We start from the raw sequence: 121,896 nt of genomic DNA, 5'->3' as shown, positions 1-121,896 counted from the left end.
CTGCCTGTTTCTTCTCCTGGCTTTCATCTCTCACTCCCTTTCTTTCCCACCTCCCATTTTTTTTGTTGATTGGTGTCACCTCACATGCTTAGGATGTCTGCCTGTCTGCTCAGAGTGTGAACACATTCCTCAGAATGCTGATTTGTTCGTTTCACGCCAGTGTCAAAATGACTTATTAAATTCGGCACCTCCTGATACCCAGTGCCTGATGTGTTGCTATCCAAACATTAAATGACAATAAGCATATGCAGCCGCTGGGCCTAGCAAACTCATTTACTTTGATAAAAATGTCATGGCAATATGCTTTAAATCACTGTCCTTTTCATCATTGTTAATTGCTAGCTGTAGACCTCTTTCCCGTGCTTAGTGCAAGTGTTAGGATGCTGCTCCTCCTAGCCTGATTAAACATTTTTTCCCTAACTGTAGAAATCTCTTTCAGTGGCAGTGTTATTTCATCAAGAGATGGATTTTGCTCTTAATTAGTCAACATGCCACCAGGGATACTTCAGTCATGGGTGTGAAAAAGCCTCCAGCAAAAGATCATTCTTTGGGATTAAAAAAAATAATGTATCAGTGACTTGGGGATAATTGGCAGCTTCAGTGACGGTGTGTTGGCTCTAGCAGTGACAATATGTTCTGGTGTAATATCAGTACCTGCTTCTGTCTGCTTTCCAGTTGGCTCACTGCAGACTCAACAAGAGCAGTTCTGTGTATAACAATGTGTGCTATGGAATACTGGGGGTGAAGAACCATTCCCCACCTTTTCTGCTGTCACCGGTGAGCTGCACATCTTTCACAAGGCACAGGTTTTATGTTCTCCTCCTCAGCAAAAGTGCACCACCTTTTCTACCCATCCACGATGGCTTGAACTTGATGCTGAGTTTGGATTTGAATATATCTTTCAATTTGTTGCTACTAGTCATATGCTTAGTTTGGACTTTTTCTTTCCTTTTGTCTTTAGGAGCTAGATACTTCTGTGGTCAGAAAGGTTTGACCAACTGAATTCCTGGTGCTATTTCCCCCAAAATAGTAGGAAAAAGATCTTTAAAAACAAAGAAATCATGGAATCCTTCTGCTTCTAGGGAATATAAAGTTATTTGTTGTGATAAGGTTATTTACAATGAGAGAATAGAATTTCAGACATCTTTGTAAAGATACCCATTTCACATTTCAAGGATGACTTTCAAGTAAACTGTCTCTGAGCTTGATCAGAAATAGTATGTGAAAGATTGATTTGGCCTAGTGGTGTTAAAAAAAATCTATCCGGCATAGAAATTAGATTTTTATTAATAAGGTACTATTGTATTTTGTAAACAAGTTCTAAAAAGGGGTGTAATTGTCTATGTGTGGGGAAGGTATGGAAGTATGAGAGCATGTCAGTCATGCTGCCTGAACCTATTTTAACATTTGCACTGTCAACCTAAATTCCTTAAAGAAATCAAACCCAAACAGTCTCATTTGGTAGATATGAGCTTGATCCAAAGCTTGCTGAAATCCATGACAAGTTTTGTGATATGATTCTAATTGTCATGAAGAGCTTTCAATTACTTAAAGAGAGAGATACAATTTCATCAGTCAAAGATGTTCTTTTCCAAATGGAATGAGCTCTAACACATCCTTCACACTGTAAGCCTGTCAAGCTGTAGTAGAAAGATGTGTGATCAGGCATTTGGAGGTGCTTGCCTCGTAGCAGTGAAGCAGAGGTTGTTGCTTTGGTGTCAGATGAAATGAAGAGCTGGTTGGACTTTGAAGGGTCTATCTTCTCTAGATAAAAGGCCAGTGACCTTTTCACATCAAGCCTGGAGAGAAGGGTCTGGTTAAGGGTGATATGCAAAAGTGTTGGCAAGAGGGCTCGTTCATTAGGGCTGAACCTCCTTTCTCTCACCTTAGGGAAGTAATTTGAGATGTGTCTATCACGTTGCTGTATCCTCACAAGGTGGTGGATCATTCTTTAAAAGCAGAAACACAAAGAGAAGCTCTCTGAAATGTTGAAGTAATGCCTTTTATTTAGAGAAATTCAGAGTATTTTCTTTTGAGCTTTCAGATATTTTAAAGTGTTTTAATTTAAAAATTATCTACCCATAAGAAGGAGTTAATAAAAAGATGAAACCAAACAGTTTCAGAGTACTACAAAATCTTGTACTGAGCAGAAATATTGGAAGTTTTATTTTGATCTTTGTTTTCCTTTGGTTAAATGCCAAAGAATGAAAAAGGTATTGTCATTTCCCTTCTGATCCTCAATCCAGTCACAAAATAAAAGATCTTGTTTATGCTATTGCTAGTAAAGAAGCCAGCTTTCTATAAGCATTTTTGAATGATGCCCCACCAGACAATACTGTCTATAGGCCAACTTGTAGAACATTCTGAATGCCTCAGGACAGCTTGAATTACTTACAAAGAGAAGAAGTTGCCTTTGTGTACCTGATACAGCAATTCCTCTTGAAGTGGCAGAAAAGAACCACACATGCTCATCAACCATTTCAAACACCTTTAGCCATTCAAACACCTATTTTTCTACAGGTAGTTTGTCCATGCCAACAGATGTTTATCAGCAAGTCTTTCCACTTGTGTGTACAAAATTTTGTTTGTAATATGAATAGAGCATTGGGTGCTATAATGCAAAGTAATTTTGTTCAAGTTTTTACCAGTCAGTGTCAGCCTTGATTACTTCACTAGACTTGCATGGTGTGTGGGCAGGAGATTAGAATTTACTAAGAGGTTGCCTCTGTGTACCTGATATAGTGGTATTACTTACACCTGAAGTGGCAGAAAAGAGCCACTCAGCATCAGTTTCTCTCATGCTCTAGTAATCCATTGAGGATTAATAGCGAGATCAGCTTGGGAAGGTAATACGATTTTAACACTCCAGCAAAGGGTAGGAAAGGAAGGGAAAGGAGAAAGAAAGAAACTTAAGGCAGTAGTTGACATCTATCCTGTGATGTGAACAGTGAGTATTTTTCAGGCTCATGAAAGATCTTGTAAAGGGGTAGAACAAGCATGGCAAAACTCTGAAAGACAATAACACAGTAGAATTTTACAGAAGAGAAATTCATGTTCCTGGAGATAAAAAAGATTTTTTTTTGTTTTGTTTTGTTTATATGTCTTTCAGGTAGCATATTAATATAAACAATGCTTTGTTTTCAGTATTTTACAGGCCAGCCAAGGAAGTAACTGAATGCACTTGCTTGGAGAAAGAATAGAAGGCTCAGAGAAGATGTCCAAATCTGGTAAGATACTGGGCTGTGGGAGATTTTTGGAAAGGCTGCTGTTATCAGAGTGCATGGTTTAAGCTGATGCTGACTGTTGATTAAAAGACCCTGCCTTGTTTGTGGAGAAAATTTAAAATAATCTTGGTTTTGTTTCTTCTCTGATGTGCAATGGCAAGGCAGTGTTGAAAGTATTTTTTGATGATACAGAAATACACAAGGGGCTAATGATCACTTTTAACTTCCCCTACTACTTCCATAGGTTTTGATTTAATTCTTCTCGTTCATCAAACTGTTTGGATGTGATATTTGAGTTGATGGAGGCAAATAGTATAGTGGAATGAAAATACTCATATCAAAGAAGACACTGAAAAGATGTGGAAATTGGGCCGAGTCAGGTTTCCATAGTTAGAATAAGAATCCCTCAAATAAACAAGCAGAAAATTGTTCTCATTGCGGTGCCTTTGAGTCTGTTAAAGTCATGTAGAACCGACAGAGCTGCTCAGTGTCCCTATGTCTGAGTTAACAGTGGTTCCATTCAAACAACAGACAGAAACTCTTCAAACTCTTCTGCATACTTGCATGTTTTTGGAAAGAATTCCTTATTATTAGAACCATTATTAGAAAATACCCCTGACAATTTGTTAATGGTGTTGAAAATAACATAATGGCACTCCTTTGCACTGTACGTTACTTTAGCTGAGAATATTTTTGAACAGAAAGGGATCTCAGGAAAGCTTCCCCAGTCAGAGAAAGCAGAGACAGAGCTGGTGGGCACCAGTTAAAACTATTTGCTGGTTTGTATTTGAAGAGTGGTAAAGAGTTAAACGCAACTGGAAAAGAGTAAGTTTGTGACATTGCTGCTGTGTGCTGTATTCTGGTTAAAATCTGTTGTCACAGCTTTATCATCCATGTAATCAGGTGTGATATTGGCTCTGTGTAGCCCCTCCTGCCTGCTTTCTCCCAGTTTACTCTGGGAAGAAGCAGAGTAGTAGGAGAAAGAAAGGGAGCAGAAGCATTTACTTGGTCTGAAGTGCTGTTAAAAGGACATCTATGGGCCACTTATTTCATATGGTTTCATTTTGTAAATGCCACTTGAACTAAAATATTCCCTTTCATCTTTCTGACAGAAATATGACACAGTAATTATTTGTGAAAATGTAGATGATATGCTGCAGTAGATACAGTGAGTTAGGATTAAGTGGCAAATGCCTACTCTTAAAGGCTTAATTAAAAGACACAATAGCTCTGGGAGGTCATTATTATAATTACAGTGCTGCCTATATTGTTGTAACCGAGTACATGGTTGTAGTGTCATGTTATCTCTACACAGCATCCTGGTTTGATGAGGCAGCTATTGCATACATTCCATGGACTGTGATTTGCATGAGCTTTTTGCTAGTCTGTTTAAGCTTGAAAATCTGATTCAGGGCTCAGTTTATTTTAACCAGTTTTATATGGGTACAATTCCATTAATTTAAGTGTGACCACCTTCGATTTTTATTTTTTTTTACCCCAATGTGCTGAAGGAAAATTAGGTTCTCAGGCTTGGGTTAAAATCTGTGGAAATTAAGGAAAAGGCTGAAACATGACATTTGTCTTTATGTTCTCCATGTATATGGAAATTAAGAAGAAATAATGGTTTTCTTACTAACTTAATCAACAGATAGTTTGAAGAGTAGATCCACATCAGAAAAAACCAACGGACTTGTGTAAAATTAAATCTTAATGTTACAGAATGCCACAATCATTTTCAGCAGTGTATTTGAGGGCTCTCTGACATACTTTCCTTTCCTAGAGGTGAGATTTTTCCCTACAGTATCTTTCCAGTTTTAGATTAAAGCCTTGAAGCAGTATCACTGTTGTTGCTTACCATGAGAGAGAACTCTACAATTGACTAATCCCATGCCTGGGAGTATTTTAATCTGACTCTTTGGGAAGGGAATTGCAGTGATAGAAAGCATAGCAAGGTTGAAGACAGTGTGGGTACTGCTCTGAGTAAAGCTAGGGCAAGACAGATCTCAGGGAACTCTATCTTGCAAGATTAGGCTCGTGTGGACTGCTGAAATGATAGCTTAGTTTCTCCTGTTTGTGGGGTGGAATTCAAGTGAGTTTAGATTGCAGTGGAAAGGAGTTGGAATTTTTTTATTGAGACGTCTTCTCTGAGAGGACTGAAAAAAAGATGAAACCAGGTACTCAGCCATTCCATGCCTTCTCTAAGTACTGATATTATTATTATTATTATTATTATTATTATTATTATTATTATTATTATTATTATTATTAATCTCTGAGTAGTCAAGCAGGTCTTGCAAAATGGAACGTAGTCAACAGAGAGAGATGAAATTACCTCAGAGGACAGATGCCTTTGCTTTGGGAGGTGGGAGACTGAACTTTGGATCACCTCCAAATCATGTAAAAGTAGCTATTTGAATGCTTCCAGCATATGGCAGTATCCTGTCTTTGAGGTTATTGTCCAAGAGTTGGTCACAACTTTTACTTTCCTTGGCTTATATTGCAAGCATCCAACAACAAAGACAAAAGCTCTTTTTACATTTTATCTTAGGGTAGGATTTGCCTCATTTCAGTTATCTTTAAAATGAAGCTTGTTGCTGAGAATAAATCAGGCATAGATTAATTTTTATCCATTTTATCCATTTGTAGATTGTGCAGGTTCTAGTCTCATTATTTTAACTCCTTTGTTCCCTGACCACTCTTCTGTTCCACTTAATTAATAATATCACACCCACAAATGAATGTAATGGATCTGAGCTGTATAGTGTGAGAATTATGAGTTTTGTGCTCTCTGCTGGCATATTGTCTGCTACAAAATACTGGCCTGACTTGTGTGCATGAACTAACATTGCCTTTCCAACTCTCTGCTTTCTATTGCTTTAGCTGAGATGGTGTTATTAGTCTTTCTTGGGTTCTTCTCTCTAGGATAGAGGTAATTTTTTAGATTATGTTCCCTCCACAGTCTTCAGCCTTACCTTGTCAAGGGTTTACAAGGTTTCTGACAAAGATCCACAGTAAGGTAGATATAAAATAAACATTTGCTTTTCAAGAGATTTTTGAATTCATTGAACTGTGTTCCTCTATGGAAATAACTCATTTGATAATATATTTTTTTTCCTGTGCTGCTTTATTTTAGGGATGAATCCATTCCTCTGTAAGAGTGGGAAGGCACTAAATTCTTGTGAAAGACAGGTTTTTTAAGCTTGAAATAATAGTATCTCTCAAAAGAGGAGTGGTGGAAGAATTATCAATTCCTCTGATCAGCTCAGCAGAATCTGGTGCTGAGCTCTGTATACCTGGATTCATGAGTGAAATTCTAGCTGTAGTGTCCATTTTAATGAGTCTGCTGTGCAAGGAATTAAAGTTGTGTCTCTGCTGGTAGGAAAGCTGTCTGCATGTGCTGCAATAGGAGGTTGGCAGAAAAAATTTGGATATTTTTTCCCAGTTGTTTTTTTCTTCCTTTCTCCTTATCTTTTCTCATGTCTTCTGTGTGAGAAGCAGTAGAGCAGACAGGAACTCTGAGCTTAAACCGAAACTGATGAGGTTGTTCTCATACCATTAGTTTATTATTACCCCTCACAGTTACACTATTGATATTATTGGGCTATACTAAAATTAAGAGAAGAGTAGTCTGTTCAATCAGAGAGCAGCCAGTTCAGAGAATGGAGGGATACAGTTGCATCCCACTACTAAGTCTCTACTTTTATGTGGAATGATTGTTTTTTTTTAAAAATGTTCAAGCTCCATGGGCCTTCAGCTCCAGCATCTCCTGCCAGCACTGTCAGGCTCTCTAAGGCTGAGCTGGCTGCACCCTGGCAGGCAGAGCAGTGGGAGAGGAGGTTGCCACTGGCAGTGGTGTTTAATTTGAGCCTGGAAGTATTGCTTGCTCTGGCGGTGCTTGGAAACTTGGGAAAAAGATCTATTCCACAAGTTATTTTGATTTTAATTCTCTACCTCTTCCCCCCACCCTTAATCTTTTTTCTTTTCTTTAATGAAACTCTTTCAAGGCTTTTCAATTTCTAAAAATTGGGGAGGGTGAACTTATTTACTTCTATTAGGTGTTGGAGGCAAGAGATAAAGGAGGAGAAAAAAAAGAGGAACACAAGCTAGAAGATGAAAAAAAAAACTTTTTTAATAAGGGAAGTGCTATCCCAAATCCCCATTAAACATGTGTTTTCCATGGGCAGGTATTTTTTAAGAAAAGAAAAAAATATTTGTTGAAAAGTTGGGAGAGCACTGAATAGCTCTAATTGAGTGCTCTGCTTGATTGCTGACATATGTTTGGGAGAATGAGGTACATGCTGCTTGCTGGCCGGGACTGCCTCTCTGGTGTTAGCCAAAACCTAATGGGGCTACTGTTGTCCCGTGCTATTTTCATAATCAGAGAATAGGAATAGGCCAGAGGAATACACTTGAATTCCAAATGTGATATCTGTATTTGGTGAGCTTATGCAAACATATGAATCCTCATGACATAGATGTGCCTCTCAGGATTGGCTCCTGGCAGTTTTTCAAAATGTGGGTGGAGCACTGGTAGATGATAAAGCTGTAGCAAAGGATACTTCATTTCTGTTCTTTATAGTGCTATACAGTTGTAAGTATCTGGTAGGTATTTCTGATATGTGCCAGGAGTAATTTTGTTGGATATAGTACTTTTATACTCTTACAAAACTCTTAAAAAACCCTCTCTGTTCTTATGCTGGCACTGTGTAAAAGCCAGGGCCGACCTTATCACTTTCTGTTCTCTGTGATGCTTTGTAGGTCAAATTGCATTACTCTGCTTGGCAGAAAAGGCAAGTTCAGTGGGAAGCAAGAATGAATATTTAGCGATAGTATACTCATGTTGCATGTTTTTAATTGTTCAGATATTGCCTTGAAATGTAGTTTTTGAAGACTGCCTAAGTCTAAATTCTTCTTGTGACTTTTCCACCTGTTAGAATTCAGAGTTTGCTATTTTATGGTTTGGTTTATGGGTTGCATGACACATAAATCACATGCTGCATTGAGGAAACATTTCAGTCTTTGAAATTTGTAAGGCAAAAAATATGTCTGGATGCCTTGGAAAAATTTTTTTTTCCTCTTTTTAGAAATATGCCCCTCTCTCAAAATTCTGAGTAAACAGACTGGGAATTCACAGTAGCTTAAGAACATCCAAGACTCAGCTTTGTTTGAAGCCATAATAAGCCTGATTAAAAGACTTTTTCAGTGCTAAAAATGTTGTTTGAATTCACTGAACAAAGCTGATTGAGAAGTCAGCTGTTGCTTCAACCTCATATGTGTGTCAGATGCTAGAGGAGAACAAAGTTGACATTCCCACAGAATAGAGCTCCAGGGAGATCTCAAGGAAATGTTGCCAAATACCAGGCTCCTTCACTGAATACTTCCACTCTGCCTCATGATTCCAGAGCAAAACATTTGGATACAGAAACACTTGTCTCATGACAAAAATCCCAAGTTTCTTCTAGAGTATTTACTCAAGTCGATGGCCTTTGAATTCCAAGTATCATTGTGTATTTATATTCATGCTATGTCCTGCAGATCTCCATCTGCTTGCAAAGTCTTCCAGAGAGAGTGAGAATCTGAATTTCTGGAGAAATTACTTTCAGCAAAAGTAAATCCTGTCCTCGAAATACTTTATCAGTGTCTGCTCACACTGAGTGCATCTCAGTTGCTCAAATTGAACAAATCTAAGAACAAACTTAAAAATAAAAAGAATAGGTGAGAGCAATTAATATATAGTCTATTGTTAATACTATAAATCACTCTTGTTAATGCCAGTAGTGTGTATTAGAGAACTATGAAATTCCAGATATGCAAAATCAGGAGCTTCCTATGCAAATGAAAGACAATTGGAGCAGGGCCATATGTTATCAAAGCCAGAGGTGCAAAATAGGTATCATATTAGGTAAATCTTCCATTTCTTCCTCTCTTGGGTCACTTTTTTTGTTGTCTTCCTCATCAGAGAACTTTCCTAAGCATGTTTACCTGGCCAAAGCATTCCACCGCCCTGATGAGGCTGTGTCAGCTGCTTTGTTTCCTCATTCAATCTCCTCCTGCTGCTGTTGCTACTGACCCTTCTGTGGCCCAGTGTTACAGGTCCTCAGTGCTCTGCCTACGGCACGAGTTGCTCTCAGTGCCTCTGTAAGCACTAGCAGGGCCAGTTTATCCCTTCTTGCCTCTGGCTCCAGAGTATTTTGGGATTTGGTACAAATAATTTGCTTTTAAGTAATTTTAGTGTTTGTCCTCTTATCATCTCCTTGTCTAATTATTTCTCCAGTGCCTGTCACACTGTTTTCATCAGAAGGATGTTTCTTCCAGCAAGACTAACTTTTGCACTCCATTTTTGTTGTCTTCCTTAAGTCTGGTATCTACCAGCACTCCATCTATTCAAATTCATTGCAATTCCTCTGCAAGTTTTCCTTTTTTCCTTTTCCTCATTTTCTTTTTTCTTTATTCAGTTTCTTTTCTTTATTCTTTATTTATTTATTCTTTTTCAGTTATTCCTATGCAAACACACGCTTAGGTTTGTTACACATTCCACATTATGGCATCTTAAGCCTCCTATATGAAGCTGCTATTTCCAAGTAGCAAACTCTATAGTACTGCCCTCACTCAGACATTCAGGCTGCCAGTGATCTCTCCTGTAGTCTTTTTAAAACTCATTGTAGATCTAGGCTTCTCTGGGAAAGTGTGCAAAGGGACTAGTTTGGCAAGTGTTTTGTTGGAGTGTGCAGTTATGGGAGAATGTTAATTGACTATGCAGGGCTCTGACCCAGTTATATAATTTTTAGTGCTATCTTCTTATGGAAACATGGAATTTTTACTGTATTTTGGAGAAAAGCTACATTGTGCTTGATATGTCTTCTTACCCCTTTGTTACTTGCTGTCAAAATAAGTACAAGGACTATTGGGCAGTCAATTTTCAGAGGATGGTACACAAAATTGTTTTATACAGCAAAATAAAAGTTAACCCCCAGATTTTGCTTATCCCACCATTCTGCCCAAATGCTCATTATCAGACTTTTTCAACTATGCCAAAAACCATCCTGTGTGTGAAAAGTCATTTCTGAAAAATCAGGATATCACAATTTACCCGTCAGGGCTAAATGAGGGGGTTTAATGAATTCCAACACAAAAATTCCTAGGGTGGTTGTACTAACAGCAAGTTGCTTTGAAAGGACTATTTTTCTCTGTGGGGATTTCAGTAAAGAGACAATGTTTATTTTTTCAGTGGAAAATTGATTGTAACTAAGAGGATACTTGGCTTGAAAGTGGGGAATTATCATATCATATGATTAAATGAAAGCTTACCTTGTTATAAGGTAACTAGACATATCCCAATAGAATTGAGACAATGTTTGATTAAGCCAGATTTTCCTACTTTAAATTCAAGGAACAAATTAAAGAATAATTGAGATCCTTTTCAGATCTTTTATAAGCTGAATATATAAAGCTGCAGCTCCAGGTGGCAAAGCAATTAGCTGATGAATAAAATCAACCACACTGTCATTCGTCAGATGTTTAAATTCTATAAGCCAGATAAATTAATGTGTTCCTTAAGCCAAATAAACGGTCACGCTCTTCATGTTACCACTGAGTTCCCCTGGGAATAGGCTTGGGAACATGTTGATAGAAAATCTAGGAACTGTCTCATCAGAAGGGTCATAATTAAGTTGCCTGGTTTTGCATGTCTGAAATAAATGTTCCCTTTCATTGAAAAGACGACTGTAATGATGTTCTGTGCTTTATCAAATGGGAGGATAAGAGTGGAAGGATAAGAATTGAAATCTGAATATTTGTGCCTTTCTTGCTGGAGATGGGATTTTGGCCTCTGAGCTTCTGGTTAAGGGCTGGGAATGGCACAATCTGTAGCAAAGTCTCTTTGGCTTGTGCTAGTGCTCAGTTTGGCTTTAGAAGTAACACTGGGGCAATTGAGTGCGACCGATTAATCTGAGAGGACCTATTTGTCTATCAGCAGCTGAACTGGAACTGTGTTTTTGAACTTTTATGGTTGAGTTTGGAATGTGGATTGTACTGTAAAAGTCTTTCCATGTGTGCTGAGTCTCTCTGAAATGGTTCTGTGGCTGCTCAGAATGTTTGATAGTCAGTGGCTGGCCAACAGAGGCATGGCCTGAGCCCAGTTTAAAGTCTGCAATACCTTAAATTAAAAAGCTGGCAGGCAGAAATCACCTCTTTCTATGCAGACATACTGTCGTAGATGACTTTGCAAGCACTTAACTCTACAGCTTTGGTAATAGGAAGGGGGTAGACTATACTGTGTATGATGAGCCCCTAGACAGAGAAAACGCAAACTCTTGACTGTTTTGTTGCTTTTCTCCTTCATTGCAAAGCTTGTGTGGGTGCTTCAGGTGATTAGTAATGCAAGTACCATTGAATGAGTGATACTTGGGTAAAGGCAGTCCTGCACTGCAGAGTTACTCACCTTTAGTGAAATACTGCTCCTCAGAGTGATAACTCAGTGTCAGTGTGCCTGTCTGTAACAGTGTCAGGACACTTGATACCCGGTTTGAGACATGAACTAGTGTTGGGGGTGGGGGGGGAATGTGTGCTTTCCCTGTCTATTTTATAACCTGCCCAGATGGTTTATAACCAACAGAGAATGCTGCTGTTCCTTAAAACTCTTCCTTATTATCTTAAAAAAAATAATTAAAATATGTAAAAAAATTGCTTTGAAATGGAATATATATATATATTCTATTCTGCTTGAGTTTTACTCAAAGCAGTGCTTTTATGTAACCTGAGTTAGTTTTTGCATGCTTCTGATTTTCAGACATTTAGAAACAAGAAATAATGGAAGAGTTATCCTCTGCCTGGAATTTAGGAAAACCTGGAAAGGCACTACTGCATGATAAAGTAGCTGTAATAAATAACTTAAAGCAGAATGGGTGACTGTTTGAAGGCCACTGAGGCCAGCAGTGGAAACAGATAGAAACTGGCTTTGATTTGATCTTTCATACCTGTTTGATGGATTTTGGTTCTTTAGGAGTGAGTAAAGATCATCAATCCATGTTTGAGATTGTATTTTTTAACTTCTATTTAAATATCTAGTACTCCAGGCAGCTAAAAGTATCTGTAGGAGGTATTTATTTTGAGAATAGTGAGATGTTGGCAATCAGTGTAGAACAGCAAGTGTTGACAGACTTTATTTATGGGTGCATTTCGCAGAAATTTGGTAGAAATTTCAGTGAACTTGTCAGTTCAGCATCTGCTTTGTGCAGCTCAGAGTGGCACTCAAGTCTCAGCACTTGTGGTGGAAACATTTATGTCCTGTGACAGGGAGAAAAGGGAGATTAAAACCACTTGGGCTAGTTGGCAAAAGGAGTGATAAGCAGAAAATCCTGCAGAAAATCTCTTGATGCAGTGATTACTTCAGTAGTCTACTTTCTTTGGGGACATTTTATAAGGAAACATTTATTCTGAGGCCTTATGCACACAATGCTTTCTAGCCAGTGGGGCTTGCTGTGCAGACATTGGTGTGTACTAGAAATCTTTCTATTGAAGTGGTTTTCTAGAGAGGAGGTGCAATTTCTGCTTTCTTGTCCTTGTTCCCTCTTGTCCTTTTTTGTTTTCTATTCTGGGGCTTCTTGAAGACTAAAAGGGAAGATTAAAGTTATTGAAACAACATGCATTGTTTAGAATTTCTGATCAACTGAGAAAGCAGGAAAACCTCTCAAATCAAGCCATTTTTTGTGCTCAGCCCAGAGAAGTGAGTGTCCTGGGGAAACAGTTTTACCAGCCTGCCCCTAGCATCTGACAAAACCAAGGAAGACACTTCTGGTCATATAGAAGCTCTGAAGAATGGGATCTTCCAACTGCTCTGTCATTGTGGCACCAGTTTAATGTGTCCTGTGCTCACCAAGAGGGAGCTGAGGGAATATAATGCTAATGACATGGTCAGATGTTAGTGTCTGAAAATAGAACTTGCTGACCAGCATTTTTTCATAAAGAAGCACCCGACAGGTGATTTCTGTGACCAACAGCATTAAGGTAGCTATATCATGATAAAAGTTCATGACCAGGAAACAGTTCTGTAGATAAGAGCAGCAAGGGACTCCTTCCAGTAATGAAAGTGACTGAGTGACATCTGAGGGAGCTGTTACACTCATTAATTTTTACACATCTGTGTCATAGTTTTACCTGTATCCTGAAGACAACTATGACCATTTAGCCCTGCTTCTTCAGGCCACTTGCCTGTGAAGTCAAGGGGACTGCTCACAGGCTTTGGTTTCTGCTCATGCTGAAGTGTCTGCTGCCCTGGCACGTTTGTATGTGCTCCTGTATCTGGTACTGTGGTGCTGAGATTAGACCTGTGAATCAGTCTGTGCCCAGGAACCTGAGATAGTTAGAAAGTGAAGGGAAAAATGTTGTGATTACTCAGTTTTCCAAGAGGAAATAGGGAATGGCAGGCATAGAGCAGCCCTTTTTGAGTGTCCTTCCCCTATTTTAATTTCACCAACTAAAAATGCATCTGAAGTGTCAGTCTTTATTGAGCATTCCCAACAGCATGTACCTGGGACTGATGTTCATATTACTTTATGAATAGAGACATGAGCTTGACTGGCTTTTGAATATAAAGCTGCAATCTGGTTTCTAGTTTTGCCATCTAGGGTAACTAAATACATTTATTGTGAATAATGGTAGCCACAGAGGAAGGTCTTTTCCAAGTACCTCTGTTTAGATTCAGTTTGGATTGTATGTAAAAGATGTTGTCTTGCAGCTTTTAAAGGAAATTTTTTGGTGGAAACCTTAGCTATATTTGTAAGTAGATGAGAATAACACAAAACCTGGTCATCATCTCAGCATTGATAATCACTGCAAAGAACAAATCCATGGTTTTAAAATTGGCATAAATATGAAAACATTTGGCCAAATGTAAACAATCCCCTCTCACAGGACTTACTGAATTCAAGATAAAAGCATAAAAGAATTTTCCTCCCATCACAGGAGAGCAGTTACACAAAAAAGATGGCTTTGAATTTCTTGTTCATAACAAGTAGAAAATCTTTGTTTGCCCAGTGTGGCTGGGTACAGTTATGGATTTGTGGGTTTGTGGGGAAAATGGATGATAGCCCCCACATTAGTATTTATTCTTTCTTCACATCTGTTCTCAGTCAATTCAGTGATATTTATTAAAAAAAAATATTTTCAAGGCATGCCTAACTCAAATCTTCTGACATCTTGCATACATATTAGTTGACATAATGCTCTTGCTTAATGCTTAAGTAGTTTAAATAGTTTGATGAATCTGAGCTTCACTGTCTTTACAAAGGGAGCTGGAAATGGAGAATCCAGTTTCTCCACTGACACTACTAAGGAGCTGTGAAATGTTTTGGTGCTGCTATAAAATTTGACTTTACAGGTCGATAGCCTACTTAGAGGTTTGCAGTACTCATTTACCTTTCCCTTAATGATATGCAAAACTAAGTAAGTGTAAAATTTTGTTTGGTGTACACTAAAAATATTGTCTTCCTGTATTTCTCTCCTCCTTTGCCTCCCATCTCCCTCACAGTCTCTCTAATACTCAGTTATCTCTGAAGGAAATGATAAATGTTTGGCTTGCATGCAATTTGAGGTTGTACATAGCCAAAATCTGTTCTCCTTCCCCCAAATGAATAATCCAAAGACTGAAGAGTTTTCCCACGTTTTGCAAAAATGCACTTTTTAAGCAATATTTTCATGACATTTTTGAGGCCAGTTTAAGCCCCAAATGAAGACACTATTTTTTCTTTATCCTGTTCTGTGGAAGTATTCTGCTACTGGAAAACAATTTAACAGAAGCTGCAGTGCAGCTGTTTCCAACAGAGTATTAAGAAATTGCAAGGAAATGAGGCCCTGTGTTATCATATTAATGATATATTAGCATATAAGTGTATATCCTACAGGACAGAGTAATGTACAACATGAGTGGAGGTAACAAATGGCATTGCTGGTAAATGAGGAATTGCAGCTTACAAGTAGCAAAGCAAAGCAGGAACCTCAGGGTAGTCTTTTGCACTTCTTTGCTGCATCTTCCGAGAGATGATGCAGTAAATGGTTTATATTCATCTTCGTGTTGTGTGCTTCTTTTATATATATCCTCTTTGCTTATTCCATGATTAAAGGGCATCTGTATGCCACAGGAATGATGCAGAAGACTGCAGCTGTGCTAGATTGGGTTACGTTGTGTTACAAGAATATTGTTGTGGTGTTAAGGGGATCCTTTCCTTTACTGCCTCCAATATTTTGCATATTGCCTCCAAGGGCATAGTTTCACAGCTGGTGGGCTCTGGAGTTAGGCACAGTTTCCATGTACCTCCACTGAGGTACCTCCACTGCTGCATAGCTCCCTTTGTGTCCTTGTTTTCTGGAAGAATACCATGGCAAGTTCAGTAGAAAATAATCATCCCAATGAAGCCTAAATTTGTTTAGCATACCTTTTTTTCAGGAGATTATTAATCATGGGTAAATTTGAGAGACCTAAACAATAGTTATAAAATATTTTTAGGCATTTCAAGCAATTCCTACCTTGACTGTCCTTGCTCTTGTGTGGTTTTTTTGTTTGTTTGTTTTGTTTTGTTTTTTGTAAGAAAAGGCAAAGAGCTCCAATACGGAGATTTAATAAGTCTGAAATAGATAGTTATGACAACTTTGGCACTGGAAAGAAAGGAGTCACTTCAGAAATGCTGATTTATGTGATCTGTGTCACAGCTACTACACATCAGCATTTTTCTGTCAGAGGCTGATGAAGACTTGATTTCTTTACTGTGGGTTTTGCTCCTGGAGTTGGAATGATCTGCTTCCTTAAGGAGCTGCCCACAAAGGTGGGTGCAAGTATGCCTCTTCATGAAAAATGTGCACAAACCTTTTAGAATAGGTGGAGAGATTTTTGTGCTCATCCAAGAGGTCTGAAAGGCACATGGAAATGTCCTGCAGTTAAATGCTAGCTTTTGTGGATTTGGCAATTTGGCAGTGCTGCACCAAGGGCTGCTGAGTGTTGCAGTCACCTCCTTCCCTCAGCTGGTCCAGCTCTAGGTTTGTCTCTGCTTAAGCCTACACTTGCCACTGGCTTTTGCAGAGGCAAAATAATACAAAAGCACTTCCTTGCAATCCAGTGGAAAGTTTGGTGAGGGTGATTCCCTGTAGCAGAGGGAATGAAGGGATGCAGCTGTTTCTGTGTGCTTTGTGGGCATATTGCACTTAAAATGAAAATGTCTCTTCTCCAGCTCTGTGCCAGTCATCCTGGGGAGGAGAGCAGCTGGGTTGTCCCAACAGGACATGTTGCCTTCTGGTGGCTTTGTACCTCTCCCTGCTGCCCTGATTTCCTGTTCCTGTTACTGACTGACACTCCTTGTGTCTTGTCAGTAATGTAAGGCCCTGGGTATCAAGGCTGGCGAGAGGTAGTCTCCAAATGATGAGTGCGTGCAGTTCCCATATAACATCCTCCTTATCCTACTCACTAAAATGTGTAACAAATAATCTGTGCTGGCAGTGGGATTAACACATTTGACCCTTAATGGCTCTGAAGGAATAATTGTGATGTCTCGGGTCAATAACTGTGTGAACTAAGGAGGATTTGCTTGATGCACCATAACATCTTCTACAGAGCTGTTCATCCCTTTTGAGGGCCTGTGAACCATTGGAACTTTTAAGTCTGTGTACATTATGCTCTGTTCTCTGTGTGCATGTGGTTAGGGCCTGGTACACGTTAAAAGTAAACTCTCCAGAATGCTGACAGATCCTCTGATTCTGTTCTATGATACCACATTTCTGTCTGATTCACAAATATCTTTTTTAATTGAAACGGGGCCTGCAAGCAATCTGAGATGATGCAGTAACAGTCTCTGGGATAGCTGTTGCTTCCACAATTCAATAGGAATTTCTGTTCCTTCTTTCCTTCATGCTGAACTTGTCTGCTGTATTTATATCAGCTGTCAGTCTGCTGGTTTTCCATAGAAAGGGGAAAGGGGGAGTTGGGTAGAAGTAGCTTTTGGGATTTCTTTGAGGTTTCTTCTGAAAGGTTTGTTTTTATATGGAATTATTTCTTTCAGGTCTCTTTCAGTCCGCACCTCCCACCTCTTCTGTCTGCATGCCCCCCAGATAAGGGTAAATAGCTTTTGAGTTTGGCTTTGAGGAAGGCAAGCCTTTCTGATGAAACAGGTCAAAAAAATACTTTTACTCTGAAAAGTAACAGCTGTTTTCACTGTCTATTTGCAGATATTGTTTGGGTATGAAGGAACAATTTAGATCAATGGGAAAAGATTCCACTGAAATAATGTAAAATTAGCTGTGTAATAATCAAAGGAAAATGTCATCTCTTTACAGGAAATGTTAGTGGTCTTAACACATATTTGAAGAACAAGTCTAGTCAGCATACAATTATTATTCAGGCAATTTTTCTGTTGTGGTTAGTATTAATGGTTCTGATTCCAGAATACCTGATTTTACCATCTGTAGAGATCTTCACAGCAGGTGCAGAGTTCTTCCTTTACTTTTGGTGTGAAACGTTTAGCCATGTGCTAATAACCAAGAGTTGAGCTACTCAAAGGAACTATGTACTAGCACTAATATTACAATGGACTTAAAAAAACCTCAGAAACCCTCTGCTTGAAATTTGCCACTGTCATTTTTATTTTGTCAGGTGTCAAGAGAATGCATAGTGCCATCTAAGAAACATATGAAGGACCTGATTTACAGAATCAGGGGATGAGGAGTTTCTCTGTTGAACAGTCATTTCAGCCTGTTCTGTTTTCCTCAGGAACCACACGGGAGCAGTGTGGTCCAGCCTTTGAGAAAGGAACTGCTAGTCTTTCCTCAGGCGACTGAACCTATCTGTCAGAGGGTGTCTCAGTCTGAGATATAAGAACACAAAACTGATGACAAGTAAAATATTTCACAGAATATCCATCTTTCACTTTGCAAATACTCCTTCGTGAGAAATCAGATTGTCAGTAAGGACTACTCAGAATACTTACTATATTGAATGAAATAAAGAATAAAGGCTGTATTTTGTGCTGTTGCAGTCTGTGATCGGATAATATGAAGTAAAAAAGAAGAAAAAACCCTACAGTTTTGATGCCATAATGAATTAATAAAAGGAAGTTACCAATATTCCATTTCGTATTTATGACAAGATGTAGTTACCAAGAAAAGAAAAATAAATACCTTGGGAAAATGCTTCAGGAGCTTTTTGGGTGAAGGCTTAGGTGCCAATGTTTAGATGTTACAGGTATTGTGTGTATGTGCAATTTTTAAATTATTTGAGAATCCCTGTGCAGATTTTGCATTAAGATGAATAACTTTGCTTGTCAAAGGTGAGCACTGGATCCTTTCTGAAAGATCAGGTAGGTGTAAGTACAGCACAGAGGAAAAGGCCTTTGTAGTGTCTGGTACTCCTAGGAAAAGAGAAGTAAAAGGTTGCTGTTGCTTTTACTCCCATTATAGGGGGTCATGGGATGGGAGGACCATAATGTGCTTTGGGGAAAGACTCAATTGCTCCATCCAGAAGCAGTGATTGTTTGCCTGAGGCTTGTTTCAGAGAATGAAAGATCTCTCCTGTCCAGCCAGCCCTGGGGCTAATCCTTTTCTGTCTCTGTAGGTGTTGGTCTAGAGAGACTCAATGCTCAAACTCCTGGAAACGCTTATTTCAGAGGAAACCAGCCTACAAACCAGAAATAAAGAGTAGAAAACAGACTGATGGTCGCTGCTGTTCTCTCCCCAGGTGAGGGAAGACAGGTGAGAGCAGTGGTCAAGATGACTTTCAAGGGAAGAGCTTGGCCCCAAATGTCTGGTCTGAGATGGTGTGCAGGCATTCGCTGGTTTAGAGCCTTAGGGAACTTTATGGAGAGAATTGGGTAGGCATCAAATTTGATTTCCAACTAGATGAAATTTCAGAGGCTTAGAATACGTTTCTGTTTTTACACTCAGACCCTTTTATCTTGTTACTTATTCCTCAAAGCCTGAAACAACAGCATAGAGTGCCTGGGGGGCATCAGGCATAGCATTGTTGGCTGCTCAGGGATGGGGATTGTCCTGGTCTGCTCTGCTCTGCACTGGGGCAGCCTCACCTCAGGTCCTAGGGGCAGTTTTGGGCGCCACAATATAAGAAAGATATAAAGCTGTTAGTGACGACCCAAAGGAGTTGGAGATGGTGAAGGGCCTTGAGGGGAAACCATGTGAGGGGTGGCTGAGATCACTTGGTCTGTTCAGCCTGGACAAGAGGAGACTGAGGGGAGACCTCATTGCAGTTACAACTTCCTTGTGAGGGAAAGAGGAGGGGCAGACACTGATATCTTTTCTCTGCAGACCATTAATAGGACCCCAGGGAACAGCATGAAACAGAGTTAAAGGAGGGCTAGGTTGACTATTACAAGAGTTTCTTCATCCAGAGGGGATTGGGCACTGAACAGGCTCCCCAAGAAGTGGTCACAGCACTGAGCCTGCCTGAGTTCAAGAAATGTTTGGACAATGCTCTCAAGCACAGGATGTGACTCTTGGAACTGTCCTGTGTAGGGCCAGGAGTTGGATGGATGATCTGATGGGTCTTTGCTAACTGGGGATATGCTATGATTATATGAGTGAAATTAATGTTTAGCTACTCTAATCTGTGCCTCATTGGATTCACCTGATCCCAAGTGCTTGGCAAATACCAGAACTGACATAACTGAACACTTTATTCTTGCTGTATTTTCCTCCTCCCAAAAGCAGTGAACAAGGTCAATGATTCTTTACTTACATGTGTGACTTTATTTCAGTGCTCCTTAATCTCTCTTTGCATATGTGTAGAAAAGAAGACCTCCTATTGTTTAGATATGACTGTTAAGGTCACTTTTTCAGTTGGTTGTGTTTAGCTAATGATAAAAAGGTCTGAGAAATCTGATGTTTGGTCTTTTCCAAGAAGCCTCAGCTCCTGAGTCAGATACTGAGGTGTTTTGTTTTGGATACCCCATTTATTCCAAAGAAGGGTGAAGATTTTGGCTTCCGTTGATTTAGGGGTGAGGTGCAGAAAACTTGAAGAAAAATAGTGGTTTACTAGTGAGCATTAAAAAATGGAAAGCAAATCAAGAACTGTCAAGCCTCTTAGAACCTGACTTCCTCCAGGATAACATTGCAAACATCTTCTGATCACAGCATTAAATAACACTTGTCAAAGGACAATTCAGCAGATTCACTGGGGGCTGCTTAAATTCTGACATGCAAAGTACGTTAGGGAGTTTGCAGTATTTCTTCCCAATTCCATAACTTGGAAGAAATACCAATATATTTCTGAAACAAGCAACCAAATACAATCATTTTGTTTGCAAAAGCAGAAATGGTGGCATACAGAAGAGTTACAAAATTGACAATTCTAAATCAGGAGATTCTGACCAGATTTCTAAATCAGAAGATAAGGAATTCAGCATTCTCCTGATGCAGGAGAATCTTTACAGAAGGTGGCTCTGGGATATCCTGGTGCTGCTCCGGTTCAGAAAATGTCTTAGGTAAAATTTGTTACTATTTTCAGAGTCCACCTCAGGCGAAACAAATATCCCAGCAGTCTGACACTTAAAGAAAGCAGTGCAAGTTGCATTATGTTGACTAGAGTTTGCTGCTGGAAAGGCATTCTGTGGTTCAAAAACACCCTGATAGTTTGACTCTAATTACAAATGGAGTAGACTCTCAAAGCATATAACAAGATCACTGGCAGGCAGAAAGGGTTTCTTTATGGAACAGAGCTTCTGTCATTTCAAAAGCCTAACATTCTCTTAAGAATGATAAAAAAAAGATATGATCAATGAGAATACACAGGAGATTTGATGTTTCATTAAATGTAGATTACAGTGATCTTTGTCACCTTACTTTTAAAAACCAAGGCAGAGAATCAGCACACAGTAATTTAATAGAGTGAAACTCTTAGTGTGTGACCTCATTTTCTCATTTTTGGGGTAAAGCTCAAGTTCATGGGGCATTTACTAGAGTGGGACCATACTATTCTTCCACTCTAATTTCCAAGTATTGCATCAGTGTCAAATGCAAAGCTACTCGTCCAGGATAAGTAGGACCTCTGCTATGTCCTTCCATACAAAATTATCTCTGTCAAGTTTTAATGAAATGAAAGCCTGTTAGATAATTTGTTAAGAATATGGAAATGTGTAAAACATGTGACTTGTTATTTTAAGAGTTGAATCTTCACTTTGAAACTGGCATAAATCCACCAAAAGTCAATGGAAATATTTAGATTTACAGCAGCTGAAAGGATCTGTTCTCAATTTTACTCACAGTTTTTATGGCTTTTTTTCCAGAATGGAAGCAAATGTTAAAAAAAATATACTGCAGTATTATTAGGCTGCTTATATCTCAGTCAGCATCAACAAAATAGCTGCATAACCACACAATATGCAGGTGGGATAATCAAAGGTGTGGAGGGAGAAGGTGTCCCATGTACTTTATTAATTCTGACTGTGACTCTGAAGTCTGGGTGCGCGGCTGAATATCACACTTTGGGCATGGTGCACAGGCTGAACAGCATATGGCCAATGCAGCTCCACGAGCAGGGGGTCTGGCATGCATTCAAGTGGGATCCCTTGCGGACAGTGGGAGAGCTGAAGGCAGGGAAAATCAATCCAGCTGAATCTGCTGGCAGAAAAGGTGTTTGGAGCAGAGAAACTTCCCCAGAAGCAGAGGCAAAGACATTCAGTACTAATGGTGCATTTTGAGCTTCAGAGGCTGTGGGAGGAAGGGGAAGGGATCTCGGAGGCACATGCAGAGATGAAGAGATTGTGAACAGGAAGGAGGAGTCGAGGGGTGGGCTTTGGTGACATTTTTGGTGTCACTCTAAGACTGGCTAAGCAGGAAGGGAACTGGCTGGAGAAGAAGACAGACTGGGAGTCAGGGAAGCGAACATGCATAAGAGAGGAGGTTCTTGAAGTGAGATGACTTTATGAGCTATGTCTGAACAGTAAGAGGCACAGGAATAGGTTTAGGTGTGAATTGTTTTGCCAGAGTCTCCAGATAAAGTGGAGAGGCACGTGGCTCTTGCAGCCATTACAAATGAGTATGTCAAACTCGCCTGGGCTGCCGTTCCTCGGGAGGACAGCTGTTCAGCTGGAGCACCGTGAGGCTGGAAAACAGTGTGCCTCTACTAATGGGACACCAGGGGTGTCAGCACTGCTGTGAGGAGCAGAAAGTAGCTGCACTTCCCAGTGCCCTGTGTCTTTGACAGGACAACAGATGCCTGTCCACAAAGTGCTTCAGAGAGGCCACAGAAGGAACATTTGTTGCAGCCAGCTCAGATGAAGGGAAGTGAAAGGCACGCTGGGCTGTGTGGGATGGGGCCAAAGTGCAGCAGCCTCAAAGGAACTTAGAAGTGAAAGTTTTCCGAGGCTGTGTGGGAAATGATCAGCTATGGTTCAGGGAATGGACAAAGATGAGAGAAATCTGTGTTTAGTTTAAACCAGTTCCTGGTTTAGTTCCTTTTCAACAAGTCATTTCATTCTGGCTGTGGCATGCTTCTCAATCTGCAGCCTGAAGGTAAATCCTTTTCTCTTGTTCTGTTACCTAGGTTGCAAGCTTTTTTTCCCCCTTCACAATGGGTGTTAGGTCCCATGGCTCCTCAGCTGATCCCTCAATTTTACTGTCATACAAATCATTAATAGTGATTATTGAGGGTCAGCTGTAATGTCAGCTGCAGGGAATAAGCCTTTGGAACAGGTACTTCTATGCCAGACCCGCCTTGCAATCTTTCTAATCCTGAACTGATTTATGGCACCCTCAATGCTGGTCCAACGTACTGGAAAAGGAGAAGGATCCATTGTGATTGCGGGTTGCCTGCTCTTCTTGCATAGGGGTAGACTCTTTACAGGAAAGAATTTGAAAATTAATTGACAGAGTGATAAAGACCTTTGAAATGCTTGACTTCTTGTGTTTGTTTCTCCTCAACAGCAGGTGTCTTCCTAAATATAAATTCCAGCTGAAACTTGGTCTCCTTTCTCTCTTTTCAAATCTGTTTAGATCACTGAGGATCCTGAGGATCCGTGAGCAGTAAAACCACTGACTTCCCACATTTTAATGAAAGTTTATTTCCAGAAGTAGGAAACCTAGTTGAAATGACCAACTGCATGCAGTTGTGTTGCTGCCCTTAGTGAAATTTGCTGAGACAAATTTCATGTAGTCTGTCATTTATTCAGTCTTTATTCTTCTTGCACTCTTCTCTAGCATAGGACAGTCTATGTCAGCAGGTAGTTTCTTGTGTTAGACACCTATATTAAGCTGCTTCTAAAATAATCCTTTTGGTGTAAAAATTAGAAGAATTCCTTGGTATGAGTAAGTGAAATGTGGTAGTACAAGGTTTAATGACTAAATGGATCTCTTTACATAGATTTGCCTGTGTTTGTGCAAGTACATACATGTAAATAACACTTTTGCATGGCTGAAATCTTCAATGTGGTTAACAAATGGAGGAAAATATTTAATCCTTTCTTCAGTGGCTTCATCTGAAACAGATCGCCATTAGTTATATGATTTTAATTGTATTGGGACTCCTATTATAACCTATTGTTCTATCACATTAGTCCATTAACCTGTGGGTCATGGAGCAGAAGTGGAAAGCCTGTTCTTCCTTCTATCCCAAATAATTTAAATATAGTGTTCACTGAAGGTTTCAGGTTTTTCAAACCACTGGAGTCTAGTGTGGTCCTTTTTATTCTGAAACTTCAGAGGCTATGAAAACATTCTCAAACCTTCTGTTAGCCTGAAATCTTTTTTGGTTTGAAACATTCCAAGTGGGAAAAGAGCCTCAGAAACTACATTTGGTGCTGAGTGTCCGTGGCCACATGGCTTTGATCTGAGGAGAACGCTTATGAGGGGCTGTGTTTTTTGCTTAGGATTTGCAGCACGTTACCATTAATCAAATTTTCTGACAGGGCTCTATAAGGAGGCTGTTACACACTCTGCTTTTTAAAATGTGCATCTGGCACACTCCTGTCACGGCCCAAGATGTGGAGATGTTCAGCGATGGCTTCTCTCAAGGCTCTACATGGAAAGCCTTTGGACATCACCAGTAACAAAAGGCAATCTAAGTGACAAAATAAGCGATGAGCTTGTTATTATTTACCTAAACAGAAGTTTTTGTCAGCTTCCTAGGAATATTGCAGCAGGAGCTAGGGATTTGTGATGCTTATTTTTCACTCTGCATGAACTATAGTTTAGAGACTCCAGCTTCCTATTGGGATTGTAAGGAGCTAAGATCTTAAAATGGAGAGGAGCAGACAGGGACAGGCTTTCACACTCAAATTCTATCTGCATGCTGAAAATGTTTGAATTTTCTAAAGCTCCAAAGTAGCTTTTTGCTCGATCAGCTGCTGAGAATGGCTACTTGCAGTTATAACTAATGTAGCAGGGTCCAGCCCAGCACAGGGAACTTGGCAGGGCTCCGGCATTTCAAATGCTTTGACTGCTCTCCCGGATTCTCAGTCACACACCTCTTGAATGTTGAGTTAATAGAAATGCTGCCCTGCCAGGAATACCTGGAGGCTACAAGGGCTGGCCATGGGTCTGTGGTGGGTGTTTGAAGGGGGAAATACAGCCTGGGGCATTGTCAGGTCTGGTCATACAAGAGCATCTCCTGCCTTTGTGATCCGGCTGTGAAAAGGTTGAGTGGGCTTTGACGAGGGTAAAGCCATTGATAATGCAGCTACTGCAAACTAGGCTGTGTGGTTTGGGGGGAAAGAGCATTCCCCAGCTGGGAAGCTGTTGGAATCTTATAACTGGAGGATGCTTTGCTGCAAGCTAGCAGCAGTGCTGGGGAGAGTGCTTGGGGTTAGGCATGCAGTGTTAAAGGTCTGAGGGAGGAAGGGGGCAAATGTAGTTGTGATTTGTCACTGCCCTGTTTCATTCCTGACAGCTGCCTGGGGATCGTGTCAGCCCCCTACAACAAGGTGGGGCAGCTTGAACAATTCTAGCCTGTTCTTTCCTTCACAATTGTTCTTTTCCTTGAAAGAGAGCTTTTGACCCTTTCATAACCCAGAGCTGTACAAAGGGGATATCCCCAGTTTTGTCCTGCTGGTTCAACGCTTCAAAATCCTTCCAGAAGTTTTAATTTCTTTGTCTTGTACTAGACTATTTGGTAGCAACAATTTCTTCTTAAAATATTTTAGAGGTTTCACCTTGATTATGACATTCATCTGAATACTGCCCCCTGACTGTTTCTTGGTGTCACTATAAATTTATTTTTGTTTTTGCAGATACTCAGGAATGCTATAACTGAAGAAGTTTAAGGCAAACTAAGGCTATTCCAAAGCAGAAGTATTACAATAAGCTATATTTATATTGAGGTTTGTTGTGACCTGATGAGTTAACACCCATCAAACTTGACTGCCATTCTAATCAGGGTGAAGCCAGAAATGGCTATAATCATAGTGTCTGACCATCCTCCTTGAAATTTTCTAAAGCTCTGCTCTAAAGTTGTAGGGAAAGGAATATTGAGAGGCTGCCTAAGAGGATTTATAAACCCTCCTGAGCCTATTCTTTCTTTTTGCTCTTTTATTTCAAAGCCATGGCATTTGCCTTTTTTCTTTTTTTTCCCCTCCCAGGTCAGAATAAGTATTTCTTTCTCTATAGCAGGCATCTTAGCACAGCTTCAGCATTTACAGGCCAGTCCTGTGCTTGCTGAAGCCACAGATTTCTAGGTATGTAGAAGGGAGCCCTTCATGCCTGTCTCTGCATTGAACTTAACTCTTTAAACACAGTGCTCAAACTTCAGTCTGAGTTATCCAGCCACTATTTGCTCAAGGCACTTACCTCATCATCAAGGGATTTTATACCTCTCAGTCTAGGAATTTTTATGCCTCCAGCACTTTGTTTGAAGGGAGGAAGCAGTGTTATCTCTGGATTGCACAGGAATAGCCAGTGTACAGGGAGAGTAAGCGAGTTGCCCAACACTCCTCACATGCTCAGTGGCAAGGAATATTGGAGCCTCTGTGACTGTCCCCTGTTCACTCCATGCCCTGTACTTGGAATATATTCTGTGAGGAGGGGACCTTTGTATCTTGATAGAAGTGAGCTTCTTTTCCCAGCAGTATGAGAAACTGGCTTTCCAACACACCCTTGTGAAGTACCATCATTCCAGCATATTGGATAATTTAGGTAATTTGCATTGAATGCTACTGTTGAGGGGAAAAAAGTTGATCTGTTATCATTGAGGATATTACAGTGTTGCACACATGTTGAGGGGAAAAAGACTAGTGGTAAATAATGAAGCCACCTGATAGGAAAAGTATGAAACAGAATATTCATTTTTCTTCAATGGGAATAACGGATGACAAAAGTGAGGCTTTCTTCACATTGTTTGTTTACAGAAAATTCATATCCACTGAGACTATATGTTAAATTTACTCTCTGATGTTACTGTTTGCCGGATGCATGTGGCCACTAGAGTATGTTCTTATGATCTTACCATTTATTTACCTTGATACAAAACTCCAATTACTGTCAGAGATGCTTCTTGTTAAATATGGTAAGATCTCTAGCTTCTAAGAGAGTGAATATGCATTCTTTACTCTGGGGCCACTCTGAGCATGATGCTAAGGAATGAAAATACTGGGGACTTTGGTGCAAATTAATTAAGTATCTAAAGATAACAGTGTAATGAAAACAGTTTGAAGAAGTTTGGGCTTTAGAGACAGATGAAATTTGGAAGAGAGAATAATACATCTCCATGTTTGTCTTTCTGTTTAGGAAGCTTTTTCTTTGGAAGCATTGGTTTTTCTTTTACATAGATGTAAAGTCTAGTGCTTCCAGAAGCTGAGGACCTATCACTTTTGTTAGTGTTAATTCTTAATAATTTAACAAATGCCCAGGGTAATTTTAGCTATGGTCCCTGTAGACACACAGAGTACTTGGAAGCTCAGGTCGTAAAAGTCCCCAACTTTTAGTTGTTATTGTGATCTGAGGAAAAAACAAGGGCAACTGTAACATTAGAGGTGAAGAAATATGAATAAAAAGGTTTTTAGGGAAGAAGTCATATAAGCCCATTTTTGGACCTGACCACTTTGTGTCATTGTCTGTATGTGAGCCATTAAATCACATCCCTCCATAGTAGTCCAAGCTGAAAATCTTGCTGGCAACCCAGAATGCTTTTCTTTAAATCCTGACTAGTAATGGCAAATCATTTCTGGGAGAGCTTTTTACTGCTGAAGCATGTTCTAGACTCAAGGAATTTCAGTGTCAGACTGCCTCAAAAACAGTCAGTTGGCTGAAGTGTAGTGACTGAAGATGAGCAGCTTGAGATCAAGCACCAAGATCACCAGAAGTTGGAGTGATAACAGTATCTACTAGTTGGTTTGTTGTGTTTTTTTTTTTTTTTTTTTTTAATTTGATGGCTCAGATAAGGTTCTGAGTATCCCAAATTCCAGACTCAGTTATCGTCATAGTTTTAAGAAACCAGGACAGCAATAAACAAAGAAAGAATATTCAGAAGGAAGGATCGATAAAAGAGAAATATTACTTTACCAAAAGTATTTTATCTAAGTGTCTTTGGATTAATTCCTCTTTATAATAATTTCTTAAACATAAGAAATTAGCTTGATCTCCTGTATAGCATCTTTAAAGTCTCTGTGGTGTTACACGGGCAATTCTTAATTTAAAATGTTAGGGAGGCAGCTACTAGAACTGTAATGTGAGTGGAACTGGTAAGACACAAAGCAGTTGTACTAAAAGAAATATTGCTATGCTGAAAGCAAGTTACAAAAGGAAGGTCTCCTGAGTGAGTTTTGGCACTGGACTTGGTTGAAGATTTTTCTTTAATGAGGCTGGCATGAAAATTGGAGCATGCTTGCATTCATAGGGAAAAATGAGATGCACTGGCAATACAGAGGAGACCTTAAATCTCCCATGGGAAAATAAAGATAACTCTGAGAAAGAAAGTGAAAGAAAAGGCATTAAATGCACTAGTGAAAAATGTAAAGCCACACTCATAAATATCCTATTTCCATTGAAAACTCATAATTTAGAAGTATGTAAGTAGGAGGGAGACTGGAATGTAGTACTTGTTTTGAGATGATTGAAATATGTGAAGTATCTCCATAAATGGTGTTCTCAGATGAGAGAAAGATCTACCTTCTGTAAATATTCCCATGTGCTAATGTGAGCAAATCATGTTCAAGGAGAGGAATTTGGAGAGGAGTTCCTAGGGTACTCTGGGTTTATCTCCTGTGGGAGTACAATTTGTTTAGCCTAGAGGAAACAAGGCTGAAAGAAAATAATATTGTTGTAAAATCACAAATAAAAGGTAGGAAAATGGTATGTATGAAATGAGAGTTTAAAAACACCACCATGAAACAAACCTGGAAGAACTTAAAAATATGGGTTTACTGAATAGAAGGTGAGCAGATATAGAATGCATTTAGTCTGAAAAGTAGAAGGTGGTTAGTAGGCATGGAAAAAGGCTGAAGCAGATTTAGCAAGAGCAGAATGTTCTTTCTTGGCTCTGTGCCTGCTTCAGGGCCTCCAATATCATCTTTAAGGATGAAATTCCTATGTCTATGCATCCCAAGCTTTGAAAAAAGTGTAGCGCTTTCATCTTTTTTAGCTAAAAAGCTAATAAATGGCTAACTCTGACTCCATCTGGTTATTGCAGGTGTCTTGAATCCTTCTTCTGCTATGATGTAATCCAAAATGATGACATTTATGTTCATGAGTGGTCTAGTATTTTTTTGGCTATTGGCTGACATTTTATGGTCATTTATGGTCTTGTGGCTGCGTCAACTGTTCCTGTTACCACTACTGGTTTTAAAGCTGCATTTTTTACTATAAATTTGTATGAAGATTTTTGAGATGATGCTTTTTATTCCTTTCAAAAAATTCCAAGAAAGCTGGAAGATTTGTAATGGGCAATTTAATTTCATTCATCTTTCCAACAGTGCTCTGTTTCAATTTTATTTTTTTTTCCTCAATCTCATGTCATCTTACTCAGCATCTTTCTTAAATGTGTGGTGGAGTTTGTGTGACAACTGGACCCCCAGAAACATGCTGTTGCCCATCATCTTTATACCAGAGGCAAATGACTCCCTCTCCAGCTTTCTGCCTTGCCTGGGAAAGATCAGTACCTGGATGAAGGCCAGTCGGCTGTAATTGAACCCCTTCCACAGGAGATAAAAATGCCCGGGAATTCATCCATTCACAGAGCAGAAAAGCAAGATTTGCTGGCTTTCCCACAATCAGCCAAGCTGCCATTAGTGGGTGGACAGAGAGAATCTCTTATACATAGTGCAAGAGAGATAGTTTCCTGGATAATGTGGTGATAAACACAGCATTGATACCTAAGGCTGGAATTTTTGTGAAGCACGTCATCCTGGCTTCTACCTATACAGGCAATGGGGAAAGCTGTGTAGATTTCAGTGGAAGTAGAGATTGAGTAACTTGTGAGTTATTTTGGAAAATTTCAGTCAAGGTTGAAACAAACACAGATTTTGTTCAAAATTTTTTTCTTGGGTATTAAAAGAGTAGATAAAGCTTTTCTTTAAGTAGTGAGTAAAATAGTTCTGTAAGGTGACAGGTAAGAAAAATACCAAATTGTTTCTAATAATAATTAAAGCAGTTGCTAAGCCTTGCTGATTTATTTTGTTAGCCTGAGCTGTATTTGACCTTTTGTTTTATTTATCACAGAATATTGTAATAACAATATCAAAAGAATTTACAGTGGGGTGTACTAGTTTACTTTCATCAAAAAAAGTTACAGCAGATGCTTTGAATTTACTGCAGATGGTGGCAAATATTTGCCTTATTATGAGGTTGCACTAGTAGAGTGTCATGGCTGTTGTTTAGTAAATCAGCTCATGATTCAGGTGGTAATATCTATTAGCTGTAGCTGGCAAGGCTCAAGTGAAATCAAAAATAAACTAAATATTTGGACAGTTCTTGCTCTTGGAGCAAATTTTTCTCTTTGGAGAAACAAGATTTTTTTTTTTTTTTTTTTTTTTTTTTTTTGTTAACTCCCTCTTATCCCTCTTTCCTACTTGATTGTGATAATTCCTGTAGCCCTGCAGGACTCCCACCTGCCCAGAAGCAAGGCCTCAGCATGAGCAGGGCTGCTGATGTGCCCTCATTGTGGTTCCCCATCACAGGGGGGAGTCTAAGGGGTGATGTTTAACAGGGGCCGTGCTGAATCCAGTGCTGCCTTCTGCTCCTGGCTGTCATCTGAATGGCTTTGTCCAGGGCAGGAGCATGGAGCCTGCTCCAGAGGCTGGGCAACACAAGACATTTTTTTTCCTCAAGAGCTCAATAGAGCTGAACTTTACTCTTGAGCAGTAGTGTGATGGTGGATACAGGAGCCTGAGTATAAGAGCTCGATATAAATGGATTTGACATAGAGGTGCAGGGATGTGACCTTGTCCCCTGGGATCAAGAGGGGGCTGGGTTTGTAGGAGACCTATCTCTACAGTCTCAGAAGAAATTGCATTTTTTTTTTTTTGCCAGTGTCCCAAGTACACCATCAGGCCTTAATGGTCAACATCACCAGGAATATCTGCCACACCCTCTTCCTACATGCCTTATTTGAGCTCTGTCCCTGCCTGAGCTGAGCTTTGTTACAGGAGCTTTAGTCTCCCGCTCAGCTGCTGCTGTGCCCCTCTCTGGCTACGAATAGCCTTAATCTCACTTCTTCTCTTGGGCCTGTCTTGTCACCATGGATGCCCCTGGTGATCCTTGGGCTGTGTCTGACTTGGTAGCCCTCAACAGGTCTAATCCTGGCTCTGGCTTGTGCTGCCAGCCTGACTTTGGTCCTGCCTTTTCTCCCTGAGCTCTGAGATGACCCTGGGCGCCATCCTGGGACTGCCTTTCGCACTGGAGTGGTGGGGCAGGGGTTTTGCTGGTTAAGCCTCAGCCATGGGATTCCCCTCAGGTCCTGGCTCCCTGTCCCTCAGGGGGAAGCTGACCCATGTGGTGCTCTGGGGTGGGCCCCACTAGTCCTGTTCATTAAAAATGTCAGGTATGTCTGAGCCCTTCTGCATCTGGGCAGTGAGCGTAAGCCAGGAAATATTAATGGGATAGGTTCACATGTTTTCCTCCATCTTTTTTTTTTCTCCTCCCAAGACATGTGGGAGGAAGACAAACATGAAGAAAGTTGCCTTTATTCTGTCTTATCAGCAGTGCTGCTGCACCTGGTGCTGAGCTTACCCACATGAAAGGACATTGCTGCATCCTGTGTGAAGTGACGTGAGTGCCAGCTCATGAGGTAATTCTGAGCGAATTGGGAGCAGGAAGCACGGCCCCTCTCCTCAGATATCTCACTCCCTAGAGGACTCTAGAGGTTTGAACAGCTCAGATAAGTCACTAAAGTGTTTCATGCTTTTACCCAACTGGTTGCAAGTTATAAATCCCTGAGAGTGCAGAAGGCATAAAAGATTTGCTGGAGGTCCTTGAGTTTGTTCCCCAAAAGATGTGATGGTTTTCCTAGGTGAGAGATGCATCCACACAGACCAAGGATGAACAAATATTTGCTCCTTATAGAGCTTGATGTCATAACTGTTGAAAATCACAAAATCTTCTAATTCAGACACTTTGACAGGGTAAAAATTGTCTTATTTTGCCAGTTTGATCTTATGTGTGAGGTAACTAATAATTTTTGGTGTACCAGAATAGGTGTTAGAAAACAGGAGGAATAAGAGGGGATTAAAATGTTTGGGATAAGATCAGAGAAAATACTCCTACTTTAAATTAATAACTGCATAATTTGAAATATTGGAGCGCTCGCAGCCATTTGCTGAGCTTCTGCTGGGAGTAAGGGAGTGTGTAAAAGTTAATCCAGTTCCACAAAAGGTAATCTTGTTATGAGTTAATACTAGCAATTTCTAGGTTAATGGATATCCATGAGGAATTGTCCAATGTTTATGCTATCTAATGCACATCTATGTTATGAGGGGAGTGGGAATCACTACTCTTGCATATTTTTTAACAAAACAATTGCCATTTAAAAAATGTATACTTTAGAGAGTTTTAATTATGTTAATTATCACATATTTTGTTAATAACATTTTCTTTTGAAGATGCCCATTAGGGGTTTTAAAGTGTTAATTTGCTAGGAAATCAAATGAGAATGCTGTTTGAAATTTCCTTTTAAATTAACTTTACTTACTTTTATGTCCTAATTAAGTGGAGATAATAGTACTGATGGAAATATTACAGGACTAGGAATTAGTGCTCAGATATTTTACTTAATACCAAGACTTTAATCTTAGTGTAATGTATCTTTTGTTCTAATCAACATATAGCCTTTGCATTTAATTTACTGAAGTGTTTTGATCAAAATATCTAAATAGGAACATTGATGCAAAGTGAGACTATCCTAGCAGATAGCATTCTGATGCTGTTGAACTCCTTCTGAGTAATAGGTTCCCCCCACAGCAGCTGTAATCTCTACTGGAAAAAGTGTTGAGGGTTTTTTAGAATTTTAGCATTACCTCATCATGTATTAGGTAATACACAGTGATCCCACTCAAAACAAACTTTCCATAGTGTTTGCAAATCAGTCTAGGATGTGTAATTCCCTTCAAGTTTGACTGCTCTGCTGCTTGGTCCCACAAAAGCCATGGAATTTGCCTATTGCACAGATCTTTACATTGTTGCAGAGATATGTTGTATTGATACCGCTGTTTCTCTGCAGTAGAGGAGGTGACATTTCTACTTATCATGGGTTTTGTATCAATTGAACTGCATTAATTGCAGGAGATACACTGGAAAAATAAGTAAAAAAAGCTTACTGTCTAAGCAGTTACATTCCTGCAGTATTGGTGTGGGGATCAGACCTCAGGGGAAGCTTTAATCCAGCTGAATGAAATATCAGTTTTGCCCTGATACAAGGGAATTTGGCTTTCCTGCATGTCCTAATCCAGCCTGAAGGGACTGTGAGGTTTTGTGAGGCTTTCACATGCTTCAGTACAAAATGGAGAGGCAGTAGTGGTGGATGCCTGCTTAGCACATGCACACTCACACTTGGGGGATGCCTTGCAGGAGAATTCCACAGGTTTTTGTGAAATTCATGCTTCCTGTCTCAGTAACACCAATGGCATCTGTTCATGGACTTCTACCTCTATGTTCACTGACAAAAGAGCCATTCTGCAGTGCTTGGCCTTCACGTAATTGTTTCCTCTGAAGTCCACGCCTGACAGTCTTAAAAAGGGGTAGAATTGATCTGAACTCCTGCAAAACCCATTCCACGTTCCCTGTTCTGCGTGTATCATTACATTTTTGCCATTGAAGGAAAACTTGTGTACTGTTGGGCTTGTGGCTTGCAAAGCTGTTGCACGGTGTGATGTCTGTGACAAGCTGAAGAAGATCCAAGCAGAGCAGTATGATGGGTTGGTGACTGAAGCAGGACACTTGTAAAAGCAGTGCAAGAAATGTAAACCAAATATCCAATTTGCTCAGAAGGGGTAATTTGAGTTACTTTTAAATAGTTAGCTTTTATGGTCAATTGGGTGCTGCCACATTACTAGTAATAAGCCATAAATCTATTTGGTGTAATATGAAATAATTTTTTAAGACTCTCAGACTGAATTTTCAGGTAAAGAGGAGAAATTGAAATTTATAATCCATACCCCTTTTTTGTGTAAGTGTTATTAATAAATTAGCAAGAAAGAGGCAGCAGATGGAATGAATTGTTGTAGTTCATTAATTTTATGATGGCTTTCTTTGCATGAACCAATTATGTCTGTCATTGTATCTCTAAACTGCAGTGGTGCCCAAAGGAAAGGGCACATAGACAGGGACAAATCATTGAGGGGATTTCCTGCTTTCTGAGGTTGCCAGAGAAAATTCAGTCTCTATTCTTACTGATAGCTCTGGTGAAGATATCAGGCCCCAGAAGCTGTTGCAAATGTGGTTCTTAATCCTACCTCCAAAATCATGGTAAAGAGATCATTAGTCTTGTTCTGTGTGCACAAAACTGGAATCTTCTATCTGAAATAATTATCAATTCATGATGATGATTACAATTTCCCAGTTTGATCTTGATGAGCCTTCACATTCTCAGAATGTGTTCAGGAATGCTTTCCAGTGATGCTGTACTGCAATTTGCAGAAACAAGTGCCTATGTGGTTAAGGGCAATTGGAAGGAAAATTATACTTGTGGTGCCTGTGTCTCAGGAAAACTTCCTTTGAATATGTCATTGTGACCTCTTTAATTAGAAAACAATCTGTTATCTCCTGAGACCCTCTGTGGTAATACACTGATAGAGTTTCATGTGGAATATAGGTTGATTTGCTTTACCTTCAGACCTTGTATTCTCAACTTGGAGATAGTGGTTGTTTTTCTGTCAGATGTATGCTTCACTTAATGACTGCAGTTTATTACCCAGCAGGTCATATCCTGTATATATTTTAAGAACAAACACCTCTGAGATTGTGACTTGGTGGAAGGAGGTGACATGTGTCATTGCTGTTGTTTTCACTACAGCCTTGTGGAAAACTAATTACCTTTTCATCTTGGTAAATTCAGAGGTCAGTTTACCACTACTATATCACAACATGACAGGGAACATGGGTAATTAGGTAGGCTGTGTAACCTGGATATTCCATGGATCTCATTACATCTTATTTAGAAAGGCTATAATTTGATTGGTGGAAAATTAAGGCATCTCCTCATGGGTCATTTTATCTTTCTGCAATAATAATTCTTGGCTTGATTAAAAATTGATCCAGTGTCTTAAAGTGAATTTATTATTGCTGCAATCTATCACCCACAGACAGATAATCTGGTTCCCATCTTTATCTGATTTGAAAAATCTGTCACTTATTATGTGTTGTTTTTTCCCCAATCATTTAAATTGATGGTTTGCTGAGGCAAGGCGTGCTACCATAGGCTTCTTGGAGAAAGCATGGATGAGACTTTCAGCCAGTATTTTTTACTGCAAGGAATCTGATACTGTGTCAAATATTGATTGGAACTGTGTTGTGGCATCATTTTCACTGGGAAGAAAAAAAGCTGAGCAGAAATTTTGGATGCAGAGCAACAAGAAGGCCAGACGAGTCATGCTGCTGGAGAAGATGGTCTGTGTGTTCCAAGTGTCTGGGTGAATTCCTGCCTTGTATGCTGCAGCTCCTGCTGAAACCAGGACTTAAATTGACCAGGTTATGTAGAGGCTGGTCCCAACCTGTTGGCCTCAGAGAGTCCTGAAACCACCTTAGCCATGGTGCTGTGTGCCCAAAACCTGACCTGTTCAGATAAAAAAAACAGAAAAAACAAAGGTTAGATCCATGAGCAGTCTCACTGGAAATCACAGTTTTAGGAAATATTTTTCTCTCTATTGTATGCTTGAGCTTTGCTAGATCTTCAGGCTTCAGTTTTCATCTAATTTGTTCACGTAAAAGCAGAGGGGGAAATTCTGATCAGGGAAGAGTGATCTCCAAATTACTTAAAAAACATCCTAGCTGAAGAAATGTTGCAGTAAGCATTGCACTAAGAATACTAAAAAGATTTGTCACATACTTAACTCTGAAAACAACATTTATAAACCAGGTGTAATTGTTGGAAAACCACTGTTTATGGTATAAGCATTAGAGAATCTCCATGATTCCTAGGCATTTTAAGATACTTTCTTTCCAGTTTTCCAAAGTATTTTAAAAGAAAGGATCGTATTTGTTCCTGTCCAGAACACTAGCAGATCCAATATACCTATACCTATGCTTATAAGGGAACACTGGCAACTATTACATATGGTCTGATTCCTGCAACCACCCTGGAGAAAAAGGATGAAAGAAGATTGTGCAGTCAGCTGGTCAAGTGGTGGGTGTGTGAGAGAAGGAATGATTATTCACAGTCCTGCTGTACGGCTTTAGACTGAGGCAAAAACATCAAAAAAAAGAGGAACACAATTTTTGGTTGAATTTCTTGAAGCAGAGTAGAGCCTGGGGCAGGTGTTTCTCTCAGACAACTTCCTATTATTTAAAATATGGTGGCTCTTATTAGATAAAAGATGGAATTCAGCTCTGAAAATTTGCGTAGTTTGGAATAGAAGACTGTCTATAAATTTGGACTGAAAACAAATAGTAGAAAATAATTGATGTACTAAACATTTTGTTTTATGGAAGAGAAGCTGGCTGACATTCTATCCTTTGAGTAGTCAATGGGAATTTTGCTGCTGACTTTTGTAAATCTGAAATTTCCCTTTATGCACATTGTAAAATGTGTCATTTTTAGCCCAGAATAGGTTGCCAGACCCATCCAATCAGTGTAATCCAGGACTGATAGTCTAACGTGTCTTTTTATTTTTAAAGAAAAAAATAAGAATTTCAAATGGCATGTGCAAAACTGAATCAGCTCTGTAATGTTGAACAAGCCTAGCTGGCTGCTTTTCCCAGGCTGCCAAGGATGTGTGTAACCTGTGATTCTGGATACTAATCAGAACAAGACGTGATTCTCTCAGAAGTGGGGGAAAATAACCTTTGTAAATTAAATTTTCCTGCTTAGGTTCAGTTACTGCATTTGTTCAGCCTTGATGTCCTGTTTCAGTCTGGGCCAGGGATGGCTCAGAAATGTCCTGTACTGATGTATTGTGAGGTCCCGTAGCTCAGAGACATGCAGTCTTTGGAAGGGAACTGTGACAGGTTGTGCTTTTCTCTGTTTTGAGATGCAGCTTGAATTTGGGACCCCAGGGCAGGCCAGGAGATGGTCCTTCACCAAGAAGCATTTTGCTGTACCCTGGGCCTCCGAGCAGTATCTTGCCTTGGGGGAAGGCATCAGCTGCTGGAATTCAGCTGTGGGAGCCTCGGGGTGGTTGGAGCTGCTGCCTCTCCACAGTGTTCATTTTGCACTAGTCCTGCTCCCAGCTCTGGGCTGTTTCATGTGCTATTTGAAGTCTGCCTCCAACAAACACCAAGCTGCTGACCTTTGGCTTGGGTAATGACTGGTAGCAAGGGAGAAGGTTGTCTGAAGAAGGGGCTTCCAGTTGCACGATCCCTCATTGATTGGCTCTTGTCGCGCCTCCCGAGTTGCTGGTGATGTGATCTTGCTGCTGTTAATGCTTTCCCCAGAGACCACGTGTTCATTGCTTATTGCTTGTCCATATTCCCTATAATTAGACCCGACTACAGGATTGGAATACAGATAAAAGCAATAACGTGTTACTTTCTCTGAAAAGCCATCCAGATGGGTAAAGCTGCACATCATCTTCAAACAGCAGAGATCAAGCTGGTGGCGTGGGGTGGATTTCCACTCTTGTGTTTCACTGAGGGTAGCAATAACAGCTGCTGGTTTTTTTGGTCTCCTTAAACCCAAATTGCAGTCTAGGCTAGGCTTACATTTCATAATGAAACAAGATGTTTCTAGAAGCAGAGGATTCTTACATATACTAATAGATTTGTATTTGGGCTAAATATCCCTAATGCCTAAAAAGTCCTGATGTTATTTTAATATGGATTTAGTATCTCCACCAATGAAGTAACGCCAGCAGAAAATAGGGTCAGCAGCACAGTAGCAGTAACAATAAATAAGTAAAACAGAACTGTATGAAAAAATACCCTCCTTGGTTTTAGTGTCCAAATCAGCATTACGATCTGTAATTGGTGTTGCAAGATCAGGCCGTAGTTCTGTGCCTCCTATTTAATTATTAATGAATTTTTCTGCTGCCAACTTATTATAGAAGGAATTTTTGTACTTCATACCATTTGGGCTGAATTTAGGTTTTTCTGACACTTAATTCAAGTGTGTGTCTGTAGCTAAGGACTCTTGTGCCAACGCTGGAGATTCCCAAGGCAGAACTGACATGCTTAAAGGCTCTTCTCAGTCACCTCTTGCCCTGCAGGGTGCTCAGGGCCTTGTTCCCATGGACTAGCAACCTGGGCTTAGGGTGCTGCAGTGGAATTCTGCTTGTGGTGTTTAAAAACTTGTTTTACATTAGAAATCATAAAATCACATTTTGTTCAATACAAATTACCATATGAGGTTGTCTTGGAATTTTTTCCTCAGTAAGGTCATGCTGACTTTAATCTTCCTGTTGTGCAAAAATGCTTGTGCTCATTTTTAAGCAAATGTACAGGATTGTTCTCAGAGTGCAGGCTTGTCTTGTGGGTGTGGGCACTCTGAACAAGTCAAAGGGACTTGGTGGAAGATTGCTGTGCCCACACTCTCCTGAACACTGCATCAGTTACTCAGCTTCCTAAACTCACCTGCAGGCTCTTGGACAATTGCTTTAGAAGGTGTTGGTCTGTATTTTCACTTTCGTCCTCCCTACCTTGCGATTTCCTCACTAAAGAAATGCCCAAGAACATCCATCTTCTGTCTTGTCTAATTAGATGAGCCTTCACAATCTTTGTTGGGTCACTTGTCCTGTCCATTTCTTCTCACAAGTGACAAACGAGGCAAGGTTCCTGCTGTATTCACCACCAGCAGTGATGCCAATGAAGTAGGGAGAGAGGAAAATGGTTTACAGGGTATTGACACAAATGATAGCCCTGAACACTGTGCTGTATGTGAAAGCAAATGGCTTTTCCCACATTCTTCCCTTTATTTATAAATTCTCTTCTTGCCTTTATTTATAACTCTGTTTTCCTAGTACGAGAACTAATTATCACATTGTGTGGTTTCATTTGCTCATCCTGCACATAAAAAGTATATCCTGTGCTCAAAAAGTAACAAACTGCAGTAAAATCCAGTAATCTTATATACAAGTGATCCAAGCACAGATACACTGTGTGTCAGAGGCTGTGTATGCTACCAGCCCTCCTGGCAGAGCAGAGGCAATTCCACTGGGTCATTGGCAAAGTTAACAGTTTTTCCATGCAATATTGAATAAGGGGAGAGGGACCAACTAATCTGAAGTAAAATGATGTTAGTGCTGGTGATCTTAAGTTATTTAGTGTATCACATGTAAGAGTTTTTTTTTTTTTTTTGTTTTTTTTTTTTTGTTTTGTTTTGGAGGGAGGCAGGGAGGAGAGACAAGTAGGGGAGGACATCATTAATTACAAAATGAATCACGGGAATTTGTAATGTGTAATTTCACATGAACAAGTAGTGATTTTTTTTTTTTTTGAGGAACAGCTATTATAACCACCATAAAACCTACCTGAAATATTAAAATAATACCTGCTGGATCAGCAGATGTTCTGAGGAGTCTGATATACAAAAGGAAAAGCTCTGCATCTTCAGCCCCCCCCCCTTTTCAACACAGTACACCACTGGACATGTCTTGCTATGATCCTTTGAAGCCTTTGTAGGTGTTTTCTGGGATCCTTCTGGGATGCGTATAAACTAGTAAACAGTGATTTTGTGTAAATACACCTTCTTTCTAAGTGTTATATAGGACAGAAGATATTCTTGTTGGAGAGATGTTCAGTGCATGCAAATTTGTTATGGGTTTTTTCCTTTCCCAGATGGTTCCCCAAAAAAAAATTTTTTTACAAAAACATAAGTGAAAGAGGGTGTTAGGATGTAGCAGGCAGCTGGGCTGTGCAGGAGGCATGAATTAAGATTCAGAATCTCTCTCCTTGTCAGTTTAAGCCCTGCCTCTTCTATGATATTTGCCTCCAGTAAATTAGTGCCCCTCTATAGGTGCCTCAGAAAGTGTACCTCAATTCTGTAGCAGAAGAAGAAAACTGTATGAAAAACATTTGAAAGGGAATTCTGTTGAACACTTAGTCTGACTTCCTTCTGAAAACTTTTTCCAGGACCATGTCAAACTGACTCTTGAATGTTTCCAGCAAGGGAGATTCCACCTCGTCTCGGGGCAACCATATTTCAATGTGTAGTTGTTCCCATGGTGAACAATATATATGCATTAATAGAGAATTTGCCCTGGAGCAACTTTGTTTTTTGCATAGTATTTGTGTTCTTTGTCACTGTGACTGAAGAGTCATTTTACAAACTTAGTTCTATTTGTGTTGTAAACTAACACGTGCATTGGAAGTGCACATTTTTAATGAACATTCAGAAAATATTTGAGAATAAAAATAGCCTTGACCATCACTTTGAAATTATATCCAGGCCAGTAAAAAGGCTTATTCCTAAACCATCCTAGTTCAGTTCCATTGTGGATACAAGCTTTATTTACTAACCATGGCAATGATGGAATGATATTGCCTTCCATGTTACAAAGCTTTGATCCACCTGTTGATACCAATAGAAATATTAACACTCTATTGTGGCTCTTCCTTCCTTAGCACAATGCAGACTCATTTTGTGTACATGCTCTCCTATCAAAGGCATCCTGACAGTTGTTAAATCTGCTCTTCTTTATTGCTTTGAGTTAAGAGACATAGGCAAAGATGAAAAGAATGGAAGGGAAAGTTGAGCATTCAGGATGAGAAATAAAAACCATTCTGGCAAACAGAGGCTACAGAAAGGGAGACTCATGGCAGCAGGGAAGAGATTTGTCTGAGCGGACAGGCAATAAAACCACACAAGAAGAGTGTGGGGACTGGGGCAGAAGAAGAAATGGACAAAGGCGACTGTAAATTGATTCCTTGGCTTCCTGGAGATGTGCAATCCAAATGATTAACTACAAAATCTGTGATTTGATAGATCTGGTGCAATAGAAGAAAGATCACATCCTGCTAATGATGAAATGCATCGTTTGATTAATCCTTTTTTTCCTTTGTAAGTTTTGATTTTTGTCTAAGTACATCACTGCCAAAGCTGGTGTTTGCAGCACTAGGTCACTTTGGCTGTGTAACCTTTGCCATTACAAAGTGCTGGAAGACACAGTGTCTTTCTAGTCAGAATATTTCCTTCTGTCAGTACATTTTTGAAACTAATGTAATTGCATCCACTGTATATGAACCATTAAACCTGATTTTTAAATATATCAGGAAGAAGTATTTGCCTAGAATTAGATGACATTTGATCAAAATACTGCAGGAATAGCATGGTAGAACTGTTTATATTCTAGGCCTTTATAAAGAGGATATGCTCCATATTGTAGAAGGGGGGCACACTGGGGTATTTTTGAACCTTGCAAGAGCTGTCAGGATTTCTACTTTTCCTAGGAAGTGAAGAGAAAATGTACTTCTGTTCTCCCTGGGGAGAAACAGATGACTACTCCATTGGAGATGTGCTATTAGTCTCCCCCGATTCTTCCCACGGAAACTAGGTATTTAATAATTGTCTTCATACAAATATTGATGTTGGCTGATAGGAAACAAATAATTGCTTGACATCAGAATGCTGCTCAAGCCCAAGACTGAATTTCTGGGTTGGGTTTCACATAAGTTTCCTTTTAATGCTGATCTAGCACAACTAGGCACCTCTCAGCAGTGGTTAAGGTACTTTTTCAATATTTCTTCCTCAAGTAGAGAAGAGATGGTATGAAATAGACACACAGAGCCATGGGAGTGTCATTCATTTTCCATTTGGGTTTTTTTTTTGTTTGTTTGTGGAAAGCAGTGGGCTTTCTCTTGCTTTTTGAGGCTGCTTATTTCCTGGGGAACACCTGAGAATGAGAGATTTGTATTGATGGTAGGAAGTCTTGCTTGCACCAGAGACATTCTAAACTAAAGAGGTCATCATTGGTATTTTGTCCCACATAAATATTTTGTCATGTGCCATGCTTTCGGTGCCCTGGTGATAAGCACCATGACCCAGTTGTTGATGAGTGTAGTGAGGGGCAAGGCTGCTTGGATGGACTTTCCAGATGAGCATTTCTGATTGACAAGCTGGAGTTCGGTCTTCCCAGTGTGTTTAAGGCATCATGTCTTCGCATCACTATGAAAGTAGTGTCTCAAATTTATTTTTACATTTTCTGTTTTGCAGAAGAGAGTTTCATGGGAATAAACTTTCCTGAATTGCTGGAGTCACACACAGCTTGTATCTATAATGGAAATACTAAGCAGTTTTGGGAAATCTGATGCCCAGCTTCCTGACCTTTGGCTTCAGATATATTTGGACTCTGCTTGTCATACTGTTGTAGTTTCCTATTCAAACTATGATTTGAGTGACTCCCCTCCCCCAGCCCCAATGAAGATGTTTACCAGAGTCACATCTGTCTGGTGTGACTTGCAGACTTTGTTTCGTGGAGGAAGGCCCAAGGCTGGCCTGCCAGAGGTGAGATAAATTGGGACTGAAATCCTCAGGGAGAGCCTGAGGTGTGAAAGCTGTTCTGCTGTGACTAGCTCTCATCAGTAATGATAACCCCTCAATTTTGTGCCACCTAAATTCACCCAAAATTATATGCTAAATATAAATATTCATTTTATAAATATGCATGTTAATTAAATATACATTTATTTTAAATGCATGTGTTAATTATACATGTTACATCAGATCACAATTAAGTCAATAGAAATTGGAGATTTGCATATAATCATCCTTGTATACTAATCAGTTGTCAGTCTAGAAAGCAATTTTCTGCAACCAGATAGAATATAGACCTTGGTCCAGTGATCAGTTCAAAGATTGTGTATCAGCATCAGTTCTTTTGTTTTTATGGATTTTCTTGGAAAGAAATATGACTCATTTTCAATGCATACGGTTACTCAATAATTTCTTCATGTTTTATACTACTGCTTCCAGGAGCACTGTGGAGTTCAGATTTTGGCTGAATGAGGTTACTCCTCTGATGTGTCAAAACTGCAGTAAACCTGCCCCAGTAATTTCTTTTGGTGTGGGATGCAAATTCTCTTTGAGCAGTACATGTTCTTTTTCTGGTGTGCTACCTAAATGTAACTTTGCCTAACCCTCGATCTTCTGGGAAAAATACAAGCAATTCTCCAGGATGTTCTTGGATAGTAGTTATGGTCATATTGCCTTCTCTTGCCTGTTGATTTCTGCAGGGTGAGAGCTTTGGGTGTGTGTTCCATTTGCTGTATTAAAGGCCATTTCAAATCTCCATGGCTTTGGTTTCATATCAATGTAGATAAAACTGGACATTCCAATAAAATGTATAAACATCCCTGAGAAAACAGTTGAGGGCTGAACTGTCCAGAAAGCAGAGTTACTTTGAGAGTTTGGTTTATCTGAAGCGTTTCTCTAGTAGAAGGAGGTGAATTTAGAGCTCAGTTTTGCCTGACTGTGTTCACTGGTACCCAAACTCACCATGGCAGTTGTTGCATCCAAGGCCATCCTTGCTGGGCAATGAGCTTTAGTCAGCACGCTGTGAAGTGCCATCCCACCCAAAGGAATTGACCACATGTGCAAGCGCTCTGGGGAAGGGACTTCTTCCTGAACTGGGATTTGGGGATCAAAGAGGAGATGAACATTGAGCTCCTGATGGCTTTGGCAGTGGGATGCTATGTTGCTTAGGAATAAGGACCCCATCCAGAGAAGCAGTTAAAGACTTGTTTTGAGGACTGCCAAGGAATGTGGTTCATGGAAAGGAATATATCCTTAAGTCAAGGCTGCTTTTGCATCAGAACAGTCTTGTGAGGGGAATATGAGAAAGTGCTGTGGTGCTTTCCCCCCCAGCATTCTCCCCACATTCACAAACCCTTGGTTCAGTGTCTCAAACAGGACTGTGGACAGTGCTGTGTCTCTCACTATGTGTTCCACCAAGTCTTGTTGACTTTTCCTCCAGAGCTTTTAATTCAGTTTTCCTTGGAAACATTACCATTATAGAGCATTATTCACCCTGAATATTTTTCAGGTTAAAACCCAACAATGCATTAAAACAAACCCTGTGAAAAATAGCTGTTTTATCAGTCATTTTAATCTTTAAAATATTTGCTTCATGTATCCAGGACACCGTTGATTGCTTGCTGTATTATGTAAATCTAGAGAATAAAATAGGTCACTCTTCAAATTGTCTTCTTGTAAGGATGTAATTAAGCTGCATTAAGACAATTACTGTATTGTAAGTATCTACTGATTTTTAAAAAACAATGTAGTTTTAGTTTTGACAGTGATATAATTTCCTATTTATTATGTTTTAATTAGGAAGCAGTGGTAAGTAGGATTAAGGTATGCTAATTTGACATAACTATTGAAATTCTGAAGTAATACAGTTAGTCTACAGTACAATAGTAGTGGAAGGGGAAGAGGGAAAGAAAAATTTATGATTATTCAAATCAAGAATTCTGGTAAATAGGAATCCTGAACCAGATGCCTCTGGACTCTGCTCATGTTTCGGTCTGACTCTCTTCCTCATTAAAGGAAGGGTGAACTTGGTCTTAACTTTAAGAATCCTAGAATTTTTGTAGGTGCTGGGAAGGTTGAGTGTAATTTTGATGCCAGTGGTGTGATTTTTGTCTCAGTGTGTCCTTGAAGTCTGTATTTTGGCTTTCTCCAAATGTAAGAACTAAGATGAACTGAAAAAGAAGTAGAAGATATATCCACCTTTCAGAGAGTGAAGGGTAGAAAATGGCTACCTTGGCATGTCCAAAAGATTAGGAAGAATAAGAGAAAAAACAAGAAAGCACACATATGTGGGTAGAAACACTATTCAGCATAGACTTCAGCAGTGTGGCAATAGAAGGTGAGGGAACAAAGAGAAAATTGACAAGAAATCAAGTCAATTTTGGCTTTCCAAGGGTCTGTCAAATCCACGGTCTTCAACTGTATGACAGCATGAAAATGAGCTTCCCAATCTGTCTGTTCCACTCCAATTCCCAATACCATTGCAAATTTCTGTGTCTTATATTAGACACATTGCTCTTTCTGTGTCCTGAGACCTGCAGCTCTGAAGAATAGATGATTCCTTCAGAATCAGCTCTTCAGCTGTAGCCATTGCTTGTGAAATCTTGGATTATCCTTCCTTTGGACAATTAGACCACATAAATAAATTTTGCTCATGTTTGCACAGGACTAACGTCATATCTTGGGTTGGTAACTTTGATTTTGAAGGAGGAAAAGCAGTTGGCAAATTTCTGAGTAGGCAAATTTCCATCTATCATGGCGTTATGGCTGCAAAGTGAAGTGAAAGGGGATTAGAACAACAGTAACCTGTCCAAATTGAAGGCTGAAAATGCAGAGCTGTAAGGGAGCTGCTTGACTGGAGGGAGTCTGTGAGAGGTCATCCTCAGGGATGGAATTTTAAACCTGTGTTGGAATCCAAAATGCAGGGAATTCTCTGAACTTTGGGCCTGTAAGCCAAAGTTTAGGATTAAACACAGGATTTGAGACATTTGAAAAGACTTCCAAATTAGATTCTAGATGCTAGAAGTGAGACTGTAGATTTATAGTTTAAAGCAGAGTCACATTATATTAAGTAGAATAAAGTTTAGAATTTTAGAGTTTAAGATGTAAAAAAAATAAAAGTAATTACAAAAGTAAACAAGGAGTTTAGAATGCAGTACTGTAAGTTTGTGTGTCATTACATGATTAGCAAAGAAAGCTTACACTATAGCATGAATCCATAAGATGAAATATTTAAAGATTAAGTCAAAACCAAAAATATGCTTGTTAGGGATGTTTTATTAGTCAATAAATCCTTAAAAAGTCTTATAACTAGGAATCTTGTGACCTTCTTGAGCCATAAGGTGAAGATGTAAACTGAACTCCCCCTTCCTGCCTATGTAAAAAATAAAAAAGAAACAGCGTCATCTAAGAACTCACAAGTCCCATCTCTAACGCATTCAAAATTCCTTTAAAAATCCCCATAGTCATATTTAAGGTTTCTTCAGAATTCATAAGGCCCAAACCATTGAAATTTATTCTGAAAATTTGCAAATGATGCAATGATAGAATACGAACATTTCATCATAAAGAAGTGAACAACCTGTTGTCATTGAGGAGGGAGAGAAATGGGATAAGATTGCTACATTAAATTTTAAGTCACAAGTGTAAGAAGTGGAAATAATTTCTGCCACAAGCAGAAAAATTCTGCATTTGGACATAATGGTGGAACCAGGCCTACCTGTGTTAAGAATTAACCTGATCACAAATTTCTGGCCATTATTAATTACTGTGGGCAATACAAGCCTCTGATATGTCATGTGGAATTTTTGCAGTGGGAAAACACAGTTGGAAATTTGTCTAAATACTGTTGACCATTTTGGCCATCCACATTTAAGAAGGAAGATTTCAGTCAGGAACATATGCAGGCAGGTGAAGAAGTTTCCTTTTACAAGGGAAGGCAACAATGGCCTACATAGTCCATTTAAAATCAAATACATCTGACCTTTTCATAAAAAAATAGGAAAATATTCAGGATAGGGAGGAACTATTTATGATAAAGGATAATAAGTATTAAGAGTAAACAGCTACTAATAAGCTGGGAGTACAGTTTATACCTCTGTGATCCTCCATGAAGTCTTCATGAAACCTTTGCTTACCATGGGGCTCTGGCAGGTGAAATACCTTCTGAAATTTCTCTGAGGCTGCTGTGAGGAGTCAGCAGTCTTCTCCATCCACTTCTAGGGACTAGGCTTGTGGATGGGGTTGTGCCCTGGGAGCCAATTACCCTCTCTACAGACACCCACAAAGGGATTAAGTCACACATAAAACTGAAAGCAGCACCTGGAAGTGCATTTGGCATTCCAACGGAGAAGTGTTGTTCTCCCAGGCTGATCTGCCAGCTGGTGCAAGGACAGCAGGGTCTGACCTGGTCACTGTGATGACCTCCAGAACAGCAGCAGAAGTTCTCCTCCTAGAGAGCCATTACCTGCAGCACTTGCAGGATGAGCAGTAAAGATGGGGGTTAAGGGAAGCAAAACCTCACTACTGCTAGTCTGTCAATTTTAGCCAATTTGCACTCATGAATACAGATTTTTTTTTTCTTCTTGCTTCACAGGTGCACCCCTGCCGCACCAGGCATATTATTCTAGGCTGCTGTGAAAATGTGGCTGCCAGGGTAAGTTGTTACAGTTAAATTGTATATCTATATTTTACAAGATCCATAATGCTCATATCTGCAGATATTCACGTATAATTATGTACAGAATTATACACATGTATTTACATTAAAAAATCAGGCTAACCAACTGTCCTTTAAATGTTTTGCTGTCGTCCTCTCTTTTCCTTTCTTTCATTCCAAACATCCCTAGGACTTCAAGACAACATTCTTAAAATAAATGTTGGGCCTTTAAGTAAAATTCCTTTTCTGTGAAAGGAAAGGTATTGTGACTCTTACAGCCTTAACACTAATCACTCACTGCTCCTTCCTGGAATATAAACTAACTCTGTTTGTTAATCTGAAATAAACAGCAGGAACATCTCTGGCACCATTGTAAAAATGAATGCTGTGCACTTTATTTTAAATGTAGTGAGTGGAAATTTTACTGTTGGTGCTTACTGAACCAGTTCAGGTGAATAATTTTGGCATAAGGATGTAAATTAATTGGTAGGGTTTTTTCTCCTTCTTGAGTTTACTTAATGCATATGGCTTATAAATTTGTATCCAGATATGGAGTGAGATATATTTTGTTTAAACTTGTATTCCAGGCATGTCTGTGGTGGTACCAAGTACCCCGAAATCATCTGGCATCTGTGGGAGTTGCAAGAGTTCAGTGCTGAGCAGAAAATCAGGCTCTTTGTGCTTTGAGAATGCTAATCCATTGTTAGGGTTTCCTTTTAAACTGGAAATAAACACAATGTGTGTTCTGTTAACTTAGACAGGTGCTAGAGCCAACAGCTCGAGGTTTAAGGGCAAGGGTCAAGCAATCAAAAGTGGTCCTCTCTTGCACAGATCATCAAACAGGGAGTGCATCAATGGGCTCAGTGGCCAAGGCTGGAAATTAATCAGCTCAGCCCTCGGTGTTTAGCCATGCTGATTATATACTGGCAAAGTGAGCAGGAGCTGACAGGCCAGGGAAGCTAACGTAATAGGAGCGCGTTCCCAACAAAGGCAGGGAAGAAAGATCAATTTGCAATATTCTTTTCTGTACCCATGCAACAAAGCAGAAACATGAAAGCAGAACATTAAGGGATGCTCCCTATGAACTGGACAAATCAATAAACATCAGTGGTAAGGGGAGAAAAAAAAGTTTCTCGTTCTGTTGTGTACCCTGAGGCCGCTTCTGTCTTTGTGATGTGCTGAGTAGCAGTGGCCTCTGTCATGTTTCCTTTCACCTACATGGTGTCATCTGCTTCAGTCTCAAGGTGAATGATGGTTTGCATAATCAGAGTGAGTGTTTAAGGAAATTATTCCATCTCTTTAGGAAGAGATGGTAGGAAACAACACTCTGCAGAAGCTGCAGTGGCCGCTTAATACACAGAGCTCCATTTTTTCATTGGAGCTTGGGGTAGAAACTGGGATTTGGTGCTTGCAGCTGGTGAAAGATTTCAATAGTTTCAAAGATTTCAGTTCAGAATGCTTGAATAAGTGCCAGTTGCTTTCATAGGGAGTGCCAGATACAAAATCTGGTTTGATGTATTGGAGTTTACCTTTTCTTGGAAAATGAATTCCCACAATCAATAGTTGGAATAATGCAGGAAACCCAGGGAAAAAAATAGAGAGAGATGGATCCAGTTCGTAGACATAAATAATGACTTCTAGCAGCATTTGGGAAAGGGAACTACAAGTGAAAAGAAAAATGTTTATTGCAGCCACAGCCAAATCCAGTGTTTGGCCAGTTATTATATCATAAATATTTGGCTGTGAGAGCCAAGCCTGTAAATGAAAGTATTTCCAGCAGTGTTACAGCTTTGCACTGACCACTTTCACCTGTATGTGGAATATCGATTAGATGTACATTCAAAGCTGTTGGTGAAAGAATAGCTTTGTTTTGGCTTCCCACTGGCTTTGGTGGAGTCCTCACTCTCTTGGCACTATTTTTAAAAGCAAATTGAGTAGAATGCTAAAGCACACGTTCAAGCATGGGACTCCTCCCTTTCCAGGGAAGCCTGTACTCTATACATGGTGTGAATGGGCTGTTACCTGCTGGCAGGGAACTATTGAGGGCTGGGAGACAGGTGGGGACTTGTCAACGTGGGCACAGCCCCCTCCACCCAAGCAGGACAGCAGATCTGGTCTGAGGAGAGCACCTGTGGTGGGACCCAGCACGGGTCCTGGTGAGGGTGATGACAGTGGCAGCTGCAAAGTACTTTGCTGGTGAATGACAGTAAATGATGAAACATTTTGGACTTAGGAAGGTCTTTGTGTTTGTCAGCAATTTTATTAAGTTTGTCTGTTATTTAAGAACAGTTTTCCCCCATTGGCAAATGGGGTAAGTCAGTCTGGCAGGTCCAGCCAGCAGGAATTCAGTGTGTGCCCTTTTAGCACAAAGCCCCAAACTCAGCAGCTGCTAAAAAGCACGGATACCTCCTGCACGCAGGCTGTTTAATTGTAGACCCAAAGCAGGTCACCATCAAGTTATATGTGATGTGAGATGTTGCATGTCATGGCTAAGGCATGGGTGAGGAGACCTTTTTGTGGTTGATTATTTTTTGGCAGATTTTCAGTGTAAATAAATTGAAAAAAGGTTATGATAAGCCACTAGTGTCTGTCTCTTATCCATGATCAAGAAGTCCAGCAAAGGAGATGTGGGAGGAGGGAGGAGTAGGAACAGTTGCAGAAGCCAAACTTGTGCCTTGGATTAGTGTCTGGTATTAAAGAGTCAAAGAGAGGTGCCTGCTGCTGGTGAAAAGCAAACTGATGGAGGTTTTGTAGAATAGATCATCTTTATGTAAGCGCCAAACTCAAACCTTTGGCATCCTGATAAACAAGACAAGAGTTTTGTGTTTGCCGTGTCCCCTGAGGGAGCCCTGGGCCGCCTGGGCTTCCTGAGTGTTACTGGGGAGACAGAAGAAATGCTGACCCAGGAAATGGAGTGAGTCTTGAAAATGATAAGTTAGTAAATATTGGGAAAGGGGTTCCTGAGAGAGGTGCAAGGGTTGGTGGTGCCCTTTAGTCATGCTGCTGATCTGTGTATCATCAGCAATGCCTCATCACAATGCTCTAGGCCTTGTTAGTGTTCGGAAAGATTTGATCTAAACAAGTTGCTTTTGCACTGTTTGCTGTGCTTTGAGGTTCATGTGGATTTCATACACAGAAAAATCCTTGTTTTGTAACCTGTTTTGCATACCTGCAGTGAGATTGCATGAACCTGCGGGCTTTGAAGTAATCAGAGGACTTCTGATGACTTAAACTATTTAAATTTTTCTAATGACAGAGTTTGTTTAAAAGACATTACATTAAGATGTAAGAAATCACACAAAATGAGCACTTCCCAGGAAACAAATCAGCCTAGGGCATCGATTCTGGTCAGAGAACTGAAGTGTGGAATTTGTTATTTGTTTCTCTTGAGCATTCCATTTTGCGCCACCTGACTTGGTGTGTGTGCTGATTATTTTTCTCTGGGTAGCACAGAGCCATATTTTTTTGACATTTGTTGAGGGAGAATGTGAAGTGTTCAAAGGTTTAGATGGTCCAGCTGATATCCCATCTCTGTGAGCAGAAAGCACCCAAGAGGCTTATTAGTAGCAGGACATTTCTGCTAAAATAATGAGGGATGGAGCAGTTAAGATTTTAAAAAGCATATTGTCATCTTCAAGTTTCTAAGTGTCTGGAATGGAAAGCCAGAGCCATATATGTTCTTTTTTAGTGACCTTGTCACAATGAAAGTGGTAGATATTTTCTGTATTTAAATAAAATAAGCTTTCCTGTTACAGTAGATTCAGAAGTTCTGTTTAACTATTCAACTTGATGAAAGCTGGACAGAAGAAAATAAAAATTACATAATTTTCGCTGTTTTAGTTTGGATAAGCAAAAAAGTTTCAAGTCACTTATGAATACAGGTGTTGAAAATCTAATGTGGCCTGGGTGGACTTGAAAATGTCGCCTTGTCTTTTCAAATAATATTGACAAGAAGATCTTGTCTATTGACAAGAACATTTTAGTTGTGCATGTTGTTAAGAATGGAACAGGAGTAATAGATGATCTCTTTGACCTAACAAAAGTGCTCAGAATTTTTAAACAGATGAATGTTATCAATTGTTTCCATTGTGCAACAGCCGCAGCCTAATGAAAAATTTATTTTTGACCATCAGGAATACCATCATTTTGTTATTTAATTTCAATTAAACATTTCTGCCTTACACTTTGGAAATGCTATTCCAGTGTTGGCAAATGTCCAGAGGTTTGTAGTTATTTTGGCTGTTGTAATGGTGATGGGACTGAGACAAAATTTGAGGAAAGGATATTAGTGATACAGAGGAAGGAGAGCTTCTGGAAAGAAATGTGAGGAAAGGGACTAAAAGTTAAGGGTCTCTTCTACTTGAGTTCATCATGCTCAATCCATCTTTTCTTTCCTGGATTAGCACCCTGCTTAATTTCTGCTGTATTAAGATATGGAAAATAAATGGTTGCAGGAAGAAATGCCTCAAAGGCACCTGCCTCCACCAAAGGTCAGAGCTGGTGCTGGGCATTCTTAGCCTCTGTATGTGGATGCTGCTCCTCACTTATTTCTGGTGGTCACACTGACAAACTTTGAGATCTGGTTTAAAATGGCTGCCATTTTTTTCTACTTTTTTTTTTTTTTTCCTCTGGTGGAGACTTCAAGTGTCCCATGTGTTTTGAAAATTCTATGGAAAATAAACTTCTTTCTGAAGACGCCTGATTTTAAGTTGCTGGTCATGTAGGGTTTTTGTGTTGAGTTTTTTGCCTCTCAGAGTTGAAGTTGGACAAATGTTGGTCACTGCATTCTGAGAATGCCATAACGTTGGCATTTGGCCATCAAGAAATACTTTGTGAGTGTTTTTCTTGAGTCTTCATTCCAGATCTTCTGAATAAACCAGTGCTGAAAGCTAAAATACCAACAAATCTTGGAAAGCAAACCTGATCTAGCTGATGTTAAATGACAGGCTCTTTCTTTTCCAGATTGTCTTAATTGCTTGTAGTTGATTTCCCTGTATCCTGTCTTTTAAAACTGCTGGTTTTGAGGATTGTTGCAACCGTGTATCAGCAGGGACCATCAAATCTTGATACTGTTCCAGGCTCTGTCTCTGAAATGCCCAGAACAGATTTTATCTTCACTTGAGCATTCCCTAGAAGTTCTAGTTTTCATAATCCCTTATTTCCTAATGCTTTAGGATATACTTTGGGTAATATGCGAAATGTGTCTGCATTCTGTTCCTCTATTCTATTGCAGTAGCTCTTTAAAAGAAAGCTGGTTTGTGGTATGCTAGGCAAACTTTGCATATGATTATACTGTCTCTTCTGACTTCAGGAACGTGAAGGCTCTGGGCAAAATCTGGATGATTTTTCTCTTTGGTTTGTGGTAAGTGAAGTTATAATTAAGAGCTCTTTAAAAATAATCAAATTCTTAGAAACAATCATGTTTATTTTGCATGTAAATGAAAACAGACAGAAAGAGAAAGGAGATTTATAGGAAAAACCTTGAGTTATTTTGTTTTGAATTATTTCTTAAAATGAAAAGTTGAATCAAAACTTTTCAGATTTGCAAAATCCAGCATTTTGATACCACAGAAAAGCTAAAAAAACACCAAACCCCAAACCATCCCATTATTTTTTTTCCCCACTGAAAACATAAAGTCAACAGCTTTGCACAAGAGTGTTTAAAAAGTTGCATTTTTTTCAGTGGGTTCTGGAATCTGGGATTTGGTTTTCTTGGGACTGCTCTGTGGTATTGCTCCTTCTGCCCTGATTATTCTGATCTCTGCCTTTGGAAATTGCTCAGAGCTAATAGTTACTTTTCCTGTCACTATTGCCAGAACTTATCAGTCCTGCTAGCTGGCTGCTTATCACTGAAATAAGCAAAAGTTTGCTCTGTCATCTACTAACTGCCAAATATCATTCACAAGCAATTTTTTCTACTGCAAGATGGACATGAAACACCTGCTAATTTCAGGCTGCTTGGTAAATCCCTCTGGAGTCTTCACAGGAGGCTGCACACAGGCTGTTCCTTTGGTCACCATTCAAAACTTGGAAGGAGAGATTTTGAACCATCAGCAACAATTGGCATGGTAATTGCCATGCTTCTTTAAAAAGAGTCTGCTTTTACTTTTTAAAAGCATGCCAACCTAGCATCTTCATTGCTTGATACAAAATTATTTTTTATGATATCTTGTGAGCGTTTTCAAAAGCTGATGTTGATTTCCCTGAAATCAGATGCATCCACACTCAGTTGCCCAGCTTATGGGACTGCAAAGACAACCTCATTTTCCAGGATCTCTGTGGATCCCTCTCTGAAGCTCATCCCTGTTATAATGTCATGTCTTACACTGTGTTTTAAAATAATTTTGTATTAAGCTATGAAGATGCTAGGTTGGCATGCTTTTAAAAAATAAAAGCAGACTCTTTTTAAAGAAGCATGGCAATTACCATGCCAATTGTTGCTGATGGTTCAAAATCTCTCCTTCCAAGTTTCAGATTTTTGCCTGTTGTTAATCCTCCTGCTGAGACTACAGTGGTTATCTGCTCTGATTCACTGGTACAACCAATATCTGTGAACTCTCTGAGGACATTCTTGGCAGCTGCAGGACATAATTACCACATTTGAGAATATTTTTTAGGCATTTGGATCTATGGCTGGCTTTTCAGATTGCTCCCCAGCTAACGAACCCGTTACTGGTTTGACACAGTTGACAGCTGGCTGTGCTGGTGGCTAAAGAACTGCCTCTGGGGCTGTCTCAGAATGAGGTTAATGATGGGCTAGATAAGTTCCCTGCATTTCCTATACCTCATTTACCTGGAATTGTGCTCTTTACTAGGCTTTTCCACGATGACAACAGACCTCACCAAACTGCCATATTTACAGAATGGTGCAGCTATTCTGCTGGGCCAAATTTGGGCTTATTTACTGGGTTTGTCTTTTGTTTGTTTGTTTGAAGTAGTGACAACAGGAGCAAAAATCTCTGCTCTGAAAATGCACGGTTTTAATAAAGGGAAGGGCTGTCAAACATCCATTTTGGGCTGGACTCATACTTGTTAACTGTCTGAGCATCCCTTTTCTCTCTCAAGTTATTATGATCCACAAAGGAGTGTTTGTACTTCAGTGTGCTTTTGGTTTTCTTGCTTCCTCCCTGCAGGGCTTCTGGAGACCATGACTAATGATGGATTTGTGAAGCTTCCATGTAGATCCCATGTCTGTAAGTGCCTCACACATGGAAGTTTAATAGCTATTTTTCTTGTGATACTTCATTTGTGGTCAGCTGTGCAAGGTGAAGAGCAAACATAATGTTGATATGTGGTGCTGATATTTTAAACAGAGCCACAGAAAAATAATTATTATATTTGGGGAGGAGATCACTAAAGGGATCTTTTTTTCCCCTTAAAGCTTTTCCTTCTCCCTGGGATGGTTGAAATAGTTAAGTCATTTTAAAAACAAATTCCCATTCTCCCTGATTTAAGATCTATTCCTGCAGTATGTACTGGGTGGGGGAGATACTGTAGCATTTTTATGAGGAGATGAAATATTGGCTTAATGATCATTTGGCAAAGTTTCAAGATATCTGAGAAGACTTCCTGGAAATTAAAAACAACTCAAATGTAAGAGAAAATTAAGCTACTGACCCCAAGTACAAAAGGGGAAGAGCTCAGACATCCATTCTTCCCTGCTCTCTTTTCTTTTCTTTTCTTTTCTTTTCTTTTCTTTTCTTTTCTTTTCTTTTCTTTTCTTTTCTTTTCTTTTCTTTTCTTTTCTTTTCTTTTCTTTTCTTTTCTTTTCTTTTCTTTTCTTTTCTTTTCTTTTCTTTTCTTTTCTTTTCTTTTCTTTTCTTTTCTTTTCTTTTCTTTTCTTTTCTTTTCTTTTCTTTTCTTTTCTTTTCTTTTCTTTTCTTTTCTTTTCTTTCCCTTTCCCTTTCCCTTTCCCTTTCCCTTTCCCTTTCCCTTTCCCTTTCCCTTTCCCTTTCCCTTTCCCTTTCCCTTTCCCTTTCCCTTTCCCTTTCCCTTTCCCTTTCCCTTTCCCTTTCCCTTTCCTTTCCCCTCCCCTCCCCTCCCCTCCCCCCTTTCCTTTCCTCCTCCCCTTTTCTTCTTCTTTTTTTAAAATTCCTTTTGCTAATTATCTCCCCTTGACCCTGACTGCTCTCATTACAGGATGGAGGGATAGTTTGGTATAAATTTGCTCTTACAATAGGTGCACGTTTTTAATTGTCCAGGGGTTTTGTTTCTTGATGATGGTGAAACTTTTTGTGAAGGTTTCCAAATGGAGCAAATGTATCTGAGAACAAGCCCCCTTTCTGCTTATGGTGTGAGGGCTGAGGAGAGAGACAGTTTCTCTGAGAAAATTAAATTCTTCTCTGTACTTCAGTCATTTGCACCGTTTTTCTACAGCAAAATGTGTAAATATCTGGAGGTGTGCAGGATGTCATAGAGACTATTTTGGCCTTCCTAATGCTGCTGCCTGTGTATGGATCATCTGAGCAGACTTCTCCATGCTAATCCCTCTTAGGGGCCTGAGCTGATCCTCCTTGACATCCTTAGATGAAGACCTTATTTTTGGGATCTGTATGAGTTTTTACTCAGTTAGAAAATACAGAATCATACTCACTAGACCTCTTGTAGCATAAGGAATAATTCTTTCTTATCTATGGAGCTCCTGACCTCACTGCTGGGAAAAGTGGAAGGTGGGGTAATTGGAGACAAGTTTCTTGGTTTGGTTTTTCAGGAGGGTGGAAAGAGATTTTGACATCTGAACATGCGGAGCCAGACTCACCACTGACGTGTTTCATTTAATCACATCAGCCAGATAGTGATAATGTTTGATTCCTGCACAGCAGACATTCCATGAGAACTGCCTGTGCAGAGCCTGAACATCTGATTTTAATCCATTGTATGATTTAGCCTTTTAGAAAATTGCTACTTTTTAACATCTCAATCCTGTTCTCCTCCACATAATTCTGGGGAAGGCTGGACTGGGAAGGAGCATATGACACAGAAGCTTGGGAAAGCTGAGAAAACAAGGGAAGGAAATCAAGATATAGGAATCAGAGTAACATTTGGTGGTGGTGTTGAAATGTGTGTTTGGGGAAGTTTCTAGCCTTTATAGCTACAGGACACTCTGGATGTCACCCAAATGCAATGGATGCTGGAGTCTGCAGTCAGCCTCAAACAGCAGTTGTTGGGGATGTGCCCCACTGCATTGGTTTTAGCTCTGAAATCCACTGTTGCTCATCCAAGTGATTTGCTGTGGTATGGAGCAGAGAGGGTTCATGGGCTATGCTTGGAGCCTATGGTTTTGTCTTGGGGAAGGCAGCTGGTCCTATGAAAAGCCCTGGAAATGCTGGTGCCTGCAGGTCAGAGCCATAGACATCAGCCTGAGGTCTACTGCTGCCATCGGTAAATCCCACAGATGCCAGCAGCTCAAAGGCAGATGGAGTCCAGCCTTTTGGAGCAGCCATTCACAGCACTGACCCTGGTCCCTGATAAAAGTCAGCACTGACTTCCAGGGTTCTTTCATTTATTTATTTATTTATTTATTTCCATGCTAACCCCTTAAAAGCACAGTTTCAAGCCTTGCACTCTGACCTGTTGTTACTTGCTGTTCCCATTCTTAGCCTCTGTTCTGCCTGTCATCTCTGTGTTCCAGAACCTCTTTTGGAAACTGCTGTAATTACCTCACAGAGCTGTGGAGTTGGTTTCTTGTCCAAGCTCAAGTTGTGAAACTTTTTTTTTTTTAAGAAGCAAATTACAGAAACCTATTAGAGAGACTCTTAGTCCTCCTTCTTCTTCATTTCTCTGTCTTTGCACTGGATATTTTGTTTTCTTTCATGGCTTGCCTTTTAAAACATATTAGTGCCTGCTTAGGGTATGTCTATTACTCTGGCTTGAAGAACAGAGGTCACTGAGACGAAGAGGATGTTGCATTTTGACAGCAAAATGCTTCAGGACAGGATGTTCTGGATAGGCCAGCTGTGTCTGCTCCAAGATTTGAGCTCTTTGGAGCGAGTCAGTGATAGAATAATGTTAGTGGAAATCTTTAGGAATAAACTGGCTCTGGTCCAAGCCAGTTGAACTGTAAAGCAAAGTTCAGAAAATCTTTGCTAGAACTGGGCAAGAAAGGTAAGATTTCATGGAGCATCTCCTCTGATATCTGGGCATTAGCTTTGTGCCCACCAGCTGCTTGGAAAGACGCCAAGAACTGGTTGTGTCCAACACTCTGTTGTTGGCATCACCGAGATCTATGCAGAGGCTGTTGGAGTGCTTCTTCCAGTAAATGCCCCTTACTGTACTTAAATTCAGGGATAAACTGAGCTGATGGTTCAGCTGTCAAGATAAGCCACCTAGCCTGATTTGTTGCCACCAGCCCATCGGTAGGTTCATAAGGTCTCTAAAGTCTTGGGAACTATTCCTCCCTTTAAAACAAGGATAACAGCATGCCCAGCCTCAAAAAGATAAGTTAGTCTACATTATCTTTGTATTCTTATGTTTGCAACCGAACTGAAAAAAGAGGTGAGCTGAGGAAGAGGAGGAAATTCTAAAGACATTAGTGCAATTTTGAGGTCTGGCTGACTGGTTTTTTGTGAATTGTCAAGGTCTGTGAAATTTTGGATAATCTCTAAAAATGTGTCAGTTACATAAAAAAATCTTGTTTGTGAGATTCAAGTAATTAAGTGATTAGTAATTAAGGAATTAAATAACACTGAGATTTCAAAAACTCTTTGGGGAGACTGTATGATGTTTCTTGGTGTATTTTGTTTGTTATCGTCCTGTTTTGCAGTGTGTAGGTCAAATATTAGTTGTGCCTGTTTAGGCATGAACCTTGGGTGGGGGACAGAGGGCTTGTCCTTGGTGTGCTGAGCGTGCTCCCTATCACTGCTGGCTGGTCTGTGTGCCCTTTTGCAACTCTCAATCCTTTTAAGGCTCTTCTCTCATTTAATAGCAAGGGTAAAGCATTCAAACGTTCTTTTCCTGCCCTTCTATTCCAAAAGGACAATTTCTTTCAAAAGCAGAAAGGCTCAACTTCCTTGACCTGAGGAATCCAGCTGATGCGTCAGGGAACCTCAAATGCCTGGCAGCTACTGAAAATATAGCTTTGTGTTTGTGTTGTTGGCTCTGAGCTGTGGGTCTCCTGAGAGCTGCTGGGCTCACCCTGCTGGAGATGCAAGCAGGCCATTCCCAACAGGTGAACAGAACTTCTCTCCTTGAAAAGGGCTGGGGAGGTGTGGCCATATACAGCTTTACGGATCTGAGCATCACCTGCTGATGCTATTTAATTAGAAGGAAAAAGAATGTGACTGGGTTGTTTGTTTCTTTTATTAGTTGCAGCACTGTGGAAACTTGAGGCAACTGTGAGGGATTCCATCAGAGAGCAAATGACAGTAGGGAAAAAAGCTAGAAGAAGGAGGTAGGATTTTCTCACTAGACTCCCTATGAATTATATTCTTGACAGGAATGTGCATTACGCATACATGCAGCATAGGTTTGCATCCAGAAATTCACACCAGGGACTTAAGATTTCAAAGACTTTGGACATTTATCTGTTGTAAATGTAATTGTATCTAGAAGTAAATAAGACTCTGCAATTTATAGGCACTTTAATCTTGCACTATTTATGGACACAGGATTGCTTAGTATAATGCTGCCTTATTTTATACTGATGGTGTTGTATTTTCACCACTGTAGTAAGGGTTATTTCAGCTGTGAACCTTTATCAGAGTCTGTGAGTTTCTAGAGGGTTATAAACTGGCTCGTGTTGTCTCTGAAGAAACATGAACTCTCAAGCTTGGAAGAACATAGTTAAAAATTTAAGATCCATCAGTGTACCAAATATTTATGCTTATGGATAAATATAGAGGATTCTTTCCAAACATGGGTGGGTGTGCTTGTATGAATGTTCTGAAGAGAGAGTTAAAATTAACAGCGGTTTGTCTGATTCTGTTGTTTGTTATGTAAGGAGAGAGAGGGTGCACTCAGAACTAAACAGAAATACTTCTAAATTCAGAGAAAGTTGCCTTAAATAGACCCAAACCCCTTCCTTCTTCTGGGAACTGATCCCTACACAGTGCTATTCTGTCTCACCAGGACAAGGTGGATGTTATTGCCCAGCTGGGCTATTTTTTGGCAGGCTGTTAGACTGCAGGAGAGCACCCACAGGTGCAATATTTTAGTGAGAAAGAGGGCTTAAATTTCTAGCAGAGAAATGGGCTGGTAGCAGCGATGTTAACACAAGACACAATGTACCTCCTTTCTAATTCTAATATGCTGGCTTTTAATCAGCAGTGCTTTGACGTCTGCTGCTGAGTAACAGTGAAAAAAGAGAGTTGCAGAATCAGGGCCCAAGTTTCTTAGCTATTGTATCTTGGGACAAAGGAGACACGTCAGGTCACTTCAGAGTAAACAGTGGGGTTGGAAAGTGAGGTGAAATGGAGAAAATGTTTTGGATCTTCATCAACCCACAGAAAAATCTCAGCTGTTGAGTCAGCAGTAGAGATATTTGTACCTAACTTTAGCCCTTTTATCCTTCCTGCCGTGCTGGCTCAGCTGCATTTGGATGTACCACAGAGGTTTTTCTCAAATGTAAGGTTTGTGCAAGTCTCTCAGATTTTTCTATGTACTTTCTGCTATTGCTGCCTCTTATTCCCTTAAACAATAAGCTTCCCTACCCCACAATGCATATACATATGTGTATATATATGTATCTACACCACCTCCCTATGTGCAAAGACAGTGTTCACACTCTGGTGTGCTGGTGTCTAGGCAGGTCAATTTGTAATTGTCTCAAAGTGCTTACTCCTGCATACAGGAACATTGTTTATCTGCTGCTTGGTGACAGTCAGAGATTCTTCTGAAGCATCATAGAAAATCAAATAAATTACTTCAAATTTTATCCTTGCTGGAAGAATGTACATTGATCAGTGTGAGGAGCCAACACATCCCTGTCAGCAAGTAACAGCCTCTGGGAAATAATTTTTTGAGCTAAAGAGGTGAACAAACCTTGCAAATGGTGATCAGTAAACAGCAAAATTCCCCTGTACTTCAATATCTACATGGATACCATCAATTCTCCTGCTGTTCATTTTCACCATCTCTATTATTCTGTGTTGTGCTATCCTTGCCTGAGATGATGGTAGTTCATTGTGTCAGATATTCTTGCTTTTCAGTAAAAGTAAATAGATTTTTGATTTAGAATAATTTATGTTTAGCAATAGAAGGGAGTGTTTTATTTTCCCCTTCTCATTAGTTACAGTTTGTTAAGGCATTTGCATTTGAAGAAGAACTTTGTCCTCTCTCTTCACATCCTCCTGCCTGTTCAGGCACTTGAGTTCCTTCTCATTTGAAATAGCTTCCTTTTTTTTTTTTTTTTTTTTTTTTTAAGAAAAAAGGTCTTAAAGGCTAATAATCCCCCTAATTACAATTATCAGTATTTATCAAAGTAAAACATGGTGTCATGCTGCATTTGATACAAAAACATCCAGCTGAATATTCTATTAGACAGGTCCTGTGAAGTTTAAAAGAGGACCGGGTTGAGTTATCTCACCATGGGAGGAAAAAGGCATGCACAATCAGATATTTAACACTCCTTTGCAATTATGGGAATTTTTATTCTCTCCCTGGTAGGGAACATAGCATTTTACTGCAGTGTTTCAAGTTTGCCTCCAATGGTATCTGATAGAAGTGCTTTTATCCCCTGAAGATACAGTACAAAATACAAATCATCATTGGTTTTATCTCAGCTGGAGCTGCCTATTTTCTAAATGAGTTTACTCTGTGCTACTGCCCATCAGGCACATTTTTCATCCTTCATCCCCAGTCTTTTACTATAGCTGGGTTTAAGTCCTTTCTTCTGTCCTTTGTTCCTTCAGCTCAGCGAAGTAAACAGCAGGATTGATCTTACACTGCATTTTGGTATTGTTCCAACTGCTCATCAATAGACATGGGCTGGGAATGCACTGACTGGAAAAGAAGGGCAAGATTGAAATTCACTTTTTGTTCTTTGTGCCTTTTAGTGTGCAGCGGAATGTCCCTAATCTGAAAGCTGCTACACTGACTGCCTATCAACATGCAAATTAATCATCAAGTGACGAGTCCCATATTCGCTCAAAGTAAAAGTCTTTAAAGGTATCTATGAAAAAAAAAGGCGGGGGCAGAAGTAAAAAAAGCCCCCTTTTTTTTTTTTTCTTTATTTGTTTTTCTGATGCAGTTGCTGGTGACTGGTATGGGAATCATTATGGCTTTTGAATCTACTCCCTTGTTTAGTCACAAGCTTAATGCTTTGGAAGCATCTAGGTAGAGAGGGGAATCTTTTGGTATCCTCATAAGCAAGACAACTTAAACTAAAGATTACCTGCAGTTAGCAGCAAAGCAAAGGAGGGATTCCAAATAAAAACAATATGATGACTGCAAATTATTTGTACCTGCTTTCCTGAGGAAAGGCAGTAGAAATAAACTTACAAATGCTGAATGTCATCATTTCTCATTTTTTTAGCACATAGTGTTTCCACTTGTAACTTTTCCCTGGGGTCTTGAAGGATTATAATTGAATTTGGGGCTGTAGCAAGAATATACAGTACTACTGTGTTTTAATATCCATCGACTTTTATATGGCAGTTTGATAAAATGTTTGAATGCAGGAAAAATGTAGGTATTCTTTATGGAAGACTAAACAGCTGGCAGAGAATAACTGAGGGCTGGAAAAGAGCTGGCTTACACGTTTGAGAGCTGTTCTAGTGTGCTTATGCGGCTGTTGAAGAGCAGTATTTCAAACGAGGTTTCACTCTCCATCATTGTTGGACTGATATGCCTATAAATACATTGCACAAGAAATGGCACCAACCTGTGTCCCTAACTGAGGTAGTTTAATTAATTATCACCGCACTGAATGTATTTCATCTTCTCCTGTTCTTACTAGTTCTTCAGGACTTCTTCATCCTTGCCTGGGTGATTAGAGTCCCAACCACAGAGATGTACATATTCTGCAATCTTGAAAACTTTATTTATTCATCTGTCTTGCCCACTATATGATCTGAATATCTATCTGCATCTTAGAAACAGAAAGGAGGAAGAAATAAGAAAGGATTGCATACCAGTCTCACACCAGAGACCTACCCACATCCAAAGTTGCTCATAATTTTTGTGTTAGCTTACATTTCTTTCAGCCTTCTTGTTCTGCACCCAGGGGTAAAGTATCCTTTGCTATGTAGATAGGGTTGTAATTTTCGTTCTTTCTTGGAGGCAAAAATGCTTCCTCCTTGTCTATCTCTGGAGGAATCTTTCAGAAAAGGGGAAAGGAAAAAAGAGAGAGAGAATAACAGAATGTTTTATGTTGAGCTGGGTCTGAGCTGTGAAGTACATGTAACAGTCCCAAACCTCCCACAGTCTGGGGGCTGAAAACTCTGCTTTGTGCCAGGGTGCCTGGTTTCTTATGGGGGCAGTGTGATAGAGATGGAAGTATGAGCAAGGAGGCCAAACCCGGGAGAGGAATTAAAGTTCCAGCCTGGACATGGGTGTGAAGGAAGGTGTGTGTGTGTGTCCCCACAATAATCTGTTAAAGGCTCTGCCTGCAAGCTCTGAACTCACCTTTGGCTTCCCAGTGTTGTCTGGGTTTGCTGTGTCCCCCTGCTGCATGGAAGCAGCTGGGTGCACAAGTGGATTTGCACCTGGGCAGCAGGAAGAATTGTTCTCATAATTAACCTACCTTGGCACCAACTGGGAGTGACTTCCAAGCCAGGCTGCAGGGATTGGGGCTCTGCCTCAGCACTCACTGTGGGGGCAGACTGGGCTGAGGGAGAGAAAATCTGAACACACTGAGCAGAGTCTCTCTGTGGTTTTGGGTCCAAAAGAATTAGTGCCTTTTAAAAATAGAAAACAGATTTCTTCTAACTCAGGAAAAGAACAAAGGCTCCTGAAGATTTCCATGGGAACAAATTCTAGTATTTTTAATTTGTAAAGCAGTGGCATGTTATGCCTTTGTACAATTTTAAGGGTCTTTGGGGTTTTTTTGTTTGTTGTTTTTCTTAGGTGAAGGGGAGTGACCAGCTTTCTCCAACCTACCGCCAGCTCAAACCAGCAAACTTTGCACAAAGTTTGTGAAGTGTCTGTTTTTAGCTGGAAGTGGCTATCTTCCTCCTCCCTATCCCACTGCTGTCCTTTGGCTGGGATGTAGCTGAGCCAGGATCCCAGCCTCCATCCCAACTGTCAGCAGGTCCATATGCAACGAGGAGAGCTCCTGCCCCTACCTGGATGTGTGGGCACACTGTCACAATGGAGCTGCATCCCAGCTCCACCTGATGCAGTGCCTCACTGCCAGAGGGCACCTGGCTGCTGCCCAGGGCAGCTGGAATTCTTCTCAGCTGGAAGTCACTGTCTGTGCCAGACACCAGGCTCTTGACTCTCAGTAGGAAAGGGGCTGGGGTACTCTGTTTGCTAGCAGCCAAGCCAGGTAATATCTGTCCAGACACAAACAAAGGCAGGTGCTGATTTTCTTCTTGGGGGGGTTTCAGGCAAAACTTTGGTTGCAGGAGCATGTCTGTAAACTGCTGACATGCAGTAATGTAACCAAGACCTGCATCTAGGCTTTTTGGAGTCTAGCAGTGCTTATAGCCAGACTTGAGGTTTGAAATGGGCCTTGATCAAGGCTCTGACTAGTCCTTCCCAGCAAGGATGTGCTCTCTGCTGAGAGAAAGCTTATTCAACAAGGTTGGCAGGACAACAGAGTGCTAGTGAGATGTCCTTCCCTCTGCTTGTGCTGCTGGCCTGATCCTTGTGAGCTGTCTTTGTCAGGAGCACCATAGGGATAGGCAAATCAGTGCTGCATATTAAGAAGGATGTCACATAAAGCAAGAAATCTTACGAGGTCATTGCCTATGCACTCTTTTGCTTTCTTTTAAGCATACAGCATCATGGTCTAGGAATGGTACTCCCCAGTTTAGTGCTCCCACTGAGAATCTTCAAATCATGAGCCTCTTGCTCCCTTCTGTTTAACTTCCCTCTACATTGTGGGATGGAAAGGAGAATTGGAGGCTCAAAAGGTAAAGCGCACATATCAAGATAAGAACAATTTATTGGAAACAACAATGAGATAAGAAAATAAATAGCAACAGTAATAATGACAGAGGGTACAAGAAAGAGGTGAACAATTGCCAAGGAAACCCTCTGACAGCAATCAACACCCAACTGCTCCCTCTCAATGCAATGCCAACTGGAAGAGGCCCCTTCTCCCTGGAAGAGACTCGCTTTCCCTCAGCCCTGGCAGTGACATGAGGTGGTATAGAATAACCTCTGGGTCCTGGCCAAACTTGGCTTACCCTCTCCAGGTTACTGCAAAAATTAACCCTGTCCTGGCTGGAAACAGGACAATATCTAGGACTAGGAGAGAGGCATTATTAACCCATACCCAGATAGGAGCGGTAGGACAGTTGCTGTCTGCCACTCTTTCCTAAACATTTAAGTGAGATGATGGCTTGTGGTACCCAGCCTCAGTGCTCTGTTGGGATATATGCTTTCCTAAAAAACTGCAGGCATTTTTCACTTGTGCACGGTCCCTGTTTCTGTAACCTCTGAATTTTGTGCATGCAGTGGCATGGAGCTTCCTGGCTTCTCTCTGAGGTGCATTAACCCAGGAGTGCTCTCAGTTGTTACAGCTCAGCATGAGGGTATTGATCGCTGCCGCCTGTCCCCGAGCCAGCGTGGATGAAAGCAGGTTGAAGAGGGCAGTGCCTTGGTGACATTCTGGCTCTGTGACATCAAGCTTGTCCTGTAAGAAGTGGTCTTCTGCTCTTTTACATTATTTTGTAGCACGTTGCCATGCTAGATTTATGCAGGAAACACTGACCAAGGTACCCCTTGTCATGTTCCCTTCTCCGTGTGCAAAAGTACTGTCACAGAAATGTGTGTGTATTTATGTGTACATGTACCCATATAGGGGTGTGTCATCCTGGCTTGCATAAGAGCTGGATTCCTGCAGGCTTCGGTACTGGTCATGTGATTTTCCTTTTGCAATATTTCTGATGGATGGGATCTTTTTCTCCTCTTATCTGCATATGCTGCCCATCCCTTTTCCTGGGGAATTGGGCAGTGGTGGTGGGGGTTCAGTATCTCTGGATAAAGGATCAGAAAGGGAATCCTCCTCAGTTGCTGACTTGCTGAAGCTGGTCACATGCTGAGCCAGTGAGTTTTGCTCTTCACCTTGGCTGACTTCAGAGGTCAGTTACTTGGGGCCAGATGATTGCCTTGTCACATGCTGTTCCTGTAGCTTGTTGAAAATTTAATTTTACTGTTGAAACATTTCATTGATAGTAGCACAACTTTTTTTCAGTTAAACAGGATGCTTTTACAAGAGCAGGGCTTTTTAAAGCAATGCAGCTTTTTCTTTGACTTTTAGGAAGTGCCCACTGTGCAGGCTCAGTGTTTGTAGAGCAGGCTGGCCTGTACATGGATGCAGAAGCTCAGGTGCTAATGGAATCAGGTGGAGCTTCATGTGTGTTCCCTGTGTCACTTGGCCCAGCTGGTCTTTAAGGGATGTTTTGGAAGACCTTGCAGCAAGGGAGAATGATAACTGTGCTTAGACAGCACGGACAGGTAAGCCCCGTGTCTACAGTTTAGGTGTAGGTGGGAGATTTCCAGCAGAATAATGCTGGAGCCAGACAGTCTGCTGACATCAAAATGTTTCTGCAAAAATGGGGCTTTTTATTGCAATCACCCAGAGCTATGAGCACTGTGAGGCCTTCTTGGTTTTTCTGCCTGGTCTTATATCAGTGCCAGGCTGCATTGGTAGAGTTCAGAGTGGGAGCTGAGCTGCCCTGAGAGCTTGGATAGCCACTGCTATCCAAAGCCTCTGCTTTTAATGGATGTTTTTAAAAATGTGAGGGTTTTCTTTTTGCATGTGTGTGGGTTTCTTTGCTTTTTTTTGAGGGGGTTTTGTTTTGTTTTTAAAAATTTTTTTTCCAGATCATTAGAGAAGGAGAATCTTACAGCTCAACACAACTTAAAGCTGAAGAAATCTAGACAGATCCTCTGTCTTCTTTCTTCCATATTGGTTTGAAAGGTTTGGTTATATTTGACTTCTCATTGAAGTCATCCCTGGAGCTGGCACCAATAGCCTTAAATGTTACCAGATCAGCCATATAAAGGTCACTGTCTTCTACAGCCTGGCACCTTTTCTGGGCCTCTAAGGCTCCCATTTGTGCTGGAGCTTTCCAGCGTATCTGGGATGAGATGGTCTCCAGCCCCAGCCCAACCTACAGCCCCACAGGTGAGGGACAAGGATTCAGCTATCGTGGTCTGCAGCAGTGAATTTAAAAACCAGACAAAATCTTTTGGCAAAACTAATTTTCTTCTGAAAGTGTTCTCCATTACACTTACCCACCTCGTTTTTATAATGGAATGCACACAACAGTACGCATATTGACTTATGTTTTCAGTCAATATCAAGATTTATTGTCCCCTGAGTTAAATGAATCACAATATTGACCTCATTGTAAGCCAATACCGGCTTAATGTATTTTTTTAGAGTATTTTGTATTCATTTTTAGTAATAGGGCCCATACAGTAGTCTATAATATTCATTTGTATTCTCCCTCTTGCTCTTTCCCCTTTTTTTTTATTTCCTTGTCTGTGTCTGTTGATGGCTATCACAGCAGTAGACACTGGATTCATTTAATGAATGAGAAATAAAGATGTCCAATAGCTGGTGTATCTCCATTATAGAGATGGAATGAGTCATTTCCACAATCAGCTAGCCTTTAGCTTGGGCCAGGAAAAACAAGGTGCAGTGCCTCTAGCAGGCACTGATATAGAAACAATAGCCCAGTGTTACTTGTATCTTACCACTTCTTTCTTTCCTTCTTTTTCTTTCTCTTTTTTTTCCTTTCTTTTTTTTTTTTTTGTTTTTTTTTCTCTTTTGTTTCTGCATTTAAATTTTACACAGGAGGGGAAAAACCCAGTATTTCTTTAATATTGAATTCCATTTATCTCCATAAATTGGTTATGGTATACAATCTAAAGGACTCAGCTGTTTTTAAAATAGGTTTATTCCTTTTCCTTTAAGATTATTTCAGATTATTTCCACACAGTATAGGCGAGTTATAAGAAGACTCATTTTGCAGACTTCAGTGAGAGCTGCACATTTGCAGTGCATCGTTTCAGATGTGGAATGTTGAACAAAGAAATTAAATTTATATGTATCACCTAAATTATTTCAGATTCATGGTTCAGCAAAGAGTTCAGATCCTAATCAAATATGTAGTTTGCATGGGCACTACACCTTTTCTCAATAATAATATGGCAGTTCTATTTACAATGCTTGACTAGATTTTGTAATAATGCTTTTACTGAAATTTACCTTTTGTTTTTCTGCTGCAGTCTTGGCTGCCCTTAAGATATGTGCAGTCTTAGAGCAAAGATAATGATTGCAAGTAACTTTTCATGAGAGAAAGGGTGAGAGAGTGAAATCAGGGCTCCTGTTAAATATTCCTACCTCTCAGACTTTTCCAGTGACTACTACATGCTGATATATGGGCAAGTAGATCTGTATTCTGTGTGAAAAGGAACAGTTTGAATATCAAGGTCATGAGAAATTATCTGAAAAGCTGCTTTTCTAGAATTGCTCCAGCTATCACCTCATCAACATCCACTGCCTATACTGCAGCATGAAGGAGAAAAACACCAGTAGAAGATGTAGGGGTAGAAGAAGAGAAATAATACATTATTGGAGCTGAGCCCAGGGTGGGAAAAGGTGAAGGAGCATCCTTCTTTCATGTGCTGGTCCTGGCCGGGAATATCAGCAGCCCCACTGAATTAGGATTGAGCTAGAGCTGGGCCACAAAAGGCTGCACTTCAGTCTTGTCTGAGCTTAACTGACACACAGCATGTGTTCTGGGGTTGAGATTTTTAGAAAGCGATGGAGAAGCATCAGTTTCCTTATTGTTGAGGTATTGCCACTGGTGGATGCAGGCATAGGATTTTTCCTGTGTCCCGACATAAAACACCTGCAGAGCTGGGCATGCAAACACTCCAACCTGCGTGAGCAAAGCAGTCACGTGTGTTCCCCTGAACAGCATTTCTCTGATGGGCAATGTGGATTTGGAGATGTGCCCCCTGAAGGAAGCCCAGCTGGAGTCCCTCAGGGCCTTTGAAGGAAACCAGATCTTTGCTTAGCCCACATTCACAGGAGGTCCTTCACAGCTTCTCTGTTAGCATCATCTCAGCTCACTGTCTCCTTGAGTTTTCAAGTTTCTTGCTTGCTTTATTTTTTTCTTTTCTTCCCAGAAACCTTCACTGCTCATGCAGCCTCAGGAATGTCAGGACTTAGAAGGAAACTTTTAAAATCTAATTATAAACTTGTATTTTTATTTTCACCCTGCAGTTTTCAAGGTGGTGCCTGAAGCCTCCTTGGGGTAGGGAATATTGGTAGGGTGGTGAGAGAGAGTGTGTGTGTGTGTCTGTGTCTGTGTGTGCTCTTGGGCGAGGAGATCTGGGGGGTTGGAGGAACATCAGGCAACAGGAGAATTACTTGGGGTTTTGTTTTTCTGCACTGAGGGTTGCTATCTTGTGCTGAATGGTTCTGTGCTGAACTCAGGTCAAATTCTGTAACTGATGTTTTGTTTGGCTCTTTTTTATTTTTTTGGTTATTTTTTTGATGACAAAGGAAAAATTCCTGCTTTGAAAACAGCATTGTGCCTTATCTTGGTCCATTATTCAGAGTAGGTTTAAGTTGTCCTGTTCAGTGATTTCCACTGGTGTTACACACCTCCAAACCTGCTTCATGCTCTGGTGGTGGTGGTTGTATATATATATATTTTTAAAGATCTGTGATTTTGTTTTTTATTTGGAACATGCTCTCTGTGTGCATCTGAAGATCTGAAAAAAAAGGACAAAATAGTTTCCTAGTATAGGAGTTTCTCACTTCTCCAGTCCTTGTTAGGAGGACGTGGGAAACCCAGAGGGGAAAACAGTCACTCTCAAAGCAGTTTAACATTCCTCTCAGACTTTTACCACTTTAACTTTCTCTTTTTTTTCTTGTCTAAAATTCTTATTCTGATATTGTTGGTGCTGTAAGATCACTGCTTCTGGGGAATTTTGATGCTGAAAATAGGTGGCTAGGGAATACATGAGAAACTGTTATTTGTAAGGTTAACTTCCTGCTGGAAAAATCTTGCCATCTTGCCATTCCAGTGTCTTTTCTGCTTGAAGAGCTCCAGCTCCCTGGGCAGCTACCCATTCTTTGGCATGCATTCTTATCTGGAAACAACTAAACCAGAAAATAGCCAAAGGATGATGTTTTACCCTCTAAATCCTTCCTCTCTTTTGGAAATACATCTTCCTTTCTCCTTGGTTGAGTGAGTGAAAATGGGGGGAGGAAGAAGATACAAATGAGATACGAAGTTCCTCTGTTTCTAAAGTTTTTCTTCATTTGATTCTAATGTTTTTGGGGTTTTTTGGGGGGAGACAGAAACCACAAATTCAAAGTCCCCAGAAACAAGGAAAGGGAACAGAGGAATTACATAGGAAAGGAAAAAGGAATTGCTTGGAGATGACTGCCCCACTTATGTGTTGAGGGTGAGATGCCAGCTGTGTAAATCTTTTTGGCAGAACTTCCTGATTTCAGAGGTAGAAAGGAATTCTCCCTCTCCCTCACAGCTTGAAAACTGCAAGGTGAAAATATAAATACAAGTTTATAATTAGATTTAAAAAATTTCCTTCTGAGTACTGACATTCCTGAGGCTGCATGAGCAGTGAAGGCTTTCTGCGAAGGAAAGAAAAAACCAAAGTGAGTGAGCAACTCGAATACTCAAGGAGACAGTGAGCTGAGATGATGCTAACAGAGAAGCTGAGAAGGAGCACACAAGAGAGGGCACAGAGAATTGGGATTGTGTGTACTACAGCAAAGAGAGTAGATCTCTGTTAGCTGTACATAATTGGGACAGAAAGGCAATTAGGCGCCAAAAAAGGCAAAATGCTGGGCTTGTAAATGCAGTTTTCTGTCCAGAGGTGTGTCTTTGAAAAATCCCTGGCTTGTTCAAACTTTGATGTCATCAATCAGATATTAGCACCAGGTAATTAAATGATAAAATAGAAAGAGAAAGTCCAATGAAAGCCTTCTTTTTCTTAATGAGGATGAACTTAACATTCTCAGAAGCTGTTTCCAGGGAGAAGAATTACATTTGATATCTGGTCAATAGTGCATTTGCTTATTAATAGAGTGAATGATTTAAAATTAAACAAATGACCATTCAGATATTTATTAGTAGGCATGATAATGGCTGTAGTACCAATACAGTGCTTAATTTATTTTAAAACTAACTTTTTCATACTTTGTAATGCTTCCTGGTAGATGTTGCTCTACTGGGAGAAGGAATAGCAAAAGAAGTAAAGTGGTTACAGCCCCATCCTTTTTATACATTGCCTGCTCAGACAGACACAAAATGCCCCCTTTTTTTTTACGGTTTTTTTGTACTATACCACCATCCATGTATTGGGGGGAAAATCCTGATTTTTAATATTAAGAAGGTATTTGTAGAGAGGAAACTAATAGAAGGCAAAACCAGCCAAAACCATCAGCTCTTCTAGGAGTGGGATTCCTCAGAATAAAAACACTCTGTGGTTTTGGGGATTGCTGAACTGAAGTGAGTTCAAAAAGGCAAATACCAGTCTCCCACGGGCTGAGTTAAGCTTTGGGGGGTTAATGTGCAGCTGATGGCAAGCTGAGAGGGGAGGGGGCCCAGGGTGCTGGGCAGTGATTCCAGGGCATACAAAGCTCTTTGCAATGTTGAGATCCTTGAACAGTGCTGGCTCATCCCTGCCTGGCTGGCATTGGAGGTTTGCTGGAAACAAATGCTCAGGAAGCACTCGGGAGTGTCCTGTGCAGCAGAGGCAGGAGTGCAAGGCAGCAGAAGTAATACGGAGGAGTTAAGTGGAAAGCTTTTCAGTGGAGATGCCGGGCTGAACGGAGCTGTGACACAAGATGTGAGGAGATAATGCCACAGGAGCTGGGTCGTACAAAAAAGCATCATTCTCTCTTTTGCCCTGACCACGCTGAGTCCTGGCTCCCCTCGGTGCCTCTGCTGTGATGTTCAGAAGCCCCAGGATGGGCTTTCCCCTCCTGCAGGATCTGACCGACCCTTTCAGCAAGCACTGTGGAAGGAGTTAAGGATGCGAGTTCAGCTTGAAGCTCGGTTTCCTGGCTTATGTTGGTTGTTGCCAAAATCTTAATGTTGTTTTAATGCATTTTTGTGTTCATGAATCCATTTTCCAGAGCTGCCGATTGCACACACTAACCCTTTTTATGTGACTAAAAGCCAGCTGTAGTATCCTTGAAGAATCAAATGCTCTCATAGCTCTGGAAATTGCTCTGGGTGTGCATGCATGTTTATTTGTGCGTCAGCTCTTTTAATCTTTCTACTGAAAACCTAATATACTGTAACTGGGACATTTTCAAAAAAGAGAACACTTCAAAACAATTCTAAATATAAATTAAATCCATTTCCAAATGGCTTGTTAAAAAATGCAGATGGTTTATATTTATTATATCATTTTTTTGTTTTATCACCTTGCAAAATTTTACAGCATAGAATCTTATTTAACACGAAGGCATTTTAAGCAGCAATATTAGACAGCTGTATGTGCGTCATACTAAGAGATTTTTACAGGTTATTAAAGTTGGTTCTGATGTAACCTGGTGTTTTGAGCAGCATAGATTAGGCATTTTCCAATTTTGTAATTTTAAGTAGGTGTGCCTTTTTTTTTTCCCCTCCCAAAATAGCCTTTTAGTCCTTGATTCCAATTGTTCTCAAGGTGTAAGGAAATTCAGGCCAGACTGATTGAGAAACTGCTCTCTGAGCTTATATGAATAACAAAGAGTGGCCCAGATATTATCTCAGCTGAAATTAGGGGTAATTATACTCTATAGCAAATTATATACATAGTTAAAATAAATAACAAAGCACAGTGTTCATATTCTGGTGATTAATTCTTTTCCCCCCAAGTTCTGTTTGCCTTTGCAATTTTTCCATTGCAATCAACATGAGAATATTGCTGGGTAGCAGCAGCACCTGAATAAGTGCCAGCCTGATTTGTTGTTTTTTTTTCCCTTCTCAGCCTCCAACAGGCACAAGCAGGTTTAATGTTAACTCGACTCAACTCCAGCTCCTCTGCTGGTTCTCACACCCTCCAGGTCAGAGCTAAATCCCCTATTAATTAAACAGAAATTATATCCGAAATAAATCACTTGGCGCAAGAAATCCACGGTGGAATTTTTTGAAAGATGTTTGCAATAATTAAACATTCTGTGACTGGTGACATTTTAAATAACTCTTAAAATACCAACCTGTGTTGATATTTAAAATAGGCTCTTCAATGGAAAGGCAGTGATCCCATTGAGCAAATAAGATAAACCACGTCATCGTATAAGAAGGGAAAAAAGACAATCATTCAATAGCGGCAAAAACCTACCAAATATTTTTCATATGGCAAGAGTCTTAAAAGTGCTTGGAAGACACAGTTTGGGGGTGATTATGTCAATGCTTGTGAAGGGAGAGCTAATAAACCTTCAGTATCTGTGCACCCATCTCTGGTTGTTGAAGGGTATGGAGTGATTTTCCTGGCTCATGGGCACAGGTATAGGTAGAGGAGGGCTCGGATTTTGGCTGGTCTCTTAGGGTTTTGCTATCTGTTTATCACCTCCTGCACTGCACCTTTCCTCCTGACCTGGCAATTTCAGGGGCATTTTGTGCAATCAAGCAGAAGCCCAAGTATTTCGTCAGTGTCCCCAGGCAATGTGCCACTTGGGCTGATGGGAGCTCACAGCAGTGCTGCTGCACACTTGCACAGGCTTGCCTCACTCTGTGCCCACTGGCTTTGGAAAACATACAAACAAAATAACACCTCACCACCACCAAAAAAATCCTACAATGGTTCCCCTTTCCCTGAGCATGTGGGGAAAATTAATAGCGACTCTTGCTTGAATGCAGGAAGAGAGGAGGTGGGGGAATGGTGGTGTAGGAGGAAAAGACATTGTGTACCTCAGTGGTGGTTGACTGCTCTTTGTAGCCAGTTGGAACACCTCTGTGCAACGCTTCTTGCAGGCTGGAGAGAGGGAGAGGTTTGGGTGCCTTGCTGAGTTGGGGATCAGCGTAGGTTTTGCACTTCCCTCTTGTGCTCATGGCCTGAGTGACTGTGGTCACCAGCTGGGAGGAGGCAGAGGAGAGCGGCCATGCCCTCTGCCTTGAGAAGGCAGGGAGTTTGTTCAGAGCTGGGCAGACCTGGGGACCCCTCCAGACCTGTCCTTCCCCTACCCTGGTCTCTGTGAGGTCTTGCAGTCTTGGAGCGGGCAGGGGTGCCTTGAGGTTAAGTGCAAAACCAGGATGGGGATAAGAATGGTCTTCCTGTGGCAAGTGCAGGATCTCACACTGATCTACTGCTATACTTTCATTAAATGTGCAATGGGTTATGTGGAAGTAGATTGTACCTATACAGTGACTGAAGACTGTCACACAGTGTAGCTGTACTGTAATTTCCTCAAGATGTCTCATGTTTGGCCTCTTTTCCAATCAAACTGTCACTGCTGCCTATTGCTCTCCATCTAGGTGGACCATGCCCTTCAGCAGTAATCTCTGTCTAGAAAAGGACCCTGTGTGCAGCCTAACCTACTTTCTCAAGGAAAAGTCAGGAAATCCTGTTTGTCTTGGTTTAGTTGGTTTTTTTAACTGCATTTTACATTCCACCTGGATTTTATAGCAGGCAACTTCAGTGAGAGGCATGGGAACCAAGAGACTTGGCATGTCTTTACTTGAGGAAAAATTGTCTTTCCTCCTGCTGCAGCAGTCTGCCTCCATGTCTGGAGCTTCCTTGTGTTTTGCTGGAGCTTCTCCCCTGGCTGCTTGCAGGGAGTGCAGCTGAGGAGAGTGCATGGCCAAGGAACCCGGGGAGCATGGTGCTCATTTGGAACACCTGGGTGGCAGCTCAGACCTATGGCTCGTACCTGCCGGTTGGATTTATGAGCGTTTGGGAAAACACAGTTATTCTACTACCAAAACCATGGCATTGCCAGTCTAATCCTGTTTTCTCCTTGAAGGATTAGTTTATAAGACTGGGACAAATCTTTCTGGGGGAAGGAGAGGAGGAGTAAGCAAACACAACTGTCATTTGGAACAAGAATTAAGAAGGAGAAATGTGAAGAAATGCTGACTTAGACTGATCTAATTGCTAAACTGTAGTTCAGGGAAGTGAGCTATGAAGCAGAGGCTTGGACTACAGAAAACACCTGGACAGGTAAAATACAATGGTTCCTCTCTGTGCTGGTCAGTGCATGTCCTCCTCCTGGTTTAAGGCCTGAAGGTCTGACAGTCGACATCTTGTGACTGTGGTTACAATAGTGCTCAACAGCTGTGGCACCACTGCTCCAAGCCTCTGATGGTCCGGGGGAGTTCTCAGGGTCCAGCTCTGCCACTCGTGCTGAAACCCAGTCGTGATGCTCCTCCTGCCAGGGAAGGTGGGCTGGGCACAGTCGGTGGCTTGCATGTACCAAAGCGGTTTCTTAGTGTTTAGAAATTGGCAGATATAAATTATCTCTTGTCCCAGTTGCTCGATGCTTTTAGGTGGGGGTTGAGAGCTGTACGCCGAGTGACGGCGCGGTGGTTTATTGCTCCTTGTTATTAATTATTGGGGAAGCGCTGGTTCGGTTTGCACTGTGATCCCCGCGGCGGAGAGCGGCGGGCGCGGCGGAGCCGGGGCTCGAACCCGCGGTCCCGCTGCGCGCCGCTGCGGCGGGCGGCCGGCAGAGGGCGCCGGGCCCCCAGGCACGGGGGCAGCGCGGCGGGGCTGCCCCGCTGCGGCCCCGGACACCGCCTCCTTCTGCCCCTCCGCACGGGCACGGCGCAGGAAAAGCGAGGGGAGGGGGGCTATGGGGAGAATAAAATAAAGTTTAAAAAAATCTAGAAAAAAAAAAAAAGTCCCGTTTTTAGCCAGAACAAACTTCTTCCCCCGTGGAAGGGTCGCCCCCCGCGAGGAGCGGTGCGGGGAGTGCTCCAGCCCGAGGCCGTGGGACTGCTGGGCTGCCTGCATGTGCACAAACCCATCCTCGCTGACGTTCGCTACGAGCCCACGCAGGGAGCGCTCACCCTCCTATATATTCGTTGGACCAGGTTTTTGGCACGTTGGGGCGCTTTAAACTTGAGCGGATTCATGTACAAATCAATTCGGAATTGGGAAACCATCACTTCCCTTATGTATACATCTCTCCTGCCTTACCAGTTTTCCAGCTGGGAAGGCTGGCAGGCAGACGGCTTTGGAGGTGGCTGCCAATGCTGATTCATGACCCAACCCACAAAGGATATTAATATGGTACCATAGGAACATTTTGCCTCAAAGACAATGAATGTGTAGTTTCTGTGATGCAAGTGGAGGTCAGTGTGATGCTCCTCTCTTGCCAGTAAGTTATACAATAAGTTTATAAGTGTAGTTGTTGGACAGAGCCAAAACCTCAGAACTGCTTTCAGAGCCAGTTTTTTACCCCATTTGGTTTACTGTGAGCCCCTGGTTCTTGGCCAGCTATAGTCATACTATAAATTAATTTTATTCTGCCATTTTAGAAGGCACTGTAGGTTTAAGAATATTTTTTCCAGTTGTCACGTTTCTAAATATGCTGTCTTTTATTTTTGCCATATTCAATGCCAAAAAGCACAGCTTAGGAATGTAGTAGGAGCATAGGAATTGCCCCAACAGTCCATCTTGTCAGTCTCCTGTCTCTGTCGGCTGCTGGTGCCAGATGCAAATTCTTGAAGGAATTACGTAAAAGAAGTTGTCCTAAAATAAAAAAATACTGAGGTGTGGTGGGAGGGTAGGAAAATAAAAGTTGCAGGAGAGAAAGCCTGGGTAGAAAGCCTTTTTATTTATTTTATTTATTCATTCCATCTACTTACAGATTTGTTTTACAGGATTTTAAGCTGATTTTCATTTTTCCTTCTTTTGCTTACTAGCCATCAACTGTGCCACATATGAGAGGTAGCAAAAACAGAACAGTGAGCTTCTTACTTTCTGTTTCAGGAGGAGGGAGCTCACCTTCTCTGTTGGGAGGGCACATAAAAGGCTTCAAAAGATGCCAATGATTTTTCAAAGACCATCGGAAGATGCAGCAAATCATTTAGCAGAGGCAACAGCGAGGATGCCTTGTGGAGCACAGTGCCGGGAAGCAGGATATGCTGAATGTATTTACAGCAAGTTCATCTAGCCTGTCTAATGGCTAGTTGTTGTTTGAAGTGCTTGCATGAGAGCACAGCACCATGTGAGTGCTAGAAAATTCAATGGTACAAGGGAGTTATTTAGCTTATGCCCTTGAGATTAATCACAGGCTCGGTAACTTAACTCCAGAGCAATCTCTTCTGCTCTAATGTGACTTACTCAGATAGCAGCTGAACAGCCAAGGGCTGGGCACTTTGCAAAAATCATAATGTCAGATATTTTTGATGTGGAGTGGAATCCCCAGTTTGCAAAGTGCAGCTTTGCAGCCAGCAGAGCAGCAGGATCTGCTCCCTGCCTCAGTTAAGGCACTGGAAAAGTGTTCCTTGTCACCCTCGGAGCCTGCCCGACTTCAGTGGTGACGAGGCACAGGAGGGAGAGAGCTGGAGCAGGCACAAATCTCAGGGACACTACTGTGAGGTGTGAACGCTCCCGCTGATGTCTGTGCAATCATTTTCCATGCTGCAAATTAGAGTGAAATATCCTCCAGGTGTTTGGTGTCGAGGATTGTGATCCGATCTTTTAGCGGGTTCATTAGCTGGACGAAGGGGACTCTTACGGCATTTCCTGATGCTATCATGAGCTGGGAGCTTACTGGAGACTTCAGACCAGCATTCAGTGTGAAAGAATACAGAAAATGCAGTGGATTAGAAGAGGCTTGTGTATAAAAGTTACTAACCCTACGATGGATCATATTCATAAAGGATTTTAGGGATCAACATATTCTTCACTCGAGAATCTTTCCATCCTCACTGATAAGAGCACTGGATGAAGGACATCATTAATTTAAATGAATGTCTTGTGCTTATGTCTGAAGCTTATCCTTGTTCACTGGCAAGGAAAAGAAATGCTTTTTCCTTCTCTTTATTCCAACTCTGTGTGGCGTGGTCCACCAACATACAAAGAGAGATTTTTTCCATACACATGTACCCCCAAAATGTCGTCCTAAATGATCAAGAGGAGAAAAAAATAAAAAGGACATTCCACACACATAAAATATGTAATTAAAATGATGAATTATTGTAAGATAGAATATTAGCCTTTTGACATTTTAATCTGAGCAGGAGAGAGTGAGAGAGTGCATTTGGAGCCGCTCAATTAAATTTAGAATTTTTTCCCCTCCATTGTTATGAATAAATAGAAAGATTCTGTAGCAGTCTGCGGAATTATTAATTGCAAGTACTGTAGAAGGTGCATGCACCGTATCATGAAATGGAGTATCATTGTTAGTGACTATATTTCTTGGTAATTAAGGCCCAGACTAATGATGCAAGTTTTCTTCAGCATGATTTTCATCTGATTATGAGGCTGCTTCATTAAGAGCACTCAGACTAACGAGCTGTAGCTGTAATAAAGTAATTTTCTGTCTTGTGCTCTGATTGATAAAGAGTTTCTATAGCTAAAAGGAATTGAAAATATAATTATAATTAGAAATGGTTGAATAAAGTTATTACAGGATTGCTGAAGGGTAGTGCAATTGACACCATAATGTTTTTTGGAAGTGTGCATCTTAAAATTAGACTTTATAAAAGGAAGGGGGAAAAAAAAACAACCCACAACCCCAAACCTTCTGTGCTAATAAATGGGCAGAATGTTGCTGCTTCCATAAAATGAACTGTTAGATTAAAGTAAAATGAGGTTTTCCCACATTGTTCGGAACAAGAAAAACATATGCAGGAAGAATGCTGTTGCCTTTCTTCCCAGCATTCCTCTTAAGTGAAGTAAAGCTTATGAAAGTGCTTTTTACTCCATTTATAAAAATTTTCATGCTGCCATATGTTGCAAAAAAGATCTTTTTGATTAAGCTGATGTGTTTTGAAGCATACGGTATAATTTCGGTGTTTCCCTTTAAAAACGTGCAAAGAGTTATGCGAGTCTTTTCTACGTATTGGTATACAGTAACTGGTGTTTTTTAATACATGTTTTTGAACAGAGAGATTTTTCTTTCTTTCTGTCTTTTTAAAAATCTCCTTGCATTGGCCAATATCAAAATATAACTGGGTCAAATACAAGGTCTTTCTTTTTTTTCTCTAGGGGAAGCAAATCAACTTTTTATCTCAGAAACCTTATTCTTTTTTATGATGTTCATATTATAAACAGCACAAACTCTGTTAGAGCAATCCTTTGTGCGTATGTCATAGGATATATATACTGTATTGATAGAAAAAACTATAATAAGGGTTTTATTTAGAATTAGCTGGTGCACTTTAGTACTCAGAAGTTGTTTGACTTATTTAATTTGGAGGCTTTCTGTATTGCTGTATCTCCCTCTTTGGAAGTCATGCATATATTTTAAGGCTACAGTTATGCACATTTGGTTATGTAAATCTTTCCCATGCAGACTCCAAGGAACTTTATTGTATTGGACTGAAACAAACAGTAGATCATCTAGAGGTATATTTATGCTAATTAACTTAAAGCTAGCATTTTGCATCGATTGCTCAGTCATAATGCTTTTTGGAGATTTTTAGAATTTTTGAAAATCATTCTTAACACATTATATGGTGATAAAAGTGTGTTATTGGAATACCATTAGCAGGAATAAAAAAAGAGCAGAATTTTATTGGTTGTTCATTGAAAATGTTAGCTGTGATTAGTTACATAATCCTACATTAACCTGTAAATTAAAATTCCTTGGTGCAATTTGATGGCTGATTTAATTTTGTCTTTCTTTGTTTGCCGCAGGCTAATTCCATTATGAATTCTTTATACAGCCTTTTCCCTCAATGATTAGCAGCTTCTACTCAAGTTCTGATTACTATTGTACACTTAGCACTACATAAAGCTGGGGATTAATATTCCCCTGAAGAATTGTTGCTATGGATCTGCTCTATTCCTTCTAAGAGATGTTTCTGCAGCTTCAATTGTCCATAAATTATGATCTCTAGTGAATTATCAGTGGGAGTGAACTAAGCTTAACAAGCTGAAGAGAGCACTCTAGTTCTGAAAGAAAAAGAGAGAGAGAGATAAAAAGATTCTCAATTATTAATTGCACGGTTTCCATAATACAGAAGTGGTGATACTTTCCCTATCTTCATTCCTGTGAGCATGTAAGAAATCAGGGTGAGTCAGAAATACTGAAGTCCTAACCCCCTTTAGCACTTACAGATAAAACCTACAGGAGGATCTTAATTATGTAGAGACAGAGGTGGAAAAACCTGCCCTATCATCCTGGGGTTTGAGTTTTGGCTCTTCTCATTTCTGTTTCACCATCTCTGTCCTCCTGGTATAGTTTTCAGCCTGTCGATAGCACTATTGGTAGCCTGGTTCAACTGCCTTTAAAATATAGTTGGGATTAATAGGGGATTTAATTGCAGACGTCTGAGGAGCTTTCATATTTGGAGACGTTTTATTAAGAGACAGCTATTCCAGTTCAAGTTTGTGAGCACTTTGCTATGATCCCATCTGTTCCCCTTTGTTAGGGCTTTAAAGTCATATTTCTCCTACTGATTCATGGCTGTTTTCCTTCTCCTCCCTTGAAAAATCTGTCTTGAAGGCTGCACTGCAGCGTTGTTCTTTCTTGCCGGGTACATTCGATTTTCCTAACTGAGATGATCATGTCCTTCTTCCTTCCAGCCCAGCCAAGCCCCCTCTTGCCCAAACTTTAGGCTGCAGTTGTCAGGGTTAAAGACTGCAGCAGTGTGCCTCAGTGTCAGGGAAGTCCTGGGGGGGCACAAAGCTGGCTCTGAGCCATCGAGCCAGGCTCCTCCTCCCAAGGATAGGGAGGCAGTGACCTGGCATCACTGCCCAGCAGAAGCAGAGCTGCCTTGCCTTTACTAGGGCACTGGTCAGAACATCTTTGGCTATTCTATGCCAAAGGGAACATGAATCTCCCGTTCAGTTAGACTGATGGTATGTTTTAGGTTGTCCTGAGACCTTTAGGCATTAAAAAAAAAATTCTTTATGCTAAAAGCACTGTTGGATTGCATCTGCTAAGCTACCTCATGCATTGCGGTACACTATCTGTAGTGGTAAATGATATTTAGTTGCACACAATGTTAGAGGGCCTCTGTAACTCTAGGAGTTACTGCGCTTTCTTGAGGCCTGTCTGATAACCTTCCCTAGCCCAATAGAGCAGATTAGGTGCTGGAGCTGACAGTGTTTCAGACCTATTCTAACAGAAAAAAACCAACTTTTAACATGTGACTAATAGAAGGTGTTTTTTCATCTCCCTTTTCAAAGCTCCTCTTGATAATATTCAGCAAAATCTGTATGTGTTTTAAATTAAAACCAGCAGCTGCGTCCAACTGGTGTTTTGTGCTTGGAGCTAGTGATGGAAAGAACAAAGGTGACTTAGTTGGGTGACTGGATCTGAATTCTCTGGTCTGCTTACTCCACTTTGTGCTGCCTACTGAAACTGCTGGAGATGCCCATCAAACAATTCACTGTGGAACCACACTGCTACCTCTTAGCCTGTAGCACAACCACCAGGATATGGTGTATACAGAGGAGTTTTGACTATCCCCAAATGCTAGAGTTGGGACTAGGAACACTGAGTAGTTAGGGTCGTCTCTGCAAAAGGGGAAAATTCTTGATTTTTAAAATTTTTGTTTCTTTCTCACCTGTGTGTTCTCTGCAGTACTCAAAAACTCATTGTAATGGACAATTTGACCTTTCTGTTCTCTCATTCTCTAACTAAGAGACTATTCTTGAAGAAGCTGTTCTTTTTCTTCCTAAACCACTCTCTTGTCTTCATAGCCTCCTTTTTCAGTGCCATCCTCAATTTAGTAGAGAGCTGTTGAAATTTTACCCCCTTTGCTCGGATTTTGACCTTCCTAGTGTTATTTGGGTGTTTTGGAGCTCTGTTGTGAAAAATAATGTCTCACATACTTGCCTCCTGTGTTCCCTTCATGATTTTAAATTTGCTATGTCTCCTTTAGATAGCTATTTTCTACCCTGAAGATCACTGCCTTCCTACTCTGAGTGTCTCCTCCTGTGGTCAGGAGCTGGTTTTCCTTCTTTGCTCCTTCCCCATTCTGTTGGGCTCTTTTCCAGGTGCAGCAGTCAGAACTATCTGCAGTCCTCCTGACACAGATGTGTTGGGTTTTTGTCATAATCACATTTTTCTTCAGTTTATTGGCATTTTATTGTCCAGTCACCTAGTGCTGAACGAGTCCTTGTGGGCTTTGGGTGGGGTAGTCCTAATATTTGCCCTCATGTGCAGACGATGGTATTTCTGTCAATCCTTCTACGTTGACAGTGAAGGCAAAAGGTAAAAAGTTCCTTTATGTTAGGGTTTGTCACTCCTGTTAATTGAAGTTAAGGTTGTCCGAGTAAGGGTCTTAGCTTAAGCCTCAGGCACAATCATGTCAGTGAGTTACTGACATCAGTGCCATACTAGGTGTGGTGGCCATTTCTTCTTTCTTTTCCTTTTATTTGGCAATGGAAATCATAATTCTCCTGACTTCTCTGTTTTCCAGCTGAGATCCTAGTTCTAGGTTCATCTCTAGCACTCACCTTACACGTCAAGGAAATCAAATATCAAAAAATGAAGCAATAATTCTCTTGCTCTTTTTTGGGGTTGGGTCTAGCTGTGACTGAAGCTGGCTTTGCTTCAGTATGAATTCAGTAAGATTCTTACTATGATCCAGATCTAGTAGAATGGATGAAATATTAGTCTGAGCTTTTTTTTCAATTCAAGTTTATTTCTCCAGCAGGGATAAACCTCTTAAGTTCTCTGCTCGATCCTCTCCAGCCATCTCCCTTTGAGTGCCTGATGTCTCTCCAATGTTACTAGTGCCTCTCTCCTCTCCCTGAAGTGCTGGTTTCTCTCTCTCTGCTCTGCTGTATTCAGCTGGACTAAAAGTGGTGAGAGAGGGCAGCAGAGATCCTTTTTAATAGTGTATCTGCCTCAGCTATGAAAAGGAGAGCTCCTAGAGCACAGAAGTGTTTGTAGCAGCCTGGTGGAGAGCTGAGGATGATGCCAGTGGAATTCCAAGTGAGGAAGCACAAGGCAGAGATGCTCATGTGTACTTGTGAAGCCAAGCCAGCACAAAACTTGATCAGTCCTGAATAAAGGAAAGGCCTCAGAACTGTACTGCTGATAGAGCAAATGGGATGCAACCCCAGAATGCTAAAAACATTCAGGTCTGAATGTGTATACCTATTCTACAGGTATGCCAAGCCAAACTGATCGCTGAAAATGACTGTCAGTGATCTTTTCCAGCTCCAAAGGTGCTCTGAATGTGAAGGTAAGGATGACTTAAAAGAGGGGGAAATATGAGTAATATTGCAGAGAAAGTGGTAAATCCCCTTAGCTCATTTCCGGCGTGTTCTCCTCCAACTCCATGGAATATAGAATCCATTAAAAATTGGGCTGAAAGGTGTCCCTCATGTGTGTGTGGAGGTACAGCAATCTGGCTAGAATGGTTGGATGCTTTCCTGTGGCCTGTTTGCCCAACCTATTCTGAGGGGCAATTAGTGATGGAGGTTATGTTGCCTGTCTTTTTTTGTGGTAGTTCTTTATGGTGCCTTGTGGTGTTTGCTGTAGTCCTTACCTTTAATAGATGTGTCTTGACCCCTAGAAACTTCGTCCTTTTGCTGCTCAGCTCCATCCACTCTTGAAGAGAATACAGTGTTTCTGTGAAGCCCTGCTGATACTGCAGAGAGCAGGGGAGTTGTTCTGTGTGTTTTGCAGGCTGCAGACCCTGTTTATCTCTTCTAGCATTCTGTTTTCTCTTTCCTTGCCAGCAGAGCCATGTTGACTCTGATCCAGTAACCCCTAAACATGTTTCTGGAGAACTACTATTTAGCCACATGCTTCCTGTGTTTGAGCAGTTAAAACTCCAACATCTCTTTTTACTGGTCCTGATTTCATTTTGCTCTATTTTTTCCTGTCTGTCCCTGTGATTTGTCCAAAGCATTTGCACCCTCTTCGTTCAGCTCTCTGCTACTGTGAAATGTGCTAAACTTTGTACAAATGATGTTTTGCTCTTCCTTGATTTTTAACAGTGCTGTTAAATCATAATTGTTCTTATACCATGAACAGCTAACATACATTGTTCTGTATGTCCTATTGTCCATGTAACCTTAAAGAAAAATTTTTGCTCCTTTGTTGGTGGCTTTACCTCTTCCTGTGGGAAATAAACCTGGAATTTCAGGGCCAGAGGGCAATTTTTCACATTTAAGCTGTCTTGCCTAATTTGCTGTTTTATTTATTTCTAAGTCAGATCATAATGACACTGTGGCATTTTTCATTAAGAGTATCTTCCTGTCAGAAAATTCATAGGACAGTGAAAAGTGACCCCCTTGAAAACTTCATCCACACCCTTGGCTGTCTTTCTCAGACGTTTTTGAGTTTAGAGATTTACTCCACCTCCACTCCCCTCCTGTCCTCCTCTCTAGCAATGTCAATACTTTCTGAGACATCTGCATGGCAGAGGTACTCCTTGCAAGTTTCTGGTTGAGCACTGAAAAATATTTAAGTGATATGACAAAAGAGCCAGTGCATTTCAGAGGAATCATTGCACAACTCACTTAGAAGTTAAGGGCAGCAGACCCCAAACATCTCTGTTCCCAAGAAGGGCACAGACTTGCTGTGCTGAAGAACAGTAATGGAGACAAGAAAATGAGAGGATACAGGCAGCCTAGACAAGATTTACAGAGTGTTGTAGAAATAAATACACTGCCAACAGCTTGTCACATGCTCCATTCACGCATTTACTGAACTCTGCAGAAATAGATGTGTTTAATCAAAGAACTGGAACTTTTTAAGATCTGTTGGCAAGTGCACCTCTGCCAGATTTGTTTTCTGGACATAAAGCTGTGTCTGTAGCAGGGTGGAAAATATTCCTTGATTCAAAGATTTACAGCAAGGATGAATTTACCAGACAGGTAGATATTACACCACATTTTCACATGAATAATCCAAAGATTATCTGTCTGAAAATTAAACTTTTAAACTTTGTTTCTGAAATTTTGTGGACCTTACTAATGACCTATCTGGCATAGAGATGTTTAATCCTACTGTATCTCTTTCTCCATAGATGGTTTAACCCAAAGGTGAGGAATTATTTTTGTGGAATAGTGCTTTTAAATGAGTGGATGATTTGGAGTGCATGAAAATATGGTAATTCTCATTATTGCTTTTCCTTTATTTTTATATTTAGTATCTCCCACATCTCTCTGCAGCAGCTCTGATGACCAGATGTAAATTCTGATTGCTGTGGACTTGGTCCTAACTTTCCATGATGAAAATAGGCTCAGGTCCAAAAGTCCTATGTGAATATTTGCAATGCCTGTTAACCTCAGCAGTGTGTAGCACACATTAAAATTACTTCTGGGATCTTCACCATATTTCCTACTAAATTGCTTACCTATAGTCTGGTCACCAGAGGTGTCCCCAGGGCTCAGTATTGGGCCCAGTCCTGTTTAATATCTTTTACCACTCATCTGGATGAGGGGACTGAGAGCAGCCTCAGTAAATGTGTGGATGACACCCAGTTTGGTGGCACTGCTGGTTGCTGGAGGGCAGGAGGGCTCTGCAGAGGCACCTGGGCAGGCTGGATCCATGGGCTGAGCCAACTGATGGGGTTCAGCATGGCCAAGTGCCAGCTCCTGCTCTTTGGCCTCAGCAGCCCTGCAGCAGCACAGGTGGGGCAGTGCCTGGGCAGGGGCCAGGAAAGAGGAGCTGGGGGAGTTGGATGGCAGCACTGAACGTGAGCCAGGTGTGCCCAGGGGCCAGGAAGGCCAATGGCACCTGGCCTGGATCTGGGATAATGTGGCCAGCAGGAGCAGGCAGGGATTGTCCCCTGTCCTGGGCACTGAGGTCACACCTTGAGTGCTGTGTCCAGTTCTGGACCCTCAATTCAGGTAGGAAGTGCTGGAGTGAGTCCAGAGAAGGGCAACAAGGCTGGTGAAGGAACAGCTGAGGGAGCTGGGGGTGTTTAGTCTGGGAAAAAGGTGGCCCAGGTGTGACTTTATCACACTCTACATCTCCCTGAAAGGAGATTGTAGCCAGGCAGAGGTTGGGCTCTTCTCCCAGGCAACCAGTGACAGGACAAGAGGACACAGTCTCAAGCTGCTTCAAGGTGGGGTTCAAGCTGGACATCAGGAGAAATTTCTTCACAAGAAAGGGTTTTTAAACATAGGAATGGGCTGCCTAGGGAATTAATGGAATCACTGTCCCTGGAGGTGTTCAAGAAATGACTGTATGTGACAGTGCCATGGTCTAGTTGACAAGGTGGTGATCAGAGGTTGAACTTGATGATCTCAGGGGTCTTTTCCAACCTAAATGACTCTGTAGTTCTGTGTAATAGCTCCTTATTAAATGTTAATATCCTCTGATCCTTTTTACTGGGTACTGTCCGCCATCTATTATCTTTTTCCAGCTTTAAGCTTTCTGACCCTGTATTTCACATTTTTGTATATTTAAAGATAAACAAAGTAACTATAAGAATCTTGACGAACATACCAAGAAAATAAAAACCCACTGTACTTCTTCAGACCAAAGGTTCAGCAAATCCAGCATCCTGTTCCTGTTGATAGCTGTAAATGGATGCTTGGAGAAGATTAAATGTGAAAGTTTTAAGATTAATGTATCCTTACCAATACTCTCCTAATCCTCTAGTACTTTCCAATTTAAGGATTTCCTGATCAATGTGTGGTCTGTACACCCAGAGTTTCTATCTTGAACCTCTGAAAATGTCTTGTAGTCCCACCATCCTTTGCTGAGGAGTTCTCCAGGTAGCTCTTCATACAAGAGAGTTGTTAGACCTCCTTTGGTGTGTTTTGAATTTCACTTCCACAAGCTTTATTTGATGGTCTTTTGCTCTATTATTGGAAGGTTCTGTCCTCTTGAGGTTATGTGCAGTTTTTTCGCTTCTTAGCACGCCCAAAATAATTTATTATGTCAGATTGAAGTGTCACAGCCTGTTTTGTTCTGCACAGAAATATTGTTCAATGTGCAAGCATGTATGGATGGAACCTAACTTTCTGCCTGTGGTGGAGGGCAGATGACTGAACTATGTAAAAAGGCTTTTGCAAAGGAGGTGACTGAATCAAAGTTTCATTCATTCTCATGCGTGTCCACTCCAAGCAACTAATTTCTGGAATTAGTGAAGTGTTTCTTTTTCTTTCCCTCAACATCATCATAGGGTTTGTTGTTGACCAGTTCTCCTGCAGAGAAGCTGAGTATTTTGTTTCGGTTGTGTTCCTGCTCTGAGCTGGCATAGAGGAATGAATTGTGGACAGTCAGCTCTTGGGCTGATATAAATCAGCACAGCCCTGTTGATTTCAGAAAAGCAGTTCAGCTGGGTTAGCCAAGTCTTTTGATATGTATGGGAACTGCTTAGTTTCCTATCATAAAAGTGGTTAAGTGTGTGCCTGACTTCAAGCATCTTCCAAAGAACGGTGCTGAAAAGAAGTTGATGCAATAAACCTTCTCTGTGATTCTATTTCCCTCCTCTGATGTTTCAGTATATGCAGTAGTCAAAATGTTTGCACATGGGTTATTATTATTATAACCCCCAGTGAACTTGTCTCCCCAGCAGGAGCTCAGATATACAAGATAAAGTTAATTGGGCTCCCTTTCAAATGGAGAATTTAGACCTCCTTCCGCCTTTTCAGGTAAAGGAACGTGTTTTGGACTGTTGTTATCTCTGCCTTCTCCCTTGAGCTATGCTAATTCAAGTACTGTAAGCTGATAAACATTATTCTAACATTGGTAACACTTGTATAAACTCCAGTGCCGTTCCCTTCTTAACACCTCCCACTTCCTTGCATCCGTGTAAATTCTTTGCCCCAGCATGGTGCACAAAGGTCCGATCCGGATCGTGTAACATACCCAATACAATGAACGCTTTCTTTCCATCTTTACTGGACTTTGGAACTCTTTTGCTTTCCTTCTGTTCAGCACTGAAACCCAGGCCAGCTTGCCAGTGATTTATTGGGTATTCAGGGTTTCCAGTGATTTACATTTTCCATCTTCCCTTGAAGGCATTCATGCTGCTTCAGGAGGATGTGGTGTTTGACTTTAATGTAAAATATTCTTTGCAATGATTTTACTTCTGAATTCAATAGTCTTACCTTTTTTGTAGGAGTTTTAAAAACAGTACTACTAGCTGGATTTGAGCTTGAGAAAGAATAAAAGGAAAGTTTCTATTTACAAGCATATAAAAAACCATAATGGTTTTGATTTGGTTTTTCTTTGCTCTGGAAAGAGAGGAAGAAATATTGGTTTAACAGACCTCAATTAATTCATCTGGAGTGTAAAATTAGGTCCATCTTTTCACAGAGATTCATCTAATTGGAAGATGCTCCTTCTCCTCTGCTCAAGGTCTAGGTAACAAGTAGAATGCTTCCTCTCCATACATAATCGCTAGTGAAGGCTCAGCCTTTCTATTTGGGAGCATTTCTGGGAATATTTATGAAGAGATTGCATGCTTTGGTTAAAAAGTAAGATCAGACCACTCCTTTCTCTCCCCCTGCCCCCTGTTAATTTCCAGGTTAGTTGAATGAGAGTTGCCATTTAGCCTTTGGTTCAGGGAGCCTGAAGATACTTAAGGGATTCACTTACAACTTCTGAGTTTTGTCTTTCATCTTCTCTGATGCTTCAGGCAGTGAACTGCCACAAGTACACTCCCCACCCTAAGAAGAGCTATCTTCCTAGGAACATAAATTAGAGCTTCCCGCTGCAGCAATTAAAATAATTTCAGTTTTCCAGGTAGCTGTGTGTCAACAGGACACACCTCCCCTTTGTCTGGAAGGTCCAGCTGACCCCAGCATTTTTATTTACTGGGGAAGTAAGGTGTGCTGCAGGCTGTGCTTCCCTTTTCCTTCTGCTGAGGTGTGTCTTGCCTACTGTGTGCACAGTTGGAGAATGATTTATTCATCCCCTGAGAGCAGAGGAGACCAAAATGGCAGCTACAGCATAAGGTTTCGACTCTCCCAAGATGCTGGCAGCCTCATGGAAACTGGCTGTGCTCCCAAGCTTTCTCCCTTTGCGCCTGAAATCTCCCAAGCACAAATTGCTTGGGCTCTGCTCCAGATACGAGTTACAAAGTCACATCTTTCAGGTGTGACAACTACTGCCATGGGTAAGACTGTTAGGCCAAGTTAGCTGCTGCTGAACCTCACCTTGCAGTCCAGAGTGGCTCAGTCTCTTTTTTTCTGTTGTACTGGTGATAGAGAGTGATAGTGAACGTGGAGTAGAGGGTGTAGCAGCAGAAGGAATGGAAGAAGGTGGAGGTTAGTACCATGGAGCAGTGCAGTTCCACAGCAGCATTTGCTTTTATTGTGAATCCAACAGCACTGAAAAGAAGCCACAGGAGAACATGATTCTTCCTCTGTGATGGTTCACCTGCTGCAGTTCCACTGGCTTTCTCCAGCCTCATGGCTAAGGCAAATGAAAAGATCTCTTGGAGTGTAATGTCAGTTTGTTTTATTCAGCTCTAACATCCTTGGGCCCAAAGTGAATATCTAAAATCCATCAGACAGGATCACTTGTAATATCTTTGAATAAAGCTGTTGAACTTAAGCTCCTGTAAAATCTATAAAGCAGTTTGTCTTTTTTTTTTATATCATTGTTGCAAGCTATAATTTTAACTGCAATATTCTTTCTTGTGAGGCTTTTAAGGATTACTTCTTGGAAGGTGTTGGAAAGGTGAGAATGACAATTAAATCTTATCTCAAGTGTGATTTTATGGTTATATTGTGCTATTCCCCAGAAGTATGAGTTTGAAATTGTTGTGGGCTCTGAGCAAATCTCTGGGGCATAACTGAGAAGAAAGTGCTAAAACATGAGTCTTTAGCCCAATTATTTTTATGTCTGCATTGGAATGAATTTTAAGCTTCTGAAACTTCTTTGATCATTTCACTAGCGTCATTAAGTAATTATAGTAAAAGAAATAGTCCTGTCCTTAAATATGCTATGTTTGTCACAAATTGTTGGAAACTGGAGAGCTGAAAGGATTCTGTCTGAATTCCTAGAACCAAAACTGTGTGTGTGTTCAAATGCAGATTTGCAGAGGCATTTGAAATGTCCCTTGCAGTGACTTCAGTCTTGAGCATGACTTATTCTTTCTTGGTGTTCCAGTTAGAATTATTTTATTTTTCAGGGAAGATTATTCTGTGCTATCCCAAAAGAGAAATGGAAATTCAGTTTTGTGGTTATTGAAATTATTTGCAAGTCCGGATGAAATTCAAATGTTAGTTTGGGCTGAGTAAAAAGACAAAATCTTAGGAAAGTGTAAAGAAAATGTTTTAGTATTGATCTAAAGGAAATTTTCCTTTCTGTTAATAACATTTTTCATTCTTAAAGAATTTACATTTTTAGAAAATACTTTTGGTGCAATATGACACTTTCATTCTACCCTGAGAAAGATATTCTGATTTATTCAATTTTGCTGAGAAAAATTTGGTTTCCGGTCATCCTGAGCCTACCCATTTAAAAACTTTCTTTCATATTCATGTAGCCATAGTTAAATCAGCAAGGTTAGATCATGGGGATAATTGAATGAAAGGGAGAGTCAGAGGACGTTGCCTCTGCAGAAGCTTCTCACAGCATGGAGCTTCCTTCAGATAAAGCAGTTTGTTAGTTCATGCCTGCAAGCAGCTGAACCTTGAGCCAAATCTACCTTGGAGCCCATCCACCCTGTGGTCCTGACAGTGTCACTCCTTTGTGGGTGACCTCTTCAAACTGGAGTCAGCACTCATGACCAAGCTTGAGCTTTTTTTTTCCTGTGTGCAATCTGCAGGGGCAACTTAAAAGCTGAGGTTAAAAGGATGACTGAGGCCAGCAAATGCATCTGCAGCTCTTGAGTAGAATGAGACTTTTGTAGAGGGATTGCCAACAGGAGATTGGTCTTGCTAGGAACTAGCAAAGATGGATGGTAAATCTCAGATCATGATCCTAGAAATGATCAGACCTTACTGGTTTCAGAGCTTACTGGTCTGTCAGAACCTACTGGTTTCAGACTCAGCCCTGGATGTCATTCCTCTGAGAGCAGCAGGAAAGTTTGCATTTTGGAATGATTCTGATTGCACACTTTGGATGGGTGTAGTGTATGTACCTGCCTGTAAGCTCAGCCTGAACAGGTCCCAGGTAAAAGCACATTTGGAGAGGCAAAACCCCAGGAATTATTCCTACACTACTAAGTATGATATGCACAGAGAATAGGAAACAAACTGAATGTTTCTTCTAATAATATTTAAACCTGCATAATATGTTTCATCAAAAGCTCATGTGGAATGTAATTTATTCTTTTTTCCTTTGTATTTCAGACAGTTCCAATAGTGTACTTACTGTCAAAATGCTTTACAAATCTAAGGGGTTTTAAATTATTTTTTTTCTAAAGGGATTTTTGATATTTTGTATGGCTAACTGATATTTTTTAAAACTTCCTAATGAAGTCTAGGTCTAGACAGAGGTTGATTTTGTAGAAGTCAGGCCATATTTCTTTTTCCCTCTTTGCAATCTCACAATTGAATGACTTCTTCCTGACGTTAACGGGAGTTACACATTAATAAGGAGAAAAGAGCACATTCCCACCCTCTCGCTTTAAAATGTATCCAGGAGATAATATGAAAGGCTTTACAGTCCTAATGATTTTTTTCCCCCTAATGTTTATTTTAAAAAGTGTTCCTCTGCAGGGGGTTGATTCAAAGCCCATTGAAGTCAGTGGGAATTTTTCCATAGAATTCAATGAAGTTTGGATCTGGTCCTTAGATAGCTCCGGGAGGTAGGCTGCTCATTTTTTGCAGCTGCCCTTAGGGGTGTTGGAAGAGAGCTGCTGCTCTGGCAAGTCCATTCAGTGTGAAGCATGCTATTGATTATAAAGCATAACTCCTGCAAAATTTCAGCTGGAAGGGAGTGGGAGGTTCCACATAATAATCAATAGCACAATATGAGACTATATCAAGGAATTGGCTTTTTAACAAACACTTTTAAAACAACAAAGGAGATGAGATGGTTTTCATTTAAAGGGCAAACTCCCCTTTATTCTTGGGATTCCAGGCAGATTAGCCCTGGTATGTCCTCAAATGCTGTACTGAACATATTCATGATGCTTTCTGTTCTCTTTGCAGAAGCAGCACATGGAATACTTGCCTTTCTAAATGTTCTGGTGAAGTTGCACCTTCTTGTTTGCTTTGTAAAGCTGCTCAGTATCTTGTGAGTGAGAGACTCTGGCAAAAATCAGAAACAGGATAGTTCAGAGGGAAGCAAACTGAAGAAGGTGATGAACCTGTACAGTATCTGCTTCTTCCAGTTCTATATTTTCCCACTGTCTAGTGGCATGAGCATCCTCTGAAGCTCTATTTTCACACCCACACCACTGCTTATCTGTTCAGTGGTTGCTTAAGTGTGCTAGTGGAGGGAGATTCATACGGGCAGGTAATGCATGTGTACTGTTAGAGTATATTAAGGTAAAATCCTAATTCAGGCCCAATGTTAATCTTGAAAGAGAAAGTCAGGGTCATTCTGTTAATGGCAGCTCCCATACATGCTCCAGTAAAGCAAACCTGTTTAAGAGTTTGCATGGAGCTGCTGGATGCAGAGTTTTACCAGCTGTGCATAGCCAGATCTCTGTGCCTGCAAGGAGTCCTGTGGATTTTCACCTAGTAGGTGCTGCTCAGGTTCAGCACCAGGTAAGTAGTTGAGGGTAGAGGATGGAGGATCTCTTTGTAGAAATTGATCCTTTTCTTTTATCCCAGGTGTTTAATGAACAGTTTGGTTGGGGTGCCATTGATATTAAAACCATAATTAGTCATACACTGTGGTGATTCCATCCAACACAGGGTGGAAAACCCCCTTGTTTTTCTTTGCACCACTTGTTTTCTACTGAGACATAATCACACAGGGCCATGGATCTTTTCCCTTTTCCACTATTCACAAAACTATGTAACTGTGGCCCCCAAACATCTGGATCGTGATGTTAGGGTGATATAGGAATCTAAGGCTAAACAGGAGTTAGAAGGCAAATACTTAATGGTGATATTCTTCTCAAAATCAATTATATAAAACATAATAGTCCGACACAGTTCAGTTCCACCTGGTGCAGCTGCTTGCCTTGGGCAGCAGGAGATAATCTGTGAGCAGGCATTTCCTGGACAGGTTCTCCTAGCCTACACCAGATTGTTGTGATGGGGTTTTCTGAAGTGCTTGCTGTTATTTAAAACTCACCAGTGGGGAGCTTTTGTCCCTTTGTCTCCACCCCCATAACTTTTCCATTCCTTCTTTGGCTGTTAGAGTTGTTGGTGTCCTGGGGCAGGACCACCGAGGGGAGAGTCTCCCTTTCATCTTATACCACTTCCTTTGAAGTTCATTTGGCATCCCTCAATTCAGGGTTGGAAAAGATGGACCATCCTGGTCATCATCTTCCTGACAAAATTTTATCTCTTTTTCCATAGATGCAAATGTCAGGAGAGTGGGAATTGGAAGGGCCAAGTTTAACACTTATATGTAGGTTGTTCTGAAACAAAGACATTATTTTGAAATATTAGTGATTTTATTTGCAGAAATCTGCAGTAACTATCCATTATTAACTTTTGTACTAAAGAAGTTTCCTGTAACTTAAAACACATTGGTTTTTGAAATTACCTCTTGGGAGTTATTTAGTTTTGACTGAGAAACTGTTAAATTCCTTATTACTGTCATTTTGTTCCCATTTGACAGAAAAATTGTTCCATTTTATTAATGTTCTTATTTGCCACAGTGACATCATATACAATAGATTTGTTTGTATATGTTTTGTACTTCTGCTTCTTAAGTCACCCAGCCTTCCACAACAAATGTTCAAAACATTTCTTCTCCTCCTCTCCTTTATCTGTCTTGGGCTGAAACTGAATAGAGCTGATTAATGGTTGTGGGGGCGAGGGGGGATAGGAGAAGAGACCGTGTGAAACCTCTAATTACTTTTGTCCCTTTTCACACAAAACTTGGAAAAAAACTAGACCAATTCCCAAATGCAAAATGAAGAAAGCCCACTAGCTCAGAAACAGAAAAGCTGCCTGTGGGGCTCTGGGTGAATGGATGCAGGAGCCTGGTGCTCCACCAGTCTTGTGGTGGGGTGGGCCTGGGTGGCAAAACGCTTGAGCAAGTGTTTTTGTGGAACTGGTGGTGTTCCTGCTGGTCACTTACTGGTTTGTTAGAGATGGGTTTGGTCCTTGGGGCAGGGCAATACAGGTAGGTGAGCACAGGTTCTGGACTGCATTCTGTGTTCAAGGTTAAATGCAGGTTCTGGACTGCAGCAAGGGTTAGACAATGCCAAAAATGCCTTCTGTGAGTGTGTGTGTGCTCCAAGTCCCAGTGATGATGCACGTGTGCAGATGTTGCAGAACAGGTGTTGGTCAGTGGGGTAAGGCATTCCCCAGTGAAGAGAGGGTGAGTGCTGCAGTATTTCTGAAGGCCTTGTGCACCTTCTACATTTCTGCCCTGCAGCTGAGGGCACCTGCATTGTGCTTTTTCCTTGATATTGCATGGTTTTAACAGCTACATTGTCAGTCTGACCTTTGTGTGCATGACATACTGTGGGCATGACATACTGTATTTATTGTATGCCTGCATGTGTATATAGCATATAGTGTCTATATATAATAGGCATGCAGTACATTTTCTGATTTAGCCTTTCCCTTAATTTGTTCCTTTATCACATGTAGCTCTCTGTTCTTGTAAGTGCTTGGCACATTTGACTATGTTTTTATTTCCAGGAGATGAGTCTTTTCCACGATCACTCTGAGGCGTGAAGGATCAGTGCCCTCAGTTGGGTTTAAATGGATTTAGGGAGCCAGTTGGCATTGACTGTTCTAGAAGTGTAATAAATATTTACTTATATCTATAGATACATTTAAATCTCACTCCTAAGACCCTTTCCCCTGCTCCGTTGAAGACATAAATGCTTTCTCTTTTTTCATCAATAGTTCTACAAAAGAAGGAAATTTATATTTAATGAGGGCCTGTCTCCTGGTGTTTACAAATTCCTCTGTGACGAGACTACAGCACTAGCACATGGAGACATTTATACTCTAATAGGATTTACCTTTACAAATATCTGAAAACCTTTTAAAGCAGAGATTAAATTGTTTAGCTCAATATTTAATCTGTTACTTCCTCTTTAAAGATGCCCAGTGGAATTTGTCATACACTGAGCTGATAACACGTAATATTGATCAGTCATAAACATAAAACAGAGAAATCTCAGGAAGTCTTCTGCAATCCTTTTCTTTTTAATTAAATTTTGATCTGAACTGCTTTTGATTAATTTTCTTATTTGTAAGTATGTGAATTCTGGGGGCCAGCAAGTTTCTTAAGTTGCCTGGCATTGGTCTCTGGTGAGTGGCTTAGCTCAGGAACAGTATGATTGCATTTTTATGGTTTTCAGATATTTAATAGCTTCTTCCTGTCATTTTCTGAATGAGTGAATAAGGTTTAGCCCTCTGGGAGCCAGCACAGCATCAGAGAGTGGAGAAAATGAGTCGAATCTGTGTACTTGACTGATTGCCTTAGTCTTAATTGTTCTCTTAATTAGCTGCAGTAGCAACTGCATCTGGGGAGAGATCACGGTATTGGTAAACAGCTCCACCTTGGAGCCCTGTGTAGTGCCTTTTGGAAACATGACAATGAGCTCTGCATCTCCGCTGAGACACAAACCTGCCAAATCTTCTGCCCCTGAAGTCTTTGGTTTCCTCGTGTGATCTGTCACTTTCGTCTGTGAGATGCAGGCCCCCAACTGTTTGTTCTTAAACAAATTAAGCTTTAATATGCCAAAAGCCAGCTTTATTGAGCAGAATAAGGGAAGGGGAAAACAAAAGACTGTCGGTAGAGGGTTGTTCAGACAACTCGAGGGTGTTATCCAGATTAGGAGTGGGAGACAGATGTGCTTTAGGGAGTCAAGGCAGGCTTGAAATGTTTTATGGTGGGAAACACAGGCAAACTGAGGTCAGAGAAGATGTCTCGTGTCAAAGCAACTTTCTTCCTGTGGGGGTCGGCTCAGGCCTTCAGTGTGAGCTGCTGGCACAAGCCAGCCACAGCCTCCAAAGGGAGCTATTTGGCATGTCTGTGGAATGAAATATACTGGGTGATGCTGGAATTGCCCACCAGTCCAACTTCGTTTCCTGTATACTCAGTGATTCTCTGAACACAGCTCTGGGACTTGCAATGAGAGGTGTGAGGTTTAAGGTTGCATTAAGATTTGTGTTATTTAATGCCTACTTCAGCTTTGTAATGTAGTCTTGCTACAGCAGAGAACCTGCAATAATAGGCATAGTGGATCCCTAAAGCTGCTCGGTTTTAAGAATATCTGCTAATTCTTAGGTGCTTTCATTGCTGAATAGCTGGCCCAAGATTTAGACTGAGATGAAACTGGGTTTTATTCATCACTTTACCCACACTGTGAGTGCCCATTACAGTGCCTATGGCATTCCATGCAACAGGGCACTGGCAGTAGGAAGTGTGAATTAATGGGATTTTTAAGTCTGACTAAGGCAGGTTTGGAGACCAAAAGTGTTTTCCTGTTTTTAATTAATTTTTTTTTAATTTAATCCTGAAAGCAAATAAACTTACTGTAATATTGCAACATTCCCTTTTCAATAAACAGCATATTCCTTTTCATGTGCCTATCATCCAAATGAAGAGAATACTGCTGGATTGTTTGGTTTTGGTGCTGCCAAAAGGAAATGCATGGAAAGGCATAAAAGGGTTTGTTGCTCTGTCTTACCTGGCTTTCAAAAGGCCTATTTTCAGACTAGTGAGTATCTCCTTCTTAAGGGCCATCAGTGCTACAAGTTGGTTGTTTTCTACCTCTTACAGAGGTTTAGCTCACAGCTCCATTTGTTGTGTTACTATAACTCAAACCTATTTATTACCAAGATTACACTTAATCTGCACAGTTCACCTGATCCCTAATTAGCAACAATTTGTAATTATTTTGCATTGTAGAGGTGTGAGATTTGGAAGACTTCTCCTGCAGCAATATTTTAGATATCCTTCCTCTGGAAGCTTTTCTGTGCTTAGAAATTCTTTGTAACTCTAAATCTTCTGATGAACCCCTTACTGAACTTTAAGCTGTGGAAAAAAGGCAGGTTCAGGTGAATGATGAGTGGATAATGTGCATGGGATAAAAAAGGCCGTATAGTCAGGTTTGTAGTAGTTAATTCTGAAATTAGTAGTGAAGGTTAAACTACATTTTATTATATTAGGGGCAATAAAATTCTGTAGGGAGCTATGGATGCTGGAATCCAGGATCAGCAGTGGTTAAAGTTTTATGGCAAATTAATTCATCCTATGAAACAAGCAGAAATTAAATCTAGGTAGCAAACTCAAGCTATTTATTCTATGCATGGCTTTACCATTTTTAAATTCTTGTGGAATACTGAAAGTGCAAAACAGATACTTAAAAAAATTGTTGAAGTGAAAAAATGAATGCATTCACTGTAACTGTAGTAAGTATCCTTCTTGCTGTTCTGAGAGCAACATAAGCATGAAAACCATTTCCAGCTGCAACAGAGAGATGTGAGGTGAGAGAGCATTCAACAGGGCATTAGAATTTGAAGGAATGTGACTCTAAATGGGTCATCCTTTCCTTGTTACTGCTTAGCCCTTCTGATCAAACATAAGACAGATGTGAAAGTGAGTTGTAGGAACTGAGATTCTGCATCTCAGGGCTCTGAGATGAAGTTGTTTTTTTTTTGTATAGGATATGTAAATTAGAGGTGAATAAAATATAAATTTCTGGGTTTTATTAAAAAAATTAAAGTGGTTCCTCCTGATACAGCACCCAATTATTTCTGTGTGTATTCACTCTTGGAACTCACTTATGTCAGCTCATTCTCTGGTGGTGACCAATGATAATATTAATGCCCTACTGTTTAAACCAAACCTAAATCCTCAGAGCCAGTGAGTAGATTATTACCACTACTCTACTTGTATAAATCCAGAGTTACCTCTGCTGACTTCAGTAAAATTGCAAATTATTGGGGAAACTTGTAGCAAGATCCTAATATGATCTAATGTTAATACCACTTTTAAAAGCCTTAGTTAAAAGCCATGGGTTACTGAGTATTATGTTCTAAGGGCCAGAGATAATTAGCAACAATATACCTAAAACTCTGTTTTCTAATTTTTGCTATCAAACTGAGATTGAAGTTTGCTTTGCACTTGTTCTACAATGTTTTTAAGAACTTGAGCAAATTCCATTTCAATGGGCAATTTCCTATTCCTAGGTGGGTGAAGATAGATTTTGTTGGAAATAGACACTTGTGCTCATTAGAATTTTTTTTAATAAATTGAGATTAAGAAATAATTTGCTGGAGATTTCTTGTGGCTTCATTATCTATGTGCCTTTCTCACATCTCTACCTCAAGATGCTCTTTTGTGTTAAAGAGGATGATTCAGAAAAGTTTTGTCTGCTCTGTGAAACAAAAGCTGTCTCTGCCTGCCCAGTTTCCTGTTTTCCCCAAACCCCTTCTGGATGTGCTTGCCTGTGCTGCTCATGAAGAATTATGCTATGAAATCCCACAGTGTTTGAAAACCTTAAGGGCAATAATAATAATAATAATAATAAATTGACTGTCAGTCCTTGATTGTTGAGAATGCCAGATATGTTATGAGCACAGCCATGGATTCTTTCCCTGCCTGTGGTCTGGGAGCTGCAGAGCCACGTTTTGTGGGTTGCTGTGCTGCCTGGTGTGGCTTTGGGATGTGTTCAGGGATCCCCATGTTCCACAGTCAGCATCACAGATGTTCTTTCTCTGCAGAGTGCTTATTGTACGTCCCAAATAATGGACCATGCAGTTCTTTTTCTTGATTATTTCCTACTATGGTATTACCCAATACATTGAGAGTTCACCAGAGCTTAGAGTGGTTATTTCTAAACCAGTGTAGTAGTCATAAATGTTAGCTGCAAAGGCAGAAGTTGTAGGCTAATCAAGAAAGGAAATAAAAAGCTGCTGTTTGTGATCCTGTTTTGTAAACATGACACTCATTCCTAGAAGTCAAAGTCCCTTACTTTGGCTTTCAATCTTATGATTTGCTGTTCATCTTAAGCCCTGATCAGCCCAGTGTGTTTATTCTCCAGCCCAGAGAAGTTTCTTCTTTACAGACTTGGGCAACTGAGGCAAAATGAGAACAAATGAGCTCAAAGTTGCCAAGTTCACCCAGAAGGGCAGGGGATGACTTGGAGGGCATGCTGAGCAAATCCATGCAAAACACCTCTCTCCTATCCCAGATTTAAAGAGAACAGAAATCTGATCTTATTCCCAAATCTGTTTTGCGTTTGTTTCTACAAGTAAGGCTATAAATATATGCAGTTACAGTCAGATTTTCTCAGGAAGTCCATTAATTGCAAGTATCTGAAATTCCTGTCATATATCACTGTGCTTCTAACACACCCAAAATTTCACTTTAAGGTAAAATAGATTATTAGATTATTAGACTACAGTTTGAATGACCTCAATATCTTTCTGCCACATGCTTGACTACTTCCAATAAAACTATAGGTAGTGGATACATTTTAATTTACATCATGGCAATAGAATTAGGCAGATTTTTGGTTAATCTTCATAGAGATTAACTAAAAAAGAAAGATTCAGATCTGAGTGAATACTTGAATCACAATTAATAATTTATTCAATAAATTGTTTGTGCAGATTGCAGAATTCTCTGATTTATTTGCTGTAGGAAGTTGCTCACAAAGTTCTTCAATTAATAATTCATTGTTTGAAGACTGTTCATAAATACTTAGGTTTTTGCACTTGTGATTTGCAATTCATATTTTATAATTGTTAATATTTTTTAGCCTGCTGTCTGGTTGGACAATCAGCTTTCCTGATTAATATATGTAGCTTGCGAATGTTGCAATTCTGTATTGAGGTAGAAGCAGAGATGATTATTTTATAGTTTTGTTTGTTTGTTTTTTTATTTAAAATATGGTAGTTTTAATATTTGGTCACTTGTGCTATTCATGTCCAAGAATCAAAGTTTGGATTTGAATGCCTACTCATACACTCAATTTCCATGTGTATATTACACTGAGGAAGGGTGATACAAAAGGTCAGTCAAGTCAAAACCCAAAATGACAGCAAAGGCAGCCAAAAAAATTAGCAAATCTGCTTTGCTGTACTGAAATGCATAGTCATGGACAGTTCCGCCCACCTGCCACTGTCCTTTCAGCTCTACAAGAATTATATTCAGATCAGCATAAAAGTCTTTATTGTCATTAATTCACAGGTTGATTACAAAGGTGACTGAGGTTTTGCTCAATGCTTAGAAATGAAACTGTACTTGGTAACACTTTTATTTTTCTGTGACTTTTCTGTGTCTGGAGATGAAAATCTGGCATCACTGAAGATAACAGCAATCATCATGATTTTTGGTATCCTTCTGGGTTTTAGAGTAAGGACTGATTATCAAGGTAGTGCAAAAGTTAAATTTATGTAACCTGCACAACCTGAGTTCTGAGAATCCAAAGTTTTTAACTCAAATACTGATTAATACAATTTTTTTTTTAAATATATGCTTAATGCCAGTGCCTGGTAAAGCTTTGCCAATGGGAGCTTATGGAGTAGGATTTCTTTTGTCTGTGACAGACCAAATCTCCTGGGTCTTTGAATGTACCCCTAAAAGATCTCAGTTCTGGTGCTGTTGATCAGAAGCCAGAATGCTTTCCTGAGATTTGGTGTGAAGAAGATCGTATTAAAATTTGTCCTTAGGTGTTTGGGAAAAAATCTCCATGAATTTGGACGTAAAAGACTTCTCAAAACAGTTATGATTAGCTTCCCACTAAGCCAGAAGAAAAGATGTAGCATCTTTTTTACATCCAAATTTTCATCCCTGGTTGAATACTAATAATATTAAATAAGAATGACTTAACCAACTAATGTCAAACTTTATTTTGTCAAGAACTGATTTAACCCACACAATAATTATATAAACAACTGTCCACACTGGGCCAAATTCTATCCTGACTGAAGGTGCATTTGGGATACAATGGCCCAGAGCTGTTCAGTGTAAATATTCCTGCAGTTCTGAATATTGCCTTTTTTTTTTCCTCCTGACTTGCCATTGTATTATCTTTGGAAGGGAATAATGTCAAAAGGCTTTAAAATGTATATATATTATTTTAGTGATTATGTTATCAAAACCCCTCTGGGATATCCTTGCCTTTCTCTCCTTAACACACTACTTCCCTGGGTCCCCCTCCCCCTGCTCTCTCTGGTGTTGTCTCTGAGAGAGCAAAGTAAAAATTAAATAATAGTTGACATCATTTGGTTGGACTTGTGCTCAGATTATCTCTATTATTCATGTGATCTTTCTTATTATTTTTCTTTTTAATTCACCGTTATATTTTATTTACTTTAATGAACTGGATGCTGGGCTTCAGCCTGGGACTTGAGAGAGACCTGGCGTGCTTTCAAGCTATTGTTTCACTGTGGTTGAGATTAACGTCATCAGGATTTTCCTCTCTGTTATTTATTAAATCTTTTTCTTCCTCTCTCCCTCCCTCTCTCATGTATGAGGAGTACCTTGGTGATGGTCATGAAATAGAAGCTACATAAAAATAGTGAATTCACGTTTGGAGTCTTTCATTCCCACCTTTGTTTATGGAGACAATATTAAGTGTAGCAGATCTCCAGTTTTATTTGTTTCTCTTTTCAAATCTGAGTTGGATTCTAGCAGAGGAAATATGTACATTTAAATTGGACTTGTGTAAATTCCCTAAATTCTCATTTTTTTGCAGAAATTTCTGGTCAGCAGCAGCTCTGTGCAGAGATAGCCTTCACTAATAAGCCAGTATATATGTATGGTGTTAGTAAAACAGTGACAGAGGACAAGTAAAGGCCTCTGTATCTCAGCTGCAAGGGGCAGAATGGAATTGAATTGCAGATCCCCTCTGCAGAACAAGTGTGTCTTGTGGTCAGTTTGAGCTAAAGATACACTTAGGGCTGTAGTCAGCTCTAGATCCTTAGATCTAGATGGCTTAGATCCTCCCACCTGCCTTTTGCTGGCTCTAAGCTCTCCGAAGTGCCTGTCCGGGAGGAAATGTTACTCAGTTTTAGACAGAATATAGTCTCTTGTGATTTTTCCCCATTAAGGCATAATTTAGGAAAAGGAAATATTTAAGCCTACAATTTTTATATTCAAAGGATATTTTTTTGTCTAAAAGCAATGTTTTCAGTGTGTCTGGCAAAGTGGAGCATCTCATTTTTTGTTGATGGCCATGAAAATGAACAGGATTTTTATCTGGGAGTTCATTAAATACTTCAGTTTTGCTTGGTCTTGAGATAGACTAGACATTAAGGGAAAAAGGAGGCACATGGGTTGAGTGCAATAGTTGGAACAATGGCTCTTTCCTCAGAGTCTCTGCCTGTGCATGTCTCTTTTGAAAGGTACTTCTCTGTGTTGCTTTTTTATTTACTAGACAGGATTTACTGCATCAGCAGTCTTCAACACTGGAATAAAAGGACAAACTGAGAATTTAATGAAGTTTGTGGCGCAGTTTCTCTTAAAATGAAGAAATACTCTTTTGGTTTTTTTTGTTTGTTTTGTTTAGGCTGTTTATCACATATAAGACTTTCAGGTGGGTTCCAGCATTCCCAAGTTGTTTAAATCAAGACTCCTTTGTCTGTTTTCAAAGAACTTGGTTCCTAAGGAATCTACGTGAGCCCGTTTAGGTGTGTTGAAATACATCCCTTTTTCTGTTGAACTACATTTCTATCTAAAATTTCAGTCATTGTGGAGGACTATCTTTAATTTTTTTTGTATTTCTTCACAGTTAGTCTTTATTCTTAACCCTCCTTGACCTGGAAAGGCATTTGTATTGATCCCAACGTGTGGTCTCAGACTGGGAGAAACTTAGGAGCTCAGAGCTGACCTTTGAATGTCTGGTGAATCCATCCTCATTCGTTTTAGCAGAAGCAGGGACCTGGATATCTGTTCTCATTTTTCCTTTGGAATCACCCATTTTTCTCCAGCCACTGCATCTGGGACAGATCATCTTTAAACTCTTCCCTTCTCTAAAAAACTTTCTAAGTTTACCAGTCCTGTGGAATAACATGAATTGCAGATCTTCTAGTTATATGTGGACTGAGTTGGGGCTGTGGTGAGAAGGCAGCAACACCAAAAGAACCTTTAGGCTTGAAGAAAATTCGGTGTAATCATAAGACCTGTGGAAAGCATCTCAGAAGGGCTGTTTTGAAGGGATATTTTAAAGGGATGGCTCAGTGGAAGATCTCTCAGTTGAGCCTTTCCTTTATAAAAACTCCTTTGCAATGTGATTCCACAAATGAAGTTTCTGCTTGCAGTGTTAGTATAGAATAACACTCTTTCATTCTTGTGTGCGAAATTACAGATAAGCTGATCCATAATAATTGATCTACACTGCAGCTGGACCAAATTTGCTACTCGGGAAGCAACTCAAGATGCAGCCTGAAAGTTTCTGCCTTCAAAAGATATAGCTAAAGATAAAAGCATGGTAATGATGTTTGTGTTTTGCTGATTATACATTTCCTTGGGCTTGGCACAATGCAGTTTTCAGGTCTTAATGGCTTTGCTGTATTCTGACTACATTTGCTAGTGTGTCGTGGGCATGTTCATTAACACCTTGAGCAAACCAGGCCATGCACCAGAGTGGTCAATTTTTGGACATTAATTAATTACAGTGGTGCAGGGGAGTGACTGCAGCAGTTGTAGGACTAGTAGTTCATCAAAAAATACCATTCGTGAATTAACTCTGTTCCTGGGTAACAACCTGCCATCCATCTGTTTCTGGCTTATCCTTGCAACTCATTTTCTAAATAAAGTTGAAACCTAACTAATATGGTATTGAGTCCCTTGCTGTTTCAGTTTGTCAGACTTTCCAATAAAAGGCCTGTGTATGATGGCTTCATGCTTTTGGTATGTGTCAGAAATAGTTCTATGCATATACATTACAAAATTAGGATTTAATTTTTGTTGTGTAGCCATAAAAAATTAGATTATATAATTATTATGTTTTCCTTTCTTATCTTTTATATTTTTAATATAATTTTTGAGGATGCCACAGGGCACTCCTGCTGTGAATTAGCTGCAATAAACTCTCTTAAACAGATAAACATCAAAGAGCAGTAATGTTTTAAAATGAAGCAACCTGCATTCAAAATCCAATTGCTTTATGTTGTAGATCTTGAATGCTTCAGCTGCTAAAAGTGGATGGGGTTTCTCAGGGGCACAGGGGAGTTGCATTAGTAGGATTGTAATGCAACAGGAATCATTTGAGTGAAGTTGCTAGCAAAATCCATTTGTTTTCACAGGAACAGTCTTCCTTCTATTTTTCTTCTTCCTTATGGAAAATATCAAGATATTAATAAATTCTCTGCTGTTAGAAATTCTGCGCTTGTATTTAGACTGTTCTTATTGAACGGGTTCATAAAATCTTGTGGACTTCATGGTGAATTCTTGTGGATAATTGATTAACTGCAAACTTCAGTAGGAATATCAGCTAAATAAATTCCTTTCTAAATAGTTTAGGGGATTTTCTGTAGTCTGGCATTCATGTTGAACCTAGAGCTGCTACTAGAACTGAAGCACCAAGCCTAGATTCTATTGAAATGCTGTCAATGTGATAAAAGGCTCGAATTTGCATTTTGGGACATCTACTTCATATAACTAAGGCACTCCACCTCCTAAGGCTAAGGCTGCTTGGAAAAGCCATGTCCTGACAGTAATGTGAATACAGGATCAGAAAATCAGGCACCCACATTGCCCAAAAAATACTCTGTGAAAGTTAATAAGACCTCACACATGGACTGTAGGATGTTTAGGGTCTTACCATCAAAGGTTATGTTTGCCTTGAGCTCTTCAAGATTCTCCAGTTTTCAACCTGACCTTGGTAGCAGTTGTGCTTTGCAGGTGCAAAGGTGAAAATATTTATATTTGGGTACACAGCTGCATTTGGTTGCTCCATGCCTTTAATACTTCTTTAGCTGTGTTGCCTCTTTCATATAGTTTCTTTCATATAGTTTTCTGATGATCTGGGGTCCTGAAACAATGGTCAATAAATTGGTATTTAGTTTAGTTTTAACTTGAAGTAGATATCAGGATGAGGCAAGACCAGAGCTGAATAAAGCTCCCTATTTCTTTTTTTCTTCTTAAAGCAAAATCTGTGTTGAAAGATGCAACCTCCCTGATACAGTAATTACAGGGTGCTATCCTTAGTGATGTTAAATAGCTCCCTTTAGTGTATCTGTTTGATCTTGAGCTGTGAATTCCCATTCTTTCGTGGGTGTAACTGTAAACAAGAGGATTAACATTGCTTCAGTGATGTTTTGCTTAAGTGAATCAAAGTTGAAAGGGTGTCTTGAATATCTGTAGAAAGCTTTGTGTGTTGCAGGGTTCCTGTTCTATATATATGCACAGTGCACCTTTCATGGTAAACTTCAGTAATGCTTTCAAGTTTGAGTTCATTTTAAGCTTTTTATATTTTGGTTGTTTTCGTGGGCTATTGTGAGTGGGATCCTCTGGCTCTGTGGTAGTGACCACAAAGAGGCTGTGAAGTTCCAATCTATTATAGCCATCCTTTCAGCTGCATAATTTTTTTCAAGACCTGTCATGGAGAACAGATTCTCACTTTAAGAGGTTTGCCAAATTTTAGGCTTTCCTAAAGTGCAGTGATGGCAAGCAGTTAATACACCAGGGATGTGGTCCCTAGGAGAGTGGAGTCCTAAACCACTGTCTTCTGTTTGTGCTTGGAATGCAAGAAGAGGAAGGACTGTTTCTTGAGGGGAAGGTCTGATGGCATTCCATGGCCTGGTGCCGGTGTGGGTTGTCCATCATATCCATAAGGCTCCTCATGTGTTGTTCCTAAGCTAGTGCAGGACACTGAAAAGGAAACAAGAAAATGGGGAGAGAAGAGTGTGAATATTTTCAGTTCCAGTCACTACCTGACAGGGAGAGGCTCCTGTGTCATGCCATCAGCTGTGAGAAAGGAGAGGAAGGAGCAGCATCCCTAGAAACTTGTCCCTCTGCAGGACTCCCCCCACTGCTCATCCACTCTTCAGCAGCCAAAATCTGCCATTAGAGCACCTTCTGCACATGCATTTTTTAAATCAGGACCTTAATTAGAAAATACAGTCCTCCCCCCTTCCCCTAGTTATCCAACTAAAAGCCCAATATCATGATTCTTTTTTTTTAACCTTAACTCAGCCAGATTCTTACTATGCCTGACACCTCTCTGTGACATGATTGATGTATTGAGGGTTTCCCTGTTATCTCCTACTTTCTTCTGATGTGGCACTCAGAGCTTGTCAGTGTCAGAAGCTACATCTGCCTCTTCAGTTGTGGCAGGAGCCCAAACCCTGTCTCTTGGAGGGGACTCACTCCTCCATGATTCCTTTCCAGGTTGTCAGTTGAGTCTGTTGTTTTCATTTCAGCATGCCTGGTTGCTCTGATCAGAAGGAGGCACTCTGCTCTGCTTGGAAGCAGTACTTTCAGAGGACACCAGGAGTTATGTGGGCCCTGTTTTCCTTCCTGTGGAGGAAGAAGCATTCACGTTCACATGCTATTAGTTGTTTCGAGATTGTTTAAGAAGCCACGGCTTGAACTAGCAGGGGATCTTTCCTTCAGTGACCTTTGCCAGAGCAGCTGATTGGTGTGCTCCAGCTGCATGCCATCATTTTCTTGGGAAAATTTTAAGACTGTCAGAAAAATGAGCATCTTCTTTCCTAGCCCTTACTGACATGTATGGGCTTTGCTGGCCTTTCCAACTCCAGTGTGGGAGGGGTTGTTTGTTTTCCTTTTAAATGTTATCCTGCCATCCTCCTTTTTTAACAATGCTGTTATATACATGAAGACTTGCTGTGTATTCAGTGTGGCACATGGATGGAGTGGATGCTTTGAACTGCTTTTGCAACAATGGATTCTGCTTGACTGATAATGAAACCATGGGATAGACCTCAGGGAGGTGAGTCATATGTTAATTTGTTCTTGACTTTTCCTTGGTATGTTAAAAGCTGTGATCTTTCAGAAAAATCTCTTATTTTATTATTTTTTTTTGAAGCTACTTCCTGGGGCCATGGCAGATGCTGTTTTGGAATGGCACCCAATGAGTTGTTTAATGTAGTTCAGTGCTTTGTTGGCATTCTGCTATTGTGCGAATATTTTTGGTACTTCTTTAACGACAAAGATATTTTATTAAGAGTGCCACATTGTTATACACATGTGGTGCTATGAAGCTCCAGAATATGCATGGGACATAATGTTGAGCTGCAGAAACACAATAGCAATGAGTCACTGAAATCCCTTGTTGGTCACAAGAGTTTGAACAACTGCAGTGATAATCTTTTGAGACAATGTACAACTCCAGTGGTATTTGCTATCTGCTCTGTGGTCTCCCTCAGTTAGCTGCTTGATTGGCTTGGCTTTGTGGGCATACTAATCATGTTGGCACAGTCACTTTGATTAACAGAGACATGCAACTTGGAAATCTCTAGGCTTGCACCGACCTCAATAAAGTTGTGTGCTTTTTCTCTTTCCAAATTTCAGCAGCTTCCTGAGGGCACAAGAAATGTTTTGCACAGCTTTCCATGATGGTGAATATTGAAATGTGGGGGTCAGAGGAGTCCATCTGCTTCTCTGTAAATTGTAGGCACAGAAAGAGAAAGAGTAAATATATTAAAAAAAAAAAAAAAAAAGAAAGAAGAAGGGGTGAATGCAGGATCCTTAAATCTGTGTTATTTTTTCATGGCCTTTCCCATAGGTCCCAGTTCACTTTAAGCATTAGCTTTAGCCCTTTCTTTGGTAATACAAGAGAGTAGTCTCATCAACATTACTTTATTTGTGCCTAATCTGGCCAATCTTCTCCTGTTACATCTACAGTATATTTCTAGGTGTCATGCTGAATGCTGTCTTGATCTTATTTAATTTCTATGCAGCTCTGTCTTTCGAGAGAGTAGGCTTGTTTTTACAGCCAGGTAAACAGAATTGCAGGTTCTTTGGCAAAATGAGGGAAAGCTTAATTCCTATTATGCCTCAGACCAGAAGAAATAGAAGTTTAATATCTCATATGACACTTAAGGAAACTGCAAGGATATGAAATCCATGTGGTGGTTTTACTAGGGGTTATTCCTCTGCAAGTTGGTTCTTGACCATATTCTCCAGTCTTCTACTTGTGTTTTTTAAGGAGATAAAATATTTTCAATGGCCATTATCTACTGCTATGTGGTCCTTGAATTGCCATCTCCATCACTGGAGGTGAGGATGTCTTCTAAAAGACAGCTCAGTCAAGCCAGAAGGATAAGAATTTAACTTAGATACTGAGGAAAGCTGAGTGTCCAGTGCTGAAATTTGAAATAAAATGTGATTTTGGAGGGAGACATTCCCATCTATCCACAGACATACGTTTTTAAAGTATGCTTTAGATGAGGTAGTTATCCCAGCTCTTGGAAGTATTTTTTGTAGAGAGAGTTTGTAGATCCTGGCAGTTTTCATTAAGGTAGTTTCCAGGACCTGTTTGAGAGGTCTCTTTGTTTCCAAAAACCTTAAGCTTGTTTCTTGGAGCCCCCTCTCCTCCTTAGCTCAGCTCTGCCTTGTCTCACAGGGGTTACCAGGTCACAGGCGCATTTCAGGGGAGTCATCATTCAAACTTAAAACCTTCCCATCCCCTCTCTGTGATGTTGTTGTTAGGGGTCAAACCTCCTGCTTCTATTTCTCATTGAAGAAATTGTTACTTAAAATATACCAGAACACCTGCTTCCTTGACCCACTTTGCCTTAAGCCCTTTTTTATAAGATTCCTTTTTTTTTTTTTCATAGTGGTAAAGAGATGAGGGATCGTGAGGTCACTGTGCCATGTGGGACATCAACTGAATGTGCCAAAGATTGTGAACATGAGTCTTCTCACAAGTGAGTTGTTTCCTGGTGTTGAAATTTTTGCCATTTACTATTATCCTTCCATTCCTTAAACATTTTTTAGGTCTTTAAAAAAATTATTCTTTAGTTGGAATTTATAGTAATAACCTGTTCTTACCCAAAATAATTGTGTTTATTAGTGATTACTTTGAATCATTCTAGGAATAGGATCTGCATTTTCGATCTTTCAGGAAAAGGAAGGGAATCACATTTTTTAGCTTGTTTTGCCTCGTTATGAAAAAGTCCATTTCATTCTGTCTTTTTCTGTCTCCTCCTCCTTTTGTCTCTTCATTCACAAGAACATTTAGACTTACAGAGAAAAGTAATTTCAAAATAATTTTGTTTTTTATTATTATAGAAGCCGCTGTCTTGTCATGCATATTAATTTGACACTGTTGATCCTATACAAACACATTTCTGCTACTGACTTCTTAGGAATGCAAGAATTTTAAGTATATCAGTGTAAACAGAGTTTGTTAGACTGATACTGTAGTGCACACATCACTTGACTAAATCACCACTTATTGCATATGACACCTGCTTTTGTGTTCTAAGTTATTTGAGCTGGGGAAAGTTAAGCACACAGTGGCTATGAAAATAATCTTGTTTTCAGCTACAAGCTGGCTTTTTGCCTCTCTTTGAGTACTCTGACTGTAGAATGAGACATTTTTTCACTTTGAAGGGAACTGGTGTAACACTACAGAGGAATTTAAGACACTTGGATAACATGCTAAGAAAAGATACATAAGCATCTATATGAGAATATGATTGTTTATTTAAGGAAAGATCAAAAAAGGAGGAGAGGTGGAGCTCCCCTTTGTTTCATTTCTGCATGTTACCAAAATGAACATCCAGTGAGGATACTGCCTTCTGCTCTGGGCAGGAGCCTGTCCACTATAAGAAACAGAAAAAACCCAGGGGAATCTACACAAATTCAGAGGATTTTGTACCTTGCATTTGTGAATTGAAGCTGGAATTGCCCCTCATTTTAACAAAGGATATTTTCCTGTTACTTTGGCTGGGAATTGAGCGTGCAATTTTATCTCAGTGTCACGCTACTGCAGATGCTGGATGGGAAAAAGAGGCCTTCAAATGGAGTTGAAAATACTGCAACCAAAACTGGACAGCTTGGGCTGCTGAAAACCTTTTGCATGAAGCCCTGGCTCCCTTAAAGTAGCTGGCAGTGCTCCCATTGAGTTCAGTACAGCCAAAGGATTTTGCCTTTATATATTTATTCTGATTTATGAAAAGCTCAGTCATCGCGGTATCTAAGCACTGAGATACGGTATTTAGTTACAAACAATCATTTTAAGAGTGATGCCAAAATCTACACACGCATTAGACTTGGAGATTAAAGAACATGGAGCTTTGGTTGCATGTGCTTCTCCAGTTGTAATTATTCTTCATTCTAAACACTGCAGACCTCCATGCTGTTGGGCACAGAGGGGCTCCAGACTGAGACAAATCAGAAAGATTATGTGATATAGTAAATAGCTATAGATTAATGGATCTTGCTGAGGTGCCAGTAACTACCTTGGTTGCCCTGTCAGCCCCAGAGGAATGAATAATTCCTCAGATTTTAGCCAGCCATTGCAGGAAATTATTTTAATCTTCTGCATTTTTTTAATGGAAACTGTTTACCTTGCAGTAACTTGTACAGCTCTCCACTCTGATGCTGCATTACAATAACTTGCAGCGGAAGAAAGCTGGTGGAGTTCAAGTGAAATCTATCCCAAGGAAAGAGTACCCAGTGCAGCTGGTTTCATTTATATATTTTATTTCTGAAGCTCATGAGCATTCCAGTGAGAGATGGTATAATTGATTTAAATCAAATTATGAAACACTATACTTTTTATTCTAAAATCCACTTTTCTGGCATTCAATTCTGTAATGTATCACTCACAGGTAATGCTGGTTGAAGTTGAAGAGGCTGAAAAATTCTCCTCTGCATCATGCAGTCCATTGTTACATGTACTTGCTGCGGAGTTGAAGTCAAAGTTTCTGTTTGTAACAGAATCATTGCATCATTACGGAACTGAGGCTCTATTGCTTTAGGTAGATGCAAAACCGTGTTCCTTGAATTTCTTAGTAACAGAAGTTTTCCTTGGTTTTTGGAGGAACATCTTAGTTCAGCTGATATAAGTGTACACAGAACAAATATATGACAAGCAGAACAAAGCTGTTTTTGGAAAGGGATAACGCTGGACATTCATTGCAGCACAGGTTAACCTGCATTTTAAGATGTTCAAAATATTCAGTGTTCAATTGTTCACTCAACTTTCTAAGTGTTTGCTGAGGCTGAAGACCTCGTTAGTGTGTTAAAAGCTTGCCAGAGTGTTTGTTTTCCCTAATAACTTCTGAACTGGCTTATTTAAACCAGATTTTATGGAGGTTATGAAATTCCTATAAATTTTCTGAAAAAATTTTGGCTGAGCAGAAAGAAGAGGGAACAACTGGTGCTACCAGTAATGGAAAGGCTGCAGCTGGAGCTCAGTTGCTCTCTGCTTAGGTTTGGCCACCCAGCTTGGCTGGCTGGGAGAAACACTGGGGTATGGTGCACGCGTGCAGCTCTGATCTAGGGCCAGCAGATACCTGCCCGTGCAGGAGGCATCAGCTGTGAGCAGGTAGATGTGTCTGCAGAGGAAATGTGTCCTCCATAAGCAGCGCAACAAAGGAACAAAGGTGCTGGAGAGCATCCAGAGGAGGGCAACTAAGCTGTGAAAAGGTCTGGAGCACGGTTCTGATGAGGAGCAACTGAGGGAGCTGGGGGTGCTTAGCCTAGAAGAAAGGAGGCTCAGGGGAGACCGTATCACTCTCTACAACCCTGAAAGGAGGCTGTAGTCAGGTGTCAGTCTTTTCTCCAGGATAGTTAGTGGTAGGATGAGAGGAAATGGCCTCAAGTTGTGCCAGGGGAAGCTAAGACTGAACATTAGGAAAAAAAATTCTCATGGGAAGAGTTATAAAGCATGGTAGCAGGCTTCCCAGGGAAGTGGTGGCCATCCCTGGAAATATTAAGAAAATGATGGGATATGGCACTTGATGACATGGTTTGATGGTGAACGTGGTGGTGGTGCTGGGTTAATGGTTGGACTCGACGATTTAAGAGGTCTTTTCCCACTTTAAAGTTTCCATGTCTCTGTGTCAACCTTGCACAAATGACAATGTGATGATACGCTTTAGAAATCTCTGTAACTCCACTATTTCCACTGCCTGGTTTGAAGCAGCTGCTGGAGGATGGCTGGGGACATTTGCCCTGACCTCACTGGCACCACCCTGCTGCACACAAGCACATTGGAGCTGCCTGTGACTCACAGCCTGGGTTAAGGTACAGGACAGTAGACTGGGAGGTGATATGGCAGCCTGAGAAACAATTGTACCTGGAGGCAAATTGCTTCACTAGGGGGTGAGTGTTACTAGCTTTAAGGAGCCAGTATTACAAAACACCATGACAACAAATTTGTATTTATTTACTGGCACCCACTCAAATTGAATGTGTATCTCTGAGCAGTGTCAAGTTTCAGAAGTGCTGGCACTTTTCCATAGAATCCAAGTGCTGGCTGGTGCATGTGGACATGGTCATGGTTCTGTGTTTTACACTTCTGTCCCTTGCTCTTTGCAGGGCCTGTGGGTTTGGGGCATTCATTTCCTGGGATAGGCCAGTGTGGAAGCAGGAGATTCCAGCTTTGAAAAGCACTTTTCTAGAAGCTGTTAAAGCAAATGCTTTGTGCACTGCACATACCAAAAGCTTGATGTGGGATGATGGCTTTTTCAAGGTTTCTCCTCTTTTTTTATTTTCCCCTCCAGTAGGAACTTCTATGCCTGGGTAAAAAAGTCCACTGTGAGCCAAACTTATGTTATGTTTCTCAGGTCCTCAGTTTAAGTGTGTTTGGGAACCACACAGGTAATTTTTGCTCAGTCCTCTAAGAGGAGTCTCTATCAGTGATGATGTATCTGTGTTTCCTTCACAGGCCCTGTTGATGATGTTGGAGAAAGCATTTGTCCTGGACAAGATGGTTCTCAGCTCCTGTAACTCAAATCTGTGCTTATTCTGGGGACCTTTCAAATAAGTTTCTCGGTGGTCAACAATTGTATTAGCTATTCCTCTTGGCTTAGGAATAGACTGAGAGACCTGCTTTAAAAAAGGTCTACTGACATAAATGATCCATTCTTATCAGTGTTTATACCATCACTAGCTGGATTTGAAACTATTCCCAGTTCAATATCTGATTGCCAATACTCTGAGCAGTCTTTCAAGGTCAGTGAAGTGGCATCATAAATGAAGTATAAAATGTATCATACCAGTGGTTTACAACAAGCCCACAGCACAGCTCAGTTAGTTGATGGGCCATCTCTGTTTATGTTAGCTGTTAAAAACTCATGCACACAGCCATACTAAGTACTGATGCCATCAAATGTGGTCAACACAGACAGTTCAGCCTGCAAAAGTGAGCCAGAAAAGGCATTAAAATGCTTAGTCTATTACATACTTCCTTATTTTTGTCATTTTGACATTTATGCGTTGTATCATTGAGGCTTTTGAAAAAGAAGACACAATTCCTGAAGCAAACTGAACGGAGATGTTCAGTTTATAATGCCACAGCCGTCTGGTTTGCATTTAATTCCAATTGACCACCTGCATGCTGTTAACCTCTGGAAGGTTACTGTGATCACAGTTGTTGTTGTTTATTTAAAAGTTCTGTAGCTCAAGGAAAATGTTAGTAATCAGTTACTTAACCTACACTGTTTACTGATCTCATTGAACTTGCAGATGCAGCTTTGCTGGCCAGTGAAAACTGGGAGTTGTCTGGTGCCAGTAATAGCTTGCACTTATTTTTCAGGCAGGAGTAGGTTGAGCAATTAAAATAATTTTATTTTTTTAATAAATATGCTCTTTGTCTGTTGGCTATTTGTCTAATATGTCAAAATCCAAAATATAACTTAGAGCATGTGGAAGGTAGCTCTAAATGAGCCAAAATTTCACAGAGGCATGCTTGAGTTGTGAATGCAGCTGGCTACACAGGCAAACCCCCAGAGCTGCATGTGAAAACATACAGGAATTGCAGAGGTAATTCAAGTGTATAAGACAGATGCATTCATATTAATGTTCTCTGGCCAGGAATACTTAAATTGCTGTAATGAAGCATTTTATTAAATGACAAAATTCAAAAATTCAAAAATGAGGAATTACTTCTTCAAAAGTACCGGCATTTTTCTTTTTAAAACATGCCTGTTGCCAACACCCACCTAAGCTGATGAACAGAGACCCTGTTGCCCCTTCAAACCTTGCCTTTCCTCCAACAAGAGCAAAATGCCAGGACTTGGTGACTTTTAAACTGAGACTTCAGCTGCATCCGTATTCCTCCAAGAGCTGAGCACAAGGTCATAGAGTGCATGGTCTCCAAATAGTTTTTGGTTTTATTGCAAGCACCACCTAACCTTTCAGTCTGAGGATGCTCTGCTAGTATGGGCTACTGGAAAAGCTTTTTTTGGTAGGACTGATTGGGTGTGTAGGGGGTAAGGGGAGAGAGTTATTTCTGCATTCAAAGTCTTGAATATTAATAACAAATCAAAGGCCCAATGTGATTTGGTCTAAGATAGTAAACATGTATTCTGACTCCAAATCAATTTCTCTGATGAACCTTGCTTTATCTGTCACCCTGGTTGTCCCTGACCACACTGTGCTGGGATAACTACTTGGACTGCAGACTCTGGGCATATGTGATAGTCAACCAAATAATACTGCAATAGCAGCTCTAATTTCTAAAAGAAAGGGAATTTGGTTTCCAGCTGAAATTTAGGAAGACTCAATGTCAACACCTTTTTCAAAGAGACTATGTAGTTGAAAACCAAATTTTCCACCAGAAAACCATGGAGTAAAACTTTCTGCCAACCAACCTCTCTTAACCTCTCTATTGCTTTATTGGGTTTTTGTTTGCTTGTGTGAGTGTCTGTGGGGACACTCGGGCATGTGGATTCAAATGAGCTGTTCAAATAGATTAAACAACTTTAAACCCCTCTGTGGTCTTTGGAAGTGAATTAGATTAAAGTGAATTAGAGCTATTTTAATTCTGAATGAGTGAGTCCACATGGGCTTAATATAGTTGTATATAGAAACCCACATTAAAATCACATCCTTAGTTAACTCAGATTGTTTCTCGTGTAGACAAACCCATCCTGTGTCTGTTTAGCAGGGCATGCAGAGCTTGCTTCGTCCATAACTTGCACTATCGACAGGCAGAGGAGCTAAATCAAAAATGATTTTGTGCTGGTATAAATGGTTCCACAAACAATAGGTCGGTAATGCATCTGGCCTGGGATGTGTCCAGAGAAAGAAGCTGGGCCTGAATAGCTTTTAGCTCTCATCATTGAAATCAACAATGCTTGCCAGAAGAAAGCCTTCAGCATTAATTCCATAAGCTATAAATTATTACAGGGCTCTGATTCCTTGGAATGAAATGCAATAGATAGATGGCAGAGAAGTATTATTAATGGATGGTTTACTACGTTCCTAACTGCACTGACTTCATGAGAATACATTATATTACTATCTGGAATAGCAATACTAGGGATTTATTGAAATGACTGAGTACACATTGTTAGCTAGGATACCGTGCTATATTGGAAACATAAAGTATTCTGCATCAAAGCATGTAATCTACATCTTTCCTTTTCATCCTTAATTTGATTATGAACTATTACCATGCTTTGCCATAAAATAGGAAAGTTGTACATTTTGACGGTTTCTCAAATGCTGATTTTACTTTCTGCACAAATACTTTGTATCTTTTCAGCATAATTATTTAGCAGCCATTTCGGGTTAATTATTGTCATTAACAATATGAGTCCTATGAGGGAATATCAATTAAAATATGCACAGCTGAACTTTCAAATGAGTAAATAATTTAGTTTTTGAAAATGACTGGAAACAGCAGGGTAACAGTCAAAAGGGGAACAATTATTTTAATGCTTATTTGACAAATGAGTAATTTTTACAGCAAATTAGTTTCTTATTGTAGCACCCCTACTGGTAACAAGAGAGAAACTGTTAACGTGAGTTTTAAAAATAAAACCTGCTAAGATATGCATGCGAAGTTAAGGAAATAATTTGTATGAAGAAAAGGTGATTATGATACACATTGTTAGCTGAAGAATGTTGCCATGGGAATCTAATTAGGGATATAAATCACACAAAATTAAGTTTATATATAGGGCTGGATACATTAAAATCATATGCACAGTTATACATCAATTTCATTCTTTGTCAAAGTATTGAAGATAGACCCTCATTGCTCTTCATTCTTGACCACAAAATAGAGCAATTGAAAGTTAACAAATGAAGCATGGAATTCCAGGTGTGAATATATGATGTTCACTCATTTGCATAACAAAAAGGAATGTAGAAAAACTTTGCAAGGTGATTGAGTTTTATCCCTGTTTTGGGGAAAGTTTTAGCATACACATTGACTTTTTAGCAATGCCATCCTGGTTGTTTATGTAGTTATTTGGGAGGGGCAGGGTGAAAATAAGAGGAAGTGTATAGAAACCAGAGCTATTGAAAATATTTGCTTTTATTTTTTTCCAAAGCACGGAGAAAGTGTTGTTTTGAGGCCTTCTATACATGTTGAAATGGAAAGGGAATTTCAGCAAAGATGTGTTTTATCTTTTTCTTATTTGCATGCTCTGTTTCATTTCTGATTTTCATATTCAGCCTGATTACTGCCTGTAGTCAGCCTCAGTGCTGCTGATGGTTTCCCACAGCTATGATTTGGCGTAAGTGGGTAGTTTATAGTGAAACACTGATTACTAAAGACAATTCAGAATTTCTCTTAGGTTTCAGTGGCTTTTTTTTTTTAGTCCCTGTATCAAGTGTGTCGAACTGCACTACTGAGTTACATTGAGTGCTACTGAGACTTGTGTCCAGAGGAGTTTTAGTGAAGGTGACCAAACCTTTTAATGATACTGAGGCTTCCTGAACCAGGGAGTGCAAATTGGGCAGCTCTGGCATGGTAAGGAATTGAAAAGAAATTTAAAAAAAAATGTGATGACAATGAAAAACTGAACTTGCCATGTCTTGGCAGGAGTGGGCAATTGTTTCTACTCTCACCAAATGGTCATATTCAGTTTTAAACTTAGTTACTATCAAACATTTTGCACTCTGTCTGTTCTAGTCCAGAGGTATATTTTGGGACTTGATTCTATCTTACTAGGAAGTAATCTTCCTTTTCCACATGACCTCTGTTCAATAAAGGGAGTTGCAGTACCCGCAGTGTGGTCACACACTTCCTGTTGACATCCACAATTAAGCATGTAATTAAGGGTGTAGATTTAGTGCTGTCTCATTTGAAAAGCTGCTAGAATTCCAACGTCTCTTTGACAGAGATATTCCCTTACTGCCTTACTGGGGTATGTCTTCCACATATTTTTTTTTAGTGTAATGAGGCAAGGGGGAAGAACCATATAAGATGTTGAAAAACTTCATATTGTATACTAGAGTAGCTAGGGCTGTTGAAGGCTGGAACCAAGGAATGACTATAAGCCAAGGAACAGCCTGTTTTTAAGGAACCTTTCCAGTTTTTGTATAAACATTTATTTCACAGTAGAGCCTCTTTAAGACAGTTTCACCTTTTTGATTTGTCCACTTCACCACAGCATTCTCTCACCCTACCTCAAGCCACCACACAGCTTCTCCCTGAAATCTCACAGCACAGAAATTCCATAGGAAAACACAATGATGTCATTTCAGTCAGACCATAATTTTCCAGCTGTTGGAAGAAGGCACATTGTGGTGTTTATTTCACTACTTATAAAGATTTGTGGCAAGGAGGGAAATACTTTACTTCCAAGATCATTGTTCAAGCAATTGAAGCTGTTCATCTGGTGCTTTGTGCCAAAGTGGGGGGAGGCAAAAGGGATGATGCGGGAGAGCGGCCGCATGCATGGCCTGTAGGTAACTGTGTGGATGAAGCCTCAAAGGAATTAAGGGATATTTTTCACTTTTGTTCTTATGGCAAGAAGGAAAGAGGCAAGGAGTAGGCAACTTTTCAGCATATATGTGCCAGTGTGAACTTCTGCAATTCCCATTATTGGCTTTGCATTTGACAAGGCTTTGTGTGGATCAAGCAAGGCCTCACCTGGGCTGGTGTCAGGTTGTCTCTTGCATCTATCATGGACAAGCCTTTGTCCTGAGCTGCTAGGTCTGCTGTAAGCCAGAGCTTGAAGGATGGTGGAAATGGCTTATTGTAACATTGGTCAATGTGGATTTGAAAGCTTCGTGGCAAAGATTTCCAGAGGCAGCTGGGACTTTCAGCAGCTTAGAGTCTACTGAAAATGACAATACTTAGTTGTTGCTTAAAAAATACACAAACCAACAAAAATCAGTCCTGAGCCCTGGGATATCTCGTCTGTTCAGAGTGGCAAAGCTACATCATGTTTTATTAGTGGCCCAAGGACTCCTCATGCTTTACAAAAGCCCTTTTCAGTCTAGAGAAGCATGATGCCCACTCATCTCTGGAGATGACCAGCTGTCCTCAGGCAAATGAAGGGCGAGGAAGAAGGCAGGTGCCTGAGAGACATGACATACTTTGATACACTCATTTCTCTTTAGTGAAGTAGCATAGGGGACTGTGGAGTGACACTGACATGTGAAATTTTGGGACAGTCCCTCTCAGTACTTCAGTCAGGAAATGCTAGCCAAGCTTGCCCTCCAGTTCATCTGAGAACTCCAGAAGGGCTGGATGCAATAATGAACAAAAGCTTTTTGGATGCTGCTGTTGCTCATTTTTTCACTGTGTGGGTCCATTAAAGCATTGCTGCCTTTTGGGAACTCAGCTGGAAGAAGAAAACAGGCCTGGAAAAAATAACTGCATTATGTGAGACCACTGGCTACTGCTGGAATTGTGTCAGTTTATAACATGTTAGGCAGGTTCCCTGTGCATCCACTGTGAAGCTTCTGCTGACAGGACTTGAGCTCTAGCAATGAGAGCAGCCAACAACAGCAAAAAAAAGCTGTGGGCTCTTGGATCATATGTGATCCCAGAGAATGTGGGCAGCATAACTCAGTAGGAGAGAAAATGAAACTGTTAAAATGTTCCCCTGATGTGCCCTGCAGCTTGTAAGAACAATCACCTGTTCAAAGGGGTGATTTCTTTGTTGGAAGGAAGATCTGTAAGTGATAGACAAAATAGCTGCAAGTTTGATTTATTCCCCTGATTTTTCATTATGGACAATTTCACATAATTTAACTTCACTCTTTCCCTGCTCTACATGCCTTTTCTGTCATGCTTGGCACCACACTTTCGACTCAAAATGCCAGTTTAAGAGAATAGAAGTAGTCCAGCACAGAAGTGTTTGCTAGCTGGACATACAGTAGCCACCCCTCACTGGCGACTGAAGCATGGACAGAAGAGGAGCTGAAATTTGTCATTGATTGGGTCTAGAAATTGAAACAACCCCTTGAACCTGACACATAAATATAGTCACTTCAGCTTTTAACCCTGCTCCCCATTACCTCATCATATTTTACCATGAAGGAAACATATACTATAATGTATTCTTTGTCAGATACAGTCTGCACCCTTATGTAAACTGCATTTTCAGTCCTCTGCCCGTGCAGACACATTCCCCAACAGGCATTCCTCAGACATGCCAGTCAACGCTTTGCTGCTTAGCAAATCTATCGGATTAACACAATTACAGTAAAAGCGTGGGACAAAATAAATATTCCCCAAAGAACCTTTAGGAGGATTTTGCCATTTCTTGGTTAGTAAGAGATGATCCCTCAACAGACACCAGGCTGACCCTGCTTTCGTTTCTCTTATTTCATCTGTCCCAACGGAGCAAGAAAAATATATCACTGTATGGGCAGCAGGAGAATGAGCAGCCTGGTATTATCTGTGCTTTTTGATTCAGTCTGCAGGGAAAGCTGAGAGTAGGGGGAAGAATCAGAGAACTCCGTGTTCAGCCAAATTCCAAAGCCTCTGGTGTCTGGCCAGATTTACAAAACTTAATTTTATGTTTGTATTGTGTGTTGCAATATCTCAGAGGTTTGCAAAGTGGTTCTTGTGAATCCCTTTCGGGTGCTTGGCTCCTCCAGACATTCCCACTAAACACGTGCACAGCTTCCACGCTCATGGTACAATGTCCCCACACCCAGTGCTGTGGTGGTCCTTTACCTGTCCAGTCATCCCAAGGGAAGCACAGAGGGAGGCTGAGTTGCTCAGTTGGTCAGCCTGGAGCTGTTCTGAGGCTTGTTTTTCCCCAGGGTGTTGGCATCAACTCCTGCTTTCTCAGCAGGGATGTAGCAGAAGTGGGTGGCAGCTTGTCATACCTGCCTCAGTGTTCTCTTCCAAAATGCCCTGAGGCAACTTCAACTGTTTTAGTTGTTCACTGTTAGTATTTTCCTTTGAATCGTGTTGCAGTGGATGACAATGCTGCTTTTTCCTTAGAGGCACCATTGATGGTTTTTTTCCCCACTACTCTTAACTTCTTGGTCCAGTTGAGTCACTCAAGCTTGGAACTCTCCAGTGAGTTTGGACCTGGATGTGACTGGATTGATCCGTGCTAGTGCCAGTACTTCTTTAGTGGATAGGGGGAGAGAGAAAAGGAAAAAATGAAGGCAAACATCGAATTTATAGCACTCCAGATGTCAGAGAAATGAACATAAAAGTGCAGATGCCTTATAGGCAGGCAGACTGCTCAAATGTATGCAAATGGGTGACAAGTTTATGTGAATATGGTTGAAAAAAGAAAAAGCAAGGGGGAACTGCTTAAATAATCCTGTTGTCATTGCTGTAAGTCTTGGACATTGGGTTTGGTGGAAATCACGATTGTGATGACCCAAAGAAACACAAAGCTCTGGTAAATGTGGCCAGCTGGATAGACTTTGATTGGTCCTAATGTTCTTGGACATACCATTAAAGTAACATAAATTCATTCCTTCTAAGTTATGGGGCCTATTGATCAAGCTTTTCCTTGCACAGCAGTATTTAGATTATTCTGCAAATCATCTTCATGGCTAGCTGTGAGAGATGGCTACAGTGTCTTTAGTTAGGGTGGTGTAAATATATGGATTTAAGTGAAAGAGATATATTTGCATGTACATTTTACATATGAGCTTCTCAATTATTTGGGGGTAACAAAACAATTCTTTCTGTCAAATATGCTTCCAACTTGTGAACTAATTATATCTGCCTTTGTGCAAACTGTTTAAGAGCAGCTGGTCTTCCTGGCATTTTTATTAGCTTGCAAAGAAGCTTCTCCAAAGCATGAAATGCCAAAAGGAAAAACCTCTGGCTAAGTTCTACTGTGGATACACAGAATTCATTGCTGTCTGTCTGCAGCCAGGTAAAAGAAAGAGCCAATGGTCATCAGTCTAAGATGTCTCTCTGTGCAGGACCTTGAATAACTTTCTATGCCTTTTTGCTGTTGGATAAGAGCAACTTAAAATTATAGTAGTAGGCAGCCATAACGTTGAGGAAAACTGATACAGTCTGGATAATCTGCTGCTGAACAGCTTGTGTGGGTCTGTGTCCAAACCCCATGTCTTTAAATAACATTTCTAGCCAACTAGCTTTTCTGGATTCCATTGCTTAAAAATCAGATGGAATTTTTGTATGGCAACTGCTATTAAAATTACTAAGCATTGCTTGGGTGTGTTCCTTGCTCATTTGTGCAGGAAAAGACCTACCGTACCCATAGTCCCATGATGCAATACTAGAACCTTTTAAAAAGTTATTAAACAGGTTGTAAAATCCCCTTTAAAAATATGCTTCGATTTGTACAATTTTTAGAAATGGCAGAGGACAAAACCACATCCTTACCCCCATTAAACTCTTGAACACTCCAGCCACACCACACACCTCCAAAGCCTTAATTTAAAATATCTTGGTTTTGCTATATAGAAAAGGTGAGAAAAACAATACAAGTTAAACAGCACACTTACAAATACCAGCTTATATGAGCTAACACTGGCGCTTAACATCTTAGATTTTTCTCAGCAATAAGCTACATCTGCAGAACTTATGAGTTGGGTTTTATAAAGTTCACAATTCAAAAATGTCTCTGTGCTAAAGGGCTTTGGCTTTCTAGCTCAGGGCAAATTTTATATGCTACAGTCTGTAACCATCTTTGTTTCTAGAGAAGTATATGCATGGATCATGGATTAAAACATTTTACTATGTGCCATGTGGGTTTTATTATCTGAATAGATCATATCCTAAACAGGTCAACTGCCTCTGATTTAAACACATAGAGAATGGGAAACAGCATTTATTCATGCAGAGGGCAAATCATATGGTACTGCAGGTATTCTTCAGTTCCCAGCCACTACCCAAAAGGGAGAGCAGTATGCTGGGCATCCAAAAATCAACATCAAATCTAATCCCACTTCATTTCAATAAATGTAAGTGTTGGTACAAAGAAATAAATCTCAGCAGTCGTTGTGATGAGGCATTGTATAGGAGGCATTATATATGGCATTGCAACTGAATTGATGCAGTGTTCTCTCTTGTTCTTCCTGTTTGCAAGATCATCCCCCTGACAAAAGATTTCCTGTGCACTCAGAACCATAGCAGAGACCAACGGGAGTGTGGTATAACTGCACCCAAAAAATAGAAGGTCAGGTGTGCCTGGATGCTCCAGGCACCTCTGCAGATGCTGAAGTGCATTGTGATTGTGTACAGTAGAAAACACAAAAAGTGTAAGTATTCGGAAATCAGAGGGGAAACAGAAGAATAAGTAGGTATAATATCTGTGAATGGAAACAGCTGTCTCTATGGGACAAAGCCAGGAGGGGTAGTATTACTACTACATATTTATTGTTGCAATTAGCTGCTATTAAATATGTTTCAGTATTGTATTATTGTTTTCAGTGAGACCAAACTGACTATTATATAGCTGTGCAACAATTTCCCAAGGGAAGTATGGGGAAGCTATTTACTGATTTGCTTAAATCTCTGTTGAAC

General features: G+C 40.4%; 1 long non-coding RNA gene across 1 annotated transcript; it reads left to right on the top strand.

Annotated features, from left to right (window-relative positions):
• Positions 1 to 3,142: 3,142 nt before the first annotated feature.
• LOC134416800 (uncharacterized) lies at positions 3,143 to 113,058 on the top strand. The gene is made up of 7 exons (XR_010027400.1): positions 3,143 to 3,227; positions 46,844 to 46,903; positions 52,218 to 52,268; positions 54,040 to 54,099; positions 105,461 to 105,990; positions 107,840 to 107,929; positions 111,904 to 113,058. It is a non-coding gene; the product is annotated as an uncharacterized LOC134416800 (long non-coding RNA).
• Positions 113,059 to 121,896: the final 8,838 nt, after the last annotated feature.

Source organism: Melospiza melodia, chromosome 3, assembly GCF_035770615.1.
Source record: "Melospiza melodia melodia isolate bMelMel2 chromosome 3, bMelMel2.pri, whole genome shotgun sequence".
Classification (NCBI taxonomy): domain Eukaryota; kingdom Metazoa; phylum Chordata; class Aves; order Passeriformes; family Passerellidae; genus Melospiza; species Melospiza melodia.
The sequence above is the reverse complement of the archived record's forward strand: the minus strand, read 5'-3'. Positions and strand labels throughout refer to the sequence as shown.